Source organism: Euprymna scolopes, chromosome 6 (assembly GCF_053919585.1).
Source record: "Euprymna scolopes isolate OS-2025 chromosome 6, ASM5391958v1, whole genome shotgun sequence".
Classification (NCBI taxonomy): domain Eukaryota; kingdom Metazoa; phylum Mollusca; class Cephalopoda; order Sepiida; family Sepiolidae; genus Euprymna; species Euprymna scolopes.
The window spans coordinates 37,089,262-37,233,440 of NC_136487.1; the positions used below are offsets into that span (position 1 = coordinate 37,089,262).

Genomic DNA, 144,179 nt, shown 5'->3' on the forward strand with positions numbered 1-144,179 from the left:
GATATTTCATAAAATAATTATAAAAACATTTATTGTATAAAAATGTATCAATATATAATTATAAAAACATTTATTTAAAAGTCTGCGTAAGAAAATATAACTTTAATAAAACAATTTTGAAATGAAAGCAACATTGGATTTTTATAAAGTAAAATAGCTTCTTTTTTTTTTTACGAACATTTTTTTTAATTAAAGCAACTTTGAAGGATCAACAACAAATTAATAATTTAAATGGTTTTCGACCGAGATGCGCAACATGGCGACATTTTAATGGAACACACCAGGATGGCCGCCGTCCGCATACTGCAGAAATGCCTTTCGTGAGCACAAAAAGTGTTAAAACTAAATTAATTTTTCTCAATAAAATATTTGTTTTATTATTTGATAATACAAAAAATCTTCCTTTTCTAAAAGTGCGTGCAAATTAAAAAAACAAAACAAGTTTTCTTGAACCTCTATACATGTTTCATGTTTTTAAATTATATTTTGCTACATTTTTATGCACTCATTGAAAAGGAATTATATTAAGAGTATTAAGATATATGTATTAATTTAATACATTAAAATTATATTTTGATGCATTTTTTATACAATAAATGTTTCGATTTTCATATTTTTGCGTTATTTATTTTGTTATTATATATTTTTGCATTATTGTAAACACTTGTTTATATTTGAGGTTCATATAATAGCCACTAGACGTCAGTTCTCTTTCAAAGAACAGGAGTCGATAACTCATCTCTGTTGCTAATATGTCACTGACATGCAGGAGTGCCCAATTTTTTTTAAGGATAAAAGAATGACACCTGTTCGTGTTGTGGGGTTAATTTTTAGAATAAATAAAGTGTTGAGTGGGTCTGCATTGGCCTTTCCGACTTGCAAATCCGTCCAAAACCACCCTTTCCATATATATATATACTAGACTACCCGTGACCCGTTGGGTCAGTATGTTATATTAGCTATGGAATTCATGTATGAGCGTGACACTTGTGACGTAAAGAAAATAGTTTTTTTTTGATATAGAAACATTTCTATGAAAGTATATTAAAATGAAAAATCACGGACGGATCAGTCAAACATGAAAAAAAAATCCTCCCTATTCATGAAAAGTTACCTATTTTTCTGAATAATCTCTCAAAAATCGAAAATTAAACATGACTTTCCTACGAATCAAATGCCAACGAAAGTCATTTAGCAGCAAAAACACACATGAACCTACCGATGAGAAATATAAGAATAAAAAACCCATATTGGAATCCTTCAACCAAGTTATAGAAACTTAAAATCTAAAAATAAAAATAATTAATAAAACCTGAAGCAAAAAAATAAAACCTAAATAAATAAAATAAAACTAATATTGAAACAGATTAGTAAATGTGTGAACAAATTCATCGTTTTCACACAATTATTTTGTATCAAGAAATGTAAACAAAACATAAAAAAGAAGGAAGGAATGAAGAAAAAGGACGAATAGAAAGTAGTAGTAGTATTATTCATGGCTTTACTACAATTGTTCTTATGTTTGTCAATGGATTAAAGTTGTTTAGTTGTAAGAATATAGCGACAGTATAGTTGTAATAAAGAATAGTTGCAAAATTCTTCCCATGTTAAATAATAATTTCAAAATAATAACGTTAATATTTCAGTGCGCTTATTTGTTTGTTATGGGTTAATGTTTATGCGCGCATGTGCAACCGGATGTCATAAACCGGAAAGTGAGTTACATCACTCGTTACAAGGTCATTTGAGTTTTATAATTATATAGATATATATATATGGAAAGAGTGGTTTTCCACCCTTTCCATATATATATATATATATATATATATATATATATATATATATATATATATATATATAGTGCAAAATTTTGTTGAAAATTCAAAGACTCACGTTTTCTTTTTTTCTTTTCTTTTTTTTTATAACCGTCTATTCCCTGGATATTTTTTTCATTACAGCTGTTTCGTTAGTGGGAAGGCAATTTTATGATTTATGTGTCCATAAAAATATCCTGTTCCCACCAACTTCTTCAGATGTTTTTCCATTAGATTTTTACAACAAAAGGTATGTTTTTAACATGCTGAACATCGTATTCAAGTAAAAAGACTTCCAAAGCCATGCTTCCTCACTTCCTCCATCTTTTGGTGTTATGTGAAGATAGTTTTCCGTTTTAACCCGTAGTTTCGTATTTTTATTTTTGATTTATTTATTTATTTTTGTTTTAATTCCCCCCTTTTTTTTCCCTATTTTTTTCCAATCATCTTATAATTTTATTTCTACATTTACGCGTGTTTATTTTAATATTCCTTTTTTGCTTGGTGTTTGAATTCGTATTGTCATCTGATCCCTTTGTTTAAAGGGGAGGTCACTCTCATGGTATCAGTTTTTATATGTAGTATTACCTCCTTTGCACCTATTATCTTTCCTTATATTATACATTCAGTTTTTTTGAGCTTAACTCAAAATTAACAGTAACTGGTTTTTAAAATAACAATCTAGACCTGTTAAATGACAACGGTATACATTGACATTAACGATATCGCAAAAACAAACCTTAAAAATATATATGTTAAGATTTTGTTCCTTAGAAGCGCCGGTTGAGTTTGAATCAAATAAGATACGTATTATATACGTTTGAAACCAGACCCAACGCATTGTTACAAAACTCAACCGGCGCTTCTAAGGAACAAAATCTTAACGTGAATCTTGCGTGACCAAACGCACCGTTCCGAGACTTAAAAAACTACCGTAGAAACAACAAATGGCTAATTCTTTGCTCCAACAACAACATGGCAAAAAAACAAAAAAAAAAAAAACATATACTGAAGATGATGGTTTCCATCGAAATATATTTATGGACTTTAACATAAATTTCTAACAAAATAAACATCTGTTTATTTTGTAACAATGCGTTGGGTCTGGCTTCAAACGTATATAATACGTATCTTATTTAATATATATATATATATGGGTTTTATGTAAGATGTTCATGGCATATGGTATATGGAATATGAATGTTAAGTATAAATGAGGTATTTTGGTGAAGACCAATCTTTTTCCACACTGCATTTTTAACCACATTTTTTATGCATTTTTAAAAAGTATCTCTACTTATATATAAAAAGTACTTTCTTTGTGTGTGTGTGCATGGGTTCCCTATGGACTTCAAAACGGTTGAGCCAATTTTTATGAAATTTCACACAAATGTACTTTATGTGTCTAAGAGTGTTCTTACATAGGTTTTGTATTAGAATGCTTCCGATAAGTAACGAAAATCGATAATCGAAAAAAATCTGATTAAAAAAGGAACAGTCCAATTTCGAAAAAAGTTAACACTCTTATACAGCCGAACATCACATTTGAGAAGTTTTATCACTGCACAAGCAGAAGGGCACATTTTAAATCAACAATAGGTTATTTGATAAGATGGGCGTGTTTGAAATGAATGTTTCTGTTTAGAGCATAATCCAATCATGATACTTAATCTATATTTAACTTCTGTGGTAGTGTAGACTTCTGGAGTTATTGGTCACTGTTCCCTTGCATTCCTTCCTGAGTTTTATAGGATCGTATCTTAGTTAAAAGATGGGCCATGTAAAATGGATTGGTCTTGCTGTGTAAGTTACTGAAATTAGGTTCAGGGATAATATCTTATCCAATACAAATTTTTTATTGCGTCGAAAAAGTAATTTAAAGCTTTCATGATAATAAATGACTTTTTAAAATGAATCTAACACGCAAAAAATAACCTTTAATAATAATAATAATTTAATGGGAATAATTGAAAACTTAAAGTCTATTTGCTATAGGGTCACTATAACACTGACTGCAGTAATGCAATGCAAAACAATCTTACCAGTGTTTAAATTCATACAAGTTTTAGAAGATTTTAAATACTCCTCATTTGATAAAGAGATCTTACCTCGGAGTATATTATAGAACATAATTAAACAAATTAAAAAAAATGTGTAGAAGTTGTGACTAAATTAAGTAAGATTTTTTTTAAGAACAACAAAAAAAAAAGCACTCCGTTTTTATCATCCTCAACATATTTCCACTTCTTGCTTCGTGATAACCTTTTATAATTCTTCTATAGATAAACGAGTTTTTTTTTTTTTTTTTTTTTTTACTTGAAGTGTCAATACTTATCAAGTCCAAGAGACAATTCTAGGATAAGAGTTAAGTGTGAGGTAGATGATGAGACAACCAGATCAGTCACGGTAGAACTTGGGTAAGGCTATTTGTTATTTAAGATTTTAAAAGTTTCTCATTAAAATAGTCAGATTGCTATTTTGAAAACTAAACCGTGACTTTGTCAATTATTTCTTAAATTTCCCTCAGGTAAGCATTTTAAATTTCTCTCAGGTAAGCATTTTAAATTTCCCTCAGGTAAGCATTTTAAATTTCCCTCAGGTAAGCATTTTAAATTTCTCTCAGGTAAGCATTTTAAATTTCCCTCAGGTAAGCATTTTAAATTTCCCTCAGGTAAGCATTTTAAATTTCCCTCAGGTAAGCATTTTAAATTTCCCTCAGGTAAGCATTTTAAATTTCTCTCAGGTAAGCATTAAAAATGAAATTTATTTTAATTTTAATTAAAAATATCATTAAAAATGATAGTAATTTATTAACTTGTAGCAGTCACAAATGATCTATTTTCTCTTGTGAATCAACCCCCTCCCCGCTGACTAATCAGCTGGTGGAACGCATTGATTCATCTATCCCCTAAGGCAAGGTTTCCCAATGTGGGTTCCACGGAACCCCAGAGCGCCGTGAATAAGACTATGGGCTCAAGAAGCCCTTTCTTAAAGAGAACCAAATGCTTTATATGGAAAAATTAAACACATTTAACTATTTATCTTTTTTTTTTTTTACTGGAAACATATGATGCATAACTACAGGTGTAAACAGTTTCAGGATGGTTCATGAAAAATAAAATAAAAAAAATAAATTAACAAAAAATGCAACAATTTTTGATTAATCAAAAGCAAAAAATGGTTTTAAACATTATCATTAGTTAGTGTTAAAATTTGAAGTTAATGTTTTTCATGTTTATTTTAGAAATTATCTTGTTAGTGCTCCATGAAAAACCCTTGTCCTGTTCAGGGGCTCCATGGTGTCCTGAAGTTTGGGAAACCCTGCCCTAAGAAATTTCTTTAGATCCTTTTGGAAAACACAATCAGTCAGCAGAGAGTACCCGACCAGCAATGAAGCCAGACATCTCTATTTCTTTCTTGTCCCTGCACACTCGACATTCTAGCATCGACGATTTTCACCAAAAATAACTGCTGCTAACCTGGAATGACTTCCTGACCGACAGACCAAAAGAACCTTCTATTCTTTCAACTTTCTGCTGTCCAAATAAAACCTTCCGTTGTTTTGTTTTAAAAAGGGTTTCAATATATGTTCCATGCTTTTGTGTTCAACAATTATTTTATTAGGATGTGCTAATAAGAAAACTCCTAAAAACTTTTTCTGAAAAATAATAACATTTGGAAATCTATAATATAAAAGCGAAAATGTGTGTGCAGTTGTGCATTTTTTTCGTAGGCATTTTTTTGGGTGGGGAGGTCGCTCAGAAGGGTCACTAAATCTTACAACTTTTTATATGCTGTCTAGATTATAATATGTCCGATTTATGAAACGAGGTCGTCAGAATCTTTTATTATGTTACAAAATTTGGGCTGTGATTTCATTTTCTCTACTACTATAGTGTGATGTTTGACCTAGAAAATCACTCATTCATGTTCATTTAAGCACCTGCTTTTTTAAACGTTTATTTTCATCCTTCCTAACTTTTCTGCCCGCGTAGTATCGTGGTAAGTTATCAGGCTATCCGCCTCAAGGCTTCAGGTTCGAGCCTACATCCCTCCCAATACTTTTTTTCTTTTACACCCGGGCAACGCTGGGTACCCCTGCTAGTCTATTACAGAAAAGCGAAAATGTGTTTGTGTGTGTGCATTTTTTCGTATGTCCACCAAAGGTTTTTTGGGGGAGGGGAGCACTCTAAGTGGTCACTCATTCTTAGAACTTTTTATATACTCCCTAAATTATAATTTGTCCGATTTACAAAAGGGGGGGGCGTGTGTATCTTTTATTTGAGCGTCTTTTACACACTAAAAATTCCCACTATTCTGCCTTCACGCCTGTTTGTTCGTGGTTTTCATATAAAAACGAAACTAATGAAAACGAAGCCAGAAATGGCTTCGTGCAGGGGACGTCCAGAAAGCAATTAGTTTTGATATGGCTTGAATTAAAGTTTACAATGCAAAAGTCAAGTATCATGGTTCAATTGTGTTCTAAACAGAAACATTCATTTTAAATGTGTCCCTGTCATATCAAAGAACCTACTGTTGATTTTATATGCTGGGTCTTTTGGCTTGTGTGGTAATAAAACTTCTCAAATGCACTTGTGATGTTAGGCTGTGTAAAATGTTAAATTTGGTCAAAATCACCTGCTCCTTCTTTCATCAGATTATAACGATTATAGATACTTATCGAAGACATTCTGATAGAACACTGCCAGGCACATAAAGTAACCTGTGAAATTTCATAAAAATCAGCCCAGCTGTTTTCAAGTTCATCGGGAAAAAACCCACAAAGTTTCCATAAAATATAATCATCATCATCAGCGGCCCTGACATTTTTTTAAAAAGTGTCAGTGACCATGGCTCTACAATTTGGAGAGCCATGGTAATCTTGGGAAGATAAGTAAAGATGATAGTTTCCATCTTGATTCGGACATGCATCTCCCCCAGTGAGTTAAATGTGCCCCCAGATATCAACCTAGAAATTTCTATGACTCAACACTGTACATAAAGCACCTAGCCTTCCGAAATGGTCACCAATCTGGTACTGGTCAGGCTCATCGTTGCTTAACTTCGGTGATCTGGCAAGAACTGGTGTGTCAATGTGATTGTGCTGTATATTTTATTCATATAATAGATAAATAAAATTACTCATAGAAAACATTTTTGGTAATTTTCTTTATGATTTCAAGATTTATGAACATGCATTATGAGTGTTCACGGCACAAGCTGTAACCATTACCTTGTTGTTTAGGTCCAAAATTGTTGCTCATTTCCGATACCGGTTACTGTGTCAACCGCGTGCTGCAGCAGAATTCTCTCTCCAAGTAAAACCACAACTCAACTTAAAAAACAAGTATCGGATGGTGATTTCTGGAAGATTCCAATAATACTTCCTATTTTAGGTTGAAGAATAGATTTGCCAATAAGAATTCCCAACACAGCCAAATCAAAACACAAGTCCCATAGTTGAAAGCGTACAAATCCATCTCATTATGAGAGTCACACAGATCCAACTGTCAGCAAACCGAGTGTCTCACACTGAAAGGGCTAGTTCTAACTAGTCATGGGCTGAATTATATCTACATTTAACCAGAAATCTTCCAGTCCTTATTCAATCACCCTGATATCCATTTGAGATAATAGCTAGACAGTATCCACTTAAAAAGAAGACAATCTATGAACATTGCTTTTCTCAAGTATATTGCTCTCCTGTTTTAAGAAATAGTTTTTTCATAGAGAAATCAAATTCTGAGTGGTCAAAATACAACACGAGAGACATTTTCAATTTCTGCTGTGCCCTCCCCCCTCTTCTTTCTTGGTCGAACATCTGCTATTTGTATGCACCATAAAATATGCAACCCATTAATGTGACCACCGAGTACACGATTACAGCTTACCTTCTCATATGTAGGACTTAAATAAAAAGTAAAAGATTTTGATTTTTAGAAGAATGATATTGAATAATAAAGTTGGAAATAAAATTATAGATACTAGAGAATGACATGATCAGCTGAGTGATACGATCCAGTTGAAGTAAGGGTTGAAGTGGAGTATTGCAAGTCATCAGACCAGATTGCTCAGCCATCAAGATTCCATCCTTAGGTGTCACGGGTTCATACCCATGGACTAAAGATAGCTCCGTTTTTTTTTTGTTGTTTTTTTAAAAACTTCTCTGCATGGGGTTGCAGTCAGCGATTTCAAGGCCCTGTCAACAGAGGATAATTGTGCTGAAGTATGTTATTATATTGCTAATAACATGGTACAATAATAACAAATGAAAACTGACTAGTCAGAAGCAAAGTTTGGTTTGTCAGTTTAAATGCTATTTGGGTCTGACTTTGAAAATCCGACAACATAACTTTATATATTAGATAAAAGTATGCAAAATAAAACAAACAAATATTTAAGTTGAATAATTATATTAAAAAAAATACAAAATATTTTGTTTGATAAAATACAATTCATATAAAAGTATCGAAAGCTCCAATTGCAGTATAGCACCAGGAGGTGCCGTCAGGGAATATGACATATGTATATAAATTATCTCCATTATTTTGGAAACCATGTTCTCGAGTATCCCAAGTAGTCGGAGTATCATTAAAACCATGGACAGTGAGTGCGACGAACGGGAGATTTTGATCGACAACAATGTCTTTCAGATCGTGTAAAAGTTTTTGTACAGTTTGTGGTAGAATAAAACCTCGTGTTTCATATGATAAACAATTGGTTAGGATTTTGTCGGATGCTTCATACAAGGGAAGAAATCCATTCAAATCATCAGAGCTGGAAAGACAAAGAAGATTTATTTTTTAAAAATTGAAATAAGTGAGCATTATTATTATTATTATTAAATATTTTTAAGAGAATCAGTAATCTGATCGATCACCTCCAATAAACATCAGTATTTATTTAATAAGGGAAACACACACTGGTACATATCAAGAAAGAATGTAACAAGCATAAAGAATTTTTAAAGAACAATATGAGATGTTTTAGGAATGATCTATAGCAGGGGTTCTCATTAGGGGTGAAATTCATCCCCAGGAGTGAATTTCAGGATTTAAGGGAGTGAATTATGACTTTGGAGAAAAGATCTACTGGAAATGCTCTGGGCTGAATATTGTAAATCCATAGTAGCCACTGCCACACTGAAATAATAATAATAATTCAAAACCGAATATCATAAACATATATTTAATAAATAATGATTAATGGTTTCAACCAACTCCAATAGACATTAATTAATAATTATCACTACAAATAAGATTATACTAAGTTTAAAAATCAAATTATTTCAACCATTCTCAATATGCACTAAATAATAAAGTTAGATCATACTAATTAAGGTGATATCAAAATATCAGAAATAATAAATAAACTAACTGACAATCTTTAAATTTAACTAATTAACTACAAAAAAAAGAAAGAAAAAAATTATTCAGCCAATACGGTAATCTCCTTTTGCTAGGTCAACAAGTTATCCCCCTTGATAGTCAAATCTTAATTTAATTTAACAAATTCAAATTTCGGTCAGCCTAATGAGACTGCAGAAAAAAAAAAAAAATTAAAAAAATTAAATGAATAAAATAATAAACTATTTTAATCATAATTATACGAATATTACAGTAAGTAATTAAATTAAATAATGCTGAATTTTGATAGTCCCACAAAATTAATTAAAATATTATTGTAATAATAATAGCAAATATTAAATAATATATTTCAAGTCGCCATTTCTGCGGTATAGGTGGCCTGTTTACTATGCACGTTTCTGACGAAGAGATACTTATTCTCGAAATATTATGAATTCACAGATTTTCCAACATACTGTCTGACGCAAATAATCTCAATACAACTTTGAATATAATGTATGTATGAAATATTTAAATATATGTATATACTGTATTCAGATTGTATTAATAAATCTTTTCTTCATTTGCTTCAGTTAGTGTCTCTCTGTTTTACTACTACATTGTATTGCCTTCTACGAATCACATTTATGTACATACTAAACAATGCTTCAAGCAAACTACATTAACCTCTTATCTTTTGCTGAATTTTATCTCGAAGTATGTAGGTAACCTACAATAATTTTGTTTTTTCTACTGTCTGCATCTGTCTCTATTATCTGTTTTTATTCCCATCATAATTCCAGTTTTTTTCTCTCTTTGTTAGCTATTCTGATTATGCCAGTTTTTGTGATTGTGCTTCGCTAGCTAGCCTAGTTTTTATGTACTATAACGGAGCATATTCTCCTGCAATTAAGCATATTACACATTCTTGTTTATGCATCCTTGTCATTGTATACTTCTTCATGTCAGCCATGATGCTGATTATAGAAAAATTAAATCTATAAAATTGTCTGTAAAAAGTTCCATTTATAAATTTTATATTTTATAATTTCGAATTTTCCATATCTTAATTACAGAATTTGGAGCCCATCATGATTATCAAAAAAAGAAAGTATGATCATTCATATATTGAGTATGGATTCACATTTATTGTCATCAATGGAGAAGAACGGCCTCAAGGTGCTATTTGTAATGAAACTTTGACAAACGATTCTATGAAATCAGCAAAGATGAAGCAACATTTACAAAATGTTCATCCTCAACATAAAGACGAGAACAAAAACTTTTTTGAACGTCATGGGGATGCTGTAAAAAAGATGAGGCTGGTATCAACAGATTTTAAAGAAAATAAACACAAAGTTACTGAAGCTTCTTATTTTGTAGCTCTTGAAATAGCAAAGCAGAAAAAAAAACATACAATTGGGGAAAATTTGCTCTCTCAAAATGGTGGAAATTGTGTTGGGAGATGAAATGAAGAAAAAAATTGCAGCGGTTCCACTCCCAAACAGTACTGTTCAAATGAGGATAAGCGATATGGCTACTGATATCAAAGATCAAGTTGTGCAAGAGATCAAGTCTTCAGCATTTGGATTATTTTCAATTCAACTTGATGAATCAACCGATGTGGCATCATGTTCCCAGTTGATTTGCAAGGTATGTTCATGCAGGTTTATTTAAATAGGAGGTTCTTTTTTGTTCTCCTCTTGAACTAACGACCAAGGCCTCAGATATTTTAGAAAAGGTTTCACTTTTTTTTGACTCAGAGAATCTTTTGTGGGATAATATGTGTGGGTGCTGTACAGATGGAGCACCGGCTATGTTAGGGACAAAGTCAGGATTCCAAGTATGTGTGAAAAGGCGAGCTCCAAAAGCGAAAGACATTCATTGTATGATCCATCGTCAGGCACTCAAAGCCTCAAAAACACTTCCAGGTCCGTTTGAGAAGGTTTTGGATCAAATAATTCAAATTGTGAATTTTGTCAAAGGAGGAGTTCTAAACTCCTGACTTTTCAAGCAGTTATGTTATGATATGGATGCTACTCATCATTCATTTCTTTTTCACACAAACGTCCGTTGGCTGTCAAGAGGAAATGTAACTGAACGATTATTTCAGCTTAGGGACGAGCTCAAATTGTTTTTCGAGGTTCAAGGTAAGACTGAATTTCTTGCCTGGCTAAACAATGAAGAATGGATCATGCGTCTTGCTTATTTGGTTGATATATTCGAGCAGCTGAATAAACTGAATCTTCAAATGCAAGGAAGGAATATAAATATTATAAAATTCGTAGAGAAAAGTCAATACAAAAAAATGTAGGTATGTTTGAGAAACTGACATCCATTCTTGATATTTGTGGTGAAGATGCTTCCACAATTGGCAAAAAATGAAATTTTGCAGCATTTAACAGCACTGAAAAATGAATTCAGCAGATACTTTTCTGAACTTGGTGATGATGAGTTCGATTTAGTAAGAAATCCATTCAAATTGCCAGTTGAAAGAGTTCAAGATGAATTCTTGAGCTAAAAACTGATTCGGAAGCAAGAGATATGTTTGATGAAAAATCAATAACAGAATTTTGGCCCCTGATGTGCAAATCCTACCCAAAAGTGTCAGAAATAGCTATCCGTGCATTGCTTCCATTTGTATCGACATATCTTTGCGAGTGTGGTGTAAAATGGCTCACCTGGATCTAAATTCAATTTCTGTTTGCTGATCGAAGGAAATAAATTGTAGAATCCATTATGTTGTTTAATTGCATATGAGTTTATAATGATTGCAGATTCAATATGATTTATTTAAAATAAATCTAACATGTCTAGCTTATTTAAGTTGAAAAGAACGATTACGTTGTTATGCATAAGAAAATAGTGCATTTAGGGAATGTAACATTTTTTATTTATTTATTTATTTATTTTTTTTTTTACAAAAAAGTCACCACTTATCAAGGGCTGGAGGCCACTCGAAGATAAGGATTAATGAGTGTACAGTAGTCAATGGGAAAATGTCATAATCGTTAGTAGTGGGAATTGGGTGAATTTGATTACTTAAGGGGATGGCTCATCAAGAACTTGTTCACATTGGGCTTGAAGACAACCATATTGTAGTCAGTTGGAAAGCGGAACAGAGTTCCACAGGCATGTAGTTCTAAGACAGAAGCTTTGTTCATGGAATCTACGTTTAGGTTTAGGCATAGATAAAGAGTGGGGGAAATTATTGATAGTGGTTTCAGCTAGACGAGTGTTTTTTTGTGAAAGTCAAGATAGGGGGGGGACCATAGATTGGAGCTCAGATGAGCACTTGCCATGAAAATAACAGTAAAGCAGAGACAGGCTCACAACGTTTCTTCTGTGGGAAAGAGGTTGCAAGGAAGAGAAAAGAGCATCCTGCACTAGGCTACGAAGTCTATTTTGAACTCTGTCAAGGCAGGATAAGCTGCTTCTAGCAGCTCCTGCTCAGATGTGGGACCAGTACGCCATCCTTGGGTGTACTTGGCTCTTATACATGTAGAGAATTGCATCAGCAGTGAGATATCTACTGGAGAACGATCACACCATTTTTCCAGTAGCCTTGGTAACGGATTTGATGTACGTGTTCCATCTCAGATCAAGAGTAAAGGTTAGACCCAAAAGCTTGTCAAAACACGGAGCATCCTAAAGATGAGAGCTATTCATTTCAATTGATGCCAGATGAGGATGAGAGCATTGATAATAAAAAGATAGAATGTAACATTAGGGTCAAGTTAGCTCCAACAATATTCCAGCAAACTATGGATATAATACTCACAGGATTGCAAGGAGTTTCTGTCTACATTAATGATATTATCATTACAGGCACATCCCAAAAAGAACTTCTGCATCGTCTGACTGCCGTACTGGATCAAATTCAACAATATGGATTTCACTTAAGACCACACAAATGCAAATTCTTCCAAACTTCTGTGAAATACCTTGGATTCATATTTGACAAAAATTGTCAAAAACCAGATCTGGGAAATATTCAGGCAATAAAGCACATGGCAGCTCCAAAGGATGTTGCAAAACTATGATCGTTTCTGGGCTTTTTAAGTCATTATGGTTCTTTCTTACCCAAACTGCACAAGTTGGGGGGGGGGGGGCTCTGAATAATCTTTTACAAAAAGATACCAAATGGAACTGGTCAAGCACATACAAAGAATCATTGAAGATCAAAAAACTTTTTAGTTCTGATCTATTGCTGACACATTACAATCCATCATTAGATATTACTGAGTGGTGTTTTACGACCAGGCAATGCCCCACCCCTAGTTTATTATATAAAGGAGAGATGAATGGCTTGCATGAAAACATGAGAGGAATCGGCTGAGCAGAAGTGAAAGATGGTTGAGGAATGTAGAAAAATAAGGAAGGGGGAAAGAGAGAAGTAGAGAGGTAGAAGTTTTGATATAAACATGTTACATACACTTTTAAACCTTGTCTATTTTATTTCTGCTTTTTTATGACTCCAGGCAATGCCAGGTAGCCCTACTAGTTTGAAAATAATTCTAACCCAGACAAAGTTATTTTCAGAAATCAAAAATCAAATTACATTTTCTTATACATGCTCCAACCATCAACAAGGAAAACTGATGAAGCTGAATCAAACTTTGTTCAAACTCCTTGGCGGAACATTCACAGGAAACATGAGTTGGAACAGATACATCGAGGTTATTGCCAAGGCTGATGCAAAGAAGGTGAGCTCTCTCTACTGTGCTAAAAAATTACTTATGCCTGAGAGTATCCTGTACCTCTACAAGGCCACCATTCACCCATGTATGGAGTATTATTGCTACTTTGGCCTGGTGCATCTGTTACTAGTGTTACAAGAAAAAGGGTCCCCTTTTCTTGTAAGTAAGAAGAACATTAGATAAGTGAAGAAGCACCTTATTTCTTATATAGATTTCATACAATACGAATATGATTTTGATAAATTATGTACGCCACAGGTAAATTTTCTTTGTTTTTCATATGGGTACTATACTGTACAAGTGTTACAAAAAAAAGGGTACCCTTTACTTTTAAGTAAGAAGAACATAAGATAAGTGAAAATGAGATTGGGATAGGCCGAGATTCGAGCCTGGTAAACAAGGTTCAGAATAGATTCAGATTGGAATGTTAAAATTTCGCATTGTTCAATTTCATATAAAATAGTTTAGATATGTTTGTTTGTAAAAAGAAATTAATTGTTCAATTCTTTTTTATAAAAACTGAATTAAAATAAGGTCAGCTAGAGAAGAACAAACAACAGAAATTAAATACATTGAAAAATAGATTAGTGAGAATTCTTTGTTGCAGAAGTGTGTTTTGGAAATATATGTTTGAGCCACGTGAGTCGATCACGTTTAGAGACACACATATGACGTCATAGAAGAGAGGGATTCTCAATAATAGAAGAGGATTAGCAGATGAGTTAGAGTCGAAGATCAGAGGCAGTCGAGTCCGGGTCGGAGTCAGTAGTCGGAAGGATAGAGCTGACATGATCAGAGGAGGATCCCCTCAGAGGCGAAGGGGTAGAATATTTAACATGTAGAAACGACTTTGAATTCCTTGACGTCATCATCATTCGACTGGTCGATATGATAATAAAGAAGTTATCATCATGTTTTTGTAGAACTGTGTCGTGTCATCATTCAACAGCAAAAGATAATGTGTAATCCTTAATATGAACTTTGTCTCACTCATCGTTATCAGCTAGAGAAGAACAAACAATAGAAATTAAATACATTGAAAAATAGATTGGTGAGAATTCTTTGTTGCAAAACTGTGTTTTGAAGAACATGTCCTACCTACGTGAGTGGGTCACGTTTTGAAACCACACATCTGACATCATAGCAAAAATGAATTCTCAATATAGGAGCTAGTTTCAGTCGAGAGAGGGAGAGAGGATCGAACAGTCAGCAGAGTTGGTTGGACAGAGCTGACATGATCAGAGGAGGGTCCCTTTAGAAGCAAAGGGAGAACGTTTTGACTTCCTGACTTCATCATCCGACCGGTCGATCTGATAATAAAGAAGTCACTATCATGTTTTGTAAAACTGCTGTTGTGTCATCATTCCACAAATTGAAGGTAATGTGTAATTATCGTTATTATGAACGTTATGTAACTCTTACAAGAAATGTATCTCACCTCCCCTCTTCTGTGTTATAAGAACTGTGCATCGCACCCTTTCCTCTCATCATCATCAATTGTGTATTATATGGCCCCAATATGAAACCCCCTGTTATACAACACTAGTCTCTCACTCTTAGATAAGATTCAAGAGAGAGTTGCCAACCTAACAGACTCCCACATTATCAGCTAGGCTTCAATTTCTGTCCCATCAACGAAATGTTGAATCCCTCTGCCTGTCTTAAAAGTATTTTAATGGTAGGTGCTCCAACAAACTACAAGCCCTTGTATCCCCTCCATGTAAATACCCCTGACAAGCAGCAAAATCCCACCCCTACACAATAGAGATCCCCAGATACCAGAAAGCCTTCTACTCTAATAGTTTCTTCCATAGAACTGTTAGACTTTGGAATTTCTTTCCAGATTCCTGCTTCCTGACTGTACTAACATGCAGAAGTTCAAGTATGTAAACAAACATCTTGCTGCTCAACTCCCTGCATAGTATCTCTACAAATTATGTCCCAGATAGTAACTCTCTACATCAAAGTGATACTGGGCCTTGTTTAGAATGAAAATGCAAAAAAAAGTATTGATTTTATAAGAAAGCTATCAATGACAAAGAAACACAGTAAAGGCTTACTTTATATATTAGATTAATATTGAGCGAGATTCAGCAAGTGAAGGTCATTATGTTGGTACTTACTTTATACAGTCACATGACACTGAACCGAGCCAATCAAATAGATCCTCAAAATCACATGATTCAACTGTTCCATTTGGTTCTTGGCTATTTACAATAGGAACTTTAATATCTGTAAATGTGTTGGTCTTGTCCTTTAAACCAACCAAGACGCTGAAAAGGCCATGTGTTTCGAAAAAAGTAGAAACTGAGGAAGAAGAGACGTCACAACCTAAACAAAAATAAAACAATATTAATATTATAAGAAAAATTCACGGGAGTCTGTATTTCTCGTATTATGATGACTTTTTATTTACTACTAGCGGTTCAGCCCGGCTTTGCTCGGGCCCTAGGTACTGTTCATAACTTTATGTGCACATATATATCAAAAAGTTTGACCCGTGTCCAGGTAACCTACATCTAAAATTTCAAGTGTTTAGACCCAAAATTGGCAGAGGAGTTTGGTAGAGATTTCAAAGGTCAAATCGTTGAACTTTGACTCCTTGACAGTCAAATTTCTGGCCAAAAACTGATTAAAAAGATTTTCCCAAATCTCAATACCCTATGAACTGAAAACTGACAGTAGTTTGGTAGGGAAATGTAAACACACACACACACAATTTCACTTTTATAGATATATAGATTGAATAATTATTGAAATAAAAAATGCAGTAAAAACGCATATAAAACAAAATCTAAAAAACAAATTACTACAAAAACATTAATTATAAAATTAAATCCATCATAATACACTTTAGTTTCTCCATAAACAAGTGACTGAATCTTATGTTAATAATTGAAAAAAAAAAAATTCTTTTGTGACCATTTAAACTGTTGAATAGAAATTTTGGAAAAAGAAAATCCTTAAAAAGATGGAAAATTTTGGAAGCTTTGTAATCTTTATTTAAATGAAGTTAGGTATGTGTATATATTTATATGCACAGGGCTCATTCTTAAACTGATTAACTGATCATTATGAAGTTTAGAACACAGCTGCTAGGTGTAAGGATGTATAATGTGGGTTATATTTTGCTTATTTTTTTTATGCAAAGGAGCCAGCAAAGAGGAGGCTGGAGTCCTCCATGAAAATTTAGATACCTTTTAATTTTATGAAATTTTAACAATAGGTATTTAGACATTAATAAATATTTTTCAAATTTCACTTTCTTTAGAGTATTTTATGGGAATTTTAAGGTGGGGAGATACAACCTCCCATTTGAAAAATGAAATATTTCAGATGTTCATTAAATTTGCTTAGACACCAGTTACGATTTCTTCTTAAGATCGCTTAAGCTTTAGATTTTAGAGTTTTTCGAGAATCAAAATCATGGAATATATTTGGATTAAAATTAGAATATGGATTCTAGGCATAAGGTTTAGCAGCATCATACAGGGATATAAAAGTGATACAAAACTATTCTGTATGCGAAATTAATTTTTTTACAAATTGAGATCAAAATATAATTGTAACAAAATAACTTATAGTTTTATAACAATTTAATGGCATTAATAATTTAATTACCAAATTAAAAAACATTTGTTAAAAAAATAAATAAGAAAATAAGACTCTCGCATAATGCCGGCAAGATACAGTTAAATATTTTGTTTTGCATCAATATGCCTTGTAGATAAATATTTGTTTCCTCCAACTAAATTTTCTGCATCTTGTATAGATGCCGCCCAGGCACATTGGGTTAAAAGCTGCGGTCAATATCAGGTCCAGCGATTCCTGGTTCCAGTGGCGAACTCAGGATCAGATTGGCATCTGGTTTCACGATGCTGAACCAGGTTTTCTGCTGACCACTGCATTTTTTCTTCCAACTATGGAATGAGGCTGGATTGATAGAGGCATGAATAAGGTCATTTGGTTGCCCGCACAGAGTGTGACCAAACCATTGGAGACGTTTCAAAAGGAGGGTCTATTTGGAGGATTGTGGCGTTTGAAATGAAATGGTGCCATCAAATCCAAAGGATGCGGCATAGATATTGGTAGTCAAAAACTTCCAGTCTGTGCAGGTCCCAAACTCATACTGGTCAGGTTTTGCATCCGTATATGAGAATGATGCGAACAAAAGCTTGGTATATTCAAATTTTTGTACAGAGTCTGATTCCATTTCTGGAGCAGAGTATCTATTTGCATCTAAAAACTAAAATCTTTGCAAAACATTCTGTTTACACTTCCTAACCTCCTCCTAAAAAGAGATATATTCTCAGAATTTTTAAGAAATTGTGCAATTGGCATTGTTATTTATTTTATTACATAGATCGTTATATACAATGTATTGTAATAGCCCTCAAACACAGCCCTCTCAAAAAAAAAAAAAAAAATCTTTTAAACGATGATAAAAAGTATATTTAGATAGCACAATTAGCCACTGAATTATGACTGTTTAAATTTTGTTGAAAACTAGAACATTTGTCATCTCCTGTGCTATTACTCCAGAAATCACTTTCACGGTGTAAAACTAAAACTGTAGACTTTGAACAAGTGAAAAATCCTTACAAATATATCATGTCATCTTGATTATAAATGAAGATTAAACATAATGAATGCAATAATTTATTAGATCAAACCAGTCTAAACATTGAGCCAAATCTCATTACTTCTTGAAAAAAGTACAAAAATGACAGATATGGAAGTGCAACTTTGCTTGTTCAAATAAAATTCATTTCAACAGCTAACACACTGAATTTTTGTAATATGATTCATAATCCAATAGAGATCAAGGTAGATTTTTCTTTTAATAGTAAATCTAAAAAAAAAAACCTCTCAGATGTGGACTATGTAATAAACAGACAAGCATAATTTGATAATGCAGAAAAAATTTAATGAACAAAAGTCCAATGAATTATTTTTTTGTGGAAGACAACTGGCCATTTTTCTTTTAATGAACATCAAATTAAAAAACATAAAAACATTAAAAAATAAATCATTGAAAATAGTAACCTAACATGAAAAAAAAAAGAATAAAATAAAAATAAAATACTAAAAAATAGAAATAAAAAAATAAAAATGAAATACTAAATGGTACAAGAAAAAAATTTCTACATTTATAAAAAGAAAAGATCAAATTTTGTTTACATCTAAATTTTATCACAAATAACACACAAAAATAAGTTATTATATGTTAAAACTGAAGGGAATTTCACTGTTTATCCATTTTCATACACTAGATTGACTGCTTGTGATACGTACCATAAAAATGAATTGTTAAAACAGTACTAGACATTTTGTTTCAACTCTTTGTAGGTTATTCAGTACTTGTGCAGAATTTGAACCAGATGTAACTAACAATCTGTTTGGCTTTGCTTGAAACATGACATCATGTGCTTGGATTTGACTGTAATCCGACGTAAAACGCTGATCAGCCAATCAATGCACGTCAAAGGAGCAGACGATCTTTGGGGAAAATATTGGAAAAAAAAATATCATTAAACAACACACCCTCAAATGACTGTTCCTTATACAACATGAATATCTTCACCTTGGATCAACAGCTGCAGACACTGGAAGACATCGTTTCATATTGCCAAACAAAATGATTAATCCCTGCAAAGAAAAATTGTGCGTTATGTGGTGAGAGGTGAATCATTGTCAAAAGAGGATTCATTAAGGGTGGATGTAGCTGGAGGTGTACCAGGATGAAATGCCAGCATTGGTTGTCGATAAAGACTGGCACGTCTTTTCAGCATGCCAAACTAAAAATCCCAACACACAGTTGGTGAAGTTTCTTTTACATCCACTGTCTTCTTCTCATCCCACTTTCACATCGCCTGATGCGACCATAGAAAAGCCTACCTAATCCCAAAGGAATATCTCGGCTATCTTAATTTAATTAAAAAAGAAAAAAGTGATTGCCCAGCCCACTCTACATGGAAAGAAAAAAAACAAAAAACAAAAACAAAAAAAAGTTTACTTAGTTACAAAAAAAAAAAAGAAAATGCAAAAAAAATAATAATAATACATGAAAAACACATAAAAATATGTCTTTTTTAAAACTTTTGGAAAAAAAAAATGAAAAACACAAAAATAATGTTTTTTTTATTAATTTGTTCCATTTTGTTTGACAAAATAAAAATGGCTGAAAAAAATACAACTTGTTTATTTTTTTCACTTAAAAACATTTGTTACAAGAATAAAACAGAAATAGTTACAAAAGATTGTTCTTTTTTATTTTTGTTATATTTTTTTCTGGTGATTTTATTATATTTAAATGTTTTCTCCAGTATTTTCCTTGAGTAGTATTGTCACGCCTTGATAATTGCAGAAGCTTGGTGAAAGCCAGCAGTTGACGTCATGCTCCGAGCAAAGCAGAGTGGTTAGTTAGTTACGTCTGGTTCAAATTCTGCACAAGTACCGATTATTCAATGCCAAATCCTTTTTTTTTTTTTCTTTCACAAAGTAATGAACAAATGTGTCAGCGTAATTATATTTGAAATAAAAACAAACAAAAAAAAACATTGTCACCATTTTTTTTTTTAACAAAACAAAAGGGAGAGAACTCATAACTCAAAAAAGTCCATAAAAATAATCTTAGAGACTTACTGTGAGGAATCCATGAGACAAGCATGTTGTAGAAGAGGTTCAGCCTATCAGTGAAAGCCCATTTAACACGTTCATAAGTCTTCTTTCCAGGTGCAAAAGATGCATCAAGCAAGTTTAATATAACAACTGAAACAAAATGTATTGTATTTAGGCAGCATGTTTTCATTCAAACAAACGTTATTGTCTCTGCTTACTTATTCTTTATTTTTTAATTCTTCTACTTTTTGTATAATCTTTCTTGTGTTTCGGTTAAATTGCTGTATGTAGGTTGCGTAGATGTTTTTTGTTCCATTTTTTGTTAGTACTTTAAAATGAATTCTCACAGTCGTCATTGAGCAGCTATATATATATATATATATATATATATATATATATATATTAGTACACAACTTTGTTGAAATTTTTTCTTATATAACTTTTGTTTATTTCACTTTGGATTTCTTCATTGCAGCCATTTTCATTAATGAGATGAAAATTCTATGATTTTATGTTTTCATAGAAAGTTTCCTCCCATCAACTCGTCAGATGCGACTTCCATCCAATGTTATTAACAAAAGGTTTATCCATGAAAAACATGATATGTTCATTTGGGAAAATGAATTTAACGCGGGATTCAGTTTTTATCTTAAGTCTTAACCCATTGAATGAAAACGGTATACATTGAAATTAACAATATTTCAAAAATAAACAAATTATAAATATACTAGCTGTACCCGGTCACACGTTGCTGTGGCTCAGTTTGTTAAAATGGAACACATTCCTACAGAAAAATTGCATTTTGTATTGTATATTTACTTTTAATACACTCCCATAATTAATCAATTAATTAATTATGCAAAAAAAAAAAAAAAAAAAAAAATGTTGATTTAGTGTTTCATCATTTAAACAACGCTCGGTTTAATCCGGTGGAATGAATTCAGGGGGGGGGGGGGTTTAACTTATGCATGAGTATCATTATTTTTAATTTCGTCTTGTGTTCAATTTTTGAAGTGGGGTATCAGTGATTGCAAACTAACAAATGTAACCAAAATGCAAAAAAGTCAATAAAATAATTTTAATAAGTGATCAGCTTCTAATAAAAATCTTAGTAAATTAATCCCCCTTATTTGTTTTGTTGTTGTAAAAATGGAAGGGAAACTTAAATTTCGCTCTGTTTTATTTTTTTTTTGGTTCAAATTGTGCCCCCCGCCCCCAACGAATATAATCCAAAGAATAACGGTGCTCCTACACTTTATTGCCGAAATTGGAGACGCCATTTTATTTAACGCACCTTCTGTGTAAATCCTGGTTAGACTATGGCCGAAGCATAAAATAAATAACCAAAAATGTAAACTGTAGAATGATTGCCTTTGAAAAATAAAATAAAATAAATAAATAAACAATCCAGTTCCCCGTTAAAAAAAGAAAAAAAAAAAAACAATCATTTAAATTAATTTGTTGTTGACCTTTCAAAGTTGCCTTACTTTAAAATAACGTTTCCAATTATTTATTTGTTCGACAAAAAAAAAAAGAAAACTAAACTCCTGTCACACTAAGTAATTCCATATAATGATAGAAGATGTATCGAGACACAGGAATTACAACCCTTCCTTTTCATAACCTATCATACTTTCATAAATCAGAGTCCATTTTCTGTAGACTGTTTTTGAACCCAGTTGATTTATTTGTTTGAAAAAAAAAAGAAAAAAAGAAAACTAAACTCCTGTCATACTAAGTAATTAAGGTGACTGAAATAGGAATGGAAAGATTAAAGACCAAACTGAATTTCCGCAAAGGAAAAAAAGTGTTCGTACACGTGAAAAAAAAAAAAAGTTATGGCCGAAGCGTGAAATAAATAACAAAAGATATTAAGTGGAGAACGATTGCAGTTAAAACAAAAATTAAATAAATAAAAAACCCACTTCCCCGTTATGAAAAGAAAGAAACAATCATTTAATTTTATTTGTTGTTGACTTTTCGAAGTTGCTTTAATTCGAAAAAAAAACGTATCCAAATATTTATTTTCATGAAAAAAAAAGTAAATGAAAAAAAACAAACTATTTTATAAAAATCCGATGTTGCTTTCATTACGAAATGGTTGTATTAAAATTCAAATTTTATCACGCCAAGTTTTCACTAAATGTATGTCCAATTATATATATTATTATAGAATAAATGTATTAGTTTTGTTTCCGTTTTCATATGGCGCCTGTTGAACCCTGATGAATATGTCATGTGAGTGTCTGCTTTTAATAACCAAAAATGTTCCATGGAAAACTGTCCCGTTCTCAAGAATAAAATCAAAACATTTCCAAGTAAACGGGTCTCAGAATAGACACCCCAAACCTCCTATGTTAAGGAAGGCTTTCGGAATAGACAACCCGTAACCGCGTCAGCAAGGTGAACGAGGATTTTGCCGCAATGTTATAATGTACGGGCATATCATTCTATGCAGAAATTCCTAAGCGCCTTTAACACTAATGAATGTAGGTGACTGAAATAGGAATTTTACGAATAAGGACAAAAATTAATTTCCCCAATGGAAGAAAGTGTTTGTACACGGGAGAAAAAAAAGTTATGGGAAATTTTTTGCACGGTGAGCTTACCAATTCAGTTAAGTTTTGAATGCCAATAAATCCAATGTAAAAATCCATTTCGACATAAATAATAGTTTTCTTCATATAATTCAAAGAAAATTAGTAAAGTCAACTCCTAATGAAGTAAATATTACAAAAAAGCAAACACCTTCTTTGTGCTAAGAAAAGCGTAAGTAGTGAAATACATTTTGCTTTGATTTATATCGTAACGATGTTTACAATTGCAATGAAATCTGAAAAATTGAAACGTCAAAGAAACGAAGCGAAAGAATACGAAACGCAGTAAACCGGAACTGCAGTTATTAGAGATGCATATAGAAATGCATTGTTTACATTTTTAAATGTAGTATTTCTCTATTGGAGTCGGTGTCTTTTTTAAAGCACACGTGAAACGATTTGTTACTAATCGAGATTAATATCTGCGTAATCGCTTTAAGTGAAAGTTTGACATCTTACATTTTGTAATGCGCTAACTGTAAAATTGATCTTTAACTCTGTAATCGGGAAAACATAAACAGAAGAAGAAAACATTGAATGAAACGAAACGAAAGGAAAAGGAAATGATATATTATATGTTAATGAATAAAAAAAGAAAAGAAAAAAGGTGAGAATCGTTTGTTTTTCCTAGTGTAATAATGTATCGAAATAAATTGTAAATAAGCAATGTATAATTAGGTGTGGTGCGTTTCCCGCAATAGGAAGCATTTCAGTTTTTGTATGCAACTACAAAACCCGTAGTCGGTGTTCGTTCGTATTAGTTCCTCGTGAACGATGAAGCGGCGGTGTAAATGGGGAGCAGGAAAAAGAGGAATTAAATAAAGAGAAAAGATTTTACAACTTCCATTGATTCTTACCGGTTTTGGCAGTGAACTCTCACCAGAAAAAATATAGGAATATACGATTATCGAGCAAGTGTAGAGGTAATAGGCCTATAGCACACCTCAGATTATGTGCTGCAGTTTGTGCATATTACATTTTCATGAAATGTCTCAAGTTTTAATCCTATTAAGGTCAAACTCAGAGGGGACAAATGAGTTCATTGTATTTATATAGAGAAGATATATGCTTTATATATATATATATATATATATATATAAATAAAGCATAAATTTAAAACTACAATATTTAATATCAATTTTAAAGAATTTACTCAGATTGGCGCTTATCCTATTTCACCACAATATAAAAAACTGCTCATAAAATAAACAAAATAGCACAAAAAATTTATTATTTACTTACTTGTTAAGTTTTACAAAAGATAGTAAGACAAAAATTATGCAAATTCATCAAATATTATTTAAACAAGAAAAAAAAAAAAACACATTTTAATATCAAAATGTCTCCTCTGTCATTTTCTTCTTCAACTGCCAAGAGATATAATTCAAACAAGATTTTGGCTATAAATCGTTTACTGATAAAATCTGATTTTATTTTATAAAAAATACTGGATGCATGTTGGAGTACAACCTTTTTTAACTTAACAAGTACATAATTAAGTTTTTATTCAATTATAATTTTTTGATATTGAGGTAAAACTAGATAAGCACTTTCACATTTAATCACTTTTATTATTTATAGATTTCCTAATTTAGCAATTATATTTTTGAAAATTATTTTTCTATTTGAACAACTATGAAATTGACACAAAAACATGAAACCATAATTGAGATTCATTGAGCAGAAACACCAAATTCAGATATTGTAGAGTTTTAATGTTTTAAGATAAATGGTTTCAAACACTGTGAAACAAGGAAATTTCTTGGACAGACCAGGAAATGAAGGACCTAGATCGCACTGTATTATTAAGCTTGTTCGAGAGTGTTAGGCGGAAATACAATAATTTCCATCCAAGAAAGTGGTAAAGGAATACATGATTATGGAAGAATTATTCACAATGATTTAAGAATTTCCTCTTTCACACTGCAAAGGAAGGAAACTTCCACAACAATTCAAATGCAGAAGAAAATTTTTGTTTTTCGGCAAAATTTTGCTGAAAAACAAAAATTTGCTGAAATGAAAAAAAGTCATGACAGATAAAATCATCTGGTTTGATGAGAAGTTAATTTTTTTTTAAAAAATGGAAATCGTTCCAGAGAAGGCATGAAGCAACTTGATCTAAGCACCTAAAAATAGAAGAAATATATTGCTTCAAGGTCAAAAAACTAATCAATGATAAATCGTAGATGGATAGAAAGAAAACAGCAATTCTTCCTACTTTGTCAGAAATGTGAGGACTAAAGGACAAAATAAGGCAAGCAAGAGTCACAAGGCTATCAAAAGTTCACTTTCTACCTCCCTTGAATTTGTTGAATTGATTCACAATCCATGCAAAGATTGGGTTATTGATAAAGCTATGATGATTCAGCAAGATGGAATGACTGTCCACATTGTGAAAGTCAGTCAAACTCTGGTACTCTGCAGCTTGATAAGCTCAATGTAGATTCATGGTTACCATTTCCAAAAATGTTGATTCTTTTTCAATTGCGATTCTTTCTATTTTTACACCATTTATCTTGGTAATTTTATAATAAAATCATTCCTATTTCCAACTGTTATTTTCCTATGTAATCCAAACTGAAAGGAAGAACCAGACTGGAGTGATTCTATAAAAATACTGTTATGTATGTTTCCATAATTAATAAAATATTTCATCGACGACTAGTTAAGTACAGGACATTTTGGTTTGGGACAAAGTGATCGGGGTTAGGAAATTATAAATGTAAAATCTGTTATATATATATATATATTACAATAGAAAAATGCGAAAATGAAAAGTAATATGATTAAGCTTAAACATGGAAAAGTAAAGGACTAGCTGTTAAAACTCGAAAAGAAAGGACCAGATATTTTAGTAAAAAAAAACATAAATTTATAACTTTAAATATTTCAGCATTAAGAATTGATTATATAATGTTATAAATTGAATTAAAAAAATTCTTAATGCTGCAATATTTTAAGTTATAAATTTATTATATTTTTTACTAGAATATCTTCTTTTCTTTTCCAGTTTTAACAACTAGTTATTTATTTTTCCAGGTTTAAGCTTAACCATATTACTTTTTATGCTCGCATTATTCTATTGTAATTCATGATTTTTCCAGGCTTCCAGTAAATTCACTCATTCTTTGTTTAATTTCAGTCTTCTATTTTGCCCCCATAAACATGCACATATGTATTAACAATGTATGGCACTTGTTTGCTTTTAATAAAATCACCCAATTCTCTGTTTCACTTGTTACTTCTCTTTTCGCGAGAGCAATGAATTGGTAGCAACAGTAGTTTGTTGTAGCGATGTGGTTGCTATGGAAGCCAGCCATAAAAAAACGTTGTTCACCCCCTTATGTTTTTTACAATTTTGAACATCAGTAAATTCATCATAAATTTCGTTTTACTGAACGAAAATTGAAAATTGTTTTTCACAATATAGCTGAGAAGGTGATTTATAAACTGTAATAATTGTTCGAAATTTGGTTGAAAAATGAGCAAGCGGTGAAGCTTTAAAGCAGTTCTAAATGACTAAAACTGACACTTAACCATACATTCAAACATTACTATATTTGAATGTAGTAGTAGTAGTAGTAGTAGTAGTACTACTACTACTACTACTACTACTACTACTACTAATAATAATAATAATAATCTAAATGTTAAGTCTATGAAGAACAGAGCTTAGTTCCGCCAAGGCAATATATATAAAAAAAAATAACTGGGAATTCTGGCTATGTCAAGGTTGATTAAATAATAAATAATATTATGTCAAGGGTGATTGAATAATACATATTATATTGCTTTCTGATTGGTCCATTGCCTCCATCCCTGAGTATAAATGAAATCTTCCAAATAGTCACCAACGTACAACAATTATATAAAAAATGCTGCAACATGACTTTAATGCTTTTTTATTTGTTCTAACACATACCCTGTACACATTTTTTTTATTTACTAACCGACAAGAGACATCTGAAGAAGGCTGGAGAGTACAACTGTTGAAATGCTGTGAAAATGAATGAAAAGAACTGAGAAAAAAAAAAATGGTTGCAAAGATGTAATGGCAAAACAAAATGTTTTAATTTAATTTTAATTTCAAAATGTTGTCAAAAATGTTCTTACCATATCGATGGTGTCGTGTATCATGAAACTGAGACTTTTTTCCTTCCAAACCCAAGCGTTCGTAAGTATCTTTCGTTAAGTTCATGACTAACTTACCTAAAAAAAAAAAATAATAATATATGGAAATATGTTTTTTAATCTGCATTTATTTTTGTCAAAAATTTTTACGTAGAAAAGAAAAGTTCAGTGACCGGCTATAGTCAAGGGTGACCCGAAGTCCGCTTTTCATTAACTGCTACACCAAGGTATAGGGGAGTCTGCCACTTCATTCCCACCCTTGATCCTACCTTTAGAATGCTGAGTATTTAGCAATGGTGTATCAAGTACCATTTTTTAAATCTTTGGTAGGACTTGACCAACGATTGAACTCTAGTCTTCCACCCCATTACTGAACATGCCTACCATTATGCTAAACTACTATTGATTTTATATACCAGGTCCCTTCTGCTGGTGCAGTGATGAAGCTTCTCAAATGCATTGTGAAGTTAGGCTGTAAAAGAGTGTTAACTTTGGTTAAAATTGGACTGTTCCTTCTTTAATTCAATACTTTTATTGTCAAGCAAATCAGTGAAGTTTTGATACTTATTGGAGACATTCTGATACAAAACCTAACTAAGAATACTTCCAGGCACATATTTGTGTGAAATTTTTAAAAAATCAGTCCAGCTGTTTCAGAGTTAATAGAAAATGAACTTAGGCACACAAACACGCACAGAGACAAAGTGATTTTTATATACAGCGTGATCCAAACATAACTCCCTATTCTAAAATAGTTATAATATATTTTTTAAGTATAATTTCTCCAATTAATAAAGATGAAAAGAAATTATATTGCATGAACTTTTATTTAAAATTCAATATAGGCACCACCATTTGCTACCAGCTTTTCATGTCGACCATCAACTGATTTGACAAGAAATTGTTGCGGGATGAAACTAATAACTATGTATTCTCCCTTCAAGATTAAAAACCAAATTTATATAAGAGATCTGAAAAGAAAACAAAAGCATTTAATTATCACACATTAAGTAAAATACCCACGCAAAATTGAGAAACATATTACAGTATTTGAATAAATTATAGTTATCTAAGAATAGGGAGTTACTTTCAGATCATCCTGTGTAGAGACGGAGATTAGCAATGAAAACAAGATTTAAAATTTAAGCATGACAGACAAACAGAGCTTCCTTTAGAAATCTGTGTACATATCTAAAATATTATTTCAAGCTTAAGCATGAAAGACCAACAGAAATGTGAGAACATGCCTAAAAAAAAAAAAAAAAAAAAAAAATTGGAGGCATTCTGATACAAAACCTATCTAAGAATACTCCCAGACACAACAATTACATTTGTGTGAAATTTAAAAAAAATCAGTCCTGCCATTTCAGAGTTCATAGAGAATGAACTTAAGCACACAGGCACACACACACACACACACACACACACACACACACACACACACACACACACACACACACACACACACACACACACACACACACACACACACACACACAGACAAAATTTTAAATTTAAACACAACAGAGCGTCCTTTAGAAATCTGTGTACACATCTAAAATATTATTTCAAGCTTAAGCATGACAGACCAACAGAAATGTGAGAACATACTTAAAAAAAAAAAAAAATCACAAAAAAAAATAAAAAAAAAAGAAGGCAATCATGCTTACCAGATGGCAAAAGAGCTACACAGTCTTCTGTATCAATCTTTGTGCCATGTGACATCATGTAAAGACGACCTAAGATGAAAAAAGACATTTAATGTTCTCTCAGTAAATGAAAATCGTAATAACCAACAGTCTTTAACTTCTAGTAGTTAAAATACCTATCTCAGCTAGATTAATCATGTTCATTTGATATCTATTTTTTTCTATTACAAATCTATTTATAATCTGATATAAGAATAATACGATCGATATAAAATGCGAGTGTTAAAGGCAGATTTAGATCTGATGACCTCAGAGAAATATAAATTAAATCTGGACAGTATAGAGAGATGTGTGTAAAATATGGTGGCATGTTTTGGACAGCTTTTAGAAACTGATATCTAAACTAACCTATTCAAGTCTTTATCCCTTTTTCTCTCATCCATCTTTATTATGTTTTCCTTAGCCTTCCCCTGCCAACAGAGCTTACTACATCAACTGTTCTACTAACCCAAGAGATCTCATTTATTCTTTCAACGTGACCATATCAATGAAATCTCCCGTTTTACACACATCTCCCTATACAATCCAGATACAATTAACATTCCTCTGAGGTTATCAGATCTAGAAGTGTAAGCAATGTTTAGTTTCAGATGGTTCATTGTTCCACACAAGTACTAAGAGGCGACTAGTTTTCAGTAGACAGAACAGTTTCCGATGGTTTGTTGTTCCACACAAGTCCTGAGAGGTGACTGGTTTGCAGCAAACAGTTCCACAGAGCAAAAAATTCTTACCGTGTTGAGATGGAAAAAAAAACATGCAAAATTGCTACAGAAAAGGTTTAATATTTATGGAGCAATTCTGGTTTCTGATTAGTTGGTAGCAGAACGTTAATTCGATTTGTCAGTTCCTAGGAGCATCGTTTATAAATAGAATCGCCCGACTGTGTGGGATCATACCCCATTATGAATCAAAAATATTGCAACATCAGATCTAAGTATTTTTTTAACACATTATATATTGATCATATTGTTCTTGTATTGGAGATTACAAATAGATTTTTAATGGACAAAATTGTAAGACCAACTCAATTTCATTTATGTTTTTAGTAAGTATTAAAATATCAACACATTGTAATAAAATATATAAAATGAACTCATTTTTCCCCCTGTGATTTTGACCTTAATCGGATTAAAAATCAAGACATTTCATGCGAATGTACTATGCACAAACTGCAGTACAATATCTGAGGTGTGTTATAGGCATATTACCTCTCCACTTTATCGCTAATCGTAGATTCCTATATTTTTTCTGTTGAGAATTAACTGTCAAAATCGATTAAGACCAATGCAAGTAGTAAAATCTTTTCTCTCTAATAAATTCCTCCTTTCCCTGCCACCCATTTACACCATTGCGTGATCGTTCACAAGGGACAGTTATGAACAAACACCGGTTTCGGTTTACTGTACTTCATAGTTGCTTAAAAAAACTGGAATGGAATTTCACCGTGCCTTTCCATTTGATGCTTCTTATTGGGTGAAACGCACTACACTTACTTTTACGTTGCTTAATTACCATTTATTTCCCAAGATTTATACACTAAAAAAACAAGGATTCTTTCCATTTTTTTTTTTTTAATAAACATATAATACATCATTTCCGTTTTATTTTGTTTTGTTCAATGTTTTTTTTTCTGTTTTCGTTTTTCTGTTTATTTTTTAACTTTAACATCATTATTTTTTATTTATTTATTGAAACAGGGTTATTACTTCAATTATTCTTTTACTTCCCCCCCTCCCTTACACACACACACACACACACACACACACACACACACACACACACCTACAAACACCCGGCAAACACCGGGTACCCCCCGCTAGTTGTAAATAAACTATGTTCTGTACTTGATACTTCTAGTTCCAAAAGTAACCAAAAAGACTAAAGTATCAACCAGTATGGCAAGTTCATCTGCCAGTTCCAGCCGAAAACTCAGGCATTAATCAGGAATCTAGGAAGGATCAATGAAAAAATATGCAGGCTCAAGTCATCTGCACTATTTAACAAAATATGTCTTGAAGAAAAAAGTGCTGCTCAATATATATGTTAGTGAGAGGACGATTCCAATATTTTTCTCAATTCCGATACAATCACTGATTCTGTTTTAAAATCTCTTAATATGAAGTTGTAAAATTGTTTTTTGGTTTTTTAATTATTTTCTTTTCAGATAGTTGTTAAAACCCATGTATTATGTTCATATATTTTCACAAATGTAAAACAGACTTTTTTCGGTGATCCATAGATTTTAATTTGACTGGCAGTTTAAAATGTATAAGTATTTCATTTTATCTTTAGTCCCAGCAATGAAAAATTAAGTTCTAAACAAAATCAAACCAAAAAATAAACATTTAAAGGAATTTTCTTTTTAGCATCAGAAAGTATGCACTAATTTTTCTTGCCCTATCTTTGAATACCCTTTATGTAAAATTTCAAATGATTAGACCAGTAATTTTCAAAAAATTTTGACCCATAATTTTAACCCCTTAACATTTATTTTCTTGGACTCAAATCAAATTAAAAAGTTTGATCCATGTCCAGGTAACCTACATTTAAAATTTCAAGTGTTTAGACCCAAAATTGGCAGAGGAGTTTGGTAGAGTTTTCAAGAGGTCAAATTTTTTAACTTTGACCCCTTGACAGCCAAATTTCTGGCCGACACTGATTATAAAGATTTTCCCAAATCTCAGTACTCCTTATGTCAAATCTCAAGTCTGCAGACTGAAAATAAGGAATTGTGTGTGTGTGTGTGTGTGTGTGTGTGCGCGCACACACACATTTTCACTTTTATGCATATATAGATTGAATTTTATTTTTTTATCATGGATTTTACATTATTTCCTGTTTCTGCAACCAGATTTCAAAACTTCAATTTTTATACTGTCCCAAAAATGTGTCATTGCGGGACTATTTACTTCCTCTGATAAAAAAAGAGTGTACATTTCCGAAACTCTATAGAATTATATTCCCTGTTTTGGGAACATTTGATGATGCAATGAATAACATAAATTTATCTGTCATCAGTTAATGCTTCCCTCATTTCAAAATTTTTCGGGATAAATTAAGAAACACATTTGACAACTAAACAAAAAGCTAAGAATACATTTTATTTAATCTTGCAATAAACTTATACAAAATAATATGGAAGTCATATATATCACTGGAAAGTATCTTATGTGGCTCACCAAGAACTCATTGTAGCTATGCAACACCAAAACTCTTTCATACAAATAATGGCCGAAAGAAAATATCAAAAGCTATCTCTTACAATCTACTCCCAATTATATCTTCATCCGTAAAAATGCTTCTTTAAAATCAAGAATTTATGTTGCAAGTGAAACAATCAACATTTGTGAGTAATTTTTTCCAAGTGGTGACTAGAAAAAAATAAAATGTTTATCATTTGGCGATTGTGTTTTTTTCAATGACAATCTTCCAAAGTTCAATGTATTTGTTTATTTTTTCATTCCAAATAAAGCATAGTGCCACTAAGGGGCTACTATTTGGGACCAAATTTGGAGAGGTACTATGTAGGGAGTTGGGCAGCGAGATGTCTGTTCACATTACACTTGCAATTCTGCATGTCACTAGTTACAGAAGCAGGGGCCCAGGAGTTCCAAAGTTTAGCAGTTTGAGGGAAGAAGCTATTTTAGTAGATGGCTTTCCGACATCTAGGGATCTCTACAGTGTAGTGATTTTGCTGTTTATTGGGTTTGTCGAGGCATTTACGTCGAGGAGCACTAGTGCTTGGAGTTCGTCCAAGTACTGTCCATTAAAGTACTTGTAAAACAGGTATAGGGATGGCACATTTCGGCGATGGGACAGAGGTTGGAGTTTAGCTGACAGTGTGCTATTAGGCTGGCAACTCTTTTTTTAATCCTACCTAGGAGCGCAGACTAGTGGCAGATGCACCAGCTCAGATGTGACAACAATATTCCATGCATGGCCAAATAGTGGCTTTTCAGAGATACAGGATATTCTCAAGTGTGAGTAACCATCTACCACGTTGAGAGTCCACTTTCCTCACAGCAGCCATGGCAATTAGCTCAATGTATTTGTTCCAGTTCATGTTGTTTGTGAATGTTAAGCCTAGGAGTTTGAGAGAAGCATTTTCACGTAGTGTATCATTAGCCATGGCAATCAGTGCTTACATTACCATCTAGTTTCAACCCCATTCTACTGGAAGACTGGAAGTCTTCCTTTAGAGTTTTAGCCATTTCCTTAGATATGTATTCATTTGTTTTTCTTTTGTGTCTATTATTGAGTGTAGTGTCATTTTTTTTTTTTATTATTATTACATTTTCACCCCAAACAAGGCACATTGCCACTTTGGTATAGGGGGCTACTTTCAGGGGTAACATCTACTGGGGTACTATGTGGGGGTTTGGGCAGCAGGATGTCTGTTCACGTTACACTTGAACTTCTGCACATCAGTTGGGGAAGCAGGGACCTGGAATGGAATTCCAAAGTCTAGCGGTTCTGGGGTAGAAACTACTGGAGTAGAAATATCTTTTACATTTAGGGATCTCTACTGTGTTGGGGTGAAATTTAGCTGCCTGTCGGGTATGTCGAGGGTGTTTACATTGTGGGGGCACAAGTGCTTGCAGTTCGTCAGAGCATTCACCATTAAAATACTTGTAGAACAGGCAGAGGGATGCAACATTTTGTCGATGGGACAGAGGCTGAAGCTTAGATGCCAGTTTAGGGCCTATCAGATTGCCAACTCTCTTTGGAACCTTGTCTAGGAGCGAGAGACTAGTAGCAGATGCATCAGCCCAAATATGACAGCAATACTCCATACATTGGCGAATGGTGGCCCTATAGAGGTACAGGATACTTTCGAGTGTTAGTAATTTTCTAGCACGGTAGAGAGAGCCTACCTTCTTTGCAGCGGCCCTGGCAATGCTTTCAATGTAATTGTTCCAACTCATGTTTTCTGTGAACGTTAGGCCAAGGAGTTTGAAAGATGTACTCTCAGATAAAGAGTTGTTGGCCATTGCTATTGGTGGTAGAGAAGGTTTCTTGAAATTATTGAAGGAAACTAGTTTAGTCTTGGCGGCATTGAACGTGACCATCCATTTTTGTTCCCATTCCACTACAGATTGGAGGTCATCCTTTAGTGTTTCTGCCATTTCTTGTCATCCTCACAGAGACAATTTTATCAGAGTTGTTGTTTATGAATATCAGGAATTATAAAGGTCCAAGGATTAACCCCTGTGGTACACCCACATTTATATCATGTTGTTCAAATGTATGACAATCAAAGCCAGCCTGGATTTTCCTATTAACTAAGAAGGATTTGATCATGTTAAGTCAGCATCCAGTAATTTTCATTATAAGACCATTGTGCCAAACCCTGTCAAAGGCCTTAGATATGTCTAGGGCTACCAACCTAGTCTCCCCTGCCTTATCCAGTGCATGGTATATATGTTCAGGGATTACAGTTAGGATATCTGCAGTAGAACAGGTTTGCCTCAATCCATACTGTTGGTTTTAAAAGATGTTTATTATCTATGAGGTGGGGAACTAGTGCTTGATTTATAAAGGATGCAAAAATTTTGGTGAAGAGAGGGAGGAGGTTAATGGGGCGATAATTTAATGGGTTAGTTCTTTCATTAGAATTCTTGAAAACTGTTACAACAGAAGCAATTTTCTATCAGCCAGAAAAACAAGATTCACATAGATGGTCATATAAGAAGAAAAAGAAACTACATCCAACGCTAAAAACATATCCCTCCAAGTCCTATATAACACTTTCTTATATAGAGTGTTTTTTAGTGCGGATAAACTTTAAATTGATAACTATTTTCTTTAATTGCAGATTTGGCAATTATTAGTTATTTTTAGTTCAGCTTGGTTTGACAATTCAACATGAAGAGACTAGCTCCTGAGCAGCATTTTCAAATTGTGCAAATTTATTTGAAAAAATTTGATGAATGAATAATTTAATGAAATGGACCTTTAACTGGCCACCCCATTCATGCAATTTAACCCCATTAGATTATTTCCTTTGGTGGTGGAGAGATATGTAAAGTCCCATGTCTATACTGATAAACTAGACACAATAGACCATTTGGAAGCCAACATTTGACATGTTATTGCCAAAATATAACCTAATATAATGCATAGAGTTGTGAAAATTTAACCACACATACACGCGAGCTGTTGGAGCTATATGTCGGAAATTGTTTGCTACCTCTAAAAAAAAAAAAAAAATTTAAAACCTTTAAAAACATAACAAAGTGAATAACTGTTCTAGGAATAGTTGAAAACTACAGAATTACCTTTTCTGCAGAAATTCTCCAAGAAAAATGGCGAGATAAGCAGTGAAAGAGGTACCTGCTTCACAAAATAAACGGACATACCATCTTGTTGCAGAGCTTTTTTCAAAGATTTTGGAAGTTCTTTCACACCAGGAATTATTATTCCAACCTTCAAAAGAAAATAAAGTATAATGAAACAATAAACAGTTCTGACGTATTTGAGCTGTTGCAAATTTCTCGTCTTGGGAAAATTTAGATGATGTGATATTTTTTTAGGTGCATAATCTTAAAAATAAAAATTTAACTTCATTTGAAATTACCAGGTGCTATTTTATATCAATAGATAATTAAATCCAAGTTGTATTGGAAAAACAAAATCAAATAAAAGAACAAGTAAATTAGGATTTTTGAAAAGGACAAAACTAAATAAAATTTTTCAGAAATTAATTTATTACAAATAAAAAAAAACATTTTTTTCAACAATTTAAAACATAACCACTTAATATTTTTTGTCTATTAAAATCATTTAATATAATCTGTTTTTTTTTTTTTTAAATCTATTGATAACATGGTAATCTCAGACAGGGTTACTTTTTTGATATTACACTGTTTACAACAATTAACAGGCGACTTACGGACAGAAATTTGAGACTGTTCAAATACATAACTACAAAAGAAACAAACGATGTCAATATTGAAAAAAAAACACCCAGAACCTCCAGGTTTAAATCAACTAAACATGTTATTTTTATGCATGCGCAAATATACATTTATATTTTTAACAACATTATTTCTTAAAGATTTTATATATGTGTATGAACTTAGATCAGACGATAACGAATAAGGCTGGACAGCTACATGTTTTGGTTTCAATTCTAGCTGATAAAAACGAAGTCATTTTTGTTTTTACTTTTGAAATCACTACTATATATATTGGGTACAATATAATAATCAATAGAGAATTGGATCTATGATAATAAATGCAAAATCTGCATCAATTAAAATATCATATTTAAGTGTATTTCATGACTTATGTTGGGCGGCATGCTAGTATATATCTTATGCCTTTTAATTGCCTTGTAATTGGTTTTTAAATGAATTTTACAATATTATAACTTCTCCCTTAACCTTTCAATTTCACCTTATAACTGATTAATGTCTACACTCTAGTCATGATGCTATGTTTTAAATTCAAACTTGGTGTCTTTTCATTTGTGCTGATGATGAGATCTGATATCAATAAAAATCCATTTCATCTCAGAAAGTTTTGTACATAAAATTATTGCTTATGCTGAATTCTTAGAACATACATAAATGAATATTTCATAAATTTATTTACCTACCATTTATCATATGTGTGTATATATATATTATATATATGTGTGTGTGTGTGTGTGTGTGTGTGTATATATATATATATATATATATATATATATATATATATATATATATATATATATATATATATATACCAATGGTGGATGAATATAACGGAGCAGATCCAAAAGGCATTTGACAAAGAATTCGAAGGAATTTTATGGACTCCTGCGCCAAGTATTTGGTCCTCCTACCTCTTCAATATCTCCCCTGATGTCGAAAGATGGTTCTGTTGTCATTAAGGATCCAGAAAATATCTTGAAAAGATGGCAAGAGCACTTTACTGATGTGTTTCACAATCCCTCAGCAGTAGATGCTGATGCAATTGATAGCCTACCACAATGTGATATCATATTCAGAATGGATCGTTTGCCTAGTCCGGTTGAGGTGCAGTTGGCTATCGCACAAGTCAGCGGTGGCAAGGCACCTGATTTGGATGGTGTTCCGGTGGAACTTCTTAAGATTGGAGGTGTGATTATTGCTAATGCTATCCTTGGTTTTGGTGAAGAAATCTGGGAAAGTGCTCCTGTTTCACAGGATTGGATTGATGGTATCTTGGTGACCCTGTTTAAAGGAAAGGGACAGAAGAATGTTTGTGACCACTACCGTGGGATTATGCTTTTGGAAGCTGCTGGGAAAGTTCTTGTACGACTTCTATTAAACAGGTTACTGGAGGATGTTTGTCCTAATGCTATTCCAGAGTCACAAAATGGCTTTAGGTCTGGCAGAGGAACTATGGATATGATTTTTTCAGCCTGGCAAGTCCAAGAGAAATGTATTGTACAACAGATACCGCTGTATCAAGTGTTTGTGGATCTAATCAAAGCTTTTGACACTGTCAACAGGGATGCTCTCTGGTTGACCTTAGAGAAAGTGGGGTGTCCTCCAACCTTTGTTAGAATATCCAAGGAACTGCACAGGGACATGAAAGCTCGAGTCTTGTTTAACAGAAAATTGTCTGATGAAATCCCAGTTGACAATGGTGTCAAACAAGTTGACAATGGTGTCAAACACGTTGACAATGGTGTCAAACAAGTTGACAATGGTGTCTCTATATATTTTGCTGCTCTACTTGCTTATGTATTTCGAGGTTGCGATAAGGGTGTCATGTTAAAGTTTCGAACCCCAGGTCGCACTGTTAATCTTAGAAGATTTAATGACAGAACCAAGCTGCATCAGGTCTGGTCAAGGAGTTACTGCATGCGGACGATGCTGTTTTTTTGTCACACACTGAAACTGATATACAGCATATAATGAATAGCTTTGCTGATTCCTGCCTTTGGTCTGAGGATCAGTCTGTCTAAAACAAAGGTGATGTTCACTTCTGCATCAGGCCAGTTATACGTGGAGCCGAACATCATGGTCTATGGTGCTAGACTAGGAGAAGTTGATTCATTTGTCTACCTTGGTAGTTCTCTGTCGAGAGATGGCTGTCTCAACACTGAAATCTGCAGACGAATTCAGAAGGCATCTGTAGCTTTTGGAAGGTTGGAGAATAGAGTATGGTCTGATCGTGGCATCACAGATAGGACTAAGATCTGCGTTTACAAAACCTGTGTGCTAACCACACTGTTGTATTCATCAGAGACATAGACATTGCATCAAAGGCACATTAAATGGCTTGAACGATTTCACCAAAAATGCTTGAGATGTATCAAACATCAAGTGGCAAGCACAAGTACTCGATACTGAAGTCCTCGTGAGAACATGTTGCTCTAGTGTTGAGATACTTGTAATCAGATCTCATATGTGTTGGGTGGGCCACCTGGTTCGAATGAAAGATTGTAGGCTGCCAAAACAAATTTTTTACAGGGAGCTGGAAAATAGCAAGCGCTCTCAACACAAGAGGTTCAGGGACTCTACAAAGATAATTTGAAAGTCTTACAAATCGACATTGGCACATGGGAAGAACTTACTCTGCAAAGGCTGAAGTGGCGAAAGCTTGTATATGAAAGTTGTGATGCTCTAGAGAATAGAAAGCAAGCCCACAGCAATCTTAAGTGAGAGCTTCGCAAAGGTTTAATTGATGGTCTTAAGCATGACACACAGAGATGGAAATGCAACACTTCTGAATGAATGCTTTTGTCAAAAGCTGGCTACGTCAACCACCTTAAGTCGCACAAAACTCCTGTTTAGGTCAACTTTGCACTTATTAATCCGAACCAAATGATCTGTTTAATATGCAGCAAAGTTTGCAAGTCTACTGCTGGTTTGAGAAGGATATATATATCCTACACTGCTGTGTAATCATCAAACTCTCTAAATGTGCTTAGAGAGAGAGATAGATAGAGTCAGAGTCAGATCAAGAGACAGAGCGATAGTTATATGTTTTGTTTACATTTGAACACTGTACCAAAACAAGAGAGAGAGAGAGAGAGAGAGATTAAATTATAGTCACGGATTGACTTCATTTCATTACCGCGTCCCATTATTTGGTTTAAATTAGGCACCGCCAAAAAATGGCCGAAAAATCAAGTTGTTGTTTTTTTAAACGAAATTACATTTATTAAAATCCATTATTTCTGAGTAACTTTTTTTTTTCCAGAAAGATAAAACCCTGAATTTTATCATATAGAAAGCAGAATAATGTAAAACTTTTTCTACTATTTTTAATTAAATTTTAAAGGTTAAATTTTCCCCAAAAGTTAACAATTGGCGTTTTTTTTTTTGCACAAAAAACGTATATATAGGGTGGGCCAAAATAAGGGTCCTATTTTTAAAAATTCATAAATTCATGTAAGTTTTAAGAAGTGTTTTTCGGCCAAAATTTGTTTTGTTTATTTCAAAAAAATCTCGGAAGGGTCAGTCTACACACACATAAAGTTTGGTGAGTTTAATTTTTATTTTGTGGAAGTTATTCAAATTTAAAGATAGGACCCTTATTTTGGCCAACCCTGTAAATAGTTTAAAAAAAAAGGTTTTTGAAAGAATTAATTTGTTTATTTCTTGTCTAACTAAGATTTAAGGTGATTTTCTATGAGAATATGCAAAAATATCATAATATAAGTACCTGGATTTCAAATAATTCCACTTATTCATATAGGCAACCAGTTACTTCGAGTCGATTTGATTACTGTTTACATTTGTGCTTGATAAAAAGCAAACTACGGAAGACCAAAAAGCCAAAAAAAAAACTTATTTTTCAGTGACGAAAATTTCAATGTATTATTAACGCTGAGGCTGGCCAGTACCAGATGGGTGACCATTTGTATAAGTTTGGTTTTTAATGTGTATGTGTGTGGGGGCCAGGCTCTCTAAAATGGGGAGGGGGCAATTTAAAGCAGAAAAAAAAAAATTATTTCAGCGCGTTTGGTCCACCGTAGTTGAAAGGCGGCAAACGTTTCCAAACTTGATCGAAAAAATAATGATATTTTTAACACAAAGGGCACAATATTTATCAAATTTTTTTTTTGTATCGATTCTTCAAAGCATGCCCTGTTTAATAATGGTCATGCATTATTCGGCTCGCTAAAAAGAAATTGTTAATTTATTTATCAAAGATTTTAAAATGGCTTTTTTCGTATAAATATTAAAAATTTTTTTTTTGTTTTGCTTAGCTTAAATTAATTATTTTAATTAACATATTCACCAAATTTCACACTTCAAAACTCAAAAGCGGGATAATTAAACACAATCGAAGTTTTGATATTTAGACATCAAAATAAGGTATGCAAACAAGTTTTTTTTTTAATCTATAATCCCGTCCCTTACAACAACATAATATGTTTTGTTCAGTTTCAGATGATTATTTTAAGCATATTTGGAACCCCCTCAAAACAAGGGGGGTTTGTAAGCAAAAAGAAATATATATATTAATATTTTTTATGAAAAATAAGTGCACTGCTATAAAGTTCATTCTTCTCTTAATAATCGCTGAAAATTTCGTATTGATTGGATTTTTGGTAGATTTTTAAAAAGAATGTCCGTCAAAAAGTACTTATCTGCCCCCCCCTCCCCAGTTTTGGCGGTGCCTAGTTTAAATAAAAAAAAAAAAAACATCGAGCAGTGGATATCGGGGCCATACAGAAATGGCCACCACTAATAACATAAGGAATTATATTACTTAATATCCTGAAAACTATTTGTTTGCAACCAATTTAAATGCGATATTCGCTTTCAGCATAACCGAAAACTTTTCAAGAAAATAAGTAAAAATTGCATCCCCCAAAAAACAAAACAAAAAAATATCACTAGATGGCCAGGAAGTGAGAGCCCATTTTCCTTAAAATTATACAGAAAAAGTGATCCCCGCCTTTTGAAAAGGTAATTTCGGTGATTATGCACTTTTGTTACCGCGCTTTTTTAAATAGTATTTTTAAGTTAAATTCAAGTTTTACCATATTTTTATATTAAATTGTTAAATGAAAGTAGAGAATAGAAAACATCCTCCCCTCCCATGTTAAGAATGGCTTTCTAAATAACGTTATTATTTCATCACGGTAACAAAAGTGCATAAGTACGGTAATTTCTTCATATCATGAAAACTATTTCTTTGCGTCACTTTTAAATGTTATATTCGTTTTCAGCATACGCGAAAACCTATAAAATCCATCATTGCAAAGTTTTTTTTTTTTTTTAATCAGAAAGAATCTTAATATTGACCAAAAAAGTCAAGTATTACAGTCCATTTGTACGATAAAATTGAAAGAAAACATTAATTCTTGTACGCGTATCAAATGAGATTTCTTTGCGCTTCTGCATTTTAGTTTTCAACGGCAAATTATTTTTCACGTGGTAAAAAATACACACAGTGATAATGAAAGTTTTTTTTTTTTATTGTTTATGAATCGAAATAAAATAATTGTGCGAGAAAAAAATGACACTTACAGAAAAATTAAAATAATGAGAAAGAATGAATTTGTCGCATTTGTTGTCTTTCTCTGAAGATTTCGACACATCGAGAATAAGCTTCCCACTTCGATAAGTGTTAACCATTTTCGCGGCCATGTTTGACCTGAAACAAAGAGGAAGTAACTCTAAATTACCCGTGGAAGATTTATTTCCCTTGCATTGCCCCCTTCCCTCTTTCTCTCTCTCTCTCTCTCTCTCTCTCTCTCATACACATCAATGCAATTCGGGGGGAAAAAGGATGCTTCTGTAGATTGGAGATCTTTTAAACGGATGCATTTCATGAGAAAACATTATTATGTACTTATGTGCAATGTCGAAATTAGTATAAGTTCTAAATGATCCAGATAAATGTATGCTGAATGTATTTTTAACAAAAACAACAAAAACAAAACATAATTACGTTCTGAGATTGTTTAAAAATAGTGACCCTAAATTTAATCAATTTAAATAAAAGGAAATAAGTCAGCTCATCGTACTGAATTAGTCGCATAGCACTTCCATATTAAAACATACGATAATTTGGTAAATTCTATTTTTACTTAGAATTATTTTTTCTACTGGATAACTTTTTGTAATTTATATTAAATTAATATAGTAATTTCACCACGATAAGTAGGTACGTAATAATGTTTTTACTTTAAATGCGTTTGCTAAAAAAAAAAAAAAAAAAAATCATCAATCTAACCTCCTCCACCCCAAAGTTTTATACCAAAAATCAAACAACATTTTTCAAGGAAAATTTTACAATGAATCCAAGAGTGATAATAATTAGGGGTCAAAATGACACCCTATAACCCAACATTGTAAGCAGAAAAATAAAAATTATTATTTCTTTTTCGTGCACATCAATGCCTGCATTTATTTATTAAATAAAAAATATATTTTAGTAGATGTTAACTTTACTGGTACCAGAAAAAATTAGGCAATTCCTTCACCCTCAACTGGGCACTTTTCTGTAGGGAGGGGTCGTTTTTTTCGCCAATATTTTCGAAAGTCATCCCCCTTTTTTCGATTATCTAACCTTAATTGAGACCTACGTCACTTCTGGTTTGACGATAGACGCTACAGCAAACACGTCACTTTTCTTTTTTACGTGTTTTTTCTCCTTCGTGGTACGGGTTCGAGCCTGTTACCACTTTTTTTTTTGTTCAACATACACCTCCAAACACCCGGGCAACGCCGGGCACCCAGGCTAGTATACTATAAATCTTTACCTTTCATTTATTATATACATAGGCTCTACTTAGCTAAACGTCTCACGCGCAAACACATTATTTCAAAATGTAAATATCGCAGGTATTTCTGATTCCAACTGTTCATTCTTTTTATAGTTTGACTATAACAATATATGCTAAGCTTTTCTTTCATGTTTTACAAAGTATTTCATTTTTAATTAACTGGAATTCATTATTGAGATGAGTATTATTTATTCATTGCGGACTATTCTCCTCATCATTTCCGCCAACTATTCCTCTGGTCTTTGTCAGGGAGTAACCGCGACGGGATAGGAACTCTTAATCCCCCTAACTGCATTCTCAGCAATTACTGCCATCCATAGTTGTTTTTCGTCTCACCACGTTTTGGCCAAGTAAGCCTCTGGCCAGCTTTGGGTAGGATTGAAACTGCTATCTTCAGACAATGCTCACCTGGAACTGTAGAGATTCAACGTCTCTATCAACTGCGCCACGGGCCCCAAAAGGGGTGATCAAGGTTGGATTTTTTGATCTTATAAATCCACGTTTATTTATTATCTGATCCGTACCGAATGGTATATATATTGTTTAATGTGGATAGAGACGTTGAATCTCTACAGTTCCAAGTGAGCATTCTCTGAAGATAGCGGTTTCAATCCTACCCAAAGCCGGCCAGAGGTTTACTTGGCCAAAACGTGGTGAGACAACAACAACAACCATGGAAGGCAGTAATTGTTGAGGACGCAGTTAGGAAATTCGGAGTTCCTATCCCAGTGTGGTTATTTCATATTGTTGATATTTTTCCTTAAAGCATTCACCCGAGCAATTCACAAAAAAAAAAAAAAAAAAATCAAACAAACAAAAAAAAAAAAACAGACAAAGAAAACAAACAAAAAACAAACAAAAAAAACAAAACAAAAGAAAACTCACCTACTTACCTCCAGCCCCAAACGATGTATTCTTTTATTGATTTTCCTTCATTTTATCAAATTTTCTAAATCAATTAATATATAAAGAGTATAGCTTCTGAATTACCGTAATGTCCATTCTATTGTAGGGACAACAGAGTTATCTCCCTTCGAGGTAATTCCCTTTTTATGATTTGGAGCTGTGCAAAGTCCTGAGATCTCAAGGAAGGCATGATCTTATTCTAGTTATCGCAAGATTCTAGAAATTTCACTGATTTTTCCTTCTTTTTGCTGGCCCTTCTCAGAATGAAACTAATCTTTGTTCTTCTTTGTTATAATAGTGAAATTCGAAATATTAAGTAAAAGCAATAGTATCTACTTAATTGTCATGCCACAGTAATGAACATATCCAGAAATTATGAAAAACGATACGGTAGAACATTAATTATTAATGAAACAAGTTTTCAAAGACAATTACCAAAAATTTAATTTTGCTAAATTGGCATAAGATTTTCAGGTTTCATAAAATAATTACCTCCCTTTTATTACAATTCAAACTCTCCAGTTTCTTTTCTTTTTTTTTTTGCCGTGTCGTACAGTGACTTTCAACTAATACGTCTTCATTATAAAACCAACTCTTCTTTAGTTGTAAATATATAAATATTATATTTGTACTCAATTCCTTTTTTCCTTCTTCATATTCAACCCTCAGAACTCGCAAACACCACAGCGTCATTTTAGATGGCAACGACATCACTTTACAATTAAATAGGGACTCATGCCATTTTGTGTAAGAAGAAAAAAGTGTAGCATCTCGTTCAGTCAAGAAGAATTCCTTCTAGACTGATGTAATTTAAAGAAGTTTTTTTTAGCCTAACCCAGTGTGACCCTTTTCAAGAGAACTGGATTTTCTCCGCATTAAGTACTGACCTTTTTTGTGTAACTTTGTTTTTTCTACTAAATTTAGAGATCTTTTCTCAACCTAACGGCAAACATTGTCTGTTACACATAATTCTGATAAGGCATATTCTTGCATATGCTATCCATGCAATAAATCCTTATCTTCAATAAGTTATGTATCTGTAGCATGCTTAACAATTGGCAACCAGGATGGTGATAGGATTCTCCACATTTACCAGTAAGGAATGGCTTCAAAGACCCAAATCTGTTCTTATTTGGGCAGTAGAGAATGCAAGGAGACTTGATTCTGGCATCATCATCATATCTTATCGCAATAGAAATCAACCCATCGCATGGCGGTGCTGTTTGCCTCCTTAAGGTCTTGGTTTGAGCAATGAGGACAAATCGGCAGTTTTCCCTAAGGTGGTGCATCGTTTGTACCTCTCCACATGGACATAAAGGTGAGGTGTCTAGGCCCCACTTGTGGAGATTGTCTTTTGTTTTGCCTACTTTGGCTCTGGCTCTATTTAGGGAGGCAAGTAGCAAACCTTCACATGGTGCCCCTGTTAATCTTCGGAGACCGATTGCTACACCACGCATAGAAATATACCCATTACCAGAGGTGGTAAAAGGATTCTGGCATACAATATCATCAACAGGAATTTAAACCTTTCGGGTTGTTTTTCACCCCAACAGTAAAATTTGATGTCTGTGAATGTCTCTACAGACATCCACAGACATTATCAAATTCGTCTCACTAGAAGGAAAGGCGGCATTCTCTGTTCGTGTTTCTGCTCCAGTCGCAACAATCTTTCTATGTCTAAGTTTAGACAAACATTCAAAATGTATATGGGTTTAAATATTTTATGTCTTTTTACATTGCTATTATTTTCTAATCAATTTGATTTCATACAAAATATGCGAAATAAAAAGCAAAACTGACACCCGAGAAGCGTTTGCAAATTGTTCAAATTTATTTTATTTACTTTTAATGAAGGAATAGTTTCACGAAATGGACCTGTCAACTGACCACCTTGTCTGTGCGATTTAATCCCATTAGATTATTTTCCTTTGGGTAAAGTCCCATGTCTATGCTCACAATCCAGACATGATAGACCACTTGGAAGACAACATTCAACACGTTACTGCCAAAATACAGCCTAATTTAATGTGTATAGTTTGTGAAAATCAGGCCTCCATATACACACGAACCGCAAGGGCTATATGCTCGAAATTGTATTCAAATTATAAATGCTAAAAATTAATCTTTGGAACAAACCATAGATTAGTATAATAAACATATTTTTCTGTAATTTATTTTAATTTAAAGTTGACCACTTCTAAAAAAAAAAAAAGCCACCCTTTATGATAAGTGGACTAGACCATCTGAGCCTAGATAGCTTATTGCAGATCTCACAGTAATATTAGTATGATTAAATATAAAACGTATTTTCTTTTTATAAATTTCAAGCCTGAATGCAGACCTCATGATATTATTGATATGAATAAATTTAAAGTAAAACTGATTTCCTTTTTATAAATGTCAAGCACGAATGTGGGTTCCATAATATTATTGGTATGACTTTTTTTTTTTACAAAGGAAGCACTACTTATCAAGGCCCGGAGGTCACTGGAGGATAAGAGTCAATGAGACAATATCCTAGTACAGTAGAACCCCAGGATACGGCATTAAAAATTAGTAACAAAATACAGTACAGTATATAATACACCTGTATATAATCAAATAACATTATAAGTAACACCGTAAGGCAGAGCAAATACCATAAACAGAGGCAGGAAAAACATTGTATTTCACATCATAACTTGAAAAAACGTATCCTAGGACCACCATATTCCGGGGTCCTACTGTAATTGTTAATAGTGGAAATTTAGTAAATTGGATTACTTAAGGGGGACGGCTCATCAGGAACTTGTTTACATTGGACTTGAAATTACCATATTATAGTCAGCTGGAAAGCAAGGAAACGAAAGGGGGTTCCATAGGCGTTCAGTTCTAAAAAAGAAGCTTTGTTTATGGAATCTACGTTTAGGTTCAGACACATAAAGAGTGGATGAAATTATTAATAGTAGTTTCAGCTAGACGAGTGTTTTTTGTGAAAGTTTGGCAAGGAGGGACTAGACGAACACTTGCCATGTAAATAACAATAAAGCAGAGACAGACTGTCAACTTCTCTTCTGTGAGAAAGAGGTTGCAGGGAAGAAAAAAGGGCATCCCCTACTAGGCTACGAAGTCTATTTTGAACTCTGTCAAGACAGGATAAGCTGCTTCTAACAGTTCCTGCTGAGATGTGGCAACAATACTCCATTCTAGGACGTACTTTGCTCTTATACAGATAGAGAATTACATCAGCAGTGAGATATCTACTGGAGTGGTATAATGATCCCACCATTTTTCGAGTGACCTTGGCAACAAATTTGATGTACGTATTCCATTTCAGATCAGAAGTATAGGTCACACCTAGAAACTTGTCAAAACATGGAGCCTCCCCAAGACGAGGGCTATTCATTTCAATTGATAACAGGTGGAGATCAGAGCGTTGATGATGTAAAACTAGAAGCTTGGTTTTTGATATATTAAAACTAACCAACTCCATCTTTCCCCATTACACCACGTGCTCAAGATCAGAGGCGAGAAAATCAGAGAGAACTTGGTCATTTACGGCATTTGCCATAGATTAATTAAAAGCAAACTTATTAAAAAAAAAGAACTATACTTCTTGGACTTTTGACTAATATCAAAGTGTAGTATCTGTTTTTCACAACATCAGTGCCATTTGATATTGGAATTTTTAATGTAATTATCTCCCTTGACGAAATTCAAAATGTGAACAGACATAAATAAACACAGAAAGTACAGCTTATAAGTGGAGTGGTTCTCAGTCTATATCTTAAATTCAGCATCTGTCCTTCTCACCTGGTTCATTCATTTGCTTTCGTAATCCTCCAATTATAATTTCCACAAATTTGTTCAACTTCCCTTCCAGATGGGTAGTTCTCACCTCAACTCCCTACATTTCACAGTTTCTGATCGGCCATTTTAACTTTCTATCAAGACTGTCTACTGTTTAAATGGTCACCTTTAATTAATTGAATTTGTGTTCTTCTAAGTTGGCAGCATTTTTATCCTGGGATGCATGGAAGGAAAAATCACATTTAAGGTGATTGTTCAGTAAAGTTAACAAGAAATAAAATGTGTGCAACAAAAACTAAAAAAAAAAAAGAAAACAACAACAAAAAAAAAAAACAACGGAAAACAAATAACTTATCAAATGAAAAGAAATTTAGTGGAGATTTGGTTGTGAATTTCAGACTTGAAACGTACTCAAAATTGTTTTTTCAATAATAAACCATAATCATAAGACCGAGAGTAGTTGCCAATCAGATTAGGGTAATCTTTTTTCCTTATTAACTTTTAAGCCATAAATATGCAACAAAATACTACCCAAACCGGCAGCCATGTTGGAAATCATGATTGCATGGGTAAATAAAAGAAACGATAAATGCATAGTTGATAAGTCTTACAATCAATAAACACACACATAAAAATTATGGAGGTAAACAGAAAAGTAAATTACCTTGCATTTGGTAACAGTTATTTGTTGTCTATTTTTTTTTTTTTTTAGCTCTTCTTTTCTTGTTAACTATATTGCACGGTTCCCAACATTTATTTTATATCTTTATTATCAACACCCACCTAGTATCTGTCAACATAATCAAGGGTCCAACCTACGTCATATATTTTTAATGACCTCAACCTGTCGAGAAAAACATGAATTTTTAAAATTTACCATTTCCCTTGCTTTAAAATCTTTGAACTCTCTTCCTTTGTCTACATATATATATTTTTTTTTGCTTAGAATGTAAGCATGATGGGTTTGGATGCTGGTTGTATCGATATGGTCAGAAGGGAAAATCATAATTGTTGGGTAAATAAAATGCACAGTTGATAAATCTTATAATCAATAAACACACACATAAAAATTATGTAGGTAAATAGAAAAGTAAATCATCTTGCGTTTGGTAACAGTTATTTGTTTTTTTTATTTTTCCATCCACTTTTTTCTTGTTAACTATATTGCGTGGTTTTTAAAAAAAGCCCCCCTCCCTAAATTATATTATAAAATATTAAAATTTATTTTCTTTTGGAGGGGGGGGGCAGCTTTTTGAAACTATATATCCCTCAGTATTTTCTTTAATTTTTTATTATTGAGTGATTACCGAGACTCCCAAGATGTGATCCTCTCATGTTGGACATTTTTCCTTGTTTTAATGTAGCACTCGACACTTGTTTTTTTCTTTGGAACTGAATAAACGCTTTAAAATACATTAAACCCCTAAAAACGTACCCAGCTAAGTAAAAAACGAACACTTAGAAAAATCGATTTTATCTTTTTTAAAACAACAGTAAACAAGTAAAAATATTTTTAAAAAATATTATGGGGGGGGGGTGTAGTCTCTTTTAAAAACAATATCTCCTTCAAGAACGGCCATAAAATGTGTTTTCAATCGATATTTATTCAATAATCGACTACTTTTCCTACCTAGCAAAAATGGACATCTTCCTTGGATGAGTCTTCCATGGATGAGTTTTCTATGGACGAGTTTTCCGGGCATCTTTTAAACAGTTTCCACCCGCCCCAATAATATTTATAAATAAACATTTAAAGATATTTACTGTTTTTTTAGCAAATAAAATCGATTTTCTAAATGTTCGTTTTTTTCTAATTATTACATTAATAAAAAAATAATAGTAAATTAAAATTTGTCACTTCTACGACATTGTGACGAGATTTTATAGTCGATAAAAGTAGTTCTCAGATAAAAACAATGGATTCAACTGATTTTTTTTGTTAATTCTAATAAGTTAGAATAGCAGCTTCCAAATTATGCAGTCGAAATTACCTAAATATTACTGAATTATTAAGCAAAACAACTTCAATCGTGTTAGCAGGTGAAAAACTGCCGCCATTTTGTTAAAGTCAAAACGGAAAATTACCTCCTTTTTCTTACGATCGTTTTTATTTTCTTTAATAATTTTCTACCTTATCGGTTTTCGTAATTTTTAGACATAATCATCTTAAAAATACGAGGAATACATAGATACCATTGTTTTCATGTGAAATTCAGTTTTACGATTTCTGAAATTTCGCCCCAATAGTGTAGAAGTGCCTAAAATTCTATCATTAGATTAAATCTATCATAATGCATTTCGATTTCATTGTAAACGAGATAAAAATTTCAACGATTTTCGTATCCTGTTAAAAATTAAACAAAATGTATTGCTAGTTTATTTTAATCTTTTTCTTTTAAATGGTACAAAAGTTATAATCAAATATTAAATTAAATTATAGTTACAGCATGTTACATATAGAGGGTTAGGGTTAAATCTGTGTCGTGCAGTAGAGGTCCGTAATGAGAAGAATTACAATTTGAAAATAAATTAAATTTTATCCAAAACTAGTTGTAACTTTCCGATGTTGTCCAAGAGTCATTTTAATTTCATTTGTCTTGTTTTTTTTTTCTAACATAGGAATCACCACTTATCAAGGCCCAGAGGCCACTCGAGGTAAAGGGTTAATGGGTATACATAAGTCAATAGCGTAGTAAACATAAGTAGTGGAAATTTTGTAAATTTGATTACTGGAGGGGGGGGGTTCATCAAGAACTTGTTTACATTGAACTTGAAGACAGCCATATTGTAGTCAGCTAGAAAGCAGGCTAACAGAAGAGAATTCCACAGGCGTGCAGTTCTGTGTTTTATTTTTAAATTTCTATTTGAAAGTTAATATCATTTGGTCCATTAAATTATTAATTCAACCAGATTGTTATAAAACTATAATTCATTTTCTGAAGATATTTTTTTAAATCTCTGTTTACAGAATTACTGGAGCCTCCAGCACATTCAATCTTTTAATATATGGAAGAATTTGAAAGCCAGTTTCTATTCAATAGTTTAAATACTTCAAGATTCCTTTAAAATTTCGAACAGTCACAGAGTAATTTAATTTTTCAACTATTAACAAAATATTAAAATTGCTGATTTGTTTATGAAGAAACCGAAATGCATTATGATGGAGTGAATCTCGTAATAGGATTTTGATTTACTATTTTTTTTTTATTAATATAATTAGAAAAGATAATACAAGAACTGTGTTCTTAGAATGAAGATTTAGAAGAATCGATTATATTTGCTTTTAAAAGGCAGTAAATAGTTTAAAATATTCATGTTTATCGTCAAGGGTGTGAATTCCATATAGAAACGTTGATTTAATTTGAATAAAATAAAATATGCATCAAGTCCGCTTGAAAATCAAATCACAACGTAATATTAGGAAAATAAACATTATTTTCCTAATATTACGTTGATGTATATTTTATTTTGTTCATGTTTTTTCTTTAAAATAATTTTTTTTTATTACATTTTCACCCCAAACAAGGCATATTGCCACTTTGGGCTACTATCAAGAACATGCGCATCAGGAGTACTGTGTAGGGAGTTGGGCAGCAAGATGTCGGTTCAAATTGCCCTTGAACTTCTGCATGTCAGTACAGTTAGGGAAGCAGGCACCTGGAATAGAATTCCAGAGTCTAGCGGTTCTGGGGAAGAAACTACTGGAATAGAAAGATCTTTTACATCTAGGGATCTCTACTTTGTTGGGGTGGGATTTAGCTGCCTGTTGGGTTTGTCGAGGGTGTCTACGTCGTGGGGGCACAAGTGTCTGCAGTTCGTCAGAGCATTCACCATTAAAATACTTGTAGAACAGGCAGAGGGATGCAACGTTTTGTCGATGGGACAGAGGCTGAAGCTTAGATGCCAGTTCAGGGCCTATCAGATTGGTGACTCTCTTTTGAACCTTGTCTAGGAGCGAGAGACTAGTAGCAGATGCACCAGCCAAAATGTGACAATATTCCATACGTGGGCAAATGGTGGCCTTATAGAGGTACAGGATACTTTCAGGTGTCAGTAGTTTTCTAGCACGGTAGAGAGAGCCTACCTTTTTCGCAGCGGCCCTGGCAATATTTTCAATATAATTGTTCCAACTCATGTTTCCTGTGAAATATATATAGGTTCAAATATATATAGGTTCAAATTTATATAGTTTTTTTTTGTTTTTTTTTATTACATTTTCACCCCAAACAAGGCATATTGCCAAGCATATTGCCAAGCAGTTTGAAAGATGTACTCTCAAACAGGGAGTCACTGGCCATTGCTATCGGTGGCAGAGGTTTCTTGTAATTATTGAAGGACACCAGTTTAGTCTTGGCAACATTAAATGTGACCATCCATTTATGTCCTCATTCCACTACAGGTTGGAGGTCATCCTCTAGTGTTTTTGCCATTTCTTTAGTTATGTGTTCATTTGTTTTCCTGTCATGCCTGTTATAGAGCGTGGTATTATTTTTAAGGGAGGGTGGAGCTTAGCCACTATTTACAACTATGTACTCACCCCCTCAAAAACGGTCCTAAAATCAATTTTCGATCGATATTTATTCCATAGTTACCTAATTTTTTTTTTACCTTACTTAAAGTAGCCAACTTTGCTATATAAATCTACGGCATAATCACATTGGCACACCGGTTCCCGCTGAATCACCGGAGTTAAGCAATGTTGAACCTGGTCAGTACTAAAATGGGTGACTATTTGGAACTTCCAGGTGCTGTATGTGTTATCCGCTTATCTTGGTATTGTTTCCAGTCGTCCTGGACTTCTCCTTGTCACTGGACTCAAACAGTGCCAATTCAGGAGAGGTGTGGTTGGGATTGCACAACCCTTGCCTCACAATTACACATGCAACAGCCCCTACAGGGAGTATCCTTTGTCTTTCGAGACTGAACGGAGGCATCGATATAAATATATCATAAAAAAAATGATCACTTGCTTATTGAACAGAAAGTGTTATTGATCGTTCAGTTCTTTGCCATATAATGTAGAACAGAACAAGTAACCATTATGGGCGGCGGAGGGGGGGGGAGCAAAAAGTGATAACCATTTTGAAATATAAAATATGGCTATTTATCCTATTCTACATTAGGTGGTCAAGAACTGAGTGATCATTTTATGTTAAATGTCTAAAGTAATATTAACTTACTTTCCCAACAGAAGATAATATCGATAATAAAATAAAAAAAACATCTTTGGAAGATTGTGACTCTTTTCTTATTCAATATTCAACTCCAGTCAGACATGCTAACTCTAACAAATGTCTTTCTCCATCCTGATATTCTTCCAGAGCCATCAACATAATCACCAAAGATTTGTAAACTACTACTACTACCACTAGTAAGTTGCTAAACGCTTAGAATTTACTAAAAATCTTAAATTTACTACTACTACTACTACTACTACTACTACTAATCTCTACTATCATATAAGAGAAACTTTGTGTGTGTGTTCGTTCCCTATGGATATGGAAACATCTAGTCAAGAAACATTTTCAACCATTTCGCTTTTTTTTCAATAAATATTTAACTTAATACTTTGTCTTTCTTGCCACCATATTCTAAATTTGTTATTGTGACTGTCGTTGTCAGGTATTGAGATACAATATGACATGAAGTCTATGATAACGATGATAACAACAGGTGGCAGAAGTTTACGACAATACATCTGGTGGCAGAAGTAATAATATCATTTTTTAGGCAAATAAAGCGTGAAAGCAAAAATGTAAAGAAAAAACAAACTTTATTGACTGTTTTATATAATTTTTTTAAATAAAAGAAATCACAGACAGCATCATTGCAGTTGAAAAATTAAACATTTGATTGATGTGTGTGGAGGTGGGGGAATAACAGATAAACTTAGGGATCACAGAAAAACTGAAAGTTGGAGGCCACTCTAAACATGTATCACAAAAATCTGAACATGTATCACATGGGTATGAACATGTATCACATGGATATGAAGATGTATCACATGAATATGAACATGTGTCACATGAATATGAAAATGTGTCACATGAATATGAACATGTATCACATGAATCTGGACATGTCTCACATTAATATGGCCATGTACCACAGAAATCTGAACATGTACCACAGAAATATGATCATGTATCACAGAAATCTGAACATGTATCACAGAAATCTGAACATGTATCACAGAAATCTGAACATGAAGCACAGAAATCTGAACATGAAGCACATGAATATGAACATGTATCACAGAAATCTGAACATGTATCACAGAAATCTGAACATGAAGCACAGAAATCTGAACATGAAGCACATGAATATGAACATGTATCACAGAAATCTGAACATGTATCACAGAAATCTGAACATGAAGCACAGAAATCTGAACATGAAGCACATGAATATGATCATGTATCACAGAAATCTGGACACGTATCACATGAATCTGGACATGTATCACAGAAATCAGTCTTATTGAAATAAGACTGATTGAATCAGATCACATCGATTAACATTCTCAATAGCCAGTCACAACCTACTAAGCATGTTATTCATGAAAATCAGATCTTTTGTGTTATGGAACAGCTTTTTTTCTACAATCTTGTATGTCTATTTAATTGTTCTTAACATTAATCCAATCTAATAACACTGAACAAGCTATGACAATATCATATGCACATATATTCATAAAGTCCGTTTCTAGTCTTTTGCACTTTTTTTTCTTCATTCCTTCTTTTGCAGACTTTTTCTGGACACATGTTTTTTTAAAAGCATCCTTGCAGCTGAAAAAGAATTCTTGCCCATTTGTCGGTCTGTCACGCGAAAGCGTGAAATAGCATTCTTCTTGTCTTGTTGCACATTAATTTGAAATAAAATTCTTGCTGGTCTGTCATGCTTTAATTTGATATAACATTCTTGTTAGTCTGTCATGCTATATTTTGAAATAACATACTTCTTGGTCTGTCATGCAATATTTTGATATAGCATACTTCTTTGTCTGTCACGCTTAAGTTTTAAATAGCATTTCTGTAAATAAATGCACATTCTAAATGGATATATCTTACTATCAGTTCTTGTTTACTTAGAATTTTCCAACATATTTATATCTATATGTTATATTCTATGGATATAATCCTATTGTCACTGTTTGTTTAGTAGAATTTGACTGGACTAGTATTGAGTATAGATAGAAAAACTATCTGTATTAATAAAAATCTAATTTTCATAGATTGTAGAGCATTCCATATTATGATTGGCTTGATGCAGTTCGAAAAGACAATACAAAAGGATGCATGATTGATGTTGCATTAATTGTATCCAAGCTTGGAGAATGTGATCAAACTAAGTGCTGCTTCAAACTGTTCTCGGAAGTCTGTTGTGGGTATGCATTCATGATCGGTTGGAGTTTCAACAAAGATTTTGGATATGCTACAATGAACAAAGAAAAGAAAATATACATGTATAGCATATATTGAGGGAAATATATACAGATCCAAATATATATAGGTTCAAATATATATAGGTTCAAATTTATATAGTTTTTTTTTTTTCTTTTTTTATTACATTTTCACCCCAAACAAGGCATATTGCCACTTTGTTGTAGGGGGCTACTATCAAGGACATGGGCATCAGGAGTACTGTGTAGGGAGTTGGGCAGCAAGATGAAGGTTCACATTGCTCTTGAACTTCTGCATGTCAGTACAGTTGGGAAAGCAGGGACCCGGCAGGGAATTCCAAAGTCTAGCTATCCTGGGGAAGAAACTACTGGAGTAGAAGGCTCTTTTACATCTAGGGATCTCTACTGTGAAGGGGTGGGATTTAGCTGCTTGTCGGGTTTGTTGGGGGTATTTACGACGAGGGGGCACAAGTGCTTGCAGTTCGTCAGAGCATTCACCGTTAAAGTACTTGTACAAAAGGCAGAGGGATGCAACATTTCGTTGATGAGACAAGGGCTGAAGTTTAGATGACAGTTTAGGACCTATCAGATTGGCGACTCTCTTTTGAACCTTGTCTAGGAGCGAGAGACTAGTGGTAGATGCACCAGTCCAAATATGACAGCAATACTCCATACATGGGCGAATGGTGGCCTTATAGAGGTATAGGATACTTTCGGGTGTTAGTATCTTTCTAGCATGGCAGAGAGAACCTACCTTCTTTGCAGCGGTCCTGGTGATACTCTCGATGTAATTGTTCCAACTCATGTTTCCTGAGAGTGTCAGGCCGAGGAGTTTAAAGGATGTACTTTCAGATAAAAAGTCATTGGCCATTGCTATTGGTGGTAGAGAAGGTTTCTTGCAGTTATTGAAGGAAACAAATTTAGTCTTAGCAGCACTGAATGTGACCATCCATTTTTGTCCCCATTCCACTACAGATTGGAGGTCATCCTCTAGTGCTTCTGCCATTTCTTTAGATATGTGTTCATTTGTTTTCCTGTCATGCCTGTTATAGAGTGTGGTGTCGTCAGCATATATACCCATCTCAGAGGCAATTTTGTCGGGGAGGTAATTTATGAATATTAGGAATAACAGGGGTTTCAGGATAGACCCCTGAGGCACTCCCGCATTTATATCGTATTATTTAGATGTACGACCGTCGAGGACAACCTGGATTTTTCTCTTATCTAAGAAGGATTTAATTATGTCATGTATTCTTCCAGTGATACCATATGATCTGATTTTCCTGAGAAGACCTTCATGCCATACCCTGTCAAATGCCTTAGATATATCTAGAGCTACCGCTCTACCCTCCCCCACTTTGTGCAGTGACTGGTATATACATTCTGAGATTACAGTTAGGATGTCTGCTGTTGAACGGGCTTGTCTAAATCCATATTGTTGGTCAGTCAGAAGCTTAGCATCTGTAAGGTGATGGACTAGAGCTTAGTTAATTATTGTCTCAAATATTTTGGCGAAAAGTGGGAGGAGGCTAATGAGGCAATAATTTACTGGGTCTGTTCTTTCGCCAGAATTCTTGAAAACTGATACTACAGAAGCAGCTTTCCAGCAGGCAGGAAAGCAAGATCCATTAAGGCATTTGTTGTAAAGTTTGGAGAGAACTGGAGCTACTTCGGCGCAGCACTTTTTTAATAGCACAGCTGGGATGAGATCAGGTCCACATGCTTTTGCAGTGTTAAGATTTTTTATGATAGCATGCACCTAAGAAGGGGTGATTTTCAGATCGTCTAGTGTGGAGTCTGTCCGCAAAGGAAAGTCAGGGAGGGGGTGGTTGGCAGGGTCCAGTGTGGAGTTTAAGACAAACTGACTGGCAAGCATGTTAGCCTTCTCAGTTGCAGAGCAAACAACCTCATGATTGTTGGATAGTGGGGGGGGATTGTTGATTGCCCATTATTTACTACACTGTTGTAGATTTTCCAGAAGTCGTGGATCCCTAATTTCTGTGTTTCGATGCGTTTTTGGGTGGTTTCAGTAAATTCTCTCTTAGCTGTCGCTATTTTTTTCTTACAGTTACTTCTGGCTTCTATATACTTCTGCCTGTTTGAACTGGACTTATGTCGGTTAAATCTGCGGTACGCATGCTGCCTTTACGCGATGGCGGCTGCACAAGTAGAAGTAAACCATTGGGGAAAGTGGGGCTTGCTATAAAATTTCTGTGTGGAAACATGTGCTTCAATTGCTGTTTTGAACCATTCAGTGGTCTCATTTGCGCACTGTTCAGCAGGAAGTGAAAAGATATTTTGCCATGGGGCGTCCCTGATGAGATCCCTGATGGCTTCCCAGTCATCCTTTTTATAATATCTTATTGTTTTGAGCAGTGGCTCTTCAGTTTTAGCTCTAAAGTTTAGGGCTATTTCAACTATTACCACTGCATGATTGGCGTTCCCAAGTGGGCTGTGGGCATTAGTTACACAGTCATCGGGAACTGTGGTTAGAAACAGATCTAGAAGTGATGCGTGCTGTTCTTGCTGGTCTGGGAAACGGGTTGGAAACGTAACCATCTGTGATAGGGAATGAGATATAGAGAAGCTATATGTAGTCATACCAGCTGCGTCTGTGTGAGTAGAAAATCCAAGCCAGTTTGCTGTGGTGGACATTGAAGTCACCAAACACATGCACTTGTGCGCTAGTGTCGAGGGAAAGTGCTGTATCTATGCTGTCGGAGACTTTGTTAATTAGAGTACAGTAGTGGGTTGAGGGAGAATGGTAGAGAAAATAAAAGTAGCCTATGTTATGTTGCATGTTAAGTCTAAAGCACATAAAGGCTTGATTGTCCGATTCTAGTTTAGTTTCTCTAGTCAAGGGGAGGGTGTTCTGAATATATACTCCAAGCCCGTGCATATGTCTGTCTTACGGCAGAGTGGGAGATATCCAGGCATGTTAAAGCAGTTAGAGGGGATGGAGGAGTGTAGTGCTAAGATATCCGGGGTGTTTGTTAGGAGAAATGTTTCAACATCATTTAAATTAGTTCTAAGCCCACGGATGTTCATAAATGCAAGCAAGAGAAGGCAGGTTGGTTTTGTCCGAGTTTGGGCCTGGTTTTAGTGTAATTTTTGATTGTACTGTCATTTTTTTTTTTAAGAGTTTCAGTTTAGGTAAGGGATGCTGAACAAGTGGTTATGCAGAATACCAGACATGCAACACAAGCAGACCATCAGTTGTCCTGCCATCTACTAAGATTGTGGTCTCGGGATAGCCCACCGGGGATGAGTGCAGGGTCCCTTTCCATGCGTGACATGGCACTACAAACAACCCGATTTTATACAACTGTTAATGGAGCAGCCGCTCTAAGCGCTACCAAAGAGTTAGGGTTCCTGTACTACCAGTCGGGAACAGCAGCCAGCAACTGTCTATCCGGTACCCTCAACCCATCAGACGATGGTCAACCCAATCTACTTGTACTGGCATTATTGCATTCAAGCACTCCCAAGTGCCCAGTTTAGGGGATGGGATGTGTCAGGAGTGAGGAAAACGGCGTTCATTGCCCTAGTCAGGAGAGACAAGATCAACCACTGAAGGTCTGTCGACTCCCTGTGATTCGACCTCTACGCCTATCTAATAGGCAAAGGAGGAGTCTGGAAGCCGGGCGATAGTGCCTATCTACTCCTTAAGCAGTTTAGGTTTGCAGACCAGTAATTTGTTTGAGTCACCAGCTCTAGGAAGGTTGTCATCCAAGACTGGAGAGGCCTTCCTCCCTTTAGGTTTAGCTTCAGAGTTTTCCTTCTCCTAGATGGATGACCTGGGAAGATCTACGGGTCCATCAGCACCGAGAGGGTTTTTCCCACGCTTGGGTCCTAATTCAGGTTTTTCTGGGCTCCCGCGTTGGTGGTTAATGTTAACGGGTTAGTTTATAAGGGTTATATATCAACTGAAAAATTATACTCCTCAAAGTGATTACAGGGCATTGCTATTTCATTGTTTGTTACTGGAGGATGGACTGAGTAAGAGTTCATGCAGTGGAAACAGCTATATTTGCAAACAGGTCTGTTGGAAGGAGTTAACATGGTTTGTTTTTTACTTTAGGTTAAAAAAAAAAAGGTTCAAATATATATAGGTTCAAATAGGTAATAGTGTTTTAACAGGAAATAACCTCAAAAGAGTTAATATGCTGTTAAATACACAAATTTATTCAAGTTACAAAAATTTTCAACAGGTTTTCATGAACAGTATTTTTTGAAACTTCCAGCATCTCTGCAAGGTCTCTAGCTATAATTTTCAGGTTGTTTTAAATGTTTACATGTGGCATTGCAGTGTAAATAAGGATCTTAATAGTCATAGTCATCTATGAAACCAAAACAGCATATGACTGAAAATGTAGTGGAAACAAGTGCAGTTTTTCATAAGAACAAGATGAACAGGAAAGAGATAAGTGAAAGCTAAAGTTTGTGTGTCTATTAGATAATTGTCTCATTCTCGTATACTGTGATCCTCCAATGGAAGATGTGATATGTGATGTCATCAAAAGTCTGAAGAATAACAAAGCATCAGGCGAGGATAGTCTTTCGGCAGAACTCTACAAGAACTATCCATACCTTATGGCCAGATGCTTACATAGAATTCTTGATACAGTATGGCATTTGGAACAGCTACCTCAAGACTGGAGCAATGCAATACTCATCCCCTTCTACAAAAAGGTGATTGTCATCACTGCTGCAACTAAAGAGGCAGTAGTTTGATTGATATAACCTCAAAAATTTTCTCAAATGTCTTACGGCATCATTTCCAGAATATTTTTGACTGCAAAACTTGACCAAACTTTCATAGGGGCAGGGAATGCATATATCAAATTTTCTTCCTCAGGCAAATTCTTGAACAGTCATTGGCTTATTAGTAATCGTATTCTTAGTGACTCACTCAAAAGTAAATTTATCTAGTACTTTATTCCTTATGTGATACGTCCTTATGGACATAACAGATAAAATACTAAGTAAAATTCAGTTCTAAGTGACACTCTTCTGGAGGTTGAAGGTTCAATCCTCAGTGCAAACCATACTAAGAATACAATTGTGAATTATTTAAGACTTCTACCTGACCATGACTGATGAAACAAGAGTATGCTACCTCTGTAAATCAAACAAAAGACTCCGTTTTAAATTCCTTGCAGATTCCTGAGTTTGACAGAAAGATACCAGAGTTTCACAAGATACACATGAAGAAGGTTGGATGTTTATCGACTGGAATGTGAACATTACACACAAAATGAGAACAATAATCTGAATAATCTGTTGTTCAAATATGAAAATTTCCTAGATTAACTAATATTTTTAAAGTTGAAATCCTTGCCTTTGAAAGCTTTCCCTGAATCACTGTGAAATCATTAAACTATGGATTAGAAAGTAATTTCTGATTAGATTTAAAAGGTTCCATTTCTGATTAGATCATTAAGGTTCCATTTTACTTCTAAGCCAAATAAAACTACATAAACTGTGCAGTGGTATAAAATGGAAGTGTTACCTTTCTGTATGAACGCTTTGTTGGTTTGTTGTATTCTGTACATTGTGGTGTGCCCTTGGCTGGTGATGTTCAAGAGATTTAGACACCCATTTAAACATGGACGGAACTGCACCTTTTCGAAGGTCTCGTCTTCCTGTGAGAGTTCGTTTGAAATCTGTAGCTTTGAAGTGGGCACTGCAGACTTTTGTATGTTTGCGGATCTGGTGAGATACAACAACAGCAAATTATAAGAAAGAAAATGTTTGTCATTTCATAGAAACGGAAACATAAACACGACAGCTGGAATTATTTGGATTACAATTTTCATTTGATTGTTATTTTCACAACGTTTCAGCCAAAGTGACCTCCAATCTTCTTCAGGTGCATTATAAAACTTGTGGAAGATTGGATAAAAGTGTTTAGTATCAATTAGTTTTTTCTTTTTCTTTTTTATACAAAGGAGACATTATTTATCAATGCCTGGAGGCCACTCAAGGATACGGGTTAATGAGTTTATAGTAGGCAATAGGAAAATTGGATTACTTAAAGGGGGGGGGCTCATCAAGAACTTGTTTACGTTGGACTTGAACACGTCCATATTGTAGTCAGCTGGAAAGCGGGGAAACAGAAGAGAGTTCCACAGGCGTGCAATTCTAAGAAATAAACTTTGTTCATGGAATCTACATTTAGGTTTGGGCACAGATAAAGAATGAGGGGAAATTATTGATAGTGGTTTCAGATAGACGAGTGTTTTTCATGAAAGTTTGGTGAAGAGGGACCATACGATAAAGATAAAGACAAAGCAGAGACAGGCTCGCAACGTCTCTCCTGTGGGAAAGAGGTTGCAAGGAAGAGACATGGGCATCATCCACTAAGCTACAAAGTCTATTTTGAACTCTGTCAAGACAGAATAAGGTGCTTCTAGCAGTTCCTGCCCAGATGTGGCAACAGTACTCCATCCTTTTTTGCATTTCAGTGAGATATCCACTGGAGCAGTAGAAGGATCCCACCATTTTTCCAGCGACTTTGGCAATTGATTTGATGTATGTGTTCCATTTCAGATCGGGAGTAAAGGTCAGACCTAGAAGCTTGTCAAAACATGTAGCCTCCCCAAGACGAGAGCCATTCATTTTAGGTTTAGACATAGATAAAGAGTGGGGGAATGTATTGATAGTGATTGTTTTCTGTAAGCTGAAAACTCAATCCTCACTACAGAGTAACTAAGAGTAAAGTAAATTTTACTTAAAACTTTTACCGATTCATGGTTAACAGAACAAAAACAATCTACCTCCATGGATTAAATAAAGGGCTTACTTCAAAATTCTGTATAGGTCTCTGTGTTTGACATAAATGGTTGTTTTGGTGGTTTTGTTTTATGGCATATCAACTATTTTTGGGTTATTTAATGTCAAATCTGGATTATTTTAGTAGGAGTTTTTATGCTTCAAATTCTTAATATCTCCATGGTGTTTCGTTGTTTTGTAGAGGAAAATTGTTTTTGTTTTTGCAGAACATGATTGAGTTTTGCATTTGCTTTCATTGTAGAAAATTCAGCGAGGCATTAAAATGCAAATTCAGTGAGTATTAAAATGAATAAGTTTATTCATTTGTTTTCGATCAGCAAACTAGTATCAAAGAGTTAATGCATTGTGTGTATGTGCATGCATTAGTATCAAAATGTTTGTGCTTATGACTGAGTGCACAAGTTGAGAAATGCTTTTTCAACCCTGAAAAAGTGATGAGAAAAGTGAATATAAAGCAGATGTTGGCTCAGTCATGATTCTTGACTCAAAGTTTTTATTGCAGGAAAAATCTGACTTCCTATGTATTTGAGGTCGATCAAAATGGCAAATTTGATAAATTCAGAGACATGAATCTGATTGGTTTAAAATGTTTGTATTTGCTTTTATTAATTCAGTCGAGTGAAAGCGCCGTTCTGACACTTCCAAAGCATGTGGACCCGACCTCATCCCAGCTGGCTATTAAAAAAGTGCTCAGCCGAAGTAGCTCCAGTTCTCTCCAAACTCTACAACAGATGCCTTAATGAATCTTGCTTTCCGAGCTGTTCGAAAACTGCTTCTGTAGTACCAGTATTCAAGAATTCTGGCGAAAGAACTGACCCATTAAATTATCGCCCTATTAGCCTCCTCCCACTTTTTGCCAAAATATTTGAGACCTTAATTAACCATGCTCTAGTCCAGCACCTTACAGATGCTAAACTTCTGACCGACCATCAATATGGATTTAGACAAGCCCGTTCCACGGCAGACATCCTCACTGTAATCTCTGAACGCATATACCATTCACTGGACAAAGCGGGAGAGGGCAGAGCGGTAGCTCTAGATATATCTAAGGCTTTTGACAGGGTATGGCATGAGGGTCTCCTCAGGAAGATTAGATCTTACGGTATCACTGGTAGAATACTTAACATAATTAAATCCTTCTTAGATAAGAGAAAAATCAAGGTTGTCCTCGACGGTCGTACATCTAAACAATATGATATAAATGCGGGAGTGCCCCAGGGATCTATCCTTGGACCTCTGCTGTTCCTGATATTCATAAATGACCTCCCCGACAAAATTGCCTCTGAGATGGGTATATATGCTGATGACACCACACTCTATAGCAGGCACGACAGGAAAACAAATAAACATATATCTAAAGTAATGGCAGAAACACTAGAGGATGACCTCCAATCAGTAGTGGAATGGGGACAAAAATGGATGGTAACGTTCAATGCCACCAAGACAAAACTGGTTTCATTCAATAATTACAAGAAACCTTCTCTACCACCTATAGCAATGGCCAACGACTCTTTATCTGAGAGTACGTCTCTCAAGCTCCATGGCCTAACGTTCACAGGAAACAGGAGTTGGAACTATTACATCGAGGGCATTGCCAGGGCCGCTGCAAGGAAGGTGGGCTCTCTCTACCGTGCTAGAAAACTTCTAACACCCTAAAGTATCCTGTACCTCTATAAGGCCACTATTCGCCCATGTATGGAGTATTGCTGTCATATTTGGGCCAGTGCATCGGCTACTAGTCTCTCGCTCCTTGACAGGGTTCAAAAGAGAGTCACAAATCTGATAGGCCCTAAACTGGCATCTAAACTTCAGCCTCTGTCCCATCGTCGAAACGTTGCATCCCTCTGCCTGTTCTACAAGTATTATAATGGTGAATGCTCTGAAGAACTGCAAGCACTTGTGCCCCCACGACGTGAACACCCTCGACAGACCCGACAAGCTGCAAAATCCCACCCCCACACTGTAGAGATCCCTAGATGTAAAAGATCTTTCTACTCCAGTAGTTTCTTCCGCAGAACTGCTAGACTTTGGAATTCCATTCCAGGTCACTGCTTCCCCAACTGTACTGACATGCATAAGTGCAAGTGCAACGTGAACCAACATCTCGCTGCCCTAATCCCTACATAGTACCCCAGTAGATGTTTCCCCTGATAGTAGCCCCCTACACCAAAGTGGCAATGTGCCTTGTTTGGGGTGAAAATGTAATAAAAAAAAAAAAAAAAAAAAAAAAAAAAAAAAAAAAAAAATGCACAGAAACGATTTTAGGCATTTTCATTTTAAGCACCAACGGATAAACCTTGTTGCTACAAAGTCAAGTTCAAAATTTCTTAAGTACAGGGAATCATTCTTGAAAATAAAAATCATAAATACAAAAGGTAATAAAATATACCATTTTTATTGGTGGGTTGGGGCTGGGGTTGATGATCTCTGTCTGGTTATTAGGAATTTTAATTTGTTGTTCTAAGGGAGGTAACTCTATTTACTAAAAAAATTTTTTCTTACACTAACTTGAATGTTTCACGAAAAATTACAATATCGTCACCTTATTTATTTTGTTGTTATTAATGTTGTTAAGATGAAATAAATAAGATCCAGACAGGAACATGATAAAAACAGGATGTTTATTTGAAGTGTGAACACGAGCGATTCTTCTCTCGAAGAAAAGTACTAATAAAAAGATAACACTTCTCCCACTGGTGGCTCTCTCTTAATACAATGGGGGATCATTAGTCTTCCCTTTGGCAAGATAAATAGGATGGGATGTTAACAAATGTCATAAAACTTTGTTACATTAAATAAAGTAGTTGAAAGAAAATTTAATTTTTTCTTATAATTCTAAGTAAAATAGAGTTACTTCCCTTAGAACAATAGGTCACCATTCTGAATACCCCCCCCCCAACTAGTATATTTTTATTAACTTTTGTATTTAATCAAAAACAACAAAAAATAGTAAAATGTTTTTCTTCTTCCACATAATTTAGGTGACTAAAATTGGAAATAACCAGGTTAATGAGTTTATTCAACTAAAATATTATTCAAATAATAACATTCTTTGATTTACAACTGAAGTTACTGTTTTCATGCCATAATATTACCCAAACTATCTCCCCCAAATGAATTAAGCTGAAGGACGGGTGTGATGGGAAGTGGGCAAAGAATGCAGGTTGACATGAAGAGGTCACAAAGAATTTGTATTTAATTGAAGAGAGTCACGACTAGAATCAGGTTGGGAAACACTGCTCTCACATTTATGAAGGTAAAGAAAAAGATGTTACTTTGGATTGTAAAAATAAATAATATGTATTAGAGGTTTCTACTGCCTACTCTCCTTCCTCGTTTAATATTTCTAATTTCTATATCTGCTGTGCTCATAATACTAGTAGTAGCAATAGTAGTATTTAAAATCGATTTTTTTCTCGGATCATATGTTTCATTCGGTTCTCTGGATGACATTCCACTAGACAATATTTCTCATCAAAGGAGGAGGTGGTTATTGCCTGTGGTCTGAGACGTCCTCACTGAGGAATGCCAATGGCTCCGATTAGGTAATTTACTAAGCTTCTGTCAAATTAAGCCCCGGTGGAAGAGACAAGTAAATTGGTTATATTGGATTTGTTTTTATCTTTAAGATGGCTGCCATTGAAACAACTTTATCCGAATCAAATTTATAACTTGTAGGAGTGCAGAAGTTTAAGTAAAATTAAGTTTCTTTGCTTCAAACAAAATAATAAAAAAAAAAAAAAAAAAAAGAATGAAACAAAACGACACCTCCTTCTGATTTAAAATGCACGGCATTTATTTTTTAACAAAAACAACAAAGTGAATAAACAAAGGTCCGATCGGTGAAAGTTCTTTCAAAGTCATTATAATTAGAATGTTAGATGAAAGTCCTTCGTGGAATCAAGGAGTTTAGAAGATTAACGTCCTGTGATTATTTTAAAGTTTGTGTTTTTTCTGGCGAAGTTCGCCTTACTGAAGAGTCCCATGAGGAAGGTAATTTGTGAGGAAAGTAATTTCAGTTTATTAATTAGAAAATGTGTGGAGTGGATGCGTGTGTGCATAAGTGATTTTAGAGTGCCCGCATGGCGTGTGCAATCATGGTATTGACGGCGTTGGCAACGACGATGTTGTGAAGACGAGAGGCATGTTCTCGTGTGTCGTCGAAGCGACTGAATGAACGAAATGAATTAAATTAATTGAATTTTACCCTAGAAGACTGTTTGATGCGTTTTTATACATTTTGGCCCGGCTTCAAAAACAAGATTGCTACTGCTGCTTTTTTGTTTTTTGGAAAAGCATTAAAAAGACAATCTTCTGAATTTTCTCATTGGTCGCTTATGCCACGTGATACTGTCGCCAACTACGTCTGCCAGAAATATGTTCATTTTACTTTTGCTGTGAGAAAAGTGTGTGGGCGTATTTGAAATTGTGTCGTTGCTGGAAGAACTTCTTTTTTTTGCAAAATGTGCGGGGAAATTGAAATGAATAAAGGTTCGTTTATTTGCACGCGAGCGTGTGTGTGACTGCACAAACTTTATAACAATTTCGTTCATTTAATAATTTAATGACCAAACAATAGCATAATTAATATAATCTAATTATTATGCTATTGTTTAGTAGTTAAATTAACTGAACTACAACTATTAAGTTGATGCAAAAATAATGTCGTTTTTGACATGAAGTTGAACGTCAAAAAAACGACATTATTTTTGCACCAACCTAATAATTAAAGTTACAGTTAATTTGATTAAAATAAAGTTCGGCAGACGTTTGGGAGATTGCCCCCCCCCCTTCTAAATTCAAAATTTACACTTTTTTTTCTCTTTTTTCATGTTAATCTCATTGATTAACTTTCAGATTAAAAAAAAAAATTAAAAAAAAAAATTTTATGACTTATCTTCAGGGATCAGTTTTCGATTATAACGTTTTACTAAATTAAACACCTACTTTGTGACCATCACAGAGAATAAATATTGACCGGTGAATATTCCTATCTAAATAGGAGGCTAGAGAAGGGAACTTTTATCCCCCCCTTTTCACCCCTCTCCTCTCTCTCTCATCTATTTTATCTATTTTAATCACGGCGTCTCATTGAAAAAATGCCAACTATACGAAATTGTGAACAAAAAACTTTATTTTTTTAAAGAACTTAGTAAAAAAATTGAAATGGTCATGGTCACTCCAAGAATGGATATTTTGCAAAATCTTATAAAAAATAATGTGTTACATTTATTCACAGACAAAACTTCTTGTGGCAAGCAACAAGTTGTGTTCTTGTTGACATGCTGTCGATACCAAAATGTTCAGAGTTAATAAAATTACAAGTTTCTCATAAGCCAAAAAAAAAAAAACAACAAAAAAAACGTGTGTGTGTGTTTTTTTTAAATGTTTTTCATACAATTAAACTTTGTATTCAACTTTTTTGTTTTTCCGACGCTAAAATAGGACATTACTGTTATATTCGTTTTCAGCATACTCAAAAACCTGTAAAAGTCATCATCGAGTTGGAAAGAAAGTAAAAATTTTCCTTTACCCCTTTTTTAGACGGGAATATTCACCGGTCGCGAGAGTTAGGGGGATAGCCACAAAGTGTATGTTCAATTTAGTAGAACGTTATAATTTGGAACTGATCCTCAACGATAAAAATAAAAACATTAATTTTTTTGTTTTTTAATCTGCTAGATAAGTTTGTAATCGATGAAATTAACGCGAAAAAAAAGAAAAAAAAAGTATAAACCGAAATTTAGAAGGGGGGGGGCAATCTCTTAAACGTCCGCCTAAAGTTGTTTCAATGGTAGTCATAACTAGTAAAATCAATAATAATAATAATAATAATAATAATAATAAGGTATTCGTCAAGTTCCGTCTGTGTTTGTTTACAATATAACGTCAACTGATATTTGGGATTGACGATAAATGCCCTGGAAAAGCTTACCAGTTTTAAGATATACAAACGAACTTGTCTGTTTTACAGAATTTTTTTTCCGAGGCATTCATCGTTAAGCGCAAATATCAGCTGATGTGATATTGTAGGTAAACACAGGTGGAACTTGATGAACGCCAATAATAATATTAATCCTGATGGTATACGTTCGCACATTTTTTGCTAAAGCTCGCAACTCAAACAAACCTCCTAAAACTATCAAGCGGAAATAAGAACAGGCCGGACTTTAACAGTAATTACACCGTTTTCACGTGCGATAAATTTACTCCCTACCCCTCTTAAACAACAACAACAACAACACAAAAATAAAACTGACCCGGAATAATGGACCCTCATCTCTTTTGATCTTCATTGTCCACTCTTTTCGAAGGTTTTCATCTTTTGGAAAACTGTGGAATGACAGTAATTTTTCTCGGTCATACCGAGCATCGTTTTTGCAAAACGGTACACAGCAATGGTGCGCCATGTTCGCTTGCGTTAGCAGCCTCGTTTTCGCTTTTTCAACTGTCGACAAATCTAAATGTTGGATTGTTTAAACCGAAATTAAAACTACGCAATCTTGTCTTCCACCGCACATTTAATTAATTCATTGCTACGGAGAATCTTAGGTTAGTGACGAAAATAAATAAATTAGTAAATAAATAAATAGAATAAAAATAAAAAATTAAATTGAAAAAAAAAATGAAATAATCTAGAAATTTTTTTTTTTTTAAAAAGAAATCCGAGAACAAGATGATCTAGCCACACTGATGAAACTCGTGTCTAGAGATAACTATTGATACTAATTCTTTTATTTCACTACTACTACTACTACTACTACTTAGAACTCGCGAGAGAATAAATTGTCACGTAAAGAAATGCAAACTTACCTGGCATGGTAAAAACCAGTCATGTTATTCTTGATTGCAACATTATTACGTCATTTTGCATCTGTCTTGAGTCTGTTAGTTGACTTCGAAAGAAGTGTTAGTCAAATCTCTACTAAGTAGAATTGAATGTTTTTTTTTTTGTATTGGATCTATTTGGTTACGACTCCAGTTAAAAGAAGGCAATGCATCCGCCGAATAGATAAATACAATATCAACATTATTAGCTGATGCAAGGAGACGATATAACGTCATTTAACGAAACCTAATTGGTTAGGTAAAATAGTCTCACAGAGGAGAGAAGAAAGGCGCCAATCGCCCTTAAATAAATGACTCTGTAGAGGTGGTGCAAATTAGGAATAATGATTTGAATTGGGAAAGAAAAAATGAATTGAGAAAGAGACGAAGTACGTGTTAAATTGAATTAAACGAACTAGGATTTATTTCGTGAAGAAACAAGTGAAAGAAAAGGGTACAACACGAGTTCATGTCCGCGTTCGTCTCTGGCTGTTTACTGGTGAGAAGGAAAGTCTATTGTCATAGAGACAGAAAAAGAGAAAGCCAATCCAGGCCATGGAGAGAGAAAGCATATAAGGTGTATGTATGGTCTGTTAGCTTTTTGCCCCACATGGTAGCGAGGGGCATGAGGCACGCGTTTGCGCGCGCCTGCCGGAACGGCGGCGGCTGGTGCGCCAACCACTCACCCCGAAAGCTGGTCTGAAAAGGAAAGAAGCTGCTTATTGCTCTTGCTTTTATAAGTGTTTCCGATGGTCTTTTGCACATGTGTGGATTTCCTTTGAAGGGGAAGTGACGTTGCCCATGTGTGCGTACGCGTGTGCGTATATGTGTGTATATGTGTGTACGTTAGCGTCGTATGTGTATACACGTGAATGTGAGTGTGTATACGCGAACGTGAATATATCTACTTGTGTGTACATGTGCACGTATGTTTGTGTGCGCGTATGTATATGACAAGAAAAGTGGCTTGAAATGTGAACACGTGTTTTTGTGTGAGACTAGGAAAGGCTCCCACAATACTCTCCTTCCTAGGAAAAAAAAATATGCAGTGTATATATATATATATATATATATATATATATATATATATTTGTAAGTAATGTTTTCGGCAGTTGACTTTTCATCCTGTTTTATTTTTTTTTGGTGTGGTTGTTTAAAAAAAAGTCAAAAACGGTGTGTGTTCGTAAACTGACATTTGTTTTGTTTGTTATGTGCTGACATGTGCCACGAGTTGCTTGGACAGTGAAGTGAATTGTTCATTTGGAAGGACAATTTTTGTTTCGTGTTGATGTTGTGTGTCAAGTTGACAATGTCTTCGCAAATGACTCCGCGGTAGTGTGTGTACGGGCGTTTGTTGTGCATTCGTTCGTGTTGAACATGTTTCCAGCTGCCGTTGTCTTCGCATGTGAGTCTGCGGTAATGTATGTACATTGTCTGTACGGGCGTTTGTTGTGCATTCGTTCGTGTTGAACGAGTTTCCAGTTGGCATTGTCTTCGCATGTGAGTCTATGGTAGTGTGTGTACATTTTCTGTATGGGCACTTGTTGTGCATTCGTGAGTGTGGTTGCCGGCTGTAAACGAAACTTCCAAGTTGTGAGTTTATCAGTGTGCGTGGTGCATCTCAACTCGTATTGTTAATTCAACTTCTTCCTATGTGTTGATAGGGATGTCCTGTAATTGTTTCTTTGTTGTTGTATCTGATGTGCAGGAGAGAATGTGTATAGGCCTATGTGATTTTGCTCCTCGCGTTTATTGCACGGTAATGTCAGGAAACCATGAAAAATGTTTGTCGAGCTCGAATTTTTCTTTAAATTCGGTATGAAGTCGACAGCTCCGTGTTTATTTTTCTGCCGAGTCTGACGAGGGGTTTCATCATTGTTGTTTGTAGTAGTTATTCCTGTCGGTAGTAGTTCACTTGTTTTTCTTTGTTGAAAAGTTCGTTTTTTTCTTTATCAAATAAAATGCGCGTCTCGCTCGAAACAATTAATTTCAAAAAGGTAGGGTCACCATGCTTGTTCGTTTCACATCGGTCAGTCGCCGGTTTATTGCGGATTTGTGGTTATAGAAGGAAATGTGTGTTGATTTCACGTTCGGGTGTCACAAATTTGTGGCGGACTAGTGTACGGTATAGAAGGAAATGCGTGTTCTTCTCACGTTTGGGTGTTACCAATTTGTAGTGGTGGTGCAAAATAGGGAAAATGAATTGTCTCGAGGAAGAAACGAACTACGTGTTAAATTGAATTAAACGAACAGGGAATTTATTTCGTGAAGAAACAAGTGAAAGAAAAGGGTACAACACGTGTTCATGTCCACGGTCGTCTCTCGCTGTTTACTGGTGAGAAGGAAAGTCTATTTTTATAGAGAGAGAAAGAGAGAAAGTCAATCCAGGTCATGGAGAGAGATAGCATATAAAGTGTACGTACGGTCTGTTAGCTTTTTGCCCCACATGGTAGCGAGTGGCGTGAGGCATGCACATGCGTGCGCCTGCCGGAACGGCGGCGGCTGGTGCACCGACCACTCACCTCGGAAGCTGGTCTGAAAAGGGAAGAAGCTGCTTATTGCTCTTGCTTTTATAAGTGTTTCCGGTGGTCTTTTGCACATGTGTGGATTTCCTTTGAAGGGGAAGTGACGTTGCCCATACGTGCATACGCGTGTGTGTATATGTGCTTATATGTGTGTACGTTAGCATCGTATGTGTATACACGTGAATATGAGTGTATATACGCGAACGTGAATATATCTACTTGTGTGTACATGTTCGCGTATGTATATGACAAGAAAAGTGGCTTGAAATGTGAACGCATGCTTTTGTGTGAGACTAGGAAAGGCTCCCACAACTCTATGAATATGAAAAGGAGAGATGCTAAATTGCATCTCACTTCTCTGGGATAAATATTCAAAGTAAAGTTAAGGGTTTAAACACCTCGCCCTGTGTGGTGTTCAAATTTCAATCCACCAATCAAAAGGGATGTAATAAAACATGGCATTACTTCATCAACCAATGAAAGTTTGCATTTTTCAATCATGCAATTTCTGTCATCTTTTATGGGTCTTTAGCCGATTTAAATAGTTTTTAAGGGGTCATAAATGGATTGTGTTTATTTGCTTCCCCACTGAGCAAATTAGGCATGAGGCTGTTTTTTAATGTGGAGAAGGGGGAGGAGGGAGGGAAAATGGGACCAGCTCCTGAGAGGTGGGAAATCGGAGCTGGATAGTGAGAGCCTCTTGGTGTATACGGTTGCCTCTACATGGACCAGAAGCCCATTGCCACAAGGACAATGGTCTTTGATTGCAGCATCTTTTTTTTTTTTTTTACACAGTGATCACCACTTATCAAGGCCTGGAAGCCACTCAGGGATAAGGGTTATTGCCGGAACAAATGGGTTGAAACGGGAAAAATTGGTAAATATTTTGTACATTCATCTTCCATCTATCCATGCAGTGCGGCCGCAGCCAAGATTGAACTCACTACACGAATGTGTAGTGTGATTCAAATCTTGTCGGTAGCTGAATATAGGGCTATCAAGGGTATTTTTTATCGTGACGCCATCACTAGATGGCATGCTTACCACAGCTTAAGAGAGTCCCATCTATCCTCAAGAGAAGGGTAGACAGCGTCAGTTTCTCAACCTTGTATTTTACCTTGCGGTACATACAGCACCTCGCCTTCCCAAATAGTCACCCATCTGGTATTGGCCAGGCTCAACATTGGTTAACTTTGGTGATCTGGTGAGAACCGGTGTGTCAACGTGATTGTGCCATATATATACGGCACATTCATCTTAGTTTATTTTTTAATTTTTAATTATTAATCATTTTCTTTGCGTGTTACATTGGTACAGTGGTAACGTTACCAGCTTTGAATGCTGCAGTTTCATTTTCGATTCTAGCTGATGGCACCGAAATACTTTTTTTTACTTTTGAAATCACGATTCTATAATAATATATATACGAAATCTGGACAAATTGAAATATCATATTTAAGTGTATTCTCCACCATAAATAGCAAAACTTGGTAATATTTGTGGACATATTTCAAAGCACCCCATGTGACAGCGTTGTTGACTTTTCATCAAATCGGTGCTCGAAAAAAACACATTTTTGTAAATAATTTTCTGACAACCTTCGCTGGAGCCAGTTTTAAGTAGTTTTAAACGCATCAAAAATAGTCAGTCGAACCCAGCCCAGCATGCTGTAACAACAACATTGATTCCGTTCTTATGACGTTAAACTCGTGTGCACCTGTCATTTAATTCTCCATGTGGAAATGGATTTTTACCCTTATCTGATGTTTTTGCTGAAGTAAGCAATTGAATCCTGATTGTTTTAAATTCATTTAAAAAAACATTACTTCACTAGCCAGGATGACTTTCTTGTTGAATTTTATGCTTATAATTTTCTGAAAAGCACTGGTTTATCCTACCAAGAATTTTAACTTTTACTTCATTTTCTAAAGAACATTTATTACCTCAGTCGCAGGAAGAGACTTTCAATAAAGGAGAAACTTGCCATTTATTTTTCAGTTTTGAGGAAATAAATTTTATATAAAATTTATTCTCTGCCTCGGTCATCTTCGTTTTGTTTGTTTCAACTCATTTTTTATTTTTTCTGAGTTTGCAGGACTAACAGCGATACCCACAGTGCTTGCAACATGATTCTGTCAATTTCGTTTCTTGTGTGGAAATTTTATTTTCCACCTTCTGTCGTCTCTTCTCTCTCCCTCCCCTTCTTTACCCCCCTTTTCTTTGTGTATCTTGTGCTGCTACTGCTTGTTATATCACATGTTGAATGTGTTCGCCATTTTGTTGGAAGTATTAACCGCGAGAAAGAAGTCGGCTCACTATCCTGCGTCAAGAGAAAAGACGTTAAAAATCACAAGTTTGAATAAGAGAAAGAGAAGTCAGCTCGCTATCCCGCATCAAGAGAAAAGACGTTAAAAATCGCAAGTTTAAACAAGAGAAACCAGCGGTTTGGTTTCTTTTTCTTCAATTGAGATTTGTCAAGGAAGACGACACAGAATTAGTCAGAAAAGACTGTTTGAAAAATCAGAGTTGTAAACAAAATTACAACGACCTCTTCACCAAGGAAGAAAGAACTATTTTAAGGCCTAGAATTGGTCTTGTAAAAAAAAGAACACTAACACAAGTGAGGCGAGGCGTTAGAATTCATAAGTCCAAAGGAACCAAGAAATCGTCTATAGAAATACATTACACCACAGAAGATTTGGATTATTTTCTTGGATTACAGAACCAAGAGGCTTGAAATTTTCTCGAATGAGAACATTTAAGTTAATGGCGCAAGGGAGGTAATTTACATACACCCTCTTTTAAAAAGATTAACTGTTCACGTGTTTTATTTAAGTTCTTTGACAATATAGTTAATATTTTACAATATAGTTAATGGAGTTCTTTGAGAACCGTCAGAGGGAGTAATTTGACAGACACTAAACCTTTCTTTTCCTATTTACCTTCCCATGTATTAAAAAAAAAACCTGTTTATCGTGGTATTCTTTCGTTCCCGTCCCCCTCTTGTTATTGTGCAATGGGATGACCTTCATTGGACGTCATGATAAAATTCCCGTTTCTTGTTGCTTAAAAGTTATTGCTTCGGGTGGTGGTGGTGGGGGGGATTTCATCCCACACATTAACCCACAAAAACAGAAAGAAAAGAAAAAAAATCCACACGCAAAAAAAAAAAAAAAAAAAAAAAAATGTTGAGTAGATAAAGAAAACGAAATAAGAAAAAAAAAATTGTTTTGATGAGTTTATTTCTTTATTTTTCAATAGCAGAAGAAAATTTGTTAACTTTAATAATAACATGAGAAAATTTAAACTTTTTAAAATAATAACATCAGAAACTTTTAACTTATTTGCAATAGCATGATAATAAAAAAAAAAATAAAACCAACACAAAGTCAAGTATCTGCAGAATGTCTTCTTGGTTCCTCCTCTTCTCTTTTCTCTCTCCTAACAATCGAACACACCATATAATAACAAAACTCTAAAGAACGTCTGACAGCACTGACTTCTGCCAACAGTCTGCCCCTCCTCTTAACAACACAGGCTTTTTATATCGCAAAATCGTTCACCTCTATTTGCATATTCTTCTAACTCACGTGATCACTACTCTATAAATAAGAGTCTTGACCATTTCTTTTCTTTCTTTTTATTTATTTTTGGTGACCGACCCGCACGTGGTCTATCCAGGTAAGTCACGCATTTCTCCACACTCCCCCCTGATCTCATGATCACAAACAGGACATGCGGGCAATCGTCGTTGGCGGGTACTCCTTCGAAGAAGCACTTCCTCATTGCTGTTTTCTTCATTACCACCATCATTACTACCAGTCTGTTCCATTATCCCGTCTCGTGGTTCCATAGGCGGTGTCTCACAATCAGGGCAGGGGGGCAGTATCCGTCTTTGTCGGGTACTTCTCCGAAGAATCGGAGGCGTCATCTCCTCGGTATGCTCCATCATCCCTTCTCGCTGGGTTTCGCAATCACGGGGGGCGGGCAGTATTCGTCTCTGTCGAGTATTTCGATGAGGCATTACTTCCTTGTGTCCATCGCTCTCCTCACTATTGTCATCAGTATGTCCCATCATTCCCTCATCTGGTTCTGTTGGTGGTGTTTCTATGCTCACCTGAAGGGGCAGTAAGTGATCAGGATCATCTCTGAACGGTGTGTGATCCTCCTCATCGTCCTCAGAATCAGAAGAGGTATAACAAGGGCGGATATCTTTTACGTGACGTGGTATGCCACCAATCAACATGGTCTGAGGACTTATGATTTCATCTATTTTTCCCCGGAAAAATTTCGTAGTGCACCCAGCATTTGGGGGTTTTATCCAAACAAGGTCTCCCACCTGATATGGTGTATTGACAACACTCACCACTGATGGTATGGCATCAACTCCTTTCACACGCTGTTCATATTGGTAAATCCCATTGGCTGGTGCAGTTGCTGGTGTTGCATTGTCCTTGGGTGTTATATTATACCAGTACACAGCTTCTGGAATAGAGCACTGCGTCCTGGCTGCAATTCTTTTGATGGTGCGGTGACACCGTTCTGCTATACCATTACCCTCGGGATAATATGCACACCGATAATGCATTTTAATCCCCCATTCGTGCACGAATTTCTGAAATTCTTGACATCGAAATGTGGCGGCATTATCAGTCAGAATTTCAATCAGGGCACCACGTTCAAAAAAGACGGCTCTCAACTGTTGTACAATGCTGGCTGCATCCTGTCGTGTCAACAGGCGCCATATTGTGAAACGCGTCGGGCCACAATCCGTCATGGTCAAAAAATGTTTGCCCCCATAATGTGTTATGTCCATCCCTACTCGCTGCCAGTTGCCCTCCACCTCGAGCTTCCCTTTTTGCCATTGGGATGGTGCCGGATCAATTCTCTGACACTCTTCACACGAACGTATGGCTGCTTTCACTGATGCTTTTGTAGTTGCAGGGCATACTCTTCGGACAAAATATGCAGTCCTCTGAATTCCAGGATGTCCAATCTGCTGGTGTATCATACGGATCTGGTCAGGTGTTAATTGATCCGTTACAGTCGCGCATGTTTGTTGTTGAAGATCGGATCCCTGCCTCATTGCATCGATCCACCTCTTTGGTACTCGAGTCAAGCTATCAGCCAAATTCTGCATCGACGAGACTAACGTAATGTCTACCTGCAAGCTGTATTCGTCAACTAGACGCTTAATTATTGCTAGTCTCCTTCGTACTAGCATTTCACTTGCAGCTCTAGTCTTAACTCGAGCCTTTCCAGTTAAGGTGTCGGTTAACCAATGGTAAACACACAATGAGTCAGTGTGGAGATGCACAACATTAGTCTGCCATTGCAATGCGAGATTAAGACCTTTTAACGTGGCATCAAGTTCTGCCAAATTTATATGTTGGGCATCATTTTTCGGACGAAGCCAGCATGCATCTTCCACAACAACACCTAGTTGCTCCAACACGACACCTGTAGCCAACGAACTTGCGTCAACCCATGCATTTAGTTCGTTTCCAGACACTTGCCACTCACCCCGGGCAGGGTCATTCCTATGCACTCTGGACAACATTTCAGCCATCATTTGTTGGAGAGAATCATCATCCGCAACATCGTCCCAGACGTTCCTGTGGGTATGGTATTAACCAACCGTTGTCAATCCACATCTGAAGTTCTTCTTCATATGCGGCCCTATTCTTGGTAGAAACTGCATACTCTGGAATCGTGTTGCACAGCCGATCTGGTTCCTGGCCCATGGCCCATTTCCACTTTGCAGTCCACACCCTTTTGTTGTCATCAAATGTAGCACAGAAGTCCTTTTCTTCAATCGACATGGCTGCACAGACGTCTTTCCCTTCTCCAAGCCTGATACCTCTAGCTGCTGTGATTGTAACGCCTCCTAGTGCTTGTATTGCATCAATTCCAAGCAACATGTCGTAGCCAAGGGGTTTCTCCTGCATCACCAGAACGTCAACTTTAGCTGTGTCACCCTTCTCAGTGCAGATTGTGACTGTCCCTTCACCACAACATACCCGTGATAAGCCATTGATGGTCATAACGCCAACTGGGTTCCTCCGCCACACCGGACAGCAATGGGCACTAACTATAGACCGGGAACACCCCGTGTCTATAAGTGCTGAACACTGCACATCATCAAGTTTAACGCTAATGACAGGCAATCCTGTGTTTATTGGTTGGCAGGGGGCAAGGGTAGCGATAGTACCTTGCCCCCAACTTCGTTTCCCGAACAGTTGCGAGATATGTGCCCAAACTTATTGCAGCGATAGCATTGCACTGGTCTCTTTGATTGTGGATATACACCTCTCCTATCACTCCGGCACTCTTTAGCAAAATGATTGGCCTCCCCACATTTATAGCACACTGGGGTGGCATGCTTATTACTATCTGGAAGAGAGTCCACATTGCCTCCATGTCGAAAACGAGCTGCTGCTGCAATTGGTTCCTGTTCCTTACAGATGTTTCGAGCTCGGGCCAATAACTCATCAGTTGACAATTCATCGATTCTTGATGATGCCCGCAACAGTTTACTGACCTCCTCGGGTAGGCCTACCAAAAAAGCACAGCTTAATATTTTATCGTTGACCCCACCAAACGGTACAGATAATTTTCGCAGGTCGGCTAGGTACACGTCGACTGTTTCCTTGGGTTGAAGTGTCCGGCTCGTGAACTGTTGCCACGCAACAAATGGATCTGTACCAAACGCTGTATACAGGCTCTGCTTGATTTCATCCCAGTCTGGTTCATCCCCGAGTTGTTGGTAGACTGCATAGGCCCCTCCGGTTAGCCTCAAAGGGATAACTGTGGCTGGTTCTTTAATTTTGCACAGTTTACAGATTTTCTCTGCCTTTTCAATCCATTCAACGACAGCCGGTCCAGTGGTAGATCCGTCGAACTCGGGTATTAAGCGAATGTCGAATCTGTCCATTGTTAGTAACCGCACACCAAGCGCCGAAATAGCTTAAAACCAACACAAAGTCAAGTATCTGCAGAATGTCTTCTTGGTTCCTCCTCTTCTCTTTTCTCTCTCCTAACAATCGAACACAGCATATAATAACAAAACTCTAAAGCACGTCTGACAGCACTGACTTCTGCCAACAGTCTGCCCCTCCTCTTAACAACACAGGCTTTTTATATCGCAAAATCGTTCACCTCTATTTGCATATTCTTCTAACTCACGTGATCACTACTCTATAAATAAGAGTCTTGACCATTTCTTTTCTTTCTTTTTATTTATTTTTGGTGACCGACCCGCACGTGGTCTATCCAGGTAAGTCACGCATTTCTCCACAAAAAAAATAGTCACAGATGCCATTACGGGGGGGGGGGGAGCAACGAAATTCTCAACTGAAACAAAAAAATCCACAGAACAAAAAAACAACAAAAAACAAAAACAAAAAAGATCAGCAGATTTCACGATCAGTTAACATCTTCGTTAATTTTAAATAGTGTGCATGTGTAGGGGGTAATACTCTGACTTAAAAATGTTATCAAATATACAAGAGACGTTTCAAAAGTAATGCCTCCTATTTTTCTATTCTGCCTGAATGTAGTAGAAAGGATTGCAAATTGCATCGTTATGATGACTGAACCTATGCATTCATGACTTAAAAGTTTCATCTCTCTGTTGCAGATATTGATAGGTGTGAGATTCTAAGAAAGCAACTTTTGTCATGGACACGTGTCAGAAGCAGAGATGCGTCAATGAACTCTTGTTGAAATTTTTAATAGAGAAATAATTTTTATTTATTTTTTTATTTATACACATTCTCGCCATTTTGGGTCAAGGAACGCATTCCTTGACCGGCAGGTCACTTCTATTAGGGAGGAGGAGGAGGAGGACGATGGGCCTTTTGCCCTTTTTCGTCAGTTCGAATCTAGCCGGCCAAGAAGAAGGACGCTATTCGGCTCCGTCAAAAAGGATTCTTGACGTTAAATTCCACGGTTTTTTTTTCTCTCTTCCTTTGGAGAAAGACGTTTGTTTAGAACTGTATTGGTTAGTATTAAACTATTAACGTTATTTTATTCTCAGTCATTATAAGACAACAAGGTCTTACGACTGGAAGATTAATACCGGTTATTAAAAGACAATCGAGTCTTACAACTGGTAAATTATTATTCTCAAAGGACTAACGAAGGAAACTACCGTGTGTTGAAGAGTACTTTTCTAAGAAGAACAAAATTTAATTTTCTTATACATAGTCGTTAAATACTAATTTCGTCGGTTGTTGTTCTCATTACATATATCCTTCACTTGCCCTGTAGCGGTTGCCTTTGGGGCACTACAAATTACCTGTTAACCAGTCCTCTCCATCCTCCCCTGCCCTCTACACATTTGACGGCCTCGCTCAACTTCAATCCTGTCCATTCTTTGATGTTGTCTTCCCATCTCTTCTTTCTCTTCTTCTGTCTTCCTCTCTTTCTTCCTCCTCTGACTGTTCCGTGAAGCACTGTCTTGGCAAACCTCTTTCCTTTTTATATGTGGCCAAACCATTTTAGTTTGCGCCTCCTGATTGTGGCGAGAAGATTTTCATAAGGAAGAATGGCTTGCCTTATTCTGTTTTTGACTTCCTCATTAGTTATGTGGCCTTTGTAAGAGATGCCAAGCAGTTTTCTGAAGTATCACATTTCTGAGGCTTGAATTTTTTTCTCTAATTCTGCTGTAAAAGTCAATGTCTCACAAGCATACAGAAAAACTGAGTAGACAAGGGAACGCATGAGTCGTATCTTTGTGCCGAGCTTGTTGGCTTATCCTTCCAAATGATGTTCAGCTTAGCTAGTGTTGCAACTCTCATTGCAATTCTGGCTAATGTATAATGTATATAGCCAAAATATATATATGATTATGAATGATATTTGTTTATAACTACAAACACTAGTGTTTGATGCTTTTGAAATCATCATTGCAGGAAGTGATAATTCCTACCAGTCACGAGATTCGAACCTAGCTACTTCTGACTCTGTTTGCTAAGCCATTACTTCCAGGCCACTAACAATTGCCAACAGGGAATTTAACAACCTATAAAATGCCAAATTCGGATGGTGCTCAACTTTAATATTTCTTAAAGGAGCTTTAATAATTATAAATAATAATTATATTTTTATACTTACAGAAACTAGTGTTTCATGCTTTCGCAATCATCAGTGCAGGAAGTGAAAATTCCTGTATGTATCTGCCATTTCAGAGCAGTCCATTGGAGCTGTAAGATTATTGCCAAAAGTAAGTTTGTACATATCTTTAATGGGGAAATTGAATATATAAAGCAGTGGTTCCCAAACATTTTTATATTGAGCTTGTTAAATTTTCATGCCACACCTATCACAACATATGAATATTCTCTACTCATACAGTCTTCTTTTGCAGTAAAATAATAAAGTTTAGTTTGAAGGCTGGGTTAGAGTTAGTAGTAAGATGTCTTTTTATTTTACTTATAACTATTGCTACATTAGACAATGTTTGGCTGCACACAACAGAAATCGGACAAGGAATATTTGATATATTGAGACGTTCAGAGAAATCCAAGTTCAGAGAAGTCCAGAGAAAATTCAGAGAAGCTCAGAGAAAGTTCAGAGAAGTTCAGAGAAAGTTCAGAGAAGTTCAGAGAAAGTTCAGAGAAGTCCAGAGAAAGTCCAGAGAAAGTCCAGAGAAGTTCAGAGAAGTTCAGAGAAAGTTCAGAGAGCGTTCAAAGAAGTTCAGAGAAAGTTCAGAGAAGTTCAGAGAAGTCCAGAGAAGTTCAGAGAAATTCAGAGAAAGTTCAGAGAAATTCAGAGAACGTTCAAATAAGTTCAGAGAAGTTCAGAGAAGTCCAGAGAAAGTCCAGAGAAAGTTCAGAGAAGTTCAAAGAAGTTCAGAGAAAGTTCAGAGAAATTCAGAGAGCGTTCAAAGAAGTTCAGAGAAAGTTCAGAGAAGTTCAGAGAAGTCCAGAGAAAGTTCAGAGACAGTTCAGAGAAAGTTCAGAGAAGTTCAGATAAGGCTCAGAGAAATCCAAATTTCAAGTAACCATCAGTATATAACCGGTGAACTTCTGCGTTTTTTAATGGAGTTTTAAAACCTAAACCTAAACGTAGATTCCATGAACAAAGCTTCTTTCTTAGAACTGCACGCCTGTGGAATTGTCTTCCGTTTTCCTGCTTTCCGGCTGACTACAATATGGTTTTGTTCAAGTCTAAAGTAAATAAGTTCTTGATGAGCCGTTCCATATAAGTTATTAAATTTTACCAAATTTTCATTACTAATGATTACTATATTGACCAACTTCTACTGTACACTCTTTAACCCTTATCCTTGAGTGGCCTCTGGGCCTTGATAATGTGGTGATGCCTTTGTAAAAAAAAAAAAAAAAAAAAAATTACTGTTGTCATCATCACCTTTTCTTTTTCGAAACTTGTCCATGATTAAATATGAATTGAATCTAAAAATTAATAAAAGCATAAATCGAAGAGAATTTTGATCATATACAATTATGTTCTTTCCCAATCAAAACCTTAATTTACAGCACCTAAATATCAGATAAGAAATACATACAAAGAACTTGTTGTCCCCCCCCTGCCGACAAAGGAGGGATTGGACCTAGTAATTCCTGTTTGTCTGTTCGTTTGTTCGCATTTTTCTCAATATCCACGTTTTGGATTTTTTTTTAAATTTTGCACAAACATTAGTCATAGTGAAAATAAATTTTTGCTAGAACGGATTTTTTGGGATAACTTTGCTTATCTCCCCCCCCCCCTAGAGGGGATTACAAGGGGTAAAATTGCCCCAACATTGTTAGTTCGTTCGTTCGTATGCTCGCACTTTTCTCAATAACCATTCCTTAAAGTTTTTTTAAATTTTGTACAAACGTTAGTTATGGTAAAAGTAAAATTATCACTCGTGGAGGAGGACTCCATATGCTCGGCTTGTTAATATGGTGAACGGGATTAATGATATATAAAGCATAAAAATGTTTACAAATGTTTATGAAAATTTTAAAAATATCTCACAATTAAAACAAAACGATTTATGTAACACCTTAGTTTCTCGTTTTATTGTTTAAACATTAATATCACGTAAGTAATAATGTGCGAGTTAGTATTTAAACAACTCCAGTTATAACGATAGGAAAACTTTTTCTACTTATAACAACTTGTAAGTTCAGCCTATAACCTCTTCGCGGCACACCAGTAATCATTCTACGGCACATTAATGTACCACGACACTAGTTGAGAACCACTGATATAAAGAAAGAGAAACTTGAGAAAGAGAGAGAAAGAAATCAATGAGAGAGAAGCTAACTAGTGAATGAGAGACAAAAAGTATCTAGAAAAGAGAGAGAAAGAGAGAGAGAGAGAGAGAGAGATATGAAAAAAGACTAGCATTAAAAAAAGAAAGAAACAAGCACAAGAAAATCTAGATAGAAAGAAAGAGACAAACAGTCACGAGAGATAGAGAGGTAGAAAAAAAAAAGACTGATGCGAGTTAAATTGATCCAAGAAAGTCTTACTTTCTGTTTGAAGATTTGAGCATTGTGAGGTAGGAAAATACGTCATTGATGAAACTGGGAATGTCTGCTGTGGAGATGCTGGCAAAATATTCCTTTCGAAAGGAAAACTGGATTTTAAAGGCTATGATAAGTAAAAGAGAAACAGATTTCAATTTAATTTCAGGCATGAATTAATTATAATCTTTGCAAGAAAAGAGATGGTGATTTCTTGTAGATTTACAAAAATATAAAAACCTAATATGAATATTTGGAAGAAAGATACAACAACGATTGTCGGCCTTGTCGGTGGGGCATTAGAATACACCGACTGCCCCCCTGCAGAGGGTAAAAGTCCCTCAATGGGGTTCCTGGATATGACCTTAAACTATATCCAGTGTTGAGGCCCCAGCTTGCGGGCTTTGGGAAGTGTGGAGCCACCCTTTAATTACCATTGCTCCCAGGTCCACTCTGACCCGGAGTGGTAGTATCTGTTAGGGTTCCAACTATGGGTTAAATAGAAACCGACTTGAAAACAACAAATATATTCTATTAAAAATTTTTTCTTCAAAATCTTTGGATTTGGCATTAAATAACCCGAAAAGGGTTGATATGCCGTAAAACAAAAACAACCAACCAACGATTGCCGACCTGAACATATCTTCTGAGACATTTTGCTAATCAAAAAAACAAAAAAAAAAACACCCAACAACAAGTAATAGAAGAAAGACACAAACAAATGATTTTTCTAAGAGCAAATTAATTGATAAAACTTTCTTCCTGATTTTCAATGATGTTCTTCTAAGTTTTTGTTGACATCGATGCAGTTGATATAACTGGCTATGGCGGAAATTGAAAAGAATCAGTGATTCAGTTCTTGCTTAGTCTTTCTTTCTCTGATCTGGAACAATGTGGTGCAATGAGAGAAAAGTAACTTTTTACTTTTAACATTTTTAAAACTTAATGTCTGAAATGAAAGTCTTATATTCAATCTGTTGCTCAGATTGCTGGGGAAATTGTTGGGTCATTTTACCGGTTTGAGATGTACCTGATTAATGCTGAAATCCAATCTCTACTTATATATAAAAGGTACTTTGTCTGTATATGTGTGTGAGAGTTCATTCCCTATGAACTCCGAAACAGCTGGGCCGATTTTGTAAAAATTTCATCCAAATCTGAGAGTGTTCTTAGACAGGTTTTGTATTGGAATGTGTCCAATAAGTATCGAAAATCGATAAGTGACAAAATCTGATTAAAGAAGGAACAGTCCGATTTTGATCAAAGTTAATACTATTATACAGCCTAACAGCAAAAGTACATCTGATAAGTTTTATTACCACACAAGCAGAAGGGCCAAGTGTATAAAATCAACAGTCTTTGATAAGACAGGTTTGAAATGAATGTTTCTGTTTAGAGCACAAGTGATTCATAATACTTGACTTTTGCATTTTAAATTGTAATCCAAGCTATTATATAAAAATAATTTCATAAAATCAACAGTAGATTCTCTACAGTGCAATGTAAGCTAAAATATATTGCGGGCTAAGTCACTGTGAGGAGGCATCTGAAGCTTCTTCCTGATTAGAGCAGGCAATCAATCGATTTGATTGAAAAATAGGCGATTTCACCGATTTCGATGACAATAAAAGTATTGGAAGTGTGGAATATTCGTTGATCCTCATTCAATCCCGGAAAACGTCGGGTTTTCCTGCTAGTGCTTATATAAGAGTAAGATACGTTCTAAGATGAACTATTGTTGTCACATCTGGCATATCACCCAACAGATAATTTTTTTCTTACCTTGAAAGCGTATAAACTCAACTTCCAATCGAGGTAATCTCTTCTTTACAAACACCTTTTTCATATTAGAGTCATTGTTGGTCTCTCTCTACTCTATTATCATTTACGTGAAAAGTGCTCTACTCAGCTACAATCTGCGATTCCTCATCGTTTAAAAAACTCACAGCAAGAATTACTTTCTAAAGCAACTACAAACTGCAAAGAAGTTTCGTTAGTCATCCGTGTGCCTAAGATCAAAGAAAATTTCTATGCATATAGAACTCCTCATCCGTGGAAGACATAAACATGGTTCTTCTTTTCTATGGGCTACAACATGATCGTCTTCAAATTTAATGTCAACAAATACTTGTCACAATTCGCCCTAATGAGTAATCAATTTTTGTTTCACTTAAATCATCATTTTCCATTTTCTCATAATGTTATGTGGTGGCACTTTGGCTATGATCACAGTGTAGTATCTGTGTTATGACAGTGCCAAGGCTCAGAACAATTATTATGATTTATTGTTAAATTATTTAGGTTTAAAAGATATTCAGAAACATGTTTTAAAAGAAAATAATGTTAGTTAAAATATTCATGTTAAATATTGAACTGGGAAATTTTTGCTCACGGAAAAATGTTATATACAAATATCTTATTTTCCACAGTTTTATCGCCAGGGATTTGTGCTACACGTGTTATATGGTTGCCTTTTGGCTATGATTACAGCATAGCATCTGTGTTATGTTGTGGTGGGGCAGTACCAAGGGTCAGGACGACTATTATGATTAATCGTTAAATTATTTAAGTTTTAAAGATATTCAGAAACATGTTTTAAAAGAAAATAATGTTAGTTAAAATATTCATGTTAAATATTGAACTGGGGAATTTTTGCTAACGGAAAAATGTTATGAATATAGGAAAAGCATAAACAAAAGTCAGTTTGGAATTTGGTTTAGTAAACAATGATGTGGCTTACGTGACAAACATGAGTGTTCATTTTGTCTGACGTCAAAGACACATAAGCTAGGAGAAATCAGAATTAGGAGTTAGTTTGTAACAGGAAGTTGAAGAAATGAGTTGGGAGTTAGCTAGTCACTGGCTTAGTTAATGGACAGGAGTTGTATCTGTGGTCCGATGGAAGCATTTATGGACCAACTAAGGAAAATGTAAGGAAGAAGGTTAAGAACTGCAAACTCCAAGACGTGGAACAGTTGGAAATAAAGACCTGGAAATGATAACTCGATGTTTTGGGTGTTCTATTCGAAAGAAGATGCCTTCATTTCAAATACCTGCCACCAGAGGAGAGGGAAACAATGAATAAGGTCGATTGTTAAGTAGACAAGGGTGTTATTTGTCATTGTTAAAGACTGTCCGTTATTGCCCTGTTCGTTATTGTTGTGAATATGTGAAAACACTCATATACACATATAAAGACTATTAAATATACACATAACAGATCGAAACATACAGGCACCCAATATACAAAGAAAAGTAACTGTCCTTATAATTCTAACCACTAGACGATACATGAGCATTGATTACAAAAAAAAAAAAAAACGTACACCTTATATACAATAGACAGACATAGACACAGTTATATAAATCCCTCGAAATACAACACATGGGGTGTTAAGATTTTGAGTTTCATCTTGGATGTGTAGAAAAATGATTTGTTACACCTAAGTTTTAATATGAGACTGCTGTAAGCATAATTTTCATTGTATGGCCAAACAATGTGTATGACATTTGTAGCATATCAGTATGACATACATAGACACAGTTATATAAACTCGACAATACAACATTTGTTCGATTTGGTACATGACAATACAACAAAAATATTCCTCATTATTCAATTCTGACAGTTTATATATAATTAAGTCCTATCTTTTAATTGGTTATTCCTTAGTTAAAAAAATATTGATGTCATCTTTCAAATAACTTGACGTGTTAATGGAAAAAGTGTTGGATATTAGATGGACAGCCAGTGATCTGGCTAAAAATAGTTGATATTAAAAATTATTGTTTTTTTTTTTTTTTACATGGAGGTCACCATTTATCAAGGCCTAGAAGCCACTCGGGGATAAGGGTTATTGCATGTACAGTAATCAATGGGATAGTATCATAGTAATTGTTAGTATTGGAGACTTGATAAAGTGTCTTACTTAAGGAGGCGGTTCATCAGGAATTTGTTTATGTTGGACTCGAAGACATCCAAGTTGTAGTCAGGTGGGAAACAGGCAAACGGAAGAGAGTTCCACAGGCGTGCACTTCTAAGAAAGAAGCATTGTTCATGGAATCTACGCTTTGACTTAGGCACAGATAAAGAGTGGGGAAAATTATTGATAGTGGTTTAGGGAAATAAAATTAGTCACTGGTATGTAAAAATAAGTTTTAGCTAAAATGTTTAGAAAATTAGCTAAATATAAACAAAATATGGTAGATTGATCTTGAGCAGTTGGTGTACGTGACCATTAATGAGACAGGTCGTTGGATCACTTACGTCATTTAACTCACGAATGAAGCGTGTCCTTTTGTGTATGACGTACCAGAACTGACAGGTAAAAGATTAGAGTTGAGAGTCTAGGAGTTGTCGGCAAACAAGGCAGATGTGCATTGGTATCAGCTCTGAAAGCATGAAAGCGAGACTAAACGAAGACCAGTATATAGACACACAAGGCTTCTGGAGAACCCTGAGACAAATCTGAAATAAATCTATATGTATAAAATGTAAAGTGTTGTCGTGTGGTTCCTCAGAATCATGCATGTAAAGAAAAGTTTCAGGTATGTCTTTTTTTATATATAGGCGTTACCACTTATCAAGGCCGAGAGGCCACTCAAGGATAAAGGTTAAAGAGCGTACAGTAGCCAAAAAGACAATATAGTAATCGATAGTAATGGAAGTTCGGTAAATTTGTTAACTTAAGTGTAACGGCTCATCAGAAACTTGTTCACGTTGGACTTGAAGACAACCATATTATAGACAGCTGGAAAGCAGGAAAACGGAAGACAATTCCACAGGCAAGCAGTTCTAAGAAAGAAGCTTTAATCATGGAATCTACGTTTAGGTTTAGGCACAGATAAAGAGTGGGGGTAATTATTGATAGTGTTTTCAGCTAGACGAGTGTTTCTTGTGAAAGTTTGGCGAGGGGGCACCATCAGTCGAACACTTTCCATGAAAATAACGATAAAGCAGACAAACTCGCAACATCTCTTTTGTGAGACAGAGGTTGCAGCGAAGAGAAAAGGACATTTCCTATGAGGCCACGTAGTCTATTCTGAACCCTATCAAGGCAGGACGTCCTTTCTAGCAGCTCCTGCCCAGATGTGGCAACAGTATTCCATCCTTGGACATACCTGGCTCTTATATAGATAGAGAATTGCATCAGTAGTGAGATATCTACTGGATCGATAGAAGGATCCAACCATTTTTCCAGCAGCCTTGGCAACAGATTTGATGTACGTATTCCATTTAAGATCAGGAGTAAAGGTCAAGCCCAGAAGCTTGTCAAAACTTGAGGCCTCTCCAAGATGAGAGCCATTCATTTTAATTGATGCCAGATCGGGATCAGAACATTGATGATGTAAAGATAGAAGTTTGGGTTTTAGATGCATTAAAAGTAACTCCTTTCTCCATTGTACAACATGATCAAGATCAGAGGAGAGAGAATCGGAGAGAACTTGGTCATTTAATGTCTTAGATATGCTACCATAGATGGTAGTGTCATCAGTAAAAATGTCTACAAATGATGTAAAGATGTGATTTGGAAGATCATTTATGTAGATCAGGAAAAGTGTTGGGCCCAGAATGGACCTCTGAGGGACTCCAACATTAATACTGTGAGCTTCTGATTTTTGCCCCTCAACTACAACTCTTATGAACCTATCAGAGAGAAATGATTTAATAATTGAGAAGACATTTCCAGCTATACCATAGCTGGAGATCTTGTGAAGTAAACCTTTATGCCATACCCTCTCAAAGGCCTTTGATATGTCAAGAGCAATTGCCCTAGAAAGGTTGCCTATGTCGAGAGATTCACTAATCCTATGAGATATAATTGTAAGCACATCTGCTGTAGATCTAGCAGAACGGAAATCATATTGTGTGTCACTAAGAAGGTTATTTTTGCTGAGATGGTTGATTACTTCTGTATTTAACATAGATTCCAGCAACTTACTCATTACACACAGGAGACTTATTGGGCTGTACTGAGAGGGGGATGAACGATCACCTGAATTCTTAAATACAGGGCATACTGATGAGATTTTCTAGGGTGATGGGAAGCAATTCTCCTTAAGATAATGTTTAAACAGTTTTGTAAGTATGGGCGCTAGTTCAGGTTGAAGTTTTTTGAGTACTATACTTTGAATACCGTCAGGGCCAGTTGCTTTACTTGAGTCAAGGTTTTTGATTAGCTTGGCAACATCACGTACAGATATATGTATATCACATAGCGTGTTTTCTGATAAAGGAGGAAATATTGAGGGTTGGTGGCCTTGATTGCAAAGGGTAGAATTAGCTGCAAAGTTCTTGGCAAAGAGTTTAGCTTTGTCTGATGCTGACGAGATAAACTCAGGTCCATTGATAATAGTTGGGATAGAGCACACGCTTCTGTTCAGGATTCTGTTTGCTATTTGCCAAAACTGGTGGGAGCCAAGCGGCTGCTTTGGACTTGCCGGACTGAGCATACAACTCTCTTGCGTTCTTTATTACTTTCTTACAATGGTTGATGGCAGCCCTGAAAGCGGCTTTAGTTTCCATACATCTATTACCTTGGAAGCAGTGGAAAAATTGATTTCTGTGCACAATAGCAGCAGCACATTCTGGAGAAAACCATGGCTAGTTGTTAGGTTTTTGTTGGAACTTTTTTGAGGGTATGAAACGGTCTATAGCTACAATTAACCATTCCGTCAGGTCTGATACTATAGAGGACACATCCTTTTTAAACATGGAACGCAGAGGTAGATCCGATATAAATGTACGAAAGCTATCCCAGTTAGCCATAGTGTATCGATATACTGTATGATGGAGAGGTACGTCTGAGGACTTATTACATTTCATTTTTATCTTAATTGATACAACTGAGTGGTCGGAAGATCCAAGAGGAGACAGACTGGAAACTGAACATAGTTCAGGGCAAGTTGTGAGAAAAAGGTCTAGGAGACTCGCATACTGGCCGTCATTGTTGGACACACGGGTGGGTTCATGAACAATCTGAGTGAGGTCATAAGCAATGGAGAAATCATGACAGAACCTCCCCTCATCATCGGTCTTGTTTGAGTGGGTCAACCATTTCACATTGTGAACATTGAAGTCTCCACATACGTGAATGTTAGCTGAAGGATAAGCAGATAGGGCGTGGTCAATTTTCTCAGATATGCTTTTAAAGATAATAACTCCGCTGTTATGGGGCGATAGAGAGTAAATATAAATGCAGTAGTGTGAGCTAGTGCAATCCGGAAGCACATATAGGGTAAGTTAGGATCTTCTCTGGAGATGTCCCTACCCCATGGAAAGCCATCTTTAATATAGGCACATATTCCATACCCATGGCGATCTTAAGGGTCAGATTTAGAAGTTAAGTTAGAGTATCCCTTAATTACGAACTCATCTAGGGAAATAGTCTGTCCAATGCCAGTTTCGCTTAAAAATAAAAGGTCTGGTTTAGTCTCGTGTAATTGGACTTCAACTTCTGGAAGGTTAGAACGTAGACCCCTGATGTTGGAGAAGGAGACATGGTAGAGGGGGTCTACGTTGGAGATCTGGGTTTAATCGTGTATTTTTTCTTGAAACTTGTCATGATGGAATTTTGGAGTTTGTGGACTAGGTCATTAGACTTGCTTAGAGCAGGACAGAGAGGGGAAACTAAGAGAGAAAAAGAAATGAAGAATTTTTTTTTTTGTAGAACATGATAAGGTAAAGCCGTAACAATTACCCACTAATATGGCATTGAGAGGCCCCACCAGAAGCTACTGCATAGTCCAGAATCGATTCACCAAATGGCAATACAGCAGCCTCAGTACTTTGTACCTGCTGATAGGACAGCCTCCTTAGTGGTTAATCCAAGGTTCGGATCCCTGACTATCAGGCGGATAACGTCAGCCCAGATAAAGCGTTTACCTCCAGTACCCTTACTAGTGACATGGCTACAAGGATAGACATAGAAACAGAAAATTTCCGCCATCTCTGTTGATTGTTCACACAAAATACTGCCAACCTAGAATACAGTTTTTTCTTCTCCCTTTGTCAGAAAAATCACTCATTAAAAAAATGAGGACAAATAAAGAGAAGCGAGATTAATGGGAGCTGCCGATAACGCATCCACAAAGCGTTCTCGACTCTCTATTTAAAAAAAAAATATTAACTATTGTACTCAATAAAAGTCCAACTGACGTGTTATTTAAAGGGAAAGAATGGTGATAAATTCACCTCTCACTCACTTACAATGAATACAATTTCCTAATCTCTTTATGTAATCAACTTGGTAGATATAATAAACATTTATGACGAGAAACGCTTGTTTTATTTAAAACAATCAGGAAATAAAAATATAAATTAAGTACTGAAATAAAATGTAATTATTAATATTTGAAATTAAACATAAAAATTAAAATAGCAGTCACTTATCTCGAACACGCTTCGTCTCCAGAGTGCAAACTGATTGAAGAGAATTTTAGCTTTTACAATATCAGCGTTCCAAAAGACTTTTTAAATTAAAAAAAAAAATTAACCGTTAAAACAAAAGCGTGATCGCTTTCTGAATTTTTGCTAGTGACGTTTTAACAAATTGCAATATAAAAGAACAGCGAGGAGGGGTCTTCTGAAAGTCAATTAATGCCGTTATAAGTAAATTCAACATAAAATGAAAATTCTCATTAACCTATTGTGTTCGTACGGATTTCATCATCACAACAGTAGTTGAAGACAGATGACCTCTGGAGGAATAAAGGTCCGGAAAGTCTTCCAAATTTCCTCCCAGTTAATGTAATATAAACACTTTTTATACCCTGCTATCCAACATGTACACTTTTTGGAACTGTAACTATATAACAAAAGGAGCCTTTATGTTGCTGACAACGAAAAACAAAAAGAGCCTTTATGTTGCTGAAAACAAAAAAAAAACGTGCAGATTCCTGTGCAAATCAAATAAGCAAAACTGATCTCAACAAGACAGAAACTCGCTAAAAAAGTGTTTAGCAAAAGAGAAAACTTACTGAATTGAAAAATGAATTTTGAGATGAAACTCTGAAGGTGTTTTGCCTTTGACCAAAGAAATTGAATAAACCAGAAGGTGTGGGAGTAGCAGATGGCAATGCTGTAGAAGTTGCGGTTGAAAAATTTGTACTTTGAGCAAACATGATATGATCAGGAGGTTTGGTGGTGGTGGCAAATCTCGGTAATGTGGAAGTTTCCTTTGGAGACTTGAGAAATGGATGTATCCACGTCTTTGATGAGCGAGGCGTTGCAGGCATTTCCATTGTAACTGAAAGTTTTTTTACCAAAATTAAACTTGGAATTCTTTTAACAGGTATAATGATTAAACAGAAAGCAGAACTAAAGAAAAATCAAAAGAAATTATCCATTCATAAAGAAAGAGAAAGAGATAGACAAAATCTAGTGGGGGAGAGGATAACTATACAAAGAGAAAAAGTGCGAGAGACAGAAAAAGCGTACACAGGCGAGACAAAGAAAAAAATTATGTGAAAGAGAAAACAGATAGGAAATAATAATAGAACTGAAAACGATAGAGGGATATATATATATATATATATATATATATATATATATTAGTGATGGGACGATGCCAAAATTTTTCCCGATTCCGATTCCGATTCCGTTCAAAATTTCCGATTCCGATCCGATTCCCGATTCCGATTCCGATTCTTGTAAAATTTATACATATTTAATTAGAGATTTTTTTTTGTTTGTTTTTTCGTAAATTTTCAAATTATTGCATAAATCCCTGGTTAATGTCCGCGTATATTTTATCTCAAATGTTTGCCTTGTAATTGATTAAAAATTGTAACACAACAAAACATTTATTTTGATTTTAAAACAAAGCTATATTGTACCAGTTCGTATTTACTGTATAACATGCTACTTACATGAATAGTTGAAAATATTCGAAGATTGGTAGGCAAAATAAGAAAACGATGTAAGAACAATATATTTAACAACGCCACTTAGCAAAACCACATCTCATTGTTATGAACGAATTTCTAAATAATAATATTACTATTATGAAAACCATTTTTAACGTGAGATTGCGTGAGCTTTCTGTGCTTTCTCTCGCAGCTAAATCCCTATTCCAAAATGAAATATTACTTTTATAGATTACGTGTTAGAACATTTTTTTAATTGGCGGAAAGAAAAGCGATCATTTAGAATTTAGAGTGTAGGATCAGTTTCGAATATAAATTTAACGTAAAATGATCATCATTTCTGGCTATCCTAATTCTTGATGGATATTAACTAAAGTGTTTCCCACTAAATTAAGTTCGGTTTGCAACGTTGTAAAACCATGTGTAATCGCTTAAAAAGTAGACACCCTATCCCCAATAAGCGCACATAATTTAAAATTGGTAACACACTACAGCTCATGTTACGTTATATTTATTTGTGAAACTGACCGTCTATTTTAAATTCCTAATCGTTTTATATTAGTGTTGTGTCGATTAATCGGAATCGAGAATCGGATAAATCGGTAATTTTGGGGGTATCGGAATCGGTATTGGAATCGGAAAAATTTGTGCCTAATTTCCGATTCCCAAATCGATTCTTTTAATATTTTTAAAAAGTTCATTTTCAATTGTTTGTACCGATTATAAATATTTATTTCTTTTAAACTATTAGTAAAACTAAAGAAGATCTAAACTTATTTTATATGCGTAAAATAAACATAACAAAAATTGAAACTTTGCGAAAATTCGCTAGGTAACCTTTAGAAGAATGCAGTTTATTTTCAAAGTAGCGAAAGAATTGTCTAAAATTAAAGAAATATTTTGCCCAGAAAAATAATATCAAACATTATTGCTAATTAAATGAAAAGTAGAATATAAAAGTGTTGGGTTTTGTCGGTATGTTTGCTGCTCCCTCACTCGGCAATCGGTATTGACAAATATAACAAGCCGTGCATGCATGGTCCCCCTCTATGTGAGGAGGGGGAATCGAATAAAGTGATAAAAAAAGTGATGCATAACTGATAAAAAAACAATTTTGAGTGAAAATAAAATTTTCAAAAGTTTTCAGAAAAATGACTAAGTTCAACTTTTGCTCCACACCCAATATTAGCCCTAAAACCTCCAGGGCTTGTGACTCTGATTTTTCCCAGGGTCAGTGATACTTCCATCAGGTGTATATCAGGTATGCCCATGGTTTTGCCAAGTTTCAGAAAAATCTAATGAATGGATGAAAAGTTATTCTGAAAAATATGTCAATTTTGTCTATTTAGAGTCATTTTGAGGTATTTTTTTTTACCTCTTTTGCCCCCATGGGGGAGCTGATTACTTGTAAAAATGGACAAACGGCTATGTTTCAGGCCTTAAGACATGTAAATTTGAGTTCAGCACCATAAAAAAACACTAAATAGAGATACATAATCACATTTTAGACAAATATGAAAAAAAGAGCCTAAAAAAGGGGTGGTTTTTAGCCCTAAAAGTTCCCGGGGGGCGCAAACCAGAGTTTTGCCAGGGTCAGCGATACTGAATTTACATTTGCAACAATTGCCTTCACATTTTGGACAAGTTTCAGTAAAATCTAATGGACGGGAAAAAAGTTATGGGGCCAAAAGTGTCATTTTTGCCATTTTGGGCATTTTTGACCCCTTTTCAGTCCCTGGGGGAGCAACGAGAGTTTTCTTTAAAAAAAACTCGATGTTGTGCACATCTACGTATTGGAGTACAACTTGTGGCAAAATTTCAGAAAAAAGTAATGGACGGTTATCCGGGAATCATCCGGAAGAACGGACGAACGAACGGACGAACGGACGAACGCCACTGAAAACTATAGTCCCTCTCCGATAAATCGGGGGGGACCAACAAGGAATGGGCAAAATTGTGAAAAGGCTTGGCCTTTGATTTAATTTGAAATATGCTTCCAGTGTGATTTTCTTTGATTCTGCCGGTATTGTTTATGTTTATACTTAAGGATTGCTACGACGGCGCCAATGCCGTCTGAAGCCGAGGGATATATATCACGGAGGCCTCGCTGAAGCCCGCCAATCTCACTCAAAAGTTGAGTTGAAAGTATTATGGGGTAATTAACACCTTCGATTCCGTTGGTTTCGACAACAATACTTTTTCACACCCACTTGCCAAATTTCTCAAGGAGTTTAATATGAAAAGATTTCAAACGAATAGAGTTTTATTTTATTTTCCTGGAGCCACATTGTCTGACACCGTCGCATTTTTCTCGGGTTTCGGAAAAGTTAAAAATATACATGAATATCTCACAATGAATTTATCAAAGTCTGGATAAAATAGATAAAGAGAAAACATTTAGAAATTTTTCAGATTGAAAAAGAAATTATATTTACATTTAAAAGTCCCCCCTCATTGAAATTCTACTTTTGGACGATATTTGTAAACCCACTAAAAACCAAATTATTTTTAGATCTAGGATGAAGCTCTAAACTGTCTTCACGTATTAAAAAAGGGTGCTTGTGCAGTTTACACTATGTTAAAAAACGAAAAATAAAAATATATATATATATTCTACGTACTCGTTATGGAATGAAGTTCTCATAAAAAAATCACGTAATTTCATCAAATAGTTTTTATTTTATGCCGTAAAAACGATTTGGGAAATTCGGAATCTTCCTAAAAAAAGTGCGATAATTAGTCAAGGGAGCGTAAAACAAAAACTATTTAATGAAATTACGTGATTTTGTTATGAGAACTTCATTCTATAACGAGTACGTAGATCTATAGAGTTTAGTTTTACTAATAGTTTAAAAGAAATAAATATTTATAATCGGTACAAGCAATTGAAAATTAACTTTTGAAAAATATTCAAAGAATCGATTTTGGAATCGGAAATTATACACAAATTTTTCCGATTCCGATGCCGATTCCGATTCCCCGAAAATTACCGATTTAACCGATTCCCGATTCCGATTCCGATTCATCGGCACAACACTAATATATATATATATATATATATATATATATATATATATATATATATATATATATATATATAACTACTTCGTTTAGTCACATAAATTAATATACTAAAGTATAAATTTATGTGTAAACTTTAAGTATTTACTTCAACAGTGCTCAATACATATGCAGAACTAGGTAGTAAGTTATAAAATATATATGGAGATTAAGCTACACAGAATATTCCGCGTTTCATCCACGCTAGAATTCCTCAGGCTTATGCTAGCGTGGATGAAACGCGGAATATTCTGTGTAGCTTAATCGCCATATATATTTTATAATTTACTATATATATATATATATAAAGAGAGAGAGAGAGAGAGAGAGAGAGAGAGAGAGAGAGAGAGAGAGAGAGAGAGAGAGAGAGAGAAGAGAAGAGAGAGAGAGAGAGAGTCCAAAGAAAGAGAAAATAGTGATAGAGAGAGACAGAGAAAACACAGGAGAACGTGAGATAAATTAATGAAAGGAAATTGTAAACCTCACCTGGTAAATAAGTAATTCTGGATAGGAAAGTCTACAATAAAGAAAAGAAAAATAGAAAAAATGATTTCATTTTAATTTGAGGCATGAACTCCTTTTGCGACCAACTGTAAAAGCCTCCAAATAGAATTATACAAATATTAAAATCCAGCATAAATAAGTGGGAAAAGCTGCAACAACAATAGCCGACCTCAACATGTCTTCTCCCATTTTTTTTTTTTAATAAAAACAGTAATAAGCAAAATACACAAACAATTTATTCTTCACGGTCAGTCGCGAATTTTCAAAAGTTCTTTTAACAGAACTTCAACTTATTTGTTCATTGTTCAATAAAAATATAATTAACGTAAAGATAATAAAAATGTTTCCGTTTTCCAGGTAATTTAGTAGATGACAACAAATTGTTTAAACCTCAGAATTGCTCACTTGTAACAGTAAAAAATGGATATTGAATTTGATTAATAACATGGAATCAGCTAGAGACAAGCCCATTTAAACATCAATGGCGTTCATTCCGTTTATAGATTCATAATTTCAAAAATTATGAAATTGCTCAATGCAGGATTTTTATTTTAATAACATTGAAAATTTGGAATTGAAAATTTGGAATTGAAAATTCGCCCAGAAAAATATCTACAGCGACATTTCCGATATTCTCAACAGAAATGCTAATAAAATTAACTGCAAGTTTCAGCTTTTCATATAAATATGTTTGAATGGTGATAATTAAAACTAATGAGCAAAGTTGCTCAAAATAGTTAACAGGCTTTCTATCAGGTCCTAAATAAATCTTAAGATCAAGAAAAAGTGCTAAGATATGTTGGTTGCTTATATTAAACCAAATTACAAGCATTGATTATGTGTAATCTGTGGGAACGTGATGAGAATTAGCAGCGAACCGGATGTTAACGCATCCACCAGGAGAGGCAAAATGAAAAATCGTCTTTTGCACATGGCTCCATGCATCGCTTCCGCTTGGGAAGAAAAAATAAAATAACCACAAAATAATTATCGACCAATGGCAGAGCTCTGCGCCTAAAATTAACACCTCAAATATCACAGTCACTGGGAGTCAGTTTGCCACTATAAAACGAGGGATTTGAGGGAACCGAAAGGAGGGAAGAGGAGATTCGCCCTGCTGCGTCAGTGAACGCATGGTCAGATTCTCCCACCCGACCTAAAGAGATGAAGAGAAGAGAACTCGTCCCGCTGCGTCAGTGAATGTAAGAATGGATTCTGTCACCAAACCTGAAGAGACATAATGAAGAAGAAAAAGAAATAAGGCACGAGTGAACTGAAGCCGATTACGCTCTCATGTCATGGGCCAAACGCCTTCAATTCTAAAAACTGCCTAATTCATACAAATCAAAGAAGAGAGGAGGAAAAAGAAGACAAAGACGCCGGGCTACTAGCTGCTGATGAAAAAGCCACCTGCTTTCCAGTTACAAGCCAGGACACGCATCACCGACAGCAGGATGACCGGCCTACCTTAACCATCTCCATCGTCCAAAAGATAAGTTACATTTTATGAACATTCATTCCTCGTCAATTCATACATACCTACAAACATGTTACGAACATTCATCTCCTTTGTTAAATCACATTCCATCCTACGAACACTTTGCCTCTCCTAATACAAATTGTTATTAGTAAATAAAATCGGTTCTCGACCTTCAATATTCGTCTGTCTTTAATTATATGGAGTCAGAATCTACACACTTCCAACGTTATTCATTTCAGGTATTCTTGGTTGTGGCCTCTATGGCATCCTTTCCCACCCCTAATCATTTTTTATAAACACCGAGGCCATAAATCACTGCATTTGAATTGTGAACAATCTTTAATATTAATGTTTGAAATTCTCCATTTTCATAACGAGTTGTAATAGAAGGAATAGTTAATTGTGTCGTGGTTTTTCACACATAAAAGTTGCATTCTTGTCTGCAACAGTTCCTTAATATTATCGTCCACACAAAAGTGACGATAGTGTCACAAGAACTATACATTACTTCCAACGTTTTACAAAGGAGTTCCTAGTTGTTTATTATCGATTAAACATGGGCAGTTTTTGTGTTGATGATGAATATTTTGAATATTGTCAATAAAATGTAGATTTTTATGAAAGACAAGGCAAATTAGCAAAACTGACGTCAAGAAGAAAAACAGAAAAAAATATTTAGAAAGTGAGGAAAACTTACTGTAACGGAAGACGGATTTTGAGATAAAACTGGGCAGGTGTTTTGACTTTTACCAAAGAAATTGAATAGAACAGGAGGTGTAGAAGTGGCAGATGGCAATACTGTAGAGGTTCTATTTGAAGAATTTGTATTTTGTCTAAAAATGAATTGAGCAGGAATGGTGGTGGTATCAGATGGCAATAGTGTAGAGGTTGTACTTGAAGAATTTGTATTTTGATCAAAAATAAATTGAGCAGGAATGGTCGTGGTGGCAAATGGCAATAATGTAGAGGTTGTACTTGCGTAATTTGTATTTTGTCTAAAAATGAATTGAGCAGGAATGGTGGTGGTATTAGATGGCAATAATGTAGAGGTTGTACTTGAAAAAATTTGTCCTTTTACCAAAGAAATTGAATAGAGCAGGAGGCGTGGAAGTGGCAGATGGCAATAATGTAGAGGTTGTATTTGAAGAATTTGTATTTTGATCAAAAATGAATTGAGCAGGAATGGTGGTGGTATCAATAATGACAATAGCAATGTAGAGGTTGTACTTGAAGAATTTGTACTTTGACCAAACATGAATTCAGCAGGATGTGTGGTGGTGGCAGATGTCAGTAATGTGGAAGTTTTCGCTGGAGTCTTGAGAATCGATAGATGCGTTGCAGGCGATTTCATTGGATCTGGAATATTATTACCAAGAGAAAAAAATTGGCATCTTTTTTAACAAGTATAATAAAGAGAAAGGGGAGCAAGCGAAAGAGAGAGATAGTTTTTCTTTTCATAAAGAAGACAGGAAGTAACAAAATAACAAAAAAATAACAAATAAAAGAATAAAAGTAAAAACAGAGAGATATTTCAGTGAAAGAGAAAGATAAATGGAAATTCTCTGTAGAAACTAGCGGAAGTGAAGGAGAGACGAAATAGCAAAAACGCTGAAAAGCACAAGAGAAACATCTGCGGTATAAATTAATTAGAAAAATGTTTTAAATCTCACCTGTTAAGGGAATAATTCCAAATTTGAAAGTCTGTGATAAAAAAATAAAACGAGATTTCATTTTAATTTCATGCCTGGAACAACTACTCCCTTTTATCATAAACTGTGGGACTTTCTTATAAGAATTATAAAAGTATCAAAATCTATTGCAAATATGCGGAAAAAGTTGCAAAAGATCTGCCCAACCTCAACATGTCTTCTCACAACTGTTTTAATAAATAAAAGCAGTAATAAATAAACAAAATACTCTAACAATCGATTTATTTTCAAGGACGTTGGAGAAATTTGCAAAAGTTCTTTTAACAGCACTTCAATTTATTTGTTCATTTTTGAATAAAAATAATTAGCATAAAAATTATAAAAAAAGATGTTTCTGTTTTCCGGGTTATTTAGTAGATAACAACAGATTCTTTAAACCCCAGAATCATTTACTTGTAACAATTCTGTTGGGTACAGAGTCAACATTAAAAATTGTGACCCCCCCAAAAAAACAACAAAAAAAAAACAAAAACATGAAATTAAGACAAACTCATAGCAACCTCAATAGCGTTCATTCAGTTTATTGATTCATAATTTCAAAAATTGCTCACTCCAGGATTTTTGCTTCAATAACATAAAACTCTGCAATGATATTTCAGATGTAATCAACAGAAGTGCTATGAGTTTCATAATAATAACAGGAAATAACTTAGAGACAATAACAGAGAATAACTTAGAGACAAACATCAATGGTGATCGTTCAGTTTATTGATTTATAATTTCAAAAATTATGCAATTGCTCATTTCCTTTTTATGTTGCTTAAAAAATCTTGAAAATTTGGAATTGAAAATGTGTCCATAAAATCTCTACAATGACATTTCTGGTGTGCTCAACAGAAATGCTAAGAAAATTAACTGCAAGTTTCAGCTTTTTACATAAATTTGTTTGAATGGTGATTATTAAAACTAATGAGCAAAGTTTCCCAAAACAGTCGACAGGCTTTACCTAGGGTCCTAAATATATCTTAAGATCATTTTAATAACGAGTTGTAATAGAAGGCTGCTTAATTATGCTGTATATAATTACGTTCTTCGTTATTGTAGTGAAATTCGAAAATTGAAATATTGAATTTCAAGTGGTATCTACTGAATTGTTATGTCATAGTAAAGAACATATCCCAAAATTACGAAAAACGATGATTGTGGCAATTAATTATTAATGAATAAATTTTTTAAGACAATTAGTGAAAATAGAGTTTTGCAAAAACACAAAAAAAAAACCAAAAACAAAACAAAAGGAAGGTAAATATTTTCTAAAAACTGAAAATCTTTGGCTAATTTAACAAAACTCTATTTTCACTAATTGTCTTCAAAAAGTATTTCCATTAATGATAAAGTTTCTACCTTACCATTTTTCTTAATTTTTTTGCTATTTTCAATACTACGACATGACAATTAAGTAGATACCATTAATTTCACTTGTAATTCAATATTTCATTTTTCGAATTTTGCTACAATAACGAAGAAGAACCTATAATTATATATTGTATAATTGCGTTGACACACAAGTTCGAATTAGATAACTGAAGTTAAGCGATACTGAATCCGGTTAGTGCTAAAATGGGTGACCATTTGATAAAACCAAGTACTGCGTGTGGTCTGAAGCCAGGAGCTATGTGGACACTGCCAGGCTATAATTGCACAAGACATGCTGCTTAAAATGATACAGCGCCCTCATGATTCCTGAAGCTTCAGAGACTTGTTCACTCTTGATTAATTACACCGTGTATTTTCGCATATGAAATAAATAATTTAACAAGAATGTGATATAGCCGATTCACACTGAAATTATGATACTTCCGATTTATTGATTGAGATTGTCGGGCTGACTTCCTCATCTTGGTTGTTATTGTCACAACGTTTCGGCCGTTTTGGCCTCTGGCCTTCGACACCTGACGAAGGCCGGAGGGCAAAACGGCTGAAACGTTGTGACAATAACAACCAAGATGAGGAAGTCAGTCCGACAATCTCAATCAATGAAAACACCTCATCTCAAAAATACAGACAATTACTTCAGATTTAGTTTGAAAAAAGAGAAATCAGGTCATAGAAAAGAAAGTCCGCAGTCAACTTTTTTAAACTTTGGAATTTGATCTTATGTCAGAGATGGATTTCCATATGGTGAGGGCATCTCAAATGAATATGCTGAGTTGCATTTAATGTGTTCCTGTGTTACTCTTGTTTGTAATAACTACTGTATATTTTACTGCTTGTTTTCCACACTAAAAATCAAGATAATGTAACTAGGCGAATCTTTTTGGCAACTCATTAGTCCAAAACTGAAAAGAAAAACTATATTTTACTTCCGCGGTCTTTCAAAGGATTTCCTATTAGCTGGTTGTCTAATTACACATGGACAGTTCTTGTGTTGCTGATGTCTACAGGGTGGAACGATAAAGTTGTCGCCCTAAAGAAAACAACACTACAGCTTTATTCTAAAACTTCTATGGACAAAAAATCAATTCAGTTAAGTTGATTATATAGTAGAGATGACAGCTAATCAATGTAGCCGCCTTCAGCCTCAATCAATATGGATTTGGAACTGGGAGCAAGCCTTTTCCACAAGCGCCGGTGGGAGCTCTGCAAATATTTGGTGGATAGTAGCGATCAAGCTGGCTTTGGTGTTGTGGGAGGTCATGTTGGTGATGTTCTTGACGTATGACTAAATGAAGTAGTCCAGCAGGTTTAGGTAACAGGGAAGGAGGGCGAGGCCAGTGAGAGAAGGGTACAAAGTTGAAGCACTCCTTCTGAAGCCAAGCCTAGATCTTTGGACTTGTGGGCCGGTGTCGAGCCCTGCTGCCACACCCAGGGTCTACCAGCGGTCACCTGATTGCACTAGGGTATCACCACACTCTTCAGCATGTCCAGGTACACTTTACCATTGATTTTCAAGCCGACTTCGAAGATGTGAGGTGGCATGATATGGCCCTTACTTGAAACCACACCAAAGACCATAACCGTGGCCGGAAACTTTGTTTTCATCACCTGGGCACGTCCCTGTTATTCATGGCAATCCAGTACTGCATTTCGTGGGTGCTGGCAATGGTTCTGCTTTCATAACTTAGATCGGTAGAGAGCATGAGTTGTACAGTGGCACATCTCTGATCTCGCTCGTTGACCATTGTGTCACTTTCAAATATGATAGAAGGCTCATCACTCTTGAGATATGTACACAGCTGGCCAACTAGTAGATGGTCTGCAACATTTTCATTAAACGGAAATGGAATCATGTCATCTTTTCTAGGGCGACAATTTTATCATTTCACTCTGTACTTTAAATGTTGTCAGTAATGTTAGTTGTCAAACACACAAGACTGTTAATGCGTATAAAGAAATATATAAACATATAAATGATGGACTTCGACAACGGATATGGAGAGAATATTTTATTCGACTCCTCACTAACTCCCAAGTATATACAACAATGGGTGCTTCTCCACTGCCGACTGGAAACCGCCTCACTAGCAGGGAGAGTTTTTCAGGGGAGATCACACACAGATTAACAAGTAAAGTGCAGATTCTTATGTAAAACAAGTCAATTTAGCAAAACTGATGTCAAGAAGAAAAACAGAAAACAAAAAGTGTTTAGAAAATAAGGAAAACTTACAGAACTGGAAGATGGATTTTGAGATGAAACGCTAAAGGTGTTCCGACTTTGATCAAAGACATTGACTAGAGTAGGGAGTGTGGGAGTGGCAGATGGCAAGACTGTAGAAGGTGTGCATGAAGAATTTGTACTTTGATCAAACATGATTTGACCAGGAGGTATGCAAATGTCGGTAACGTGTAAGTTTTCTTTAGAGACTTGAGAAATGGTAGATGGGTTCCAGGCCATTGCAATAGAGCTGAAATATTATTAGCAAAATAAAAATTGGTATCTCTTTAACGAGTAAAATGAAGAGAGAGGGAAAAAAGAGAAAAGGGAAACAGAGATAGAAATATTTGAAAGAAAGGAAGAGAGAAACTAGCAAAAGAGAAAAAGAAATTGTCTCTCACCCTCCAAAAAAAAAAAAAGGAAGAAGTACACTAAGGAAATGGAAATATATATATATATATATATATATATATATATATATATATATATCTTCTCTTCTCTATATAAATAAAATGAACTCATTTTTTCCCTTATGATTTTGACCTTAATAGGATTAAAAATCAAGATATTTCATGCAAATATAATATGCTCAAACGGCAGAACAACATCTGAGGTGTGTTATAGGCTTATTATTTCTCAAATTCCTCGATAATCTTAGATTTCTATACTTTTTCTGCTGAGAAGTCACGGCCAAAATCGGTTAAGATCAATGGAAGTGGTAAAATATTTTCTCTCTAATAAATTCCTCCTCCCCCTGCCACCACTTAACACCATTTGGGGATCGTTCACAAGGAACAGTTGAGAAGAGAACACCGGTTTGGCTTTGTAGTTCTTTCATGTGAAGTTATTTAAAATCACTAAACCAAGCTGCAGTGCTCTGTGGCGTAGTGGTTAGCGTGCTGGACAATTCACATTATATTTTCACGTTCGCGCCGACCTACCGTAGTCGTTTTTTTTTTTTTTTTTCCTAAACAACTGGAATGGACTTTTCTTGGTGGCCGAACTGTTAACGTTGCAGATGTTTTTTTTGTTTTTTTTTCACACTTTATTTTCCTACTTTTACTCATGACTCCGGGTTTGATCCTTCCTACTTACCTACCATAACATTTTTAAAACTCCCCCCCCCCCCGGTCCCGGAAACAAACACTCGGGCAACGCCGGGTACCCCGCTAGTATATATATATATATATATATATATATATATATATATATATATATATATATATATATATGGTACTTCTGCATTTAACAACCCGAGTTTCCATGATGTGGCCTCGACATATTCCGACAGCCACTGGAATATGCTGAGCACTTATCAAATTTTAAAACGAGAGAAAAAAAGAACAACACTTATCATATAGTAATTACAATGAAGAAAAATGGGTGCTCCTGCATTTATTACCCCGTGATTTTCATGAAGTTGGCTCAAGCTCACTTGCCAGTTGACAAAAAAAATAACTGGGGAAGGTCGGCCAAGTATTCATCAATTTTTAACAAACACGCTGTTTGCTTTAAGCTAATACGAATCTATGAGGGCTACTTTTTTTTTATAAATTGGAAGAAATAAAAAAATAATTTTCATCATTTGGTAGTGTCACCGGGAAACTCTCTTTCTCCGTGGGACCATATCCTCCAAAAACCCAGAGCAGTTCAAGAATCTTCCCAATATTGTGTTTCATCCTGTTGAAGAGAGACTCGTTGATTTCAAGGGCGTACCTCTGATCTGCAGGGGATTCATAAGAAAATATTCTTGGGGATGTCGTCTGATGAAGTGATTTTTCATTGGCTAGGCGTTTTCACCATATTCCGGTGGTTTACGTAAGCTGCTGATAACATTCATGGAAAACATGGGTCATTGAATGCAGAAGTACAACACACACACACACACACACACACACACACACACACACACACACACACACACACACACACACACACACACACACACACATCTATCTATCTATCTATCTATCTTTCTATAAAAGTGAAAGTGTCTGTCTGCCTGTGTGTGTATCTGTGTGTCTGTGTACATTTCCCTATGCAATAACTCATAAAATAGTCAACCATATAGGAGCCTATTCGTGACCACACACACACACACACACACACACACACACACACACAAATTCAGCTTCATATTATATATATATATATATATATATATATATATATATATATATATATATATCTTCTATAATATAAAGCGGAACGTCAGTGTGTGTGTCTGGTCACGAATAGGCTCCTATATGGTTGACTATTATAGAAAACTGATCACATATAATTAGGGGTAGGCTATAGAAACAAAATTTTTCAAATAAATGCCAAAAGTGGCTTATTACCTTCATTTATATGTAAATAGATGGGAACAAGTGATTTTGTTCAAAACGGGTCAAAATTGTCGCTGGCCCCAAACGTGATTTGACCGCGTCGACGCGTGAAAATGGCCCAAATTTCGCCCCCGAACACACTTAATCACTTATTGAAAGCCACAGGGTGCATTTTTTGACTATAAATGCATTTGTATCATTAAATCTAACATTCCCATTGGCTATCCCACAAGTATAGGGCTTTTTAGGGTATCTCAGAGTCCAAAATGGGTCAAAATTACCCCAAAATTAGCCAAAAATGGTTGGAAATCACGGATTTTCCAAAATACACCTCTTAAGCCACACAGGGTGCAATTTTTGACCATAAATGGCTCTATATCATTAAATCTAACATTCTCACTGGCTATCCTACCTATATAGGGATTTTCAAGGTATCTTAAGGGTCCAAAATGGGTCAAATTTACCCAAAAATTAGCCAAAAATGAACGAAAATCACGGATAATCCCCAAAATGCAGGTATTATATCTCATCGGGCTCCTATAAACACTCCTGTATGGCTTTTTACAGTTGGAAGACTGAAATAACCACCCTGGTATCTTATCCATTTGTATTTAGGGTACTTAAAGATCTTTGGGGGATGTAAAAAGGGTCAAAACAATCCAAAAATGACAAAATTATGCTTTACGGTACATAACATATGAATCATTAGTTCATTCATCAATGATACTTTTTAGAAACATCGTAACTTTACTACATCAACTTCTCAGAAAGTAATTAATTGTAAATTGAACATTGAATGTCAATAAAATGCTGTCCAAGAAGTGTCTGAATTAGTATTGTTCTCATAGTTACCCCAAAATTGATGAAAATGGCCCTCGATTCGCTATTGGTGGTTCATCTTCATCTCTGCGCTCACCATCATTGTTCTCCTGTGAGTTAGGTGGAGATAGAAGATAACATGCCCCAAAGAATTGCTCACTTGTAACCTGAAAAGCAATTCTGGCTTGGTGAGGCGAAATGTTGGCTGCAGCACAGGAATTTGCTAGAGCTATTTTGATTGACTCCTGGAAATTCCGTGCACCAGTTCGCAGATTGTAAGTGACATGTGTTTGGGTGGCGATCTCGGTACATGGGACAGTGCTACGGATTGTACCCGATCTGTTTAATGAGTAGTTCAAATTGTTTGAGGTATCATGCTCTGGCAATTGGTCACTTATATCCTCCACTTCAAATTGATCATCGTCCAAATCCAAACGATTGTGCAGTTCTTGCTCTGCCAGAAACCGTTCATGTTCCATATCGACGTGGAAAGTGTCAATGAGCCATTTGCGAGAGAGAGACTTTTGATCGACAAAGAATCTTTGTTCATGTACATCAAATTCATCAGGATTCACATCTTTTGAAAGTATATTGAGAAGGACATGGTGCTCTCGTTTCCATTTAATCATATTCACACATCTGGAACCCTTTGCTTTGTAGACATCTTTGTCATAAATTTTTAGCGATCGATCAAGTTTATGTTTTATCCCAGGTATTGTAACATAACGAACATCACTTCCAAAGGCTTTCTGCCACAATTGTAGTAATCGCAAGGAGAACTGGTGAATATGATTTTTCTGTGTCGTGGTACCATATTTGGCAGTATGATGTTGCACAGCTTGAACACATTCAGCCTCAGTTGGAAGAGAATCAAGCAGAAGATAAGTCCAATCGTCATAATTATAATCTCCGTCAATCTGCCCTGCTATACCAGCCATGTTCATTGCATTTTACTAACTGAAAAAGAAAGCAAAGTTCAATCAAATTCAAAATTAATGCAATGCAATGTTATCGTGTCTATTTAAAGATGCCATTGCATTGTTACAGAAAGAAAACATTTCCTTATTTGGTAATTTTCCATCTATAACTCAAATTAAGCCCCTTTTTGACAACCTACGTTGATTCTTAGGGACTTTTTGACTCTCTTTGGCTAAATCGGCCATATTTAGCCCCTTTTAAAGGTCCTTATACCCTTCATTAACAGTGCAAAAGTTAGGAGAGTGCCTGCTTCAAGCATTTCCCAACAGTTTCTGCCATGTAGAGGTGTCTTTGAGCCCATGGGAGGTGCATTTTGGAAAATCCGTGATTTCCGACCATTTTTGGCTAATTTGGGGGTAATTTTGACCCATTTTGGACTCTGAGATACCCTAAAAAACCCTATACTTGTGGGATAGCCAATGGGAATGTTAGATTTAATGATACAAATGCATTTATAGCAAAAAAATGCACCCTGTGGCTTCCAATAAGTGATTAAGTGTGTTCGGGGGCGAAATTTGGGCCATTTTCATGCGTCAACACGGTCAAATCACGTTTGGGGCCAGCGACCCTCCAATTTTGACCCGTTTTGAACAAAATCACTTGTTCCCATCTGTTTACATATAAATGAAGGTAATAAGCCACTTTTGGCATTTATTTGAAAAATTTTGTTTCTATAGCCTACTCCTAATATAATGATAGAAGATGTATCGAGACACAGGAATGGGTATATTTGATCTGGCATAATTATGATTCATTAAAATTGTGGTGTCTGCGTATGCGCCCGGTCCACAAAGTATGGAAATGAAAAATTTAAAAATAAAAAAAAAAAACGTTTACAAGTGTTTTTGATATTGATGTACGTAATAATACTTTGATAAGTATGTTTTAACTTAAATAGGATGGTATAATAAAATTGTGGAATCTGCGTTCGTGCCTGGCCTCCATAAAATGGAAATAGGCACAAATGTTAATAAAGACTTTTCATATCTATCTGCGTAAGTATAATTTGATAATTATGTCTCATATTGGAGAAATATGGTATAATAAAATTATGGGTTGTTCGTTCACGCTTGACCTCCACCTCCATAGAATGGAAATATGTCACAAAGTTTAACAAGGTTTTTAATATAGATCCACAGAAAATTGTGAGTGTGAACAGGTATGGTATAATAAATTATGGGGTTTATCTATTTTATTTTTACTTTCATCATACTTTGCTTTGGTTTTGATACCCCCAAATTCGAAGCTATCTCTTTACAACCCTTCCTTTTCATAACCTATCATACTTTAATAAAGCAGAGTCCATTTTCTGTTTTTGAACCCGGTCAACGACGGGTACTTTTGCTAAGTGACCTTATCTGTTTGTTTGAAGCACGGTCTCTACTAAACTACGTTATCAATTTTTGATCTACAGACTTGAAACTTAATATATAGGGGATTCAAATCTGTAGAACAAATTCGATTTGGTTTTTAGCTGTGAAAAATAACTATTAAGGGGCCAAAATTGAAAAAAAAAACGGAACTTGAAAGGTATAAGTCGACTAAACATGTTACTTCTATGCATGCGCAGATATAGATTTATACGTTAATTTTTAAAGTTTTGACATAAATATGGACTTAGCTCAGATGGTAACGTTTAACGCTAGAGACCTATATGTTTTTGGTTTCGATTATAGCTGATGGTACTCAAGGCATATTTTTGAAACTTTTGAAATCACTACTATATATTGGGTACAATATAATAATCAATAGCGTATTGGCTCGATAATAATGAGTATGAAATTTGCATGAATTAAAATATAATATTTAAACGTATTTTACAACCGAGCAACGCCGGGCGGCCACTATCATATATTGGATACAATTTAATAATCAATAGAGAATTGGCTATTTAATATCAAACACAAAATCTGCATGAATTAAAACGTGCTAGTATGAGAGAGAGAGAGAGAGAGAGAGAGACTAGCAAGAAAAGAAACAGAGAGAAATATGCAATAGAAAGAGAAAGACGGAGGAAACACTGGAAAGCACGGGGGGGGGGGGAGAGAGAAACATATTGGGGATAAATTAATGAGAAAAAGTTTTAAATCTCACCTGTTAAAAGAGCAATTCCGGATTGGGATATCTGTGATAAAAAATAGAAAGAGATTTCATTTGAATTTTAAAGCATGAGGAATACTCCTTTTCTCACAGTGTTTTTTTTTTTTTTTTTTTTTTACAAGGGAATCATCACTTATCAAGACCCAGAGACCACTCGAGGATAAGTGTTAAAAAGTGTACAGTGGTCAAAAGGATAATATCATAGTAATCGTTACAAGTGTAAATTTGGTAAAATAGGATTACTTAAGGGGAACGGCACATCAATAATTTGTTTACGTTGGACTTGAAGATGGTTATAGTGTTATCAGCAAGTATAGATTTATAAATCCTAGTATGAATATACGAAAAAAAACAGAAAAAAACTGCAAAGGTTCTAACCATCTTCGACATGTCTTTTCACAATTATTTTGATAAGTAAAAACAGGAAACAATAAGCAAAGGCACCAACAATTGATTCTTCTTCAAATGGCGCTGGAGGAATTTAGAGAAGTTCTTTTAACGCTAATATTGTTCAATAAAACCAAATTAGCAAAAATATAAAATCAATTGAATAAAATATACTCATTCCATTTCATGAACGCGTCACTACAAGAAACCTTCTCTGCCACCAATAGCAATGGCCAGTGACTCCCTGTGTGAGAGTACATCTTTCAAACTGCTTGGCCTAACGTTCACAGGAAACATGAGCTGGAACAATTATATTGAAAACATTGCCAGGGCCGCTGCGAAAAAGGTAGGCTCTCACTACCGTGCTAGAAAACTACTGACACCTGAAAGTATCCTGTACCTCTATAAGGCCACCATTCGCCCATGTATGGAGTATTGGTGTCACATCTGGGCTGGTGCGTCTGCTACTAGTCTCTCGCTCCTAGACAAGGTTCAAAAGAGAGTCGCCAATCTGATAGGCCCTGAACTGGCATCTAAGATTCAGCCTCTGTCCCATCGACGAAACGTTGCATCTCTCTGCTTGTTCTAAAAGTATTTTAATGGTGAATGCTCTGACGAACTACAGACACTTGTGCCCCCACGACGCAGACACCCTCGACAAACCCGACAGGCAGCTAAATCACACCCCCACACAGTAGAGATCCCTAGATGTAAAAGATCTTTCTTACCAGTAGTTTCTTCCCCAGAACCGCTAGACTCTGGAATTCCATTCCAGGATCCTGCTTCCCTTACTGTACTGACATGCAGAAGTTCAAGTGCAACGTGAACCGACATCTTGCTGCCCAAATCCCTACATAGTGCCCCAGTAGTTGCTGACCCTGATAGTAGCTCCCTACACCAAAGTGGCAATGTGCCTTGTTTGGGGTGAAAATGTAAAAAAAAAAAAAAAAAAAAAAAAAATTTAATTCTAACGACCATGGTTCGTTCGAAAAAAGGACAAAAAATCTTTTTCACGTCAAAATCGCACGTTCTTGGATTCTATCGGTTGTCGTTTGTAGAAAAAGAAAGAAAAATTCCATGTTATGAACGCTTTCGCTTCACATATTTTGAATTCTAACAGCTATGTTTCGTTCGAAAAGAGAACAAAAACATCCGCTTTTACATTACAAATGCACAAATTATACCAGTAGTTTAGTTCTTTAAAGACAATCATCCCGAGAAAGTCTTGAAACAAAGATGAAAAGTTGAAAAATTTAAAAATAATTTTGCTTTTTCCGTTTTCATTTATCATCACAATAGAATATATATATATATATATATATATATATATATATATATATATATATATATACACACACATATATATATATATATATATATATATATATATATATATAGAGAGAGAGAGAGAGAGAGAGAGAGAGAGAGAGAAAGAGAGAGAGAGAGGGAGGGAGGGGATAAAAAGGAACAAACCAAGTGTTCCTTTTTTATTTCTCTATTTCGTCGAATTACTATTTCCATTATTCTCATGCTCATCATTTATATATATATATATATATATATATATATATATATATATATATATATATATATATATATATATATATATATATATATATAAGATAAACCAGACTATATTAATAAAGGAAATCCAAAAAATATTAGCAATGTATAAAATGTACTTATAATTACATATAATAAATTTTTATATTAATAATAAAAAAAAAATATTTTTAACCTTTATATATCTAATTTTAAATAAATAAGAATGTAAATATAATAAATACTAATCATAGCGGGGGTGATAAGTAGTTAAATGGATTAATCCTAATCTTATAAATACAAGACTGATAAATTAAAAAATTAAAAAATGTATCCATTTTAAATGTGGAAATTGATGAATCGCACAGGCAAGAAATTCATTTTTATAGTATGAAAAGGTTAGTAATTGCAATTAAGAATAGGAAATTGGATCAAATGTTTGTAACATGTCTTCTTCCTAAGATTAAGGGTGGTGGTGTTTGATCAACACTGCTGGGGAGCCATGATGTAATATACTGTTTTGTTTTTAAATCCCCGAAACAGTGTTTCATGGTAAACAACTGATGATCCCTTGAAAAATAAATTATTGGTATTATAGTAAATTCGAGAGCGAGTTGTTGCAGTAATTGCAGGTGATTAAATGATTTACTGACTAGATGGTTTTCTAACGAATGATAAAAAAAATTTTTTTTTTGTATAGTTTTAAAGGTTAAAAACTTCAAAGACTATATATATATATATATATATATATATATATATATATATGCATATATATATAGGCATGTGTTCTCCTCATAACGTCTTATATCCTTTGAATTCTTATTCTCTCTTAGAATAAATAATATCGTTAGAATTCAAAGGATTAGACAGTTAAAGACGCGTTTCTCATTTTTATTTACTGTTTAATTTTTTATTTTTCGTTTGTATGTGTATATGTACTGTGTGCATGTGTGTATGTGCGTACTGATATGTCTATATATTTAAGACTGACGTGGCACCTTCTCATTGGCTATACCTCCTTCTCCTCCTCCTTCTTCTCCTCCTCCTCTACCTTCCTTCCTTTTCCATTCCCCTTTTCCCCGTGCATCCTCATACTTTCACTACACTGTTGAAGACTGAAGGATCAGTCGAAAATTATGTACTTATAAAAAATTTTTTTAATTTTTTTTCATAATATTATTTTGTATTCCTGCACGTCACCAATTGAAAACGAATAAAGAAAAGTTATAAACTTTTATACTTTTCGTATTCTTTTTTATTCATATATATATATATATATATATATATATATATATATATATATATATATATATATATATATATATATGGTCTACTTATATATGTATATTGCAAGGGACGGGGAGAAAGGTTTATTGTGGAGAGGTAGCTGCAGAAAGTGTTGGAGAAATTGAGGCAGGTGAGTGTGGATTCTCTGGAAGTGAGACAGAACCTATAGAAGATGGTAGTGAAGCTGGGGCAGGGAAGTCTGGTGAGGCAGAACCTACAAAAGGTGGTGTTGAAGTTGGAGTAGCAGAGGTAGCTGAGGTAGAGGTTGCAGGTCTCTTTACTTTCTTAAAATACCACTCCAGGTTAAACTGGACAAACAGGGTCCTATCCTCATCCAGGATCTCCTTGTAACGCTGCAGTAAATCCATGATGCCTATGGAAACCCTCGTGAAACTTTACAAGTTGGGATTCTTAGCCTCAAAAGTTGTCAATGCTTGCTGCATCTCATCAAACCATTTTGCCAAGCCCTGCCTAGTGAAAGCTTTATGCTCTGGGGTGAGTGCTTCTTCTTCTTCCTCTATGATCTGCTTCTCCAGTTGTATCAGGTCCTCAGCAGATAACTGCTCTCCATGAGATTCCAGCAGCTCTGTAACATCATCAACCTTCATATCTAGATCGATTTCCTTACTCAAGACAACAATGTTCTTAATAACATGGTCAACTGTGTCCTCAAACCCATGGAAATCATTCGCAAATTGAGGACACAGTTTTTTTTTCCAAACACCATTCATGCTTGTTATCCTACCCTCCTCCCAGGAATCAGCAATGTTCTTTACAGCATCAAGGATGTTGTAGGACTTCTAAAAGTCCTTCAGAGTCAAATCCTTTCTGATTTTAGTTGCCATAGCAATTGTCCTTCGGAGGTAGTAGACCTTAAACGAAGCAATCACTCCTTGGTCCATAGGCTATAAAAGGGTTGTGGTATTAGGTGGAAGGTAAACCACCTTAACATTAGGATGAAAGTCTCCCAGCAGAATAAGAAGACATAGGTGACACTTGCAGTGTTTGGGGACTGGATGTCAACCATTTTGTGCCTAGTGTGGAGCGGTATTGCCTCTCCAAGGTATCTCCTTTAAGGTGTTGCTAGTGTTCAGGAACATTGTCTAACACTAGCAACACCTTAAAGGAGATACCTTGGAGAGGCAATACCGCTCCACACTAGGCACAAAATGGTTGACATCCAGTCCCCAAACACTACAAGTGTTACCTATGCCTTCTTATTTATAAATGACTGGTAGTATACTCTTCCAAATGTCCTTAAGTGCCCTTGGATTTTGAGCCGGATACACCAACAAGGACTTCAGTTTGAAGTTGCCAGCAGCATTTCCCCCAAGAATAGTTAGTCTCTCCTTGCTGGCTTTATGACTGGGTGTCGACTTCTCCTCCTTGTTGATGTATGTGCGATTAGGCATACGCTTCCAAAATAAACCTGTCTCATCCACATTGAACAGTTGCTGAGCAGAATAACTCACTCCTTGATTATTTCAGTCAACGCTTTAGAAAATTAACTTGCTGCTTTCTCATCCCCATTAGCAGCTTCACCTTTCACTTTAAGGTTAAGGGAATAGGCTTGAGCCTTAAATCGCATAAACCAATCCCTACTAGCTCCAAACTCTTCACTTTCACTTTCTTCTCCCCTTTCTTTTTTCAACGCTCCGAGCAATCTTTTTGCCTTCTTCTGAATTACCACAAGGCTCACCAGAATAATGCGTTGATTTTGATCCCCCAACCAAAGTACCAATAATTTTCCATTTCAATAATTAGATCACTACACTGCTTGGTTATCGCTGTCACTTTCATAGGAGCAGATCCTTTCACATGTTTAATGATGTGTGCTTTAATAATGGTAAACACAGGCAAACGACGAAGGTCGAGTGACCGACCAATGTTCGTTGGTGTTGCACCATGTTTAGATAGGTTTGTAATCTCCAATTTAACTTCCATGATGATGGTCTTTCTTTTCTTTGATGCACTACCATCAGAAGAATCTACCTTATGCTTGGGAGCCATAACGAAGGACAACAAGTTAAAAAAAAATGATCAAACACACGAGAGAGAGAGAGAGAGAGAGAGAGAGAGAGAGAGAGAGAGAGAGAGAGAGAGAGAGAGAGAGAGAGAGAGAGAGAGAGAGAGAGAGAGAATTACACTGCGAACATTGCCAGGACCACGAAGAAGGTGGGTTTCTCTCTACCGTGCTAGAAAGCTACTAACGCCTGAAAGTATCCTATACCTCTATAAGGCCACCATTCGCCCATGTATGGAGTATTGTTGTCATATTTGGGATGGTGCATCTGCCACTAGTCTCTCGCTCCTAGACAAGGCTCAAAAGAGAGTCGCCAATTTGATAGGTCCTGAACTGTCAGCTAAACTTCAGCCTCTGTCACATCGTCGAAATGTTGCATCCCTCTGCCTGTTCTACAAGTACTTTAACGGTGAATGCTCTTCCCCAGAACAGCTAGACTTTGGAATTCCCTTCTGGGTCCCTGCTTCCCCGACTGTACTGACATGCAGAAGTTCAAGTGTAACGTGAACCGACTTCTTGCTGCCCAGCTTCCTACACAGTACCCCTGATGCTTATGTCCCTGATAGTAGCTCCCTACAACAAAGTGGCAATGTGCCTTGTTTGGGGTGAAAATGTAACAACAACAACAACAACCACCACCACCACCACCACCACCACCACCACCACCACCACCACCACCACCACCACCACCACCACCACCACCACCACCACCACCACCACCACCACCACCACCACCACCACCACCACCACCACCACCACCACCACCACCACCACCACCACCACCACCACCACCACCACCACCACCACCACCACCACCACCACCACCACCACCACCACCACCACCACCACCACCACCACCACCACCACCACCACCACCACCACCACCACCACCACCACCACCACCACCACCACCACCACCACCACCACCACCACCACCACCACCACCACCACCACCACCACCACCACCACCACCACCACCACCACCACCACCACCACCACCACCACCACCACCACCACCACCACCACCACCACCACCACCACCACCACCACCACCACCACCACCACCACCACCACCACCACCACCACCACCACCACCACCACCACCACCACCACCACCACCACCACCACCACCACCACCACCACCACCACCACCACCACCACCACCACCACCACCACCACCACCACCACCACCACCACCACCACCACCACCACCACCACCACCACCACCACCACCACCACCACCACCACCACCACCACCACCACCACCACCACCACCACCACCACCACCACCACCACCACCACCACCACCACCACCACCACCACCACCACCACCACCACCACCACCACCACCACCACCACCACCACCACCACCACCACCACCACCACCACCACCACCACCACCACCACCACCACCACCACCACCACCACCACCACCACCACCACCACCACCACCACCACCACCACCACCACCACCACCACCACCACCACCACCACCACCACCACCACCACCACCACCACCACCACCACCACCACCACCACCACCACCACCACCACCACCACCACCACCACCACCACCACCACCACCACCACCACCACCACCACCACCACCACCACCACCACCACCACCACCACCACCACCACCACCACCACCACCACCACCACCACCACCACCACCACCACCACCACCACCACCACCACCACCACCACCACCACCACCACCACCACCACCACCACCACCACCACCACCACCACCACCACCACCACCACCACCACCACCACCACCACCACCACCACCACCACCACCACCACCACCACCACCACCACCACCACCACCACCACCACCACCACCACCACCACCAAAATGGCTTATGACTGAGACTGAGTCGTCGGTAACTACACCATCTTCCTGGCCCACAACCAAAGCAAAACATATTCCTCCACTGCACGTCAGAAACTAGTCCACGTTTGTTTATGTCGCTTATGACAGTAAATGATGTAAGACAAAACGACATTTGATATTATTTTTTATATTTTATGGAGCACGTTTGTAACCTCGAAATAGCGTAAGTCAGGACCGGCATAAACCGAGGACGCCCTGTATTTTAAATTAAATTCAATGTAAATAAATCCATATTTGTGTACATGCTTTTATTAATTTCTAATAAAATCTTAAATATTTATTATATTCAACTCAATAATTACATATTAAATATTTATTATATTCAACTCAATAATTACATATTAAATATTTATTATATTCAACTCAATAATTACCTATTAAATATTTATTATATTCAACTCAATAATTACATATTAAATATTTATTATATTCAACTCAATAATTACATATTAAATATTTATTATATTCAACTCAATAATTACCTATTAAATATTTATTATATTCAACTCAATAATTACATATTAAATATTTATTATATTCAACTCAATAATTACCTATTAAATATTTATTATATTCAACTCAATAATTACCTATTAAATATTTATTATATTCAACTCAATAATTACCTATTAAATATTTATTATATTCAACTCAATAATTACCTATTAAATATTTATTATATTCAACTCAATAATTACATATTAAATATTTATTATATTCAACTCAATAATTACATATTAAATATTTATTATATTCAACTCAATAATTACCTATTAAATATTTATTATATTCAACTCAATAATTACATATTAAATATTTATTATATTCAACTCAATAATTACCTATTAAATATTTATTATATTCAACTCAATAATTACATATTAAATATTTATTATATTCAACTCAATAATTACATATTAAATATTTATTATATTCAACTCAATAATTACATATTAAATATTTATTATATTCAACTCAATAATTACATATTAAATATTTATTATATTCAACTCAATAATTACATATTAAATATTTATTATATTCAACTCAATAATTACATATTAAATATTTATTATATTCAACTCAATAATTACCTATTAAATATTTATTATATTCAACTCAATAATTACATATTAAATATTTATTATATTCAACTCAATAATTACATATTAAATATTTATTATATTCAACTCAATAATTACCTATTAAATATTTATTATATTCAACTCAATAATTACATATTAAATATTTATTATATTCAACTCAATAATTACCTATTAAATATTTATTATATTCAACTCAATAATTACCTATTAAATATTTATTATATTCAACTCAATAATTACCTATTAAATATTTATTATATTCAACTCAATAATTACCTATTAAATATTTATTATATTCAACTCAATAATTACATATTAAATATTTATTATATTCAACTCAATAATTACATATTAAATATTTATTATATTCAACTCAATAATTACCTATTAAATATTTATTATATTCAACTCAATAATTACATATTAAATATTTATTATATTCAACTCAATAATTACCTATTAAATATTTATTATATTCAACTCAATAATTACATATTAAATATTTATTATATTCAACTCAATAATTACATATTAAATATTTATTATATTCAACTCAATAATTACATATTAAATATTTATTATATTCAACTCAATAATTACATATTAAATATTTATTATATTCAACTCAATAATTACATATTAAATATTTATTATATTCAACTCAATAATTACATATTAAATATTTATTATATTCAACTCAATAATTACATATTAAATATTTATTATATTCAACTCAATAATTACATATTAAATATTTATTATATTCAACTCAATAATTACCTATTAAATATTTATTATATTCAACTCAATAATTACATATTAAATATTTATTATATTCAACTCAATAATTACATATTAAATATTTATTATATTCAACTCAATAATTACATATTAAATATTTATTATATTCAACTCAATAATTACATATTAAATATTTATTATATTCAACTCAATAATTACATATTAAATATTTATTATATTCAACTCAATAATTACATATTAAATATTTATTATATTCAACTCAATAATTACATATTAAATATTTATTATATTCAACTCAATAATTACCTATTAAATATTTATTATATTCAACTCAATAATTACCTATTAAATATTTATTATATTCAACTCAATAATTACCTATTAAATATTTATTATATTCAACTCAATAATTACCTATTAAATATTTATTATATTCAACTCAATAATTACATATTAAATATTTATTATATTCAACTCAATAATTACATATTAAATATTTATTATATTCAACTCAATAATTACATATTAAATATTTATTATATTCAACTCAATAATTACCTATTAAATATTTATTATATTCAACTCAATAATTACCTATTAAATATTTATTATATTCAACTCAATAATTACATATTAAATATTTATTATATTCAACTCAATAATTACCTATTAAATATTTATTATATTCAACTCAATAATTACCTATTAAATATTTATTATATTCAACTCAATAATTACCTATTAAATATTTATTATATTCAACTCAATAATTACCTATTAAATATTTATTATATTCAACTCAATAATTACCTATTAAATATTTATTATATTCAACTCAATAATTACCTATTAAATATTTATTATATTCAACTCAATAATTACATATTAAATATTTATTATATTCAACTCAATAATTACATATTAAATATTTATTATATTCAACTCAATAATTACATATTAAATATTTATTATATTCAACTCAATAATTACCTATTAAATATTTATTATATTCAACTCAATAATTACCTATTAAATATTTATTATATTCAACTCAATAATTACCTATTAAATTAGGAAATTACAATTCGCTATTTACAATTTACCTATTAAATATTTATTATACCTAAATTAGGAAATATATATGATACATAAATTAGGAAATATATATGATACCTAAATAATTACCTATTAAATATTTATTATATTCAACTCAATAATTACCTATTAAATTAGGAAATTACAATTAGCTTCAAATAAATATACTTTGTTTAATCTAATCTATTAAACTCGAATATACCAAAGTTTTTTCTTATATGTATTTTTTCAATGTTCAAATTGTGCCCAATAAATTTACTTATTTAAATTTGTTACATGAATGTATACTGTTATAACTATATATTCAATACTAATGATGTTATTATGTCATTATTGTTTAGTTTTGGTCCTATTAACATATATTTCAACTCACCCCATCATATTTATATTGCTTTATATATTTATCCACAATAAAAAAAATCTATTGTAGTCTATCGAGAAACAAATGTGTTTTGCAAGTCTAACAATGGCTAGACTGGTGACGTAAACAAAATGTCTAAAAATCATTAAATTATTATCATTTATTTTGTCCTCGATCTGCCAAGCACGAAATTGTACTTACCTTGGAAGGACAGCAAGGACACTATCCATTCACCCCCCCCCCCCACTTAAAACGCATGGACCAATCTGCTCGTTTCCGCTGCTGACAATTTGTAAAACTCTACAATTAGCAAATGTTGTGAAGTTCTTACACGTTATTGCATTTTATTTGTTTTTTCCTTTTCTTTCGTTACATAGCGTTGCATCAACCCTTCAGCACGTAACTTTCAGAACCACCCCTTACTGGACCGACTCGCATGCAATAATAGAAACGCTGAATCTTCTGTATTTCTTTGATACAATTGAGTTTATTGGACTTCAACACAGAGGTTCAGAAACGTGTCGCCAAGTTCTATTTGCTCCCACTTCTTTGGGTTACATCTTCCAGTGGGCTACATCTTCAAAACTCGTTATTTCTCTCTCACCCCCAAGAACAAAACTGTCTTAACTTTCAAAAATCGTCCCCAATCACTTGATTCTGTGACATCATAATCTAGTGATAAATCACGCCATGTTTGTTATTGTTATTTATTTATTTATTTTTACAAAGGAGTCACCATTTATCAAGACCAGGCGGCCATTTGAGGATAAGAGTTAATAAGTATATGATAGTCAATGGGACAATATCGTAGTAATTGGAAGTAGTGGAAATTTGGTAAATTGGATTACTTAAGCAGAACTTGTTTACATTGGACTTGAAGACGGCCATACTGTAGTCAGCTGGAAAGCAGTCAAGCGGAGAGAGTTCCACAGGCATATAGTTTTTTTTTTTTTTTTTTTTTTTACACAGTGATCACCACTTATCAAGGCCCGGAAGCCACATATAATATAACCCTAACCCCTCTTCTCCGGGAGCCGGGCCTGGGCCGTCGCTATCCTGGTTCAATGGAGCTTACTTGTGATGTACTTCTGGCCGTGTTCATCGCTCTCAGCCCACAGGACCATAGATGCAACCCAGTAGGGCTACATTCTTACTTGTCTAGTGGTGGACCCATTAAGGGTGATCAGACACTCACTGGTCACTGGAAAATATCTTCTGCTGCTCAGGGCACGCGAAATGTGCATGACCCTAAGTCCGTATGGCAACATTGTCGATTTCGGCCGTCACTCTGGCCTCGTGCTGGATCCAGTCTGTCTCCATCATCTGGCGTGAAGGCATACCTGAAACAAACTGTATCTTCATTTCAGGCCGGCAATCGAGAACAAGGAAAAACTCTGGGACATTTTTATATAACGAAACAAAATAATTATTCATAAATCGTTTTACACTTGTTTAGTCGAGTTCTTTGATTCAAGCTTCATGATGCAGGTTGCACACTCAAGTTCCACTAATCAATTTCCCAGCTAAGAACAAGAGCTTTTCAACTTAGCTCTTATGAGGGTTTCGCCCCCCCCCCGGGCGGGGTGATAGCGATGTGTACGTCTCGATGCCAGTCAGTAAAAAAGGACTCTGAACCCTAACTCCAAAAAGTCAATCGTTTTTATCAAATCACAAATTCCTCCCTCCACCTTTTTTGGAGTTATTCTTTCTTTTTCTTTTAGAGCTTATCTCTACCAGACCTCAACCCCCACCTGCACTGAGGTTTTTTTTACTTATTACCAATTAGGCATGATCGGTCACCCAGGTCGAACGATGCCTGGCGGCGACCCTTTGACCCCCCCCCCATTCTTCATACCTATCAACAGGTTTTTAAAAAACAACCTTTCCGTTGTTGATAGATATATAACATCAGATGAGATAAACAAATTATTATTTGTTTCCTCTCTTCCTCTATATGATAAAAACAAGACCATCTCTTTTGACAGGTAGATAATTCCGAACCTGTCTCCCTTCTTCTCTTCCTCTATTTGAAAAGCAAGATCATCTGGTGTCGCCAGGGATCTCGTCATATCCGCCCCTTCCTTTCACTTGTCAATTAGTCATAATTGGCATATATGCGACCTGCACCAGAAGCCCGACCCGAAACTAGTAATTTCTACAATCAAAGTCAATAAAAAGCAACATGCAAAAATGTTCTGGTCCAATGGTTCTGGTTGCACTGCTTTGTATATTTAAATATGCGTGCATAAGTAATTTTATGTAGTTCATAGTTCTTTTCATCAGAGAAAATGAAACTCACTCAATAACTAACCTGCACCATGCAATTGTAAGCTGCCACAGCTCATGAGTCATGGATTTTTATATTCGCCTACACATGCATTTTCAATTGATAAAGTTTTTTTTCACTTTACTAGTCTTTTTAAGGTGACTGCAACTACGTACATGCAAAAAAGTTTTCTCTTCTTTATTTTCAGTCCTTCTGTATAACTGTAACTCATCAAACCATGTACATGCAAAACATGGGGTTTCTTTCATTTTTTTCATTTTTTTTCTTATTTACTTTCAGTCTATCTTCACGACTTAATCTATGTGCATGCAACCGTGAAAAGATAACCATGTTCAGTTCACTATCAAAGGAGGGCTCATACACCCTTTAAACTACTTGCTCATTTTCTCTTTCTCACAAATCATAAACAATCAGAAAAATATTTGCGCTTTTGATATTTGTTTTTTTTTTTCATTCTTTTTCTTTTTTAATAATGGCTTAGGGACTGACTTTGGAGTCCCTGCTTGTAACCTTGGGTTTTGTCGATGGTCGCAGCTCATGCACGCTATCCAAGTTTTGGTAGAGAGCACTCATTGGTATCTTCACTCCGCTCAGGAGTGCTGTCAGTGGTTTGTGCCTACCTGATTTCTTCTTACATTTAACACTGGGGAATTCTTTCAGTATTGACTCCCACATTTTTATCCAGCTATCTGCTAATTAAAAAACAATCTCCAGATTTCTCTCACACCTCATTGAGTAAAAGAAAGGTCAGATCCTTTTCACATATCCATTTTTCTGATATATCTCTTCTTTTCCAAATTTCGTTAGTCCTCAACTAAACTATTTCCTTTCAGTCAGAATTCCCAAATATAATTAATTCTCTCTCCTACGAGATTGACAAAAGTTTTCAGGCACACTACACACATGCACATTTTCCAGTGCATCGAGCCAACTGATGGTAATAAGATTTTTCATCTCATAATTCACACGGGCTCAGACAGAGATCTATATTTTTTTCTGGTGTCTTCTTTCAAACACTGTATCTCCGCATGACTAATTTATTGTTCATTCGTGGGTCTAATTGCTCCCCTTCAAATCACTATCTTCAAAAAAATCTCACTTAATTCTCACATGATTATCTGAAGCCAACAAAATGAAAACGAGGTAAATGTGGTATTCTGGTGACTGAAATAACTCCAACCAAACGTTCCCTTTATTTGACAGTCTAAATGTCTCACCACTAATCTTAGGCAAATCATTACTTCATATTTAATGTATTCTTATGAGAGCTTCTATTCATTACAAAATCAGAACGACATCGATACCGCCGGTTTCTATTTCTCTAAGGATCGGTATACTTCTCTCAATCCCTATATTGGTTTCCCTTTTCACAACCATTCTTCAGGTTATCTCGGCATGAGCGTCTTTCTTTCTCTCTCTCTCTCTCACTTATTGACCATTCTATCTCATGGTGCATTATTCTTAAAAGTTTTCCCGTTCATCAGTGGTGCACAGTGTCCGTCACTGCGGGCCGGGCGGAGAGATTACATATCTATGATATTCGTATTCTCACATGCCTTTTCCATGGCATCTCACGCAGACACACCCAGTGTCTCGTTAAATCTTTGACCACTCAATTCTTCACGCCTTTACGACCAGTACACCTTGTACATAGCTCATACACAGTGCACTCTGCACTTTTTCACACACCCTTCGCTGGGTTTTATTTAGCCATTTTTTTCTGGCTGCTTAGTGCTTCGACGCATTTTTCCATTACCTCTCAATCCGCCGCACGCACGACACCACCACCGCTCTACACCACCACCGACTATGCGTTTCTCCAATCAACCGGTAACTTTGTGAAATTCCTTATTTATTTCTTAGTATCTCCTTACAGTCCATGCCGATAAACTATGATTTAAGATATACAAACAAAAATCACACATTTCGTTTTTTTTCATAAACCAATTTCATTTCAGAAATTACAAAACCGATCGCATTTTTCCTTCTAAAACTATCAACTGTCGCTCTCTTTCTTAGTTCTTTTCTTTCTTTTTTCTTTCAACCATTATATGACCGTCGTTATATTATAATTTATTTATTTTTCCTTTACTCTTCCTTTTTTCAAAAACTATTTTTCTTTTAAAAATTTCAAAGCGAATCTAACCCTTCGGACTGCTACCCGTGATAAGTCATATACACTCTTATGCTCATCAATTCGCCCACACCTCGCTCCTGCTCCAAGCTGGTCTTGGGGCATGCTGTTTTTTTTTTGCTTTTCGCCCCTCCATCTCTCCTCGTGTCTACTAAATCTGTTTACTGCTATGTCTTTTAAGGGGACTTGCACCCCTCTCTCTCTCTCTCTCTCTCTCTCTCTCTCTCTCTCTCTCTCTCTCTCTCTCTCTCTCTCTCTCATATCAGTGACAACATATGCACGTCCGTTCTTATACAACGACGACATATCAACCAGTCGAACGAATATATATTTAATTTTCACATCTTCCTTTTGCGGTGGAAGAAAAATCAACAATACTTTGCATATTAAGACAAAACTTTCGTTACGGGAGACTTAATCACTGACAACCGCACATATAAGAACCAATAAAAGTCTGCCCTTACCTCTCTTATCGTCTGCTTCGTTTCTTTCCATCTCTATTTCTCTCTGTCTCTCGTCGTTTTCCTTGTTCCTTGCAGCATAGCGTTTTTCATGCATTCTGACGGCTGGCTATTATGTTTTTAGTTATGCCTTCAAAGTTCAATTTCAATCTTTCTTTTCTTTCCGATAAATTCAATGTCAGTCTTTCTTTTCTTTTCAATCGTTTTTTTCCCCCGATTTTTTTTTTTTTGAAACATTTTTCTGTGCCATTTTCCTTTTTCTTTATTTTTCAATGTTTTTTTTTTTTCAAGAAAACTGAGTTCCAGACGCTTCAAAAATGTGTTCGTGGTTACTCATTCGTGCACCTCTCAGAGATGTGATGTCCTAAGTCATCGGCACCAAATATAATATATACCCCACCCCTCTTCTCCGGGGGCCGGGCCGCATCCGTCGTTATCCTGGTTCAATGGAGCTTACTTGTGATGTACTTCTGGCCGTGTTCGTCGCTCTCAGCCCACAGGACCATAGATGCAACCCAGTAGGGCTACATTCTTACTTGTCTAGTGGTGGACCCCTTAAGGGTGATCAGACTCTCACTGGTCACTGGAAAATATCTTCTGCTGCTCAGGGCACGCGAAATGTGCATGACCCTAAGTCCGTATGGCAACATTGTCGATTTCGGCCGTCACTTTGGCCTCGTGCTGGATCCAGTCTGTCTCCATCATCTGGCGTCATGGCATACCTGAAACAAACTGTATCTTCATTTCAGGCCGGCAATCGAGAACAAGGGAAAACTCTGGGACATTTTTATATAACGAAACAAAATAATTATTCATAAATCGTTTTACACTTGTTTAGTCGAGTTCTTTGATTCAAGCTTCATGATGCAGGTTGCACACTCAAGTTCTACTAATCAATTTCCCAGCTAAGAACAAGAGCTTTTCAACTTAGCTCTTATGAGGGTCCCCCCCCCCCTCTGGCGGGGTGAGAGCGATGTGTACGTCTCGATGCCAGTCAATAAAAACGGACTCTGAACCCTAACTCCAAAAAGTCAATCGTTTTTATCAAATCACAAATTCCTCCCTCCACCTTTTTGGAGTTATTATTTCTTTTTCTTTTAGAGCTTATCTCTACCAGACCTCGAACCTCAACTGCACTGAGGTTTTTTTTTTTTTACTTATTACCAATTAGGCATGATCGGTCACCCAGGTCGAACGATGCCTGGCGGCGACCCTTTGACCCCCCATTCTTCATACCTATCAACAGGTTTTTAAAAAACAACCTTTCCGTTGTTGATAGATATATAACATCAGATGAGATAAACAAATTATTATTTGTTTCCTCTCTTCCTCTATATGATAAAAGCAAGATCATCTCTTTTGACAGGTAGATAATTCCAAACCTGTCTCCCTTCTTCTCTTCCTCTATTTGAATAGCAAGATCATCTATTGTCGCCAGAGATCTCGTCATACTCAGGGATAAGGGTTATTGCAAGTACATTACGTTAGTGTGGAGATTTGATGTAGTGTTTACTTAAGGGGGCGGTTCATTAGGAATTTGTTAACGTTGGACTTGAAGACATCCAAGTTGTAGTCCGGTGGGAAGCAGGCAGACGGAACAGAGTTCCACAGGCTTGCAGTTCTAAGAAAGAAGCTTTGTTCATGGAATCCGCGTTTTGATTTAGGCACAGATATAGAGTGGGGGAAATTTTTCACAGTGGATTCAGCTAGACGGGTGTTTTTCGTAAAAGATTGGCGAGGGGGGACCAGAGATTGGAGTTCAGACGAGCACCTGCCATGGAAATAACGATAAAACAAGGATAGGCTCGCAACGTCTCTTCTGTGGGAGAGAGGTTGCAGGGTAGAGAAAAGGGCATCCCCCACTAAGCCACGAAGTCTATTTTGTACTCTGTCAAGGCAGGATAGGCTATTTTAGCAGCTCCTGCCCAGATATGGCAACAGTATTTCTATGTATGTAGTTCTATAAAAGAAGCTTTGTTCATAGAATCCACGTTTAGGCTTAGGCACAGATAAAGAATGAGGGAAATTATTGATAGTGGTTTCAGCTAGACGAGTGTTTTTGTGGAAGTTTGACACGGGTGGACCATAGATTGGAGCTTGTTTCTGACATTTCCCATTTGCTCTAAATATGTAATTTTTATTTATATACATTTCTAAATTTGAATTTCTAAATTCCTCATTGTTAGTTGTGCAAGTTGCATATTTACCTAGTTGACTCTCATCGCTTGTTACTGTAGTGCTCAATCTGTTACATTTTTTATTTTGGTGCAACTCACCATCATTTTCAAACATGTATTTATGTAAATAAAATTAAAAAACCACTGGCGACACTAAATAGTTCAAATCATAGAGCAAAATGGCGTAAAGTGTCTAGTTTAAGTGTATATCATTGACTGACACGAGCCTTACCCCCAAAACTCATTGGCCTTGTGCCTAACTTGTTATGTTAAAATTTATGGCAAATTATTCTATGATGTTTTGTAAGTTCATAAGCAACTATTTTATTATTTGCAATTAGTGATATTTTTGCACAAGTTCTGTGAGAAGCCCGATTTTCAATTTAACAAAAAGTTTGAAAATTATTTTCTGACATCTGAGTTTTATTCAAATGCATTTCTTTTCTTCATTCAGACGTTTTTTGTAAATGAATCTCTTGAAGAATATCATTTTCTCGTTTGGTCATGGAACTTACCAAATGTGCAGACATCGAATGACAGAATGTTTAATTTGTTGCAAAGCAGTCGAAAAACGTTTTACGAATCATGACTTGTTCTTCCTCTTCTTTACTTTATTATAAGCCCGCAGTTGAATTCACTGTTGTTCATTGCTTCTTACGAAAAATTCTTCCTTGTTCAAAACATTTGCCGCTTATTGAACATAAACCGTTCGTGCCCGGAAAACTTGTACCCGGAAAACTCGCCCCTTTTTGCTAGGTAGGAAAACTGGTTCCTTAAATATCGATTGAAAACATATTTTATGGCCGTTCTTGAAGGAGATATTGTTTTTAAAGGCGACTACGCACCCCATAATATTAAAAAAATTTTTTTTAACTCGTTTTAAAAAAATAAACTTGATCACGGAGTCAGGACATGAAAAACGAAACCATATATTTATTTTAAGAAATACTTTAGTTTTAACACTTTTTGTGTTATTATTATCAAAGAAAGAAATTATTTTATTTAGAAGAATTAATTTAGCTTAAACAATTCTTGTGTTATTACGAATCACAAAAAAGAAAACACTGTACTTATGTATTTTTGGTACAGCGCTGAAATAATGACGTTATTATTTCGAAAGCCATTTTTAACATGTGGAGGGGAGAGTTATCGCTTAAAAGTCATTTCGGGGGCGCTTCTGTAGGTGTATCAGAATTTTTGACACCACTAACACGAAACTACGAATAAAATATAAAAATCTCGTAATTTCTCTGTTAAAAATGGGTTATTTATTTTATTTATGGATTATACTTCCAAAATAAACTATTAAAGTTGTTTTAAAAGTAATAGAAAATTTTTTTTTTTAAAAAGCAGTAATGAATTTTCCGAACTCAATATTTTTCAATTTTTAAACTTTAAAAATCTATCAAAATTTTTCTATTGATTCTATTTTTACGATATTTTCAGGGCCAATGTGAAATTTTATGTTCTTTCCAATAAACCGAATATAATATTTTAGACAAACGTTTTTTTAATTCACCCCCCCCCAATTTTCAAGTTTTCTATTAAAAAGTAAATAATTAATTTACTCACCGAAAAGTAAATAATTAATTTACTCACAAATTGAAGAGAAAAGGTCAATAAATAATATATTCAAATTTAAAACAACAAAAAAACCTAGTGTTTTTTAGAATTTTACCTGTAAAGTTTGAAGTTTAAAATCTTTTTTTTTTTAACCACGTTATTTCTTTTTTCTTTTTTTTTAATGGAACCTTGGTCCTTGCTCCTTTAATTGAAAAAAAAATAGGGCTTGAATTACATTTTTCAAGGAGTTATTAGCTTGGAAAGACAGGGGGTCGAATAATTCACGCCTCCCATTTTGAAATGTCTATTAAAAAGTAAATAATTAATTTATGTACCAAAGTCTTATATATCACAAATTGAAGAGAAAAGGTCAATAAATAATATATTCAAATTTAAAACAACAACAACAAAAAAAGAACTGTTTTTTAGAAATTTACCTGTAAAGTCCGAAGTTTAAAACCTTTTTTAAAAAAAAACACGTTGTCTATTTTTTATTTTTTTTTTTAAATGAAACCTTGGTCCTTGCTCCTTTAATTGAAAAAAAAAAAATAGGGCTTGAATTACATTTTTTCGAGGAGTTATAAGCTTGGAAAGATGGGGTGGAATTATTCACTATTTTCACGAAATTTCTGACACACCTAGCGCTTCTGCAGGATTATATTTATTTGCTGTCCACTCAGCAAAATGTGGCACAAGGCCGGAAAGTGGTAACCTAGCAGGCTCCCCTAAAGGAGGGGCACTCCTGCAATTTTAAAAATTGCCTGAGTAACCCCGTCGGCATTCCCCGGTCGGGGCGCCTCAGGCAGCAAGCAATAAACTTGCCCCACCGGAAAGCCCAGTGACAAGGCCTGGGAGGGTGGACCTCCTAGGTATTACCCAGGCGGTGTACCTCAGTCCAACAGGTGCTGGGCCGGTCTCCGGCCCCTCACCTGTTGGGCTGAGTGTCAAGTGACGGATCCTTGACTGGTATGCAGGCAGCGACTTATATTAGGAGGCGATAACTCCAATTTCTACTTGGTCAAATAACACGGCAAATAAGTAACAAAAAGATTTTTTTCCGAACAGAAAAATATTTGAAAACCAAAAACATTTATTGTATAAAAATGTATCAATATATAATTGTAAAAGCATTTATTGTATAAAAATGTATCAATATATAATTGTAAAAACATTTATTTAAAAGCCTGCGTAAGAAAATATAATTTTAATAAAACAATTTTGTAATAAAAACAACATTGGATTTTTATGAAGTAAGATAGCGTTTATTTTTATGAACAAATAAATAATTTAAATGAAACATTTTTTTAAATTAAAGCAACGTTGAAGGGTTAAGAACAAATTAATAATTTTAATGTTTTTGACCGAGAAGCGCCACCTGACGACAGTTCAGTGAAACGCACCAAGAAAAAATGGCCGCCATTCGCATACTGCACAAATGCCTTTTGTTGTTTCGTGAACACAAAAAGAGTTAAAACTAAATTAATTTTTCTAAATAAAATATTTGTTTTATTATTTGATAATACAAAAAATGTTTTCTTTTTGTTTCGTAATAACACAAGAAATGTTAAAAACTAAAGTAATTGTTTTATAAATATACTAGCTGTACCCTGCCACGCGTTGCAGTGGCTCTATTTGGTGCAATGGAAAAATTTAATAAAAGAGAAAATGCATGTTTCTTATATTAGTACAGCAATCCACTGCAAAAAGTGAAAAAGGCGAAACTGAAAAAAATGGTACTCTTGCAGAATTTGATCTGGATCCTCGAGAGTTTCTGTCAATCATTCATGTTTTGGACTTGACCAACAATCAGTGGATGAAGCCGAACGTAGCAAAAATGTTGAAACGCTAAATGCTTTTTTTTGTTGTTGTTGTTTTAAAAAATGTGAGTTAGTAATTAATATTTGGTTGATGGTGGGGGGAGGGGGGTTACTATACACAGATTCGAAAAAGTCGTCCAAAAACAAATAAATGAAAGCAAAGGTAAGGTAATTTACGTTTCTACCTAATTGGATAATTGTTTAGTGTTTTTATGTAATGTAAAATGTTTAATTGGCTCAAAAAACAGAAATGGTCGCGAATTCTGTTGAATACGTTAAGTTTGGGAAAGTAAGTTGAAAACTAAAAACTATACAAAACAGTGTCTGAAACTCACCGAACATATGTTACCATGACATAGGCTGGCATAATCGGTAGGTTTCTGACAGTATTTTTTATAGTTTTTTTTAGTTTTAACTCACTTTCTCTAACTTAAAGTAATCAACAGTGTCCACCACCATTTGTAGCTTTCAAATACACCAATAAACACTGTTTTTCGAGCCGACTAAACGTTACATTAAATGAAAAGGGTTTATATTACTAAACACAGATACAAAGAAGTTGTCAAAAAATAAATATATAACAAATAAATGTTATCAAAGGCAAGAAAAGTAAGTGTTCTACCTAACTGGATAAGATTTTAGTGTTTTTATGTAATGTAAATTCAAAAACATTCAATGTTTATCGGTATACCTGAAAAATACAAATGGCGGCAGACTGTATCGAACACGTTAAGTTTGGGGAAATTTTGGGAAAATGAGTTTAAACTAAAAAAACTATACAAAATTCTGTTAGGAACTCACTCAATATATGTTACCATGATGTAGGCTGGCATATAATCGGTGGTTTTAAACTTTTGCAAATCTGCTCAAAAAAATCCGGTATTATTTTACTTTAAGGCCCGTTTCACGTTCATATATAACGAAATATTTTATTGTAGATTTCGGTGTGCTAAAAACGAATCTGCAAACCGTTTACGTAGCAAAAAAAAAAAGTTTTCATGACATTCATGAAATTACTTTTTCGAAAAGTGGGTGATCACTTTTCAATCTAAATTTAACTTAGAATGAGCACCCACTTTCTGGCCACCTGAGAGAGGGGCATTTTTCTGTTTCTTGGCTAAAAAGTTTTGTTTGATTTCTTTTGCATGGTAATAACCCCTGAACTCTGGGACTATTTTCCATTTAACAGCCGTAGCCTTCGTTTACGCTATGCGTAAGCATAAACGAAAGCTGTTTAGCCAATAAACATGGGAAAAAATCCCCCCTCTCTCAGGTGGCTAGAAAGTGGGTGCTCATTTTAAGTTAAATTTACATGGAAAAGTGATCGCCACTTTTTCGAAAAAGTAATTTCTTCATATCATAAAAACTATTTTTTTGTCGATGGAAACGGTTTGCAGATTCGTTTTTAGCACACCAAAATCTACAAAACTTTTTTTGTTATTTACGAACGTGAGACGCACAGCCCTTAATGGAAAATTATATCAAAAATCCGGGGGAAAATAGTTTTCAATAAAAACAGCAAATGAATTCGATAGAAAAAAAATGGATGCTATTTTTTTTTCTTTCTGTGTGTTTCTTGGCTAAAAAGTCTTTTTGTTTGATTTCTTTTGCATGGTATTAACCCCTGAACTCTGGGACTATTTTCCATTTCACAGACGTAGCCTTTGTTTATGCTATGCGTGAGCATAAACGAAAACTGTTAAATATGCATTCGCGTACCAAACTGCCTTGTCAAAAAAACCTTTAAGCTAATAAACACGAAAATAAATGCCCCTTTCTCAGGTGGCCAGAAAGTGGGTGCTCATTTTAAGTTAAATTTAGATGGAAAAGTGATCACCCACTTTTCGAAAAAAAAAAATTTCTTCAGATCATGAAAACTATTTTGGTACTCCTTGGGCGTTGAGTTCCATGGCGACCCGCAGAATTATTTAATGGTCGTTCCCTTAGTACCCCCCTAGTCAAGGCTAACGCATGCGCACGTAACATTTTTTATTTATTTACTTACGTGGTGGAGTTTCTATACTGATAGGTTTTTTGAAATTTTTTCACTGGATTATTATTGATTGAACACTAACCAGATTATGAAAAAAAATTGAAAAAAAAAAAATCATTTCAACATTTGAAAGGGGTACTCACTTTTTAGTTACCACGTTCTGGTAAATCAGTCACTTTTTATTTATTTTTTTTTTTTTCTAAATACGGAAGTGTCTTCGAGAGATATAAAATGGTCGCATGTTGACGAAGCAATGTATCGGGAGGCGTACGGGATTAAAAATTATTGGTAAATTTTTAGATTAGGTCCACCTCCACCTCCTCAATTTTCTTTTAAATGATGACTTGAAATGGTTTTCGCCTATGCTGAATACGAAAATCGCATCGAAATTTTGCAGAAATAAGTAGTTATCAAGATATAAAAAGTTGTATTATGCATTGTAATCTTTGGCGGCCATCTTTTTTACGTGTGTGTATTTGTTTATGGCGCGTGTGCACGTAAAAAGATGGCCGCCGAAGAATACAATGCATAATACAACTATTTATTTCCGCAAAATTTCAATGCAATTTGCGTGTTCAGCATACTCGGAAACCTATAAATGTCGTCATTGAAAGGAAAATTGTGGAGGTGGACCTAATCTAAAAAAAATACCAAATTATTAAACATTTCTCCAGCATGTTAGTGAAATTTATAATACTTTAAAAAAAATTAAAAAGAAACAAAACAAAAGTTTTGAAAAAAAAAACTCACCTTTCACAAAAACAATTTAAAAAAAAAATCACAAACTGACTAAATAAGTAAAAAAAAGAAATAATTAAAAATCTCGAAACTTTATTTTCATGAAAACAATAAAAAAAAGTCCTGTTCTCTCTATTTTTTTTCTTTGAGAAACAAATATATTTCTGACTTACAAATGCGGTAGAGACTCATTATTTTTACTTTCTATGGTTTTGATATACCGCGTTTTTATTGCTTACAAAATGGGTGACTGATTTATCAGAACGTTGTAACTAAAAAGTGAGCACCACTTTCAAATGTCGAAATAATGATTTCTTTTTTACATTTTTTTTAATAATCTGTTTAATTAGTGTCCAATCAATAATAATCCAGTGAAAAAAATTCCAAAAACCTATAAGTATAGAGATTAAGCATGGGAGTAATAGTTGTACAACAACGTCGCCTTTCGCACTTTTACAAACATTTTTTAAAAAAAGTAACTAAACCATTTATTGATAATTTGTCACGTGTACAAACATTTATTTATTTACGTAGGCTTAACTCCTTTCATGAATAAGAAAAGTTTTACTCTTTAAGAATAATAAAAGGAAAAAGTTACTGAACATTTATAAAAGGACTTCTTTTCATGAAGGCCAGAGGAATAGTTGGCCGAAAATTCGTGAAACAACAACTAATAAAGATGAGAATAATAGTCCGCAATAAATAAAAATGGTGCTAATGCAGAGAGCGATCCGCGCTATTTTTAAAATCATATTTCCACGTTTAAATAACGTTTTATGATGTTTTTTTTATTATTTATTCAATTTTAAGGTTAAAGTACAGAATAGGTACAAAACATCCTTACCTCCCCATGTTAAGAATGACTTTTTAAATAATAACATTATTTCAGCACGGATCACTCTCTGCATGAGTAATCTTATATAGAAAAACAACAAAAAAAAACCAACTCAAAAGCAAGCAACAAACTTTTTTTTTTGGCCTTATATAATAAAGAAAAGATGTGTAAATTAAAAAATTTGGAAGATAAACAAATGAAATATGTTTTTTTTTGTTTTTTTTTACTTATCGAGTTAACAGAAAATGAAACCTTTCGTCAATTCGTGGTTGTGAAATGAATCGAACCGGAAGTTCAGTTTTATCAACAGAACAGATTCGCAGAAACGATTAAATAAATATATTTATTTTATTTAATATTTTAATTTTGATTAGGTAAATTTATTTTAATAACATAAAAACATACCTCGACTCTAAAAATGGGTTGTCTGAAAATTTCAAATAAATTGGTAACGTATAAACATGGTTTTATTTGTTTAGAACGAACCAACTTTACATTTTTATATATATAGATTGGTCTTACTAAAAATGTACGTCTACTTTATGTCCGTCTAAATTGCTGCTGCTCCTGATGATTATGAAGCAACTTCTTTAAAGCCACTTCCGGTTTTTGCCAGTGGAAATTATCGTGTGCTAGTTAAAAAATATATATATATTATCTTTGTTAAAGAAAATACAATAATGTTCGGACAAGTGATCTTTTCCTAAGAATTTGTAAAATACAATAACAGATCTGCATAAAATAAAATTAGAATTATATTAAGTAATTTACACTAGTTTTGGGGGATTCACAAACAAGAAAACAATCGAGTTTTCAACCATTCGCATGCTGTTTGTTCTGTTTTTGTGTTAAACATTTTTGTAAAAACCCTAAAACCCGAAAAAAATTAATTTTTATTATTTTTGAAGCATTTTTATGAGACTAAATGTACGACAATCGAGGCTGCTATCTTGTTTTGAAAATTTGTCCTTTCTAAGGCTTGCCAGATTGACCTTTTTGAGGCCAAATTTGGCCTTTTTTACGCTCTGCATGGAACCATGGTGTGTTTTATATAAAAATAAATAATTTTTGTAAATTTTTTGTCTGTCAAATAATCTACGCCGCTTAAATACACATTTGCCAAAATAACTCTATTGTTTACAAATTGAGCACTTTTTGTGAGTGCGAATAGGTGCGTGTGAGGAGGATGGGGGCATTCACCCAAGATTTAAGTAATGAACATGAAAGTGGTAAAAATAAATAAATAAATAAATAAAAGGGAACAAATCTAAGGGGCATAACTCTTAATAGCAACTATTAATTCTATAGTAACTTCCCTTGAATTATTATTATTTTTTTTAAATTTTACACCAAATACTTTTTTCGGTTACCTTTGCAGTTGAATTCGTGTTAATGCATTAGTCACTTACTATTGATTTCTCATTGGCAGCAGCTATTAGTTTTCACTAGTATTTGGATGGTAATCAGCCTTCCCAAGATCCCAGCCTTCTTCTTTTTCTTAGCCATCCATTTGATTCCGATCTCTCCCATTCTTTTTTCAAAGTTTTTCGTCGTAGTCGTCGTGGTCGTGGTCGTGGTCGTCATCATCATCACCACCACCACCACCATCATCATCATCAACATCATCATCATCATTTGCTCACTAGGAGTAGTGACTCAAGCCATCATCAAAGATTGCTCTTTGAGAACAACTTGTGGTATTCTCAGGAGTTTGAGTGACAACAAGTCTCCCCATATTTCCAGTACTGTCCACCTCTTTCGATAACCTTTGCAAAAGAATTTACGTTATTGCAGCCGGTGCTTAAGCACCGGCTACGATAACGCAAATTCTTTTGCAAAGGTTATCGAAATTGGTAGCGACCATTGGTCTTCACTGGAATTTGGGTGACAATAAACCTCCAAAAGGTTCGCGTCATCTTTACACTCACCCAGCGAAGGTGCTGGTTAGTGCTTTCTCTCCTCTAACTTCTATTGTTTCGAAAACAATTTAATAAAAAATTTATTGAATCATGGAAACAATATTCGTTATTGTTACAAAGGAAATACAATAATCAATTTGATGTACCTATTTACTATGCCTCCCCACGGGAAAGAGTTAGACACCAAGGTCGTTTTTTAACGTGGAGAAAAGGTACAAAAATAAAAAAATTATCTCAGTCGTGAAGGACTGAGCCTCCACCGAAAGAGAACAAAAAATGAAAGTGCAGCATCTGAAGAACAGATACTACGCTTTGATCTTGACCAAAAGGCCAAGTTAATCAATTTGATGTAAATTACAGACAATATGATGAAAAAGTAAACTAGTTTAATGTGAAAACACAATTTTACACCTCAGCTTTTTTCATCAATAAACTGCACGACGGTCATTGATGTTGATATGTGCTCGTCTCTCAGTGATAAAGATATTATCTATTCATGCTTCTCTTTTTGTTCAATTTGTGTGAATTGCTAAATAAAATGTCAACACTTCAGCATTAAAGAATTTAAGACACAAGGAGAAAAAAGCTTTTAAAAAATTACTTGAAAGATTTGCACAATTATCTCTGAACCATTTGGGCGGAATAAAAAATAGTAGTCATTACCTTTGGAACGCCCCTTTGTGTGTCTATATACATTGCCCGGTCATAAAATACGCATAAATATTATATTTTAATTAATGCAGAATTCTTATTTATCGCAATAAATGTTGAATAGCAGGGGATCATATTAAAAGATGACGCAGAGTTCATATTGGGGCACATATATAATGGGACTCGTGTAATACAGACATAACGATAGTGATGATGATGAGGGAGAGGATGAGGGAGAGAAGACATTTATATTACAGTTCTTTTGACACATATTAGAGAGGAGGAGATACTTCCCTTATGATGATGGTGGGGACACATAATACTTGGAAGGGTTACTCAATGTTCATTATAAGATGATAAACACAATTACCTTTCGTTCATGATGAAGGATGACACAAGACAACAGTTACAACATAATGATTCATCAGATCGGCCGATCGATGACGTCAGGAATTCAACTGATATGGCTACATCGGTTTACTCCCCTCCCCTCGCCTCCAAGGGGCTCTGACTCCAACTCATCAACTGACTGCCAACTGACTGCCCAACTCTCTGACTCTCAACTCTCTCAACTCAACTGCCTGACTGGCTCTATAGCTGACTAACTAAAATCCGAACCCATAATATAGAGAAATGTCCTTTGTCTATGACATCATAAATGTGTTTTTCAAACGTGACCAATTTCACGTGGCTTTACATATGTTTTTCCAACACACTTTTGACAAACAAAAGAATCCTCAATTCTAATCTAACCTATTTCAAACAATATAATTTGATTTGCATTGTTCATTCTTTTACTGAAATATTTAATATTCAGATTTCTAAAAGAATTAACAATAGACTTAATTTCTAACATTCCATTTCTTAACTTTGCCTACAGGGTTCGATTCTAGGCTTATCCTAATCTCATTTTTACTTATATAATATTCTTATTTACATGGAAAGGGGACAACCCTTTTCCATGTAACAATAGGTATTAAACATAACGTTAAATTCCTTTAAAAATAATGAAGTAAAAAAAAAAACAGAAAGAAACTAAGACATGTGCATGCGAGTATTGTTTTTTCAAAATAGTTCACTTCTCATGAGTAAAAGAATACTTGAGCTGAGATAAAAAGCAAAACTTACAGATAGTGAGTCAAGTACGATAACCATTAGACCAGCTTGACACGACCTTTAAAAAGTGTTGTCAAACCCACTTATTCGTAGTGTAATGTGAACAATTCACGCATGCGCAGTTATGAAACAGTTGACAAACAGATAAAAATCTGATACCCCCCCCCCCAAGTACTAATCTTTTAATTTTGACACTTTAGCTTCCCTTTGTTTCGGTTTGTCGGATAAAAACTGATTAAAAAGTTTTCTTACGTCTGAATACCTTATATACCAAATTTCAAGTCTTTAGATCACACACACACATTCTCACTTTTATATATATACTAGCAAGCCTCCTGGAGTTGTCCAGTCATAAAATACGTGCAAATATTATATTTTAATTAATGCTGAATTCTTATTTATTATAAACAGAAAAACCATAGTTATTAAACGTAACGTTAAATTCCTTTTTAAAAAATGAAGTAAAATAAGGGAAAGAAAGAGAGACATGTGCATGCGAGCCTTAGGTTTTTCTTGCATGTTCACTTCTTGAAAGCAAAAAAAAAAAATACTCGAGCTGAGATCGAAACCAAAACCTAATCAAATACGATAACCATTAGACCAGCTTGACACGTTTATATAAAGTACTTTCTAAATCTACTTATTCTTAACATAAAGTAGTTGTCATGTTTTCTGGTTGCACATACACAATTGTGAAACGTTTTACAAACAGATAAAAATTTGATAACTTCCGCGTACCAATGTTTCACTTTTGACCCCTTAGCAGCCCTTTTTTCGGGATGAAAATGGATTTAAATTTTTTCCATGTGCCTGAATCCTCTATATAACAAATTTCAAAGCTGCAGATCAAAAATTCGTTGAGTATATAGGTTGAGAAGTGTTCTCACACACAATTTACTAATAGCTGTATATATAGATCTATCGACTGACATTAATCGTGACACCCTGCACTGATGATTCCCAAAAGGATGAAACACTAGTGTCTGTAGGTATTTAAAGATTATTATAGTAAATAATTATGTCAGCCCCTTTAAGAAACTCGTTTCGTTGAGTGTTTCACATTTGAAATAAAGTCGGTCAACTGAGCTCACATGCACAGATTATCATATAATGATTAGATCACTTTGACAGACGTTAAAAACATTTAAAAAGTAAATTTTTAAATTTTAACAATATTTCTTGCGGTTAATGGTGTCCAAATGGATTTGGTCCTTGCTAATGGAGTCAGAAATGGCTTCATTGCCGGGTTTGGATCTATCGACTAGTGTTAATCGTGACACCCTGCACTGATGATTCCCAAAAGGATGAAACACTCGTGTCTGTAGATATTTAATAATTATTATAGTAAATAATTATATATATATATATATATATATATATATATATATATATATATATATATATATATATATATATAATGAATGGCCCTCAATACATTATGGAGGATTCATGCAGCAAACCAACAGCTTTATGGTGATCTACCACCAGTATCACTGAAAGTAAAGCAGAGAAGGATGAGAATAGTCGGTCACTACATGAGACACAGCAAAGAGGAAGCCAACAAGCTAGTTCTCTGGATACCAACAGATGGACACCTAAACCAAAAAGAAGGATGACCTACATTGACAACCTATTACAAGATACAGGATCGGAAAGTGTTTGGGACCTGCAAACTGTCATACGAGATCAAGAGAACTGGAGGAGTCTTGTAGATTTTGTGATGAAGCGTCCTGAAAGATGATGGAGATGAAGATGAGAAGATTGTAATGTGGACTCTGCAGCATTTTACATATATTTGTATATTCATAATGGGTGTTGTAATTCTATAAGAAAGCACATAATTTCAGCCAAGGGAGTATTTGGTTCATGCCTGAAATTAAAATGAAATCTGTTAACTTGTTAACAATTCCAAGTGCAGAGCTGAGATTTAGAAAATCTGTTGTAATCTACTAAATAGCATGGAAAATAGAAGGACATTTTCATCTTATTCCAATTTTTATTGGACATAAGTTGAAATGTTGTTAAAAGAACTTTTTGTAAATTTGCGATTGCTTTTAAAGAAAAATCTTTTGCTTATCTATTACTGTTTTTATTAAAGGAATTGTCAGAAAACATGTCGGAATTGAATTTTTGCAGCTTTTCTCATATATTCATAATGGGTTTTGATACTTTTGTAGATCTATAAAAAAAAAAAGTCTTACAATTTGTGGTAAAAAGAGTAATTGTTTTATGCCTCAAATAAAAATGAAATCTCTTTCTATTTTTTCTTGCAAACTTTCCAATACAGAATCCCTCCTTAAACAGGTGAAATTTGCAATTTTCTATCTATCTATCTATCTATTTATTTATCTATCTATCTATCTATCCATCTATCTATTTATCTATCTATCTATCTATCTATCTATCTATCTATCTATCTATTTATCTATCTGTCTGTCTATCTATCTATCTATCTATCTATCTATCTATCTATTTATCTATCTATATATAGATTATCTGTCTGTCCGTCTATCTGTCTATCTATCTATCTATCTATCTATCTATCTATCTATCTATCTATCTATCTATCTATCTTTCTTTCTCTGGATACTTTCTCCCTCTTTCTCTACTTTCCCATTCTCTTTATTCATTATACTCATTAAAAAATACCATTTTTTTTTGCTTCTAATCTTTCAGCTCGAATAGAATGGCCTGGAACGCATCAAACACCGAAATCGTGGACACGTCCATTTCTCAAGTCTCCAAGGAAAGCTCACACATTGCCTACATCATCAAAGATCCTGGTCATAAAATGTCTGGTCAAAGTATAAACACAAAATTTCCCATTTCTTTTCCATGTAACTCAGATTCGCAGGTTTTTCATTTGTAAAACGGGCGACTACATGAGCCAACCAAAACATTTTCTGAACTTCTGTAATGCAAGGATCCAAAGGACATCTTGTATTTTTCCATCTTTGAATGAAGATGAAAAGGGTTAATAACCGTGGATTGAAGAAATTTATTATCCACTTCTTCCCGTGGAAAGTAATTCTTCTTAATCAATTAGACGTTACTACTAAACTCTGAAAAGGAAGAAAACAAACAAACAAAAAAGAAAAATATGAGAAATAGAATTTATTAAATATAATGGCAGAAGGAAAAGTTCGTGACCTCTATGGGCTGCCAAAAATGTCCATCTGGTTTACAAGTATTCTTGTAGTAGTAACCGAAAGGGGAGAGAGTGAAGGGAAAGAGAAGGAAAGAGAGATAGAGAAGGAGGAAGAAAGAAAAAAAGGGGGGGTGCACTTACTGAAAGCTTCTGGGCGCCCTTTTCCGAATGGAACATTTAGAAAGTTCGTTTTGTTTGGTTTTTTTACTTTCAGAGTTCGTGTTATTTAAAAGTTCTTTTTTATCAGTCCTTTTCCTGAAAACTCGTTTCCGTAGTCCTTTTTGCAAAGGTTAAAATTCCATGGAAGCAGAATATTTTAGAGTTTTCAAGTTTCTTAGAAACTTTCCAGCGGCGAATTTTCTTCTTAAACTTCAATTATCATTTTCTCGATAATTGAATTCAGTTTTCATGTGTCTTAGAAAACTTTGAGGCGAATTTTCTTCTCTTGGTTCTTTTCAACAATTTTAATGTCTTGTTAAGACAGAGTTGTACATCGCCTTAGTAAATTTCCAGGCGTCCCTTTTTTATCCGAGACCTTCGATACTTGTCGCCCTTTTCACAACTACCGAATTAATTAAAAAATGTCACACACGTGCTTCAATTTAGCACAAAATCATCTCTTCCAATCAATGGGAATAAGGGAGTCAGGTGGCATAAAAAAAGGGGAAGCTAGGGAAGGGGGCAGGAAGGGAGTTAAGAAGGAAAGAAGAACAGAAACAGCAGAAAGAAGGAAAGAAAAAAGGTGGAAGATAATTTCCACACTCTCCCTAAAAAGAAAGACAAAAAGAAAAATCCTCAAACAACAATCTAATACCAAACGTATTCTGGATTTCTTTCATTTAAAGATTTAACAGACCTTACAGTCCTAGACCGAAAGTTTTCCCTGTCCTGACTAGTTCTCGAGCTCAGAGAATTGCCCTCACCATCGTTAGAAGCTTGGTGAGAGTGGGTTATGGAAAGTTCTAAAGGACACAAGTTCTTTAAGGAATGTTCCTGAGTGCTGCCATCACTCCTTTTGATCAAAGCTGACCGAACTAAGCTATCCGATCCAGAAGTTAGATTAACCACCCTTCCCAAAGACCAATAAGGACGAGGCTTCATAGGGTTTTTATCAAAACGACATTACCCAGCTTAATCATATTTTCAAAATCAGATTGGTAAAGATCCTGCGACAACTCTCTCAGACCCAAGAGATATTGTTCATACCATAGCCTTTTAAAACGATTCAAGAATTTATCTCTACATCCCAGACTCTCAATAAGATCTTCTTTGCTAGGGGCGTTATCCTGGAAACAATCTTCTTCTAAGGACAAAAACACAGAGTTTTTATGGAAGGGATGCACAAAGGCATTAGGAGTAATCACCTCCAAGCCAGAATCATCAGAGCAACGATAGATCAAGGGCCGATCGTTAACAGATCCCTGCACATCTGACAGAACCGTCAAAAGTTGAAAATAACTTAACTTCCTACGTCCTATAACCTTGAAAAGACAACCTTTTACAACTCGAATTAATCTTTCCCACACAGCACCGTACCAAGCAGAATAAAAAAGGTATCGTTTGGTGTTTGATAAGATGGGCATCAACTGTCCCTCTAAATTTGTCAGACAAATAAACCTGTTTGACAAGGTCACAACCCGCAACAAAGAACTTTGCATTGTCGGAATAAATGTGAGAAGGGACTCCATAAAAATTGAAAAATCTCACAAATGCCAAAACCACAGACTGAGTGGTCATATCAGGCAACAGTTCCAAGTGTATAGCTCGCACAATAAAACAGGTGAAGATTAAAATATACATCTTTTTAGTTTCATCACCTTCATGCACCCACAAATGGCCAGTAAAATCGATCCCGGTGTGCTTGAATGCCTTAACTAAATTAACCCGATGCTCAGGCAAATTTGTAACCTTGGGATATCTAAAGGAAAGAGTGTTATATTTTTTGCAAATGACACAACAAGATATCACCGTTTTAATAGCTTGTCTAGCTTTGGGTATCCAAAATCTCAACATTCTGAATTTGCTAAGCGTAGCAGCAATTCCCAGATGCTTACACTTTAAATGACAATCCATGATTATTAAACTTGTAACATGACAAGACTTGGGAAGCAGAATAGGATGAAGGACGGCATCAGAAAAATAAGTAGATTTACCAATTCTACCTCATGAGCGAATCAATCCTTCATCGTCCAAAAATAAATTAAATTTAGAAACCAAAGGGGGGCTTCACCGCCATCAGACTTAGACAAATAATCCTTTTCCTTAGAAAGGAACAGTCCTTGTGTCATTCTGAGCAAGTACAATCTCGCCTTAATACCAGAGTCGAGAACAATACCTCTCATTTTTTATATAAATTGGAAAACTGCAGTCAAAACTCCAATGAGCTTATTCAGCGAAGAGAATTTCTCTACTTCAATTATATAACTGCCTTGAATGACATGTTCACAACCAGTAACTGTACTGATCAACATCTGGCTAGCCGGATTAAGACAATTCAGGTCATAACTAGGCCAGATCAAGTTATCTCCTCTCAATCATTCAGGCCCAAATAACCAAAGAGTAAAAACCATTTTAAATTTGTTCAGGGACATACCCCTCGTGACAAAGTCAACAGGATTGTCATCAGTCTTCACATACTTAAACTTCACTGTCAAACCTTTATCACAAAGATTTTTTACCATCGCTTTTACATCTTTTAACCGGTTATGAGTGAATTGACATTTTGTATTGACATTGTCAGATAAAACCCAGGATAGTACTACCTGTGCATCTACAGCGATAATCACAGAACTGAGCACTTCCAAAGGGAGTATTTTCACCAGAACAGAAATATGCTTCATGCATAAATATACCGCTAACAGCTCCAAGGTGGGTAAGGTTCTCTTAACAGAGGGAACAACCCTGACTTTAGCGAATATCAGTCTAGCTTCACCATGCTGATGTAAATATACCGCGATTCCATAGGCCAGGTTCGAGGCATCACAAAAAACTATCAAAGTGGCTGAAACATCGGAAGCCACGGAGTAACGGTCGAATTCAAGCTCCCCAATACGAACCAGATCCTTATACAACCTCTCCCAGTCAACCATAACGTCAGGTGGGACCGGCTGGTCCCAGGATACTTTTAACTTCCACAATTTACTAAGAAGGATCCTACCTTTAATAGTAACAGGGAACATTAAGCCAAGGGGGTCAAATACAGAGGAATTTACAGACAAAATATCCCTCTTAGAGGATACTGATCTTCCTTCATTGCAAGAACTTGCTCGCATTTTGTCAGAGGAGGGGTTATACAAATAGCCCAATACCTTCTCAGTGTCAGAACCATGGGAGGAGAGACTGTTATCCTGCAACATTCCCTTAACAAGCACTTCATTGTTGCTACAGCAATTCCTCAAGTAAAATCCACCTTCCCCCATGACAGAAACAGCCTCCAAATACAGCTGTATCAAACTTCAGCAGAATTATGAGTTTTCACCAAGTTGTCCACATAGAAGTGGCCCAAAAGCATCTCCCTGCAAGGACCAGGAGGGTACTTCTCCACATGATATCGAACCATGTAGCTCAGTATAAAAGGACTGGATACAAAGCCAAATATAAGAGTGTTGTATCTAAAGCAGATCAACTCATCACCCAATCTTAAAAAGAAGCAGAATCTATTTCTGTCATGTTCGTCATTCAAACGAATCATTAAAAAGGCCTTCCAAATATTGGCCAGTAGAACATACAGGTCCATCCGAAACCGCAAAAGCAAATCCAGCATGTCAGTGTACATATTGACACCAGAATAAGCGCAGTCATTTAAAGAAGGTTTCCCACCGGTTCTCAAAGAACAATTGAAGACCGGTCTAATCTTGGTGGTGCACTGTAAATCTTGTTTTATCACCGGTCGATGAGGGATCCATACATATTTGTTAAAATCGGAAGGAGTAACCACAATCCTTTCAATTATTCCTTCCTTTTCTTGGTCTAAGAAGACCTGACAATAATCTTCGTACAAACCTTGTTCCATCAGCTTCTTCGATACGCGATTCAAAACTGACAAAGACACCTGATGATTAGCAGGCACCGA

General features: G+C 35.0%; 3 protein-coding genes across 4 annotated transcripts in view; all 3 read right to left on the bottom strand.

The window, feature by feature from the left end:
- Window positions 1–8,210: 8,210 nt before the first annotated feature.
- On the bottom strand, window positions 8,211–68,485 carry LOC145277610 (ribonuclease P protein subunit p40-like). 2 transcript variants are annotated; one of them, XM_080129137.1, is made up of 9 exons: window positions 68,347–68,485; window positions 60,251–60,450; window positions 41,380–41,506; window positions 35,197–35,344; window positions 28,880–28,948; window positions 27,192–27,287; window positions 20,506–20,631; window positions 15,984–16,191; window positions 8,211–8,591 (listed from the first exon to the last, which is right to left on the bottom strand). In XM_080129137.1, the coding sequence occupies exons 2-9, from the start codon at window positions 60,346–60,348 to the stop codon at window positions 8,270–8,272; spliced, it is 1,194 nt and encodes a 397-aa protein (XP_079985263.1). In that variant the 5' UTR covers window positions 60,349–60,450; window positions 68,347–68,485; the 3' UTR covers window positions 8,211–8,269. The 2 variants fall into 2 exon arrangements, with proteins under 2 accessions (XP_079985263.1, XP_079985262.1); XM_080129136.1 differs by lacking the exon at window positions 68,347–68,485 and adding an exon at window positions 67,794–68,021.
- Window positions 68,486–142,641: 74,156 nt separating this feature from the next.
- LOC145278147 (uncharacterized) lies at window positions 142,642–143,526 on the bottom strand. Its single transcript, XM_080130428.1, has one exon. It carries the CDS (start codon window positions 143,524–143,526, stop codon window positions 142,642–142,644), a length of 885 nt encoding a protein of 294 aa, XP_079986554.1.
- Window positions 143,527–143,555: 29 nt separating this feature from the next.
- The window catches only part of LOC145278148 (uncharacterized), a 2,092-nt gene continuing 1,468 nt past the window's right edge, over window positions 143,556–144,179 (bottom strand). The window contains exon 2 of the mRNA XM_080130429.1: window positions 143,556–144,179. This exon is cut by the window's right edge and continues 174 nt beyond it. Within this exon, the coding sequence (XP_079986555.1) occupies window positions 143,556–144,179 (624 nt within the window).

Coding starts and splice junctions, on each gene's coding strand:
- LOC145277610 (XM_080129136.1), bottom strand. CDS start 67,943: ATGGCGCACCATTGCTGTGTACCGTTTTGCAAAAACGATGCTCGGTAT. Junction 35,345..41,379: donor CTCATTATTTTAATTTTTCT/GTAAGTGTCATT, acceptor TTTCTTTTGAAG/GTTGGAATAATAATTCCTGG. Junction 20,632..27,191: donor TACACGACACCATCGATATG/GTAAGAACATTT, acceptor ATTTTGTTTCAG/TTGTTATATTAAACTTGCTT.
- LOC145278147 (XM_080130428.1), bottom strand. CDS start 143,526: ATGGGGGAAGGTGGATTTTACTTGAGGAATTGCTGTAGCAACAATGAA.